General features: G+C 43.9%; 1 long non-coding RNA gene across 3 annotated transcripts; it reads right to left on the bottom strand.

The window, feature by feature from the left end:
* Positions 1 to 26,184: 26,184 nt before the first annotated feature.
* On the bottom strand, positions 26,185 to 103,795 carry LOC146823038 (uncharacterized). 3 transcript variants are annotated; one of them, XR_014962125.1, is made up of 5 exons: positions 103,677 to 103,768; positions 103,027 to 103,160; positions 102,613 to 102,707; positions 94,125 to 94,369; positions 26,185 to 26,535 (listed from the first exon to the last, which is right to left on the bottom strand). It is a non-coding gene; the product is annotated as an uncharacterized LOC146823038 (long non-coding RNA). The 3 variants fall into 3 exon arrangements; XR_014962124.1 differs by lacking the exon at positions 102,613 to 102,707; XR_014962126.1 differs by lacking the exons at positions 102,613 to 102,707; positions 103,027 to 103,160 and having other exon boundaries at positions 103,677 to 103,795.
* Between the last annotated feature and the right edge of the window lie 40,384 nt (positions 103,796 to 144,179).

Here is a 144,179-nt window from a genome sequence, read left to right on the forward strand (position 1 = left end):
TGAAAGTGGAATTGGAAGAAATGGCAGCTGGAAATGTGGGAATGGATAGGTTAAACACTTACAGTGAAGAAGAGTTGTTGTTTATATGTAGGAATATAACAAGGAATGCAAGATTATTTCATGAGAAATTGACAGAATTTGCCTCTGAAATGGGGATAGATATAGGGAGATCAAAATTGCTACAAAAACCATATTGGGTGGAATTTACTGACAAAGATTTAGAAAATATGAATGTGTCCGGAAAGAAATTACAAGTAAAAAAAATTATGAATATTTTGCTAAAATGGGGAGACATTGGCAAGTGAAGAATAAGGTGGACAAAGAAAAAAGAGGAAGCACAGGCAAAGAAAGCGTCTACTGCATATATGTTGAAAGAGTCGGGAAAAGTAGAAAGATTGTGTCCCATGAGAGAGGTACCTGGTGGTTGATATGTTCATGTTCCATGGAGTCGACAAGATATTTTGTCATTTACAAACAACTTCCCTAACCGGGGGAGAAACCAGTTGAATGTTAAAACAGGTTGAAAGGTTTGTGAAGGTTTCGAATGTTTTGTTGAAAGACTTGGATGGTCTGTTTGACATAGTGGTACCTGCTGATTTATGGACAGAATGTAAGATCACAGTTGATTGGCCTAGTGACGAGTATCCAAGAGACCCAAAAACAGGTGCGCCCTCAGATGATGTGATGAAGAAATATCATCAAGTAATTACTTTCTTGAAAGGGAAAATTCCTCCTAAAGAAACAGATTGGGTAAAAATAGATAGAACGACCCAAGAGCTGAATGAATCTGTTCATGCATATTATGAACGGCTGTTGCAGGTGTTTAAACAGTATAGTGGTTTTGAGAACATTGGAGATAAGGATATGGATTATTTTGTGTATCGGTTTGTGTACGGTCTGCAACCAGAAATTAGACAGATGATCCAACAGCACATGTTGTGCTGGCAGGGAAAGCCCATTGATGATATTTTCAAATACGTGAAGTATTGTGGGGACGATATTGAGGCAAAACATCAAAAGTTAAAAGAGAAAATTATGTGGGCACAAGTGAAATTGGCAGAACAACAGGAACTTAAATTAAATAGTCAGACTGATAGTCAAATGACGAACAGGGCCAGAGTGATAATGCAGTGAGTGGTGGTAAATCAAGAGGACGAATGAGTAGAGAGGATGCAAAGAAGAAGTTTCCTTGTCATGGGTGCGGAAAGCTTGGACATTGGAAAAACGAGTGTAAGAATAATCAGAATAATAAGGGGCCAAACCAAAATTTAAATCCACAGACACAGAATGAGGTGCTTATGAATCAACTGCAGCAGGTAGTTACTCAGCAGTGTCAGGTGCCACCTGCCCCTATGTACAGTGTGGACACCGGATTTCAAGGAAGTGGTAAGACAAATTCTGTGATTTCACAATACCTTTTGCAAAATAACAGTGACGGTAAGCATGAACAATGACGGTGCCTGAGGGGGGAGGAAGAGGAGTGCGTTCTTGGTGCATCTTTGCCCGTAGAACAGTCAGGTCCATTTATTGATGTGAAAGTGGAAGGTAATGATACTAGCGCTACCCGTTGTACTGTGAGAACAGCAGACATCCCAAACCTACCCCTCTCGAGAGAAGCTATCCGAGTAGTAGGTGTTTCAAATAAGCAGATTAGAACCCCAATTACAGAGCCTATGGAGGTGCGCATCGGAAATTTTAAAGACATGCACAAATTTGTGGTGTGCGACTCCAGTCAAGTGACTTTGCTAGGAAGATATCTACTGTGCAAAATGAACTGCTCAATTTATTGCACACCGGATGGTGTTGCTCTTCAAATCCCTGATGAAGATATGGTATATAAGATAATGTTAGCTACACAAGGCACAGAGGTAGCTGAAATGTATTCTTTAATGACTAAAGATGACTTACCAGAAGAGCTAAGAACAACTGTGAATCCAGAAGTATGAGATTTCACTGCAAAAGAAATAGGACTAATGGCAAATGTAGACCCAGTGAAAGTGACTGTGAAAGAAGGTGCAGTTTACCCCAACACTCCACAATAGAAAATGAGTCCCGAAGTCAAAGCAGGAGTAGCTTCTGAGATGGATCGAATGATTAAACCAGGCATCTTAAAAGAAATAATGAGCAGTCCTTGTAATTCACCTATAATAGGTCTTAAAAAGCCTAGCCGAAAGTACCAGTTAGTACAGGATCTAAGAAAAATTAACAAAATTGTAGTGCCTTGTTGTCCTGTAGGTCAAATCCAGCAGTGATTCTGTATCAGATACTCTGGAATGCAGGCTGGTTTACAGTAATAGATTTGTGCCAAACCTTCTTCTCAATTCCTTTGCATGCAGATAGCCAGTATCTTTTTTCTTTTAAATTTTGAGGATTGTATTTTGGGATGGAACCGGGTTCCTCAAGGGTATACAGAAAGTCCCTCAATTTTCAATCAAATACTGAAAAAGTGTCTAGAGTAGTTAGTTATGCCCAGTAATTCAGTTCTAGTGCAGTATATCGATGACTTACTTGTAGCATCGAAATCCCGAGATGACTGTGTTACCGATTCAATTGCATCACTGAATCATTTGGCTGATGGGGGACACAAGGTGTCACCAGAAAAATTGCAGTTTTGCCGAACTGGAGTCAAGTGCTTGGGTCACCAGATAGAAAGGGGAGTGAGGAAAGTGACCCCCAAAACAATTAAAATAATAAAGAAAATGCAGTTACCACTTACCCAAAGAGAGATCAGAATGTTTCTTCGAGTGGTGGGATACTGTAGACAGTGGATTGTAGGGTTTTCCTTATTAGCAAAATCATTGATTCAGATGACAAGAAAAAGAGTGAAAGATTCAATAGTTTGGAATGATGATGAAAGTGTGAAAGCATTTGTAAAATTGAGAAATTGTCTATGCGAGGCTCCAGCTCTAGGTATGCCTGATTATACGAAAGAATGTGCATTGTTCTGTTGTGAGAGAGAAGGTTGTGCACTTTCAGTCTTAACCCAGAGACTTGGATTAAGCCGACGTCCAGTAGCATATTTCTCTGTTACTTTATATCCTGAGGCTTCAGCATTGCCTGGCTGCTTAAAAGTAGTAGCTGCTACCTGTATGAGTCTGCAGCAAAGTGAGGCAATTGTGATGGCACATCCGGTGAAAGTTTATGTTCCACATTCAGTCAAGATTCTTTTAACAAGGACTCCAACACAGCATCTTACCCCTAGTCGGATGACTAAGTACGAAATAATAATTTTGGGAGCAGAGAATGTGACAGTGATTAGGTGTACCATGGTGAACCCTGCTACTCTATTGCCATATGCACGTTGTGAAGAAGTGAAAGATGAAGTAGATCATAATTTCATAGACATGACAGAATGGTGTATTAAGCGCTGCCCTGATATACAGGAAGAGCCTCTGAAAGAGCCCGACCATGAACTTTTTGTCGATGGCTCTTGTTTAAGGCTTGAAGGAGGAGGACTGAGTGCAGCTTAAGCTGTTTTCAAGATATCTGCGGTCATTGAAGCATCCTGTTTACCGGGAGTCAAGTCTGCACAAGTAGCTGAATTGATAGCTTTAATATAAGCATGCAAAATTGGGAAGAATTGGAAAGTGACCATATTTACCGATAGCCAATATGGTTACGGGGTTGTGCATGACTTTGGCCAGTTTTGGATGCAGAGGGGTTTTCTGACTTCTTCAGGATCTCCTATAAGAAATGGGAAATTTGTGAAAGAACTTTTGGAAGCAATACGATTTCTAAAGGAGCCAGCAGGGGTCAAGTGTACTGCTCACCAGTCAGGAAATGACTATGTGGCGGCTGGTAATAGATACGCTGACCAGATTGCTCAATACTGTGCAAGAAAAAATATGGCATAAAACAAAAAGGTTGAAACATGTGGAATCAGCTGCCAACGTATGCTATTCTCAGCTTTTGAAACATGGGATGAGGAGAGACAATTGCAGAATGAGGTGGAAGTAAGTGAAAAAGAGAACTGGATAAAGTCAGGTTGTGAAAGGGAGGACAGGAGATGATGTATGGGTTTATCCTGATGGCCGACCAGTCATGCCAGGCTGCTTGCTCTCACAAATGGCCAGAATGTATCATGGAGACAATCATATAGGCAGAGACGCCATGATCAGACTTTTCAGACAAGATTGGTATAATCCAAGGTTTAGGTTAGTCGCAGAAAGTCTTTGCCAGCGATGTTTAATTCATCAACAAATAAATCCAGGCAGGAAAACAGTGGTCAGTTGGGGAAGAATCGGAAAGGCAGAAGGGACATTCATAAGACTACAACTAGATTTTATATCTTTACCACCATATAACAGTTGCCTAATTATTGTTGAGAGAGTTAATTTTGGTTTCCCAAGAATTTTGGAATCAGATAGAGGACCTCATTTTAATAATGAAATAATTTGGTTAATCTGTGAAACATTTAAAATTGAACAGAAACTGCACTGTGCATACCACCCAGAGGAGCAATTGAATGGCACAATCAAGTCAAGATTGGCAAAGGTGTGTGAATCCACAACACTGAGTTGGCCAGACGCATTGCCTCTTGTACTGATGGGACTTAGAAGTATCTTTCACAGAAACATAGGACTGAGTCCCCATGGGATTCTCATGTGAAGAGCAATGAGACAAGCATTTATACCAGGACATAAATTGCTAAATATATCTGATGACATGGTATTAGACTATTGCAAAGGATTGGCTGACCTAGTGCGTTCTGTCTCTTACTAGGTTGGAGAAAACGCAGTTGCCAGGCAGCCGAATGAAGCGCATGATTTGAATCCTGGAGACTGGGTGGTGGTGAAGAATCAAATCAGAGAGTCGTGCCTAGCACCCAGGTGGGATGATCCATGGCAGGTTATACTGGTCACTACTACTGCAGTGAAGCGTGCAGGTTTGCCAAATTGGATTCATGCAAGCCACACAAAGAGGGTTCCAGCCCCTGATGAAGAGAGACCACAACTGACCCAAACAATTAAGGCTGCTGAAGGTTGTGCAGTCGCAGAATCTAGAGAAACAGATTCTGAAGAGGCTGACAAAGAACAACCGAGCACAAGTCAGGAGGACTGGATACCAGTGGTTGACATACCTGAGGTGATTATTCAAACAAGAAGCATAACTAGATTAGAAAGACAAGAAACTAGAGAGGACCAGATATTTGTAGAAGAACACACTGAGGAACAGGTGAACAAAGCTACTGGAGACCCTGAGCAGGACCAGACAAGGAAAGAAAAACATACTCAGGCAAGCAAACCAACAAAAGAGCCTGCGCAGGGACAAACAGGTATAGAAGAACACGTTCAGGCTGCAGAAGAACAAATTGTAGTAGGACCAGTCAGGAGAAGAAGAACAAGTTTGGGTGGAAGAAGAACAATTTGAAATAAGGCCAGAACAGGAACAGATAGAGGAAGAAGAACAAGTTCAGGCAGATGAAGCCCAGTGCTTAATTTGAGCCGGTGCTTTCCGGTGCTCAGCACCAGCTCTTATTTCACCGGGCCGGGGCTACAATTTCTGACCCTGCAGGTGGTGGTTTCAATATTAATTATTCAATTTTAAAATAAAAAAATAACATACCTTGCATGGTGACTAGCTGCTACGTGTTCATAGGCAGGCCATGTATGCCTGTCCAGGCAGGCATGATGGTGTATCACTACGTTAGTGATGATGTCATCACACCTGGCAGTCATGTATCCAAGAAGTCATCTTCAAACAATAGCTTGCTTTCTAGTCCCCGAGTCTGCTGCACCCGGCCACTGCATGAGCCTAAGCCTCCCATTGGCAAATTGCAGGTGGGGGCTGGCTCATGACGGAGTTGGTGCAAAGGAAGCTGCGAGATCGCATTTGGACCTTGAGAGCGAAGGCTCATCATGAGGAAGAATAAATGAAAGTAAGTTTGGACTTTCTTCTTGCTGCGCAGGCAGAGTAGCATAACCTGCAGCCCTGCATTGTTGCTAAATCTTCAGTGTGCTCGATGCGGCCTACCACAACTTTTTTACGCCATAGAGTCACCTGTAGAATCGGTGCTGCTGCCTCCCAGCATGCTAATTGCTGAGCGTGCGTGAGTCCTAGGCACCACAGACATACTCACCGGCATTGGCAGCATTACGGCCGGGGACAATGCTTGTGCTGTAGCACAGTAGCAGGCAGGCTCACAGCAGGCAGAGCAGTGGATGCCAATGTTGTCGTCATCCCTGGACCTACTAATTACAGGCAGCACTAGCAGTGACATGACCTGCTGTGCTTGGGCAGCTGCCTGTTCTGCAATAAACCCAGTTGTACCACACTGATTATTATACGCGAAAAAAGCATTTTCATTTTGTGGACATCTTTTCTGCGCTCGGTATAGGTAGGAAAGTAAAATCCATGTCATCTTCTTCTTCTTTAGGAAAGACAACAAGAAAACGTGGAGTTCACAATAGCAGGGACAGGTACAGGTTGGAGACAGGGGTGACAGCAGCAGTGTTCTAGATGAGAGAGAGCAAGAGTAAAGAGGAGAAAGAAACAACAAGAGAGGAGAGAGATAAAATGGAGCAAAGTAGAAGAAAAGGAGAAGAGCAAATCAGAGACAAAGAGAAAGCAGACATAATGTGAAGAAGAGAGCAATAAGAGGAGAAAAGATTGAATGAAAGAATGTAGAAGACAGGACAGCGAAAAAAGCAGAGAAATGATAAAACGGAGACAAAGATAATCACTGCTAGAAGAGTGATAGTAAAGAGCCAAGATTGAGGGGAGAGAGAGCAGAACATGGATAAAAGTGAAGAGAAAAAAGGGCAGGGGTAGAGTGAATAGAGGGCAAATCAGAAATACAGAGAATAAGGTAAAGCACCAGGTTTGACAAAGACGATAGAAACCAATTAGAGAGGTGAGAGGATTTACTCTTAGAGCAAAGACTTAGGGGACAGACAACAAAGCAAGGTTAGAAGATAGAGACTGAGGCAGTGCGAGTGTTGAAAGTGGGGCTCACCGGAGGTAGAAGTGGGCAGTGGCCTCCTTGGCAAAATTTTCGGCACTGGCATCTCCTTTTTTTACAAATTAAGCACTGATGAAGCTGCATTAGAAAGACCTGAACAGGGACAGATAGAGAGTGACTCTGAAAGAAAGGAAAATCAGATTGTGCCACAACGTAACGAAAATAAAAGAGCCCTTGAAAAAGACAAAGAAGGCGAAAGTGCAGTGCAAGTTAAAAGGGTCAGGAAAGGTGATAACTGGCCAAGTGGAGTCAAAAGGTTGAAATATAATTTAAGAAAAACAAGTGAATGAAGTTACGAGTCAGACCGAGCAGTCAGCTGTGAAAGTCACTCGAAGCAGTCCGAGACTAAGAGTCTTGAACAATAAGTTCAAGGGTCCTGAATGGACCTACGTGATTCTTGAAGAATTCGAGAATCTAGATTTAAATGAAGAGACCGATGAAGAAATAAATGCAGAACAGATTGACGAAGGGGAACTGAGGCCTCCTTGAATTAACAAAGAGATAAAATTCATAAGTAAAATAAAGAAAGGAAGAGAAATCTTCTTAGACTAAAAATGGCGGAAGACAGGGTTGCGGGAATACCAAAACGAAATTGTATAAAGAAATGTCGTAGGGTTTGCATATGTAGTATTTTATTAGTGGTCATAGTATGGCTATTTTTAACAGTGGCAATTCCTTATCTTATGATAACAGACAAGAAGAATGACACAGACACTAATGAAAAGACAGCTAACCTGAAAGGAGATAGAGTAGAATTAGAAGCATCAGATGAGATAGATTTACATCACACAGAGACAGATAATGACACTTCTTTAAATGTATTTACAAAATTATTGTTTCAGTATGTAGACACAATGGAGATTAGTGATTGTTACGTTTGTATGAAATTACCAGCTTCAGTAGCAGAAGGAGTCACATATCATCATTTACCGTTAACATATGGTATTTCATGTAGCATACTGACACATCTATTCAATAGAACAGGGAAACTTCAATATTATTATTCAAATCTAGATGTAGTGTTTCCAGAAATTCCTATTCGAAAGAATATGAATCCAGTACATAGTAGTCTAGATGCACAGTTTATGGGTGACGTTTTCTTAACAATGAGGTCAATAGATATAGCAATGGCACATAAGAATAACCTAACATGCTCATTAAGTGAAGAAGAGAAAATGTTTTTGAATTTAGTTGAAGAAAGGAGACAGGATTTCCAAAGAAAGACTACTGAACAGAAAACCCATATTCCACCATGGGCTGAGAAAGAGGAAATTTATACAGCTGGCAAGACTCATGCTGCGATGTCCATAGACTTTGTAAAACAGGGAAGATCTGCATCCATAGATTAAAGACAAACTATAACAATGTATTTATTGGTTCCAGTGAATGTGAACATAGCTTCCTAATTCTGGGAGGTTGGGGCCTAAAAGGGGGAACAGATCCAGTATTTCCTGGAGTTTACTCCGTGTGTGGGAATAATGCTTATTTTAAGCTGCCTGCACAGTGGTATGGGAGTTGCTACTTTGGGTTAGTATTTCCTAAAATTTATCACGTAAAATGAATCACTGGAAGCAATGAAAACACTAATGAACGAACACGAAGAAAGAGAGCTCATTTTTCAGAACAAATAGTTGACATATTTGGTGCATTGATACCTTCAGTGGGAGTCATTCTGAATTTGCATAGAATCTGTCAATTGTCAACAGTAGTTGATCGCCTATCGACTGATACTGCTGGAGGCTTCTTGATGAATAATACAGAAATGGTTGCGATTAGAGCTATGATTTTACAAAATCGACTTGCGCTTGATATATTATTAGCAAAAGAAGGAGGAGTCTGTAAAATTTTGAAAGTGCAACATTGTTGCACATATATACCGGATAAAAGCATAGAAATTAAAGGATATATTATGAATATTACAAAACTTGAAGAAGAATTGAAACCACTGGAGGTTGACAGTGTATGGGAAAGACTAACAAAAGGTGTTTCTTCAATAGGGACTTGGTTTACTAATCTTGGGAAAGGTATTATAGGTCAAATATTATTTCCATTAGTTGGTATAATAATAATAGTCTTAACAATAATGATATGGTGCAAATGTTGCAAAAAGGGAAGGAAATATTAAATAAATGGAAAGGGAAGAAAAGAAAATATGAAGAGATACAGCTAGAAGAGATGAAAGGAGAATTATATCAAAAGATGAAAGATTTGAAAATTAAAGATGAAGACAAGAACGAAAAGAATTGAAAGGGAATTGAGATGTGCTAAAGTTGGCATCTGGTTGAGATGGGTGATTTTTTGATGGCTAGAAAATGCCAGAGAGGGGATTGAAGGAGCAAGGTCTCGTAGAAAAGAGTCTTGCTTGGAAAGCAATCCTCTCATTTAACTCATAACCTTGTATTAACTGTGTATTGTGTAAATTAATATGCATCACATTTGACATATAAGACAGAGAAGCTGGCCTACGTGTCTTACTAACAAGTAACTCGAGTGAAATTCTAAAATGGCCGCCTACGGGGGAACTGTATTGCGCAAACTACGCAGTATGACAAACTGTCGCTTGGAGGGAATTTCTTGCGCCTGTGCAGACGCTTTTAAAATGGCTGCCTGAAAGCTCACATACTAAGCATCTGCTCTGATGAAACTAAACCAAGCTGTTTTACTAATGCTAATGCGGGGAATGCAGTTATAAGTAAATGGGGTTAGAGTAGAGATAGGTCGTATACAATGAAACCATTTTTATTTTTAAATTAGTATTTGTCTCTTTGACTTTTCTATTAGTTTACATTTGGGCCTCTCGTGCGAGTCTGGAGTCCATAACCCACATGATCTCCGCTAATGCGTGGTGAGAATGAGCCGGAAGAAGTGATGTGACTCTTGAAGACCGTCCAAGGTCGCAAAGGATTCATACCCTGGGAACCAGTCCGAAGACATCTGAAATGAATGGGAACATATGAAATTTATACTTTTGTGTCTACTAAGATGTAAATATGGGTGAGAAATAAAGATTTATGAATACAAATTAAGGGGTGGGATCTTTGAACAATAGGCTGAAAGACTACATTGAAAATAAGCATGGTGTGATGATCATCCCCCTTGCCAGTCCAATCGGAGTTAGTAATTCTGTGATATTGAAAAATTAATGGGTGGTATCTGAAAACCAAAGAGTATAATTGAGGTAGTTTTTAGTTAGTTAGTGAGACGGAGATGGAGTTATGCTGCAGAGCTTGGGATGCTGTCAGAGTGACGAGCGAATGCTAATAAAGAATCGATTGCAGAACCATCTACCTAAACTTAAATAATTTAGAAGAAGATAGCGGAAGAATCTCGAGGAGGAAGAGAGTGTCAGAGAGGGGTGCTACGCAATCATTGGTGTGAGAGAGGTCATCTAGCCTGTCCTGATTCCTGTCCTGAAGCCTTTGTCGCCTGATCTTTCCCAGGGGACCCTTCCCAGCTCCTTGGCCAGGGGGTTGGTTTTCACATCATTTTCCCTAAATATATATTTCATAAATGTGCAGATGTGCTTTTCTCTCTATCTTCTCCTTTCTGAGCAACGTCATTGTTTGAGTAAGATTAATTGTTGATTGACAGATTATTTGGATCTTCCTTCCTATGAGTGACGGAGACTGTACTGTACTGTGAGAGTGGTTCACATGAAATTAATTTAGATAAAGCCTTACAATTTTTACCTGAGTCTGTGGTCATTTCATTGCTAGAGAAATAGTTTATGTCATTTCGCCATCAACTAGTTCAACTAATGGTCCATTGACCAGAGGAAATCACTTTTCGATGAGGGAAAGATTAGTTAGGAACAATGGGTAACTAATCTTGAAGTGAGAAACAACACAAACTTTGACTCCAGAGGTTTTACTAGCCTAGGTGTGTGTATGTGTGTTTATGGTGAGTATATGGTATTGGAGTATCTGTTGCAGGTTCACCGCTGGATCACTAGCATCTAATTTACAGGCCCTGGGAACGGTTAGTACCCCTGTACTAGGGACTTGTAGGTATATTAAATATGCCAATTGGGTATAAGCCATTATTACCATGGCTAGAGGAGAGAGCACATGCAAGTTAGCACTGGTTAACAGTGGTAAAGTGCTCAAAATCCTAAGGCAGGCAAAAACAAGGTCAGAAAAAATGGAGGAGGAAGGCAAAATGTTGGGGGGGGGGAGACCACCCTTAGTCTGACAGGTCTAACAATATGATTATTTGTTGAGAGGCTCTTGAGGCTGTCCCTTTGACATATTGAGATTATATTTGACATATTGAGATTATATGTGTTGCCTTTGCCTAGTTGCTTCTAAACTTTTCACTGTACCCAGTGTTGCCCCAGAATCAATGGAAGGGGCAATACATTGTTAATCAATCAATCAATCAATCAATCAAATCAACTTTATTTGGTTTCATATGTTAAAACCATAAAAGCTCACATAAAGTGTAAATTGTTGACAAACCAAGTCGGTAGAATTCTAAAAGACTGGCAAACTCATCATTAAGGTCTAAAGTCTTGACCCTTGCACTTCGCTGTTTTCTTTCAAAATCTAAATTTAGCTTTTGCTTGAACTTCCTAATGTCACACGTTTTACGCAGATTTTAACACATTTGTCTATTCAAATTTGAACATTGTGCATGTCTTTGCAACTGTGTATTATCATTATGGAAATTTGTATCTATTTTTCAGTTCAAAATTATTTATGTTTCGTAAAAAAAAGCTTTTGTTAGTCTGTATGTAAATACATTTAACACTAAATTACCTTTTTCAAATGTTATCAAATATGCTACATGATTCTTCCTAATATCTTTGTTTTTAGATCTTTGTAACAAGGACCATTGCAAATTATTCTTAGGCACCCATGATGCAATTATCTTTACATCAATATGTACTTATGAATTTAATTTAGGATTGTTTCATTTCCCTTCCCAACTGAAGCAGATCTAATCCAGCCCTTTGCAAGAGAAAATTACCAACTGTTTTCAGGCTAGGAAATGGTCAGAGACTAGTTTTTTCACCTTCACAAACTCACAAGGCAACCGACTCCTTGCATTGGAGTTACTTCTGCATAACTGCACTCAGCTGTTATACAATTATGCAGGAATAAATCGGTTTGCACCTGCCAGGTATTGTTTTGCGAATAGATGACATGCGTAATTCAGCCTTTGTCTACTTTAAATGGAGTTTTCTGGCGGAAAATACCTTTGCAAATTGGGCCTAGGGTGTATCGCACAATATTCTTTGGTCTATATGTATATATATATGTGTTAAAAAAATATATAACTTATTGAAAAACACAAAGGTTGTGATCTCGGTGAAAATCGGAAGAATATTGTATTGAGGATCTGTGTGAATGTGTCTCTAGGGTGGAACCGAGTAGGAGAACAAAGGGCTAATTGTTTAATTAGTAAATGTCTGCTTGCTTAATGACATATTAATGAGTTTTTCAGGAAGTCATATCATTTACCATAGAAGACCCATGTGTGCATCCCTCGATGTACAGTATAATTATGTAATGTGGCCCAAAGGAGTACATCATTTAAAAACCTGTCAGCCATCTGAAGTTGCTCTGTACACAAGAGACTTGCAGACAGTACCTTGCAGGTGGAATCGTTTATGAACTGAAATGACAGTTCTGAACGCTTAGTGTGCCTAGGTATGAGCTATTGCAGACATAGAAACTCCAAGGCTCAGCAATAGCAGGTGCTAGAAATGGCTGGAGTATGAATATAGCCTTTTAATTAGCAATTCTGGCCTGTAAATTGCAGGACGCCAGCCTATCAGATAGACTATAGTTCTTATGACCAAGGCATTGTTTTAGTCTCTTGTTCAGTTATATTTGGCTTTTTTTGTACCACAGGTACAAGCCTGAATAACAACAGCTTACTTCATTTTGGCACTGGTGAAGTGTTGTTTTACACCAGAAGTAGAACAGTTGCACTAACCTATTGATGCATAAAACAAACTTGCATGTACTGGAAAAATATGTTTTTTCCTGGTGTACAATTCGAGCAATTGCTGGGAAAGGTCAATGTGAGATTGCACTCGTAGGTGAAAATGTAATCTGGCACGTATCTATTGACAGAATTTCCTGGAAAGGAATGCATCCAAACTGAATTGGAGAAATATGTTGCTTTGTCTTGGTCACTTTTGTGCACCATTTGAATAACCTTACTATTTTTTTATATTCTACAGACCCTTCGGACCTACACAAATTATTGCATATGCGGTGTTTTAAGGGTGTTATTTTTTTTTTTTTAAATGTCATCATGCAATAAACAGTTTCATATGCAAGTAAATTTAAAAAGTGACCATATGTATTTAAATTATATAGTGAAACCGCAAGTTTTAGGGGGCACAGAAAAAATGGGAAATTCAAAACGATATAAAATGTTTTCAATCTTATGGTCTGGTTGTCTCTACATACATGATGAAACGCATAGACATGCTGGACCCAATCTCAAATGGCATTTTGGAGTATGTAAAGTAGTGCTCCAATAATACTTCTTCATGTGTTACAAAAGCAATTTACAAACCTATGGCCAGAGAGTACCACCTTTCACAACTTTTCTGCACGGGGATGTCCACCTTCTCTGCCCCACAAGTAGAGATCTCTGCACACATATGTATCAGACTTAGTGGCAAATGTAGGAGTGACAAGGGAGACTTGTGGGAAACGGCAAAATTACTACAAATTGATGGGTGAAGGACATTTAAGGGCGGGTTTAGATTGGGGCATGTAAATAAAATCCACCCATCCACAGAAGAGTAAGATCAATCCAAGGACGCAGCCCCTCCGTGGATTCACCTGCAGTGAATTCAAGAATCCACATGCCAAAGCAAGGTTCTGATTGGCTGGTCGCAACTTCAAAGAAAAGTTGCAGCTGCCATTTATTATCTCGGGAAATGGTCCCGGGGCTGAATAGTTGCTTGTACACTGATTGAAGGGGTCAGGTGAGAACTTCCCTGACCCTTTGTGTATATAAATGAGGTGAAAGCATGTTTAATGGGCAGTAAAATGCCAGAACACTTTTTTTGGGTCACTCACAAGATCTGCAGAGATGTCGTGGTGCTCAGTGTGGCCCCCTCATGTAAATCCACAAATCTCATTGCTAAGTTACATGGGTGCCTCTCTGAGCCTCATGGTGGATCCGCAGATTCATGAGAAAACCCAAATAAATTGGGCTTCTATTCAGGAAACTTGAAATGGGTTAAAGAAATACCGGCCAGTTAGTAGTGGTAGACCAAACAAGAAAGATGAAAGGAAGCCTGTGATTTGTTAACTAAAGCAGCATAAGTAAGAGCTCATGATGAGAGGTAGCCATTTTAGCTGCTTTGCAACTGTGAGAGGAGGTAGCTTGCAGGAGTTCTGGCTGGAAATTTCTAATGAAAACACGTGTTACCAGACATAGAAATAAAACTGAGAGCACAATAAAGCGCTTTTACAAGTATGTTAATTAGGTTGTACGATATTTACAAACATATTTAGAAAAAAATAGTAAGTGCATGTAGAATGAAATTTAATGTGTAGCTCCTAGACACTATGCTAGAAGGGAAAATAGAAGGGTGCTTAGATGAAAATATTAACTAAAAATACCGTGAGCAGGAACGGAAAAAGATGAATTGCTATACTGAATGTATATTAATTTTTTTGTGCAAGTATGAATAAATGTGTTTGAAATTAGAGGTGGGTGTTTGCTTATAGTATGTAATGTAACAGTATGTAACTTGCACATGCTCACACAGTCTGGGAGGCACCTAAAGACCCAGTTACACCCTCACAAACGTAGTTATGCACCCATCACTCATGTAGTGAAACAGTGACTGCCACATGCACTCACACACACATAAAACCCTTCACACATCCATTTACTCATGTGTACGTCCAAGTTTGAGTACTAGTTCACCACCTAGAGCCTGGGGGGACATCCGCAGATTGTAACCTGCACCACAAGAAGAGTGAGAAGAGGACTACTTCAGCACTCTTGAGAAGGGAGAACCCTGATTGTAGTTGACCTCAGATTCACGGCCCCCAAATGGTCGGCGGTTACAGGAAAAGGGAGAAGAGTGGAGAAATGAGTGGGTTAAGTCTCCAGAGGAAAGAGGGGATCCCCCAGAGAGAGACTTATTGGATACAGTGCAGGAAGTACATTCTCCTCCCAAACCCAGTACCCTGAGGACCTCAAGGACAAACAGGCTGTATGGGACTGGAGGCTGCAGCTGTCCCACCTTGGTGTAGAGAATAGAAAAGCTGGGGTTAAGAGAGCCTTGGAGGAGAAAAGGATCTTGCTGACTGGGGTGTCAAGGGGGTGCACATGAAGGCCAAATAGCTGTTAGAGTCTAGCAAAAATGGTTGGAGCATCACCACTGTATCCAGTGCAGAAGAAAGAGTCTATATATTTAGAGAATTAGTGCTTCTGAGGAAGATTTTAGAGGTGCCTCTGGAGTCATATTCATGGTGATGGGAGGGACAACGTACTGGCTCCAGAGAATGGGAAGAGGTTGAGGTATCTCAATATAAAGGAGTTCTTTACCAGTAAGTATGAATTATCCCCGGAGGACTGCAGGTTGACATTTAGGGTTAGTCAGAAACTGTGTCACTACTGCTGGGAGGATCTTGTGTGGTACTTTTGAAATCACTACCGGGTCAAAGAGGGCAGAGTCAGCACTGGACAAGTCCCACGCCGAAGAGAGCGTGAGCGACCGCCCTATACACACCCGCTGTTGCCCATAAAACGGGAAAACAGGTTCAAATTGAACAGATATACATGGGACTATAAACATTATTTCCCCCCCTTTTTTTACTGAAGACCCCCTGAATACTAGGGTCTCCTTCACTCTGTTTAGGTCCTGAAGAAAGCCCACTTGACCCTTCGGGGCATTTAAAAGGGCTGAAACATGTCGACCTTTTTTATGGACACCTTTTTATAGTGCACTCGACCATAACCAGTCTCTGAGTGCACACCGAAGATCTATTATAACTTTCCTGTATCCAGTGTAATTGAAGACATTTTACTGGCTTTACGGGATTTTTAACCATTTTTAGTATTATTTTCTCACCACATGTCACTTCACTAAAACTCACTATTTTCTTTCTACGATCACTACTGAAACAACCAGTGGGACGACCTCCAGGTGGAGGAAGCATTGCATTAACCCAATGATGATGCTGTCACGTTGTTAACAACAGAGCGGAGAACGAAAATATACCGCTTAAATCGATCTCTGTAAAACGTGATTGAGTGTTTCTTAACAGTACTGTGTACTGTCTTTGCACACCCTGGTTCTTTTGGGACTAGTGATCCACTCCCCCATTGATTTTTGTGATACTTGAGAAAAGGAAGCTGAGTGGATCAGAGACTCTTCTTTCTCCCTCCAATTTGATTATTGTAGCACCACCACTGTATCCAGTGCAGAAGAAAGAGTCTATATATTCAGAGAATTAGTGCTTTTGAGGAAGATTTTAGAGGTGCCTTTGGAGTCATATTCATGGTGATGGGAGGGACAACGTACTGGCTCCAGAGAATGGAAAGAGGTTGAGGTATCTCAATATAAAGGAGTTCTTTACCAGTAAGTATGAATTATCCCCGGAGGACTGCAGGTTGACATTTAGGGTTAGTCAGAAACTGTGTCACTACTGCTGGGAGGATCTTGTGTGGTACATTTGAAATGTTTGTTAAAAGTGCAGATGTTTTTTAAGAAGGTGTTTCTAACAGTTTTATACTTTTTCTTCAAAGAGAACTGAGAAGAAGCAACTTGTTTCAAATATCAAATAGAATACTTATGAAATATGAAATCTAGGGTCTTCAGAATATAATCTTGTTCACCTGTAGTCTGCTGCAGGTATTTGCACAGAGCGGTCATCATACCATCCGCCGACTCCAGTTTGAAATAGTTGAGGAAAATATTGAGCCTCTATACTTTTCTCCAGACACTCATTGGAGTTTTTTTTAGCTTGTCGTGGATGGATACAGTCATGCTCATATATTTCTTCAGATCAACTTCTATCCACTTTTCCAAACAGTCGACTTGAAGGCAACATTTCTACCTCCATGCAACTTCCATGTTATGCAACATGTATATCTTTAGCGTCCATGTTGTTGCCTTTAAAGATAAAATGTAGCTTTCTTCAACTTATTTACATTTACTAGTTCCTGGAAGATTTGTTTAGTTTTTTGTGGGCACATCATAAACTAGAATAACAAATGGTTCTTCCAAATCTCTCTCTACACCCAGTTTCAATATTGTGTTTAACATCTAACGGTAAATACACAACTCTATCTTTAAGCCCTTTCTGAGGCTCAGCGGATGATACATTTAATGTTAGAGTTTGCTTCTCTCAGGAAGTAATGTAAGTGATCCCATGGATATTCTGCACAACTCAGGGTTACAAAGCAAGTTGCTTTTCCTAAATTTCACTACATGCACTTAAGCTCTACATGACGACGATACCAGTACTCATTTGTCCTAATCTTTGCAGAGGTAAAGTAAATAGACAGCAGCACTGCAAGTACATGAGGAGTCTCCTACCGTATGAATGTATTCCTGGCAAATACTACAAATACTACTGCACTCTCATTTATACACAGGAGCATGTATACGCCTTCCTTGTACCTCTTCATCTATCTCTTCCTTTACATTTCTAGCAATGATCTCTTCTTTTGCAATGGAGTTGCTGTCTTTTGCTTCATAACATTGGCCAATTGCTTCAACTACATACATTACTTCATTCTCTTGTAAGTAGCTGTCATCATTAAAGAAAGGCTCAGTAGATGACGCATGCTTCAATTTAGCAAAAATGTACTTTTATTAATAAGCCTTTTTTGGCTTTTTTTCTTCATACACAACGCTGTTTTATTTGGTGTTTTCATTCTGTTTAGTAAATAAATAGTTTGCATTTCAGAGCAAACATTTTATCAAACCTTCTCTCAATATACTAATTCTGTTTGAGTGCTTCTCTTTTCATCTTAGTAGCCTTCAGTTTTCATACCAAATTCTATACTACTCTACTTTCAAACATTCTTATTTGCGTTTCCTAAAATTGTTTCTGCCTCCTTGTCAAATTAGGTGTTTTTATAGCATGTTTTACTTTAAATCTGGCTTACTCCTTCTCTGTTACAAATGTGGAGAAGTAAAGTAAATAGACAGCAATACTGTAAGTACATGAGTTGGTCCTACAGTAGTTAATCAAAAGTTCAAGTTTGAGTGTGTTTCTGGTTTTGTAAATAGTTAACTAAGTTATGGTTTGTTTGTTTGTTAATTCTTTCATTTCAGTTGTATCCAAATATGCTAATAAAATGTACTGGTAAAGTAATACATATATTTGTCATCAGTTTAACTTAAGGGTCACAAACACACCCATACATGTAGTCATACATGTACTCACACACCTATACAGTCATTCACACTGGCACTAACACACCCACACACTGTCACACACCCACTCAGAAACCCATACACTCAGTTACAGACCTATTTACACATGCAAACATCTACTTACATACACATAGTGTGTTGTTTTGTTTTTTGGCTACAATCTTTATGGTTGTGTTTTCACATCTGTTCAATTATCATTTTAACAGTACATCATTTGTGGTGTATTAATCTACAATCTAGGAACAGTAGAAGGGAAAATTGACCCATAGAGCACATTTTTAAAGCAACAAACAGTTGTTTTTTTTGCAAAGTGACCAACTTTTTGTCTTGCTCCGCCTTTCAGATAATACAGAATCTCCCACACGGTGGCTCAAACACGGCAAAGCAGGAGGCATAAAACACAACAACACCTAGAAAAGGGTTTTATTTTACAAAATGCAAAGACTCTCTCATAATAAGGCTTGGGGTTTTTATTTATGCAATGCTCTCTCACAGAAAGGCTTTCCCAGATGCTAAAATGAATCACATTCAAATACACATAGATATATATATTTATATGCATGCAATAATAACACACTTGTTAAATGCAAGAGTTAAATGCATGAATAATACTAATGAATAAACAAGCAACAAATAATATGAGATAAAACTCAAGCAAACAAAATAATAGACATCCTGCAAGAGATATATACACTAGATACATCAAATTATTACTTCGGATTTGCACTCTGACTCATTTACACATCACAAAGAAAACACCTCAAATGATCAAAGCCACTGGCCACACATCACAATAATCAAAACTCAACACTTCAGATGACCACAGCCACTGGAACCCAGCATCACAATGGCACTAGTCAGAAACAAGTCACCTCACCTGATCGTTCACTCAACATCCTTTCCAATTCACACTGGGGGGGCCCGTTCACAGCCGGCTTAGACTCTCAACCGGGACTCAGGTTCCGTTTATCTTACAGCAGTACGTCTACCCTGTAAGTGAGCTCCCAACTCAGCTATCAACAAACCTCAACTTTAGAAGGTTTGAGAGTCTTCCCCTCTACGCCAAAGAAATCTTACTGGAACTGGCCAGCTTCCAAGCAAGCATTCCATGGCAGAAAGGAGTTCCCACGTCCCATCTACATTCTTGCATGTTCCAGCCTTTATCTTGCTGAAGCTCACGAAAGCCTTCCAGGGTACATTAAACAATCTCTCGCAAAACCATCCTTGAACGTGACTAACCCAAACAACTTGCAAGGGTGTCTGTGCAAGCAGTAAAAACTCAAGCCAGGCAAAGTCAGAATTCAGGATGATATGAGGCCATGTCAAAGCCAATAGTAAGAAATTAATAATTCTTCCCAGGGTACAACACAGTGCACATTTGTGCACCACTGCTTATAGCATCACATACTCCATCTCTCAATGTACATCACAGTGCACTTTTGTGTACCACTGCTTATAACACTGCACTTCGAAACCAAACAGTACATTACACACCTCTCTCTCTCATGCTTTCAAATGCACATCCTACACACTCTGTTCTTGCCGAGGCTGTCCTACTCCATGACAGCTCCCACTGAAAGACTGCAAGATTACAAGAAAGAAACCTTTAAGAGAAACAAGGTATAAGCAGGACGTCGTACATTCAGGCTAGGATAAAGTAAAACACTGTAGTCAATTAAAATGATGATAGTCAAAGGTGATCACGTGGTGTCAGACCACAAGAGTGCCTCTAGCACTGCATTCCACCCCATGACATTTGACTATCATACCATACATATATCACAAAACTGAACTTCTTAACTGATAGCACAACTATGATAGAAGCACACATCAGAATAGTGACATTATAAACTCATGTGCTTAACTGAATGCACAAATATAAATGAAACACATGTTGAAACAGTGACATCATAAAAGCATGTGCTTAACTGAAAGCACATATATATTTGAAGCGCACACTAAAACAGTGAAATCATAAAAGCATGTAACAATCATTTTAAAAAGGATCATGCATATCTGGATACTCAACAAGAATAAATGTATGATGAATACACAAAATGAATGCACAAATAGAATCAAGCATATGGGCTCAATAATGCTCCTAATGTCGCAAATGGCTAATTCTGGAACTTCTATAATTGAAGCAGCCACACATATATTTTGTGCTTAAAAAATAAAGGCAACATAATCATCATCTTATCTTTAAACTAAACAGCATCTCCAGAACAAATAATGTCCTTATGTGTGAAAGACACACAGCCTTCTTGCATTCAAAATGATAACTGTGAACATTTTACTTCATTTTCACGATATGAGTCTATTACTGGCTTGGTAAGTTTGTCTGGTTAGTTCAGCCAAAGGATGTCAGCTTGCACGTCCGGTGATCACTCCAGGGTTGGGGGAGGGGTCCCACACACTCACAGGCCCACTCAACGTTACCTACACGCCGGACAGGGACATCAGGTACACCAAAACGTCGCAGTATGATCTGGAAAAGAAACAAGCATCACTCTTCTTGCAAAAAATAATTTTCAATAAGTGCACGTTTTGCTTTTCTGTTTTGGGTCTGAAGGCAAATATTGTCATTCCTGTCTGCACGGTTCTCTTCTGGCTCTGGGGAATTATCTAAAAATTCTACCCACACTATGGCCTCTGAATTCTTGGTATTGGCATGAAACTCTCCTAAGAAGGGCTGGGGCAATCTCCTTCCTGACTATTTCTCCACACACTACTCAATATATGCACCTTTTATCATTTGGCATGAGCCCAAGGCAATCCATCTGGTCTACCTGCTCCGGTAACTTTCCTTTCTTCAACTGGCCCCTAACCTTCTGTGGGACTGGTCTGCGCTGTGCATACTGACACATAGGAATCACAGTTCTAAGTAAGTCTAGGGCAATATGCATCCCTTCATTCTCTGCCCACCTGTTTGTATGGTCTTTTTCTACTAGGTGCTCGCACTTAGCCATGCACACCAAATTAGAATCGTGTGTCACCACCTCTCTCTCCAAGATTTTAGCCTTTTCATCTGTAAGGGAATTACAGGTTCTGTCTAGTGAATGTATAGGACCATGAGCATACGCAGTATCTTCTCTTTGCAGTGCAATTTGCCACTTCACTGGGGAATCCTGTGTCTCAGGCACCTCAAACACCACCCCTAGACTTTCTATTGGGACCTGCACCAACTGTTCATGCAAAACTGCAATTTCTGTCTGTATGTACCACTTGATCACATTTGCTTCTTGCCATTGCATTTGAGAAAATTCAAAAGACAAAATCACATTATCTCTTATTGTCATCTGCCCAGTGTCTGTCAGCGTGCAAAAGCACAAAAGCATCTGTATCTGCCCTTATCTGTCACAGCACAAAACACACAGATAATTGTGTCTGCATAGTGTCTGTAAGAACACAACTCAAAATTAACAGTGTCTGTCCTGTATCTATCAGAGCACAAGTCAAAATCAGCTGTGTTTGCTCGGTATCTGTCACAGTGCAAGCGAAATATACTTTGATTTGAAAATGTTTCAGTCCACAAGTCTAAAAGCATACTCTTCTTTACTAGTTTTTGCCACATACTCAAAGTTGCACACTGCCCCTGAACTGTCACAAGTAACTCACTGTCTCCTTTCTGTATTTGCCACACGTTTAAAACACATTGCACAATCTCTTTTGCAGATTTAAAAGCACCTTGCTGTATTTCTTTTTTCAAAATAGTGTCTCTCCATGTAAAGCAAGGTTTGTAAATTTTTTATTCTTACTTCAATTCAATTCAATATGTTTATTTGGATCTCTAATGAGGTCCACTTGAGGCATACATGAATAGACATATTAAACATACCAACAATAATTACAATAAAATCACCTCATTAAAAGCCATTGTATCTGCGTCACTAGCACAGTTTTTGTACAGATTCGTTCATCTTAAAGATATAAAAATTCTTCAAAATCAGCTCTGGAGGCTCCTTTAGACAGCAAAGGGAGTCCCCCAATTAGGAAATACAAATAGTGGCACGGTAGAAACAGAATACAAAATAGAAAAATATAATTGTTGTAACAGAGAGCAAAAGTGCATTAATTTGATTAGTATTGTTACCCCAGCAGATGACGCAAATCAGAGCTTATAAAATCTATTAGGTACCCTACTATAACAGCCTCCCATTAAATCCTAAAATGAATAAGATCAGTCAAGTGGCAGCAGTGAGGTTATGAGGCAGGTAAAAATTCTGAGAAACTAATCACATACTGAACCGACTGCTCATTTTCCCTGATGATTAAGATTTAAAGGAAATAAATGTTCCAATTTTCTTTAACTAGGGCAATTAAGTAACCGTCAACGAATAAATAAGACCGTTACCAGAACAGATCAGTCAAAGTAAAAACATGTGCAATGTGAGAGAATAATATAAAATAGCAGCTTCATATAAAAACAATTTATTAATAAAGTACATCATATAGCTGCAACAAAATAGCAGCAATCGTATAGTTAGAACTTATACTGCGGCAAAACAAATCATGTTAAATACAAGTGCAATATAGAAAAGTAACATACCATAGCAGCATCATAATAAAACATGTTTTATATAAAGTGCATCATAAAGCAGCAAAGTCTTTTCCCTTAACAACGTATTTAAAAACAGATAAAAGACCCAATGATGTGCAAACAGCAATGAGATAGCAGCAGTCATAAGTTCAAACTTTCCGCAGGTGAGAAATAGACTCAAATAACCAACGAGTACATAGAAGCTCGGGACTTTAGGGGCTATATAATGAAAAAGCTAATTAAATGCACAGCCAATCATACCCTAAGAGAAATTATGAGATTTTAAAATTTGTTCATAAACTCTCTAAAATAGTTAAAAAGGTTTTTCATTCCCTGACATGTCTGATTTATAACTGCAACCAACGATCGCTAATTCTAAGAGGCTGGTTTGTTTATCTTCTTGCACGTTTACATTTTCTCGGTTCAACCTTACTTCGGAAGCTTCAAATTCAACCAAGATAACATTCATTTCTGGCTGAGCAACGTCCTCAAAAGAATTAATTAAAACCTTCTGTGAAACCTGCAGATTAACTGGCAGCATCTCTACGTCCACATTTTTCACGAATGAATCACTCTGGCTGTCTGAACAGCCTGTCAAAATAAACGACTTCGGAGCGTGATACATGTTCAACTCTTTTTTCAGAGTTGTTTTCAACCTGGGCATCAGCTAACTCTCTTTTCAGCTCATTATTTCCGATTGTTCACATTTTTGATACATGCTAAGCAATGCATTCAAAATGACACCACTATTTCTGTCTGAAATACAGAGTTGTTTTCCCTTTTTGAAAGAAAAATCTTGTATACATTTAAATATCTGTATTTGCCTCTCATCTGTTAAACATGCATTAGTTTTTCGCCACTGGTGCGTCACTATTTGTGACGCACCAGCAGCGTGAAAAAATGTGCCATGTTGCGTCATATTTACAAAGTGACGCATCTAGTTAGATGCGTCATTTTGTAAACCCCTGCACCACATTATACCTGCATCAGGTATGATATATGCAGGGTGGGCGTTCTGACGCAAGTAAGCCTCGTAGAAGTGACGCAGTGAAATCTATAAGATTTCACTGCGTCACTTCTAGGATGCAAATGTGCCAATATCTTACGCCTGCCTCACAGCAGGCGTAAGACTGATGCAGGCACATTTGAAATGGGACTTGCCCATGTGAAATGACTCATTGATGGAGTTGCGTCACTTTTGTGACACACTCCAGCAATGCGTCATTTTTGCGCCTACAGATACATCAGAAATACTAACATACCTGTAACTCCTTGCGACAAATTGCGTCATACTGTAAATATGACACATCAAGCATGTTGCAATGAGGGCGCAATGAAAACAGACGCATCCCTGTTTTCACGCAGCGATGCGTCACTTTTCATAAATGAGGCCCTAAGTTAGCATCTGGGAATCTGCAACTGAACATATAGGCATTTTAGAGAGCATCTTCACTTTTTAAAATTGCACTTTTTTGAATCCTCGAGTGACGCCAAAGGTCTTTCTTCGCCTTTCAGATAACACAGAATCTCCCACACAATGGCTCAAACACGGCAAAGCAGGAGACATAAAACACAACAACACCTAGAAAAGGGTTTTATTTTACAAAGTGCAAAGACTCTCTTTTTATGATAAGGCTTCGTTTTTTTTTTATGCAGTGGTCTCTAACAGAAAGGCTTTCCCAGATGCCAAAATGAATCACATTCAAATACACATAGAGATATATATTTATATGCATGCAATAATAACACACTTGATAAATGCAAGAGTTAAATGCATGAATGATACTAATGAATAAACAAGCAACAAATAATATGAGATACAACTCAAGCAAACAAAATAATGGATGTCCTGCAAGAGATATATACACTAGATACATCAAATTATTACTTCGGATGTGCACTCTGACTCATTTACACATCACAAAGAAAACACCTCAAATGATCAAAGCCACTGGCCACACATCACAATAATCAAAACTCAACACTTCAGATGCCCACAGCCACTGGAACCCAGCATCACAATGACACTAGTCAGAAACAAGTCACCTCACCCGATCGTTCACTCAACATCCTTTCCAATTCACGCTGCGGGGGCCCATTCACAGCTGGCTTAGACTCTCAACCGGGACTCAGGTTCCGTTTATCTTACAGCAGTACGTCTACCCTGTAAGTGAGCTCCCAACTCAGCTATCAACAAACCTCAGCTTTAGAAGGTTTGACAGTCTTCCCCTCTACGCCAAAGGAATCTTACTGGCACTGGCCAGCTTCCAAGCAAGCATTCCATGGCAGAAAGGAGTTCCCACGTCCCATCTACATTCTTTCATGTTCCAGCCTTTATCTTGCCGAAGCTCACGAAAGCCTTCCAGGGTACATTAAACAATCTCTCGCAAAACCATCCTTGAACGTGACTAGCCCAAACAACTTGCAAGCTTGTCTGTGCAAGCAGTAAAAACTCAAGCCAGGCAAAGTCAGAATTCAGGATGATATGAGGCCATGTCAAAGCCAATAGTAAGAAATTAGTAATTCTTCCCAGGGTACAACACAGTGCACATTTGTGCACCACTGCTTATAGCATCACATACTCCATCTCTCAATGTACAACACAGTGCACTTTTGTGTACCACTGCTTATAACACTGCACTTCGAAACCAAACAGTACATTACACACCTCTCTCTCTCATGCTTTCAAATGCACATCCTACACACTCTGTTCTTGCAGAGGCTGTCCTACTCCATGACAGCTCCCACTGAAAGACTGCAAGATTACAAGAAAGAAACCTTTAAGAGAAACAAGGTATAAGCAGGACGTCGTATATTCAGGCTAGGATAAAGTAAAACACTGTAGTCAATTAAAATGATGATAGTCAAAGGTCATCATGTGGTGTCAGACCACAAGAGTGCCTCTAGCACTGCATTCCACCCCATGACCTTTGACTATCATAGCATACATATATCACAAAACTGAACTTCTTAACTGAAAGCACAACTATGATAGAAGCACACATCAGAATAGTGACATTATAAACTCATGTGCTTAACTGAATGCACAAATATAAATGAAACGCATGTTGAAACAGTGACATCATAAAAGCATGTGCTTAACTGAAAGCACATATATATTTGAAGCGCACACTAAAACAGTGAAATCATAAAAGCATGTAACAATCATTTTAAAAAAGATCATGCATATCTGGATACTCAACAAGAATAAATGTATGATGAATACACAAAATGAATGCACAAATAGAATCAAGCATATGGGCTCAATAATGCTCCTAATGTCACAAATGGCTAATTCTGGAACTTCTACAATTGAAGCAGCCACACATATATTTTGTGCTTAAAAAATAAAGGCAACATAATCATCATCTTATCTTTAAACTAAACAGCATCTCCACAACAAATAATGTCCTTCTGTGTGAAAGACACACAGCCTTCTTGCATTCAAAATGATAACTGTGAACATTTTACTTCATTTTCACGATATGAGTCTATTACTGGCTTGGTGAGTTTGTCTGGTTTGTTCAGCCAAAGGATGTCAGCTTGCATCGTCCGGTGATCACTCCAGGGTTGGGGGAGGGTTCCCACACACTCACAGGCCCACTCAATGTTAACCACACGCAGGACAGGGACATCAGGTACACCAACACGTCGCAGTATGATCTGGAAAAGAAACAAGCATCACTCTTCTTGCAAAAAATAAATGAAGTGCACGTTTTGCTTTTCTGTTTTGGGTCTGAAGGCAAATATTATCATTCCTGTCTGCACGGTTCTCTTCTGGCTCTGGGGAATTATCTAAAAATTCTACCCACACTATGGCCTCTGAATTCTTGGTATTGGAATGAAACTCTCCTAAGAAGCGCTGGGGCAATCTCCTTCCTGATTATTTCTCCACACACTACTCAATATATGCACCTTTTATCATTTGGCATGAGCCCAAGGCAATCCATCTGGTCTACCTGCTCCGGTAACTTTGCTTTCTTCAACTGGCCCCTAACCTTCTGTGGGACTGGTCTGCGCTGTGCATACTGACACATAAGAATCACAGTTCTAAGTAAGTCTAGGGCAATATGCATCCCTTCATTCACTGCCCACCTGTTTGTATGGTCTTTTTCTACTAGGTGCTCGCACTTAGCCATGCACACCAAATTAGAATCGTGTGTCACCACCTCTGTCTCCTAGATTTTAGCCTTTTCATCTGTAAGGGAATTACAGGTTCTGTCTAGTGAATGTATAGGACCATGAGCATACACAGTATCTGCGCTTTGCAGTACAATTTGCCACTTCACTGGGGAATCCTGTGTCTCAGGCACCTCAAACACCACCCCTGGACTTTCTATTGGGACCTGCACCAACTGTTCATGCAAAACTGCAATTTCTGTCTGTATGTACCACTTGATCACATTTGCTTCTTGCCATTGCATTTGAGAAAATTCAAAAGTCAAAATCACATTATCTCTTATTGTCATCTGCCCAGTGTCTGTCAGCGTGCAAAAGCACAAAAGCATCTGTATCTGCCCTTATCTGTCACAGCACAAAACACACAGATAATTGTGTCTGCATAGTGTCTGTAAGAACACAACTCAAAATTAACAGTGTCTGTCCTGTATCTATCAGAGCACAAGTCAAAATCAGCTGTGTTTGCTCTGTATCTGTCACAGTGCAAGCAAAATATACTTTGATTTGAAACTGTTTCAGTCCACAAGTCTAAAAGCATACTCTTCTTTACTAGTTTTTGCCACATACTCAAAGTAGCACACTGCCCCTGAACTGTCACAAGTAACTCACTGTCTCCTTTCTGTATTTGCCACATGTTTAAAACACATTGCACAATCTCTTTTGCAGATTCAAAGCACCTTGCTGCATTTCTTTTTTCAAAATAGTGTCTCTCCATGTAAAGCAAGGTTTGTCAATTTTTTATTCTTAATTCAATTCAATATGTTTATTTGGATCTCTAATGAGGTCCACTTGAGGCATACATGAATAGACATATTAAACATACCAACAATAATTACAATAAAATCACTTCATTAAAAGCCATTGAATCTGCGTCACTAGCGCAGTTTTTGTAGAGATTAGTTCATCTTAAAGATATAAAAATTCTTCAAAATCAGCTCTGGAGGCTCCTTTAGACAGCAAAGGGAGTCCCCCAATTAGGAAATACAAATAGTGGCACGGTAGAAACAGAATACAAAATAGAAAAATATAATTGTTGTAACAGAGAGCAAAAGTGCATTAATTTGATTAGTATTGTTACCCCAGCAGATGACGCAAATCAGAGCTTATAAAATCTATTAGGTACCCTACTATAACAGCCTCCCATTAAATCCTAAAATGAATAAGATCAGTCAAGTGGCAGCAGTGAGGTTATGAGGCAGGTAAAAATTCTGAGAAACTAATCACATACTGAACCGACTGCTCATTTTCCCTGATGATTAAGATTTAAAGGAAATAAATGTTCCAATTTTCTTTAACTAGGGCAATTAAGTAACCGTCAACGAATAAATAAGACCGTTACCAGAACAGATCAGTCAAACTAAAAACATGTGCAATGTGAGAGAATAGTATAAAATAGCAGCTTCATATAAAAACAATTTATTAATAAAGTACATCATATAGCTGCAACAAAATAGCAGCAGTCGTATAGTTAGAACTTATACTGCGGCAAAACAAATCATGTTAAATACAAGTGCAATATAGAAAAGTAACATACCATAGCAGCATCATAATAAAACATGTTTTATATAAAGTGCATCATAAAGCAGCAAAGTCTTTTCCCTTAACAACGTATTTAAAAACAGATAAAAGACCCAATGATGTGCAAACAGCAATGAGATAGCAGCAGTCATAAGTTCAAACTTTCCGCAGGTGAGAAATAGACTCAAATAACCAACGAGTACATAGAAGCTCGGGACTTTAGGGGCTATATAATGAAAAAGCTAATTAAATGCACAGCCAATCATACCCTAAGAGAAATTATGAGATTTTAAAATTTGTTCATAAACTCTCTAAAATAGTTAAAAAGGTTTTTCATTCCCTGACATGTCTGATTTATAACTGCAACCAACGATCGCTAATTCTAAGAGGCTAGTTTGTTTATCTTCTTGCACGTTTACATTTTCTCGGTTCAACCTTACTTCGGAAGCTTCAAATTCAACCAAGATAACATTCATTTCTGGCTGAGCAACGTCCTCAAAAGAATTAATTAAAACCTTCTGTGAAACCTGCAGATTAACTGGCAGCATCTCTACGTCCACATTTTTCACGAATGAATCACTCTGGCTGTCTGAACAGCCTGTCAAAATAAACGACTTCGGAGCGTGATACATGTTCAACTCTTTTTTCAGAGTTGTTTTCAACCTGGGCGTCAGCTAACTCTCTTTTCAGCTCATTATTTCCGATTGTTCACATTTTTGATACATGCTAAGCAATGCATTCAAAATGACACCACTATTTCTGTCTGAAATACAGAGTTGTTTTCCCTTTTTGAAAGAAAAATCTTGTATCCATTTAAATATCTGTATTTGCCTCTCATCTGTTAAACATGCATTAGTTTTTCGCCACTGGTGCGTCACTATTTGTGACGCACCAGCAGCGTGAAAAAATGTGCCATGTTGCGTCATATTTACAAAGTGACGCATCTAGTTAGATGCGTCATTTTGTAAACCCCTGCACCACATTATACCTGCATCAGGTATAATATATGCAGAGTGGGCGTTCTGACGCAAGTAAGCCTCGTAGAAGTGACGCAGTGAAATCTATGAGATTTCACTGCGTCACTTCTAGGATGCAAATGTGCCAATATCTTACGCCTGCCTCACAGCAGGCGTAAGACTGATGCAGGCACATTTGAAATGGGACTTGCCCATCTGAAATGACTCATTGATGGAGTTGCGTCACTTTTGTGACACACTCCAGCAATGCGTCATTTTTGCGCCTACAGATACATCAGAAATACTGACATACCTGTAACTCCTTGCGACAAATTGCGTCATACTGTAAATATGACACATCAAGCATGTTGCAAGGAGGGCGCAATGAAAACAGACGCATCCCTGTTTTCACGCAGCGATGCGTCACTTTTCATAAATGAGGCCCTAAGTTAGCATCTGGGAATCTGCAACTGAATATATAGGCATTTTAGAGAGCATCTTCCCTTTTTAAAATTGCACTTTTTTGAATCCTCGAGTGACGCCAAATGTCTTTCTTCGCCTTTCAGATAACACAGAATCTCCCACACAATGGCTCAAACACGGCAAAGCAGGAGACATAAAACACAACAACACCTAGAAAAGGGTTTTATTTTACAAAATGCAAAGACTCTCTTTTTATAATAAGGCTTCGGTTTTTGTTTATGCAGTGGTCTCTAACAGAAAGGCTTTTCCATATGCCAAAATGAATCACATTCAAATACACATAGAGATATATATTTATATGCATGCAATAATAACACACTGGATAAATGCAAGAGTTAAATGCATGAATAACACTAATGAATAAACAAGCAGCAAATAATATGAGATAAAACTCAAGCAAAAAAAATAATGGATGTCCTGCAAGAGATATATACACTAGATACATCAAATTATTACTTTGCATGTGCACTCTGACTCATTTACACATCACAAAGAAAACACCTCAACTGATCAAAGCCACAGGCCACACATCACAATGGCAATAATCAAAACTCAACACTTCAAATGACCACAGCTACTGGAATCACCCATCAGATTGCCACTAGTCAGAAACAAGTCACCTCACCCGATCGTTCACTCGACATCGTTGCCAATTCACGCTGGGGGGGCCCGTTCACAGCTGGCTTGGACTCTCGACCGGGACTCAGGTTCTGTTTGTCTTATAGCAGTACGTCTACTCTGTAAGTGAGCTCCCAACTCAGCTGTCAATAAACCTCAGCTTTGTAGTCTCAAAAGACACACTAGAAGGTTCGAGAGTCTTCCCCTCTACACCAAAGGAATCTTACTGGAACTGGCCAGCTTCCAAGCAAGCATTCCATGGCAGAAAGAAGTTCCCACGTCCCCTCTACATTCTTCCATGTTCCAGCCTTTATCTTGACGAAGCTCACGAAAGGCTTCAAGGGTACATTAAACAATCTCTCACAAAACAATCCTTGAACGTGATTAACCCAAACAACTTGCAAGCGTGTATGTGCCCGCAGAAAAAACTCAAGCCAGGCAGAGTCAGAATTCAGGATGACACGAGGCCATGTCAAAGCCAATAGTAAGAAATTAATAATTCTTCGCATGGGAACAACACACTGCACATTTGTGCACCACTGCTTATAGCATCACATACTTTATCTCTCAATGTACAACACAGTGCACATTTGTGTACCACTGCTTTTAACACTGCACTTCGAAACCAAAAAGTACATTTCACACATCTCTCTCTCTCTCATGCTTTCAAATGCACATCCCACACGTTTTGTTCTTGGCGAGGCTGCCTTAGTCCGTGACAACTCCCATTGAAAGACTGCCAGATTACAAGAAAGAAACCTTTAAGAGAAACAAGGCATATGTAGGATGTTGTACATTCAGGCAAGGATAAAGTAAAACACCAAAGTCAATTAAAATGATGATAGTCAAAGGTCATCACGTGGTGTCAGACCACAAGAGTGCATCTAGAATTACACATTCTCACTCAAATCTTCACAGTCTGCTGGAGTTGTGATGACTGCAGCCGATAAATGTTCTCCCCAAGGGTGCCGTAGAGGTGGCATTTTCTGCTGCACCTATTTTCTCGTGCATCACTCAGTTGTACACCCTTTCATGTATTGTTTTTAAGTGCTTGCAATCGTAGCTTGTCCCATATGAATACTTATTGGCATGGCTGCTGGGTAACTGTTTCCCACAAATATAATGCTGCACATATTTAGCTGAATCTTTTCCCCTGAAGGTATTCTAAAATTGTTGCAGACATCACGTTCTTTTGTGCTTGCTGGTGGAAAGATATACCTGCATGTGTTTAAAGTGGTTGTGCATAAAATTGTATTTGTAAAGAGTTAAATAAGTTGTGTTATGTTTGTTTGCAGTGAGTGCAATGCATTTATCCTTAACTGCAATGAGATAGTGGTCAGTTTGGTTTTTTTCTACAATCTTTATGATTGTTTTGTTTGCCATTGTTCAGTGATGACTGCTTAAAAAGAACACTGTTTACTGTGTATGAGTAAAAGAAGCTGAGAACATTAAAATAGGGAACATTAAATGCGTATTTATAGTAATAGATACCTTTGCACTATGAGGAATGTCTATTTATTTCTTTGAATTATGCCTTTATTCTTTTTTGAAATTGTAAGTTATTTCTGGAATTCTATTAATTGTATAACAAAGAAATATTTCAGTTTTTTTCTTTTTATACAGATCAATGACACAATTTTTTGGAGTAATGTACTTTACTAATTAGTTCTTTTAGTGTTGTTCCATAACTTTAGATTTCAAGGATGCCAAGCCAAGCATAGACTGCTACAGTTACTAACACACCTAGGCGCACATCAGTACAGCAGCTCACATACACAACTACACACATATAGAGGTACACACGCAGGCTCACACTGATACAGCCACTTACACACCTAGACAGACATTGATACAGTCACTGACACAGACAACTACACACCAGTAAAGGCACTGACACATCAAGCCAAACACTCATGCATCTAATAACACACCCAGGTTCACACTGACACACCCAGCTTCTTACCAATGCAGACACTCACACACCCAGGCATACATTACTGCAGACACTGACACAGCCAGCCAAACACTTATGAATCCAATTATACCTACAGGCACACACGATGCATGCACTGAGACACCCAGAGATTTGCCAATGCAGACACCGACACACTCGGGCAAACAGCAATGCAGACACTGGCACACCCAGCCAAACACTAATGCATCCAATAACACACCCAGGAACACAGTGCCACACACATTGAGAAACCCATAGATTTACCTATGCAGACACTGACACACCCAGGCATACAGTTATGCAGACACTGACACACTCAACCAAGCACTAATGCACCCAATAACAAACCAAGGCATACGCTGCTGCACACACTTACACACCCAGGGATGCACCAATGCAGACACTGACACACACAGGTATACAGCAATGAAGACACCAAATCATCCATCCAAACACAAATGCATCCAATAGGATGCTCAGGCATACAGTGATGCATACACTGACACACCCAGGCAAACATCAAAGCAGACGTTGATACACCCAGGCATACACCATAACAGACGCTGATACACCTAACCAAACTGTAATGCATCCAAATAACACACCCAGACACACACTGACATATACACTGACACATCCAGGAGAATACTGAGGCATACAATGACACGCCTGGGCATACAATAATGCAGACACTGACACGTCCAAGCATATACCAAAGCAGACACTGACAAACCCAGCCAAACGCTATTGCATAAAATAACACACCCAGGGATACACTGATACACACACTGACAAACCCACTCTCGCACCAATACAGTTGCTGACACATTAAAAACACAGTTATCTCTTTGTTTAACTAGATGGTGATTCTAACAAGAACCGTTTTTTCTTTCCCAGAAGTGTTTTCTAACAGTTTTAAAATTTTTCTTCTTTTTTATTTTTTAACAAAAAGTGAATAGGGTAGTAAAAAAGATAAGGATGGGGAAATGCAAAGAAGCAACTGGCTTCAGTTAAAAAAAACATTAACAAGTCACTGGAAGCAAAAGAAAAAATAACATAGATGCTTCTTCACTGTATCCAAGAATTCACTCACAGAAGAGATTTTAACAGTAACAAGCATGTGGCATTTCACGAAGTGAATAACCATGTCACTGAATTCTTCGCAGGCAGCTGGTACTGTAATAACTGCAGCTGATTATGGTTCTCCCAAGGCTTCTGTAAAGGTCGACTGTCCTGCTGCACCTGCTTTCTCTTGCATAATCTGGTTGTAGACCCTTTCATGAATTATTGTTAGGTGCTTTCACATGGAACTTGTCCCATGTGAATACTTCTTCCCAGTGTCTCTGAATGACAGCTTGCTGCAAATATTGCACTGCATATATTTTGCTGTTAACTTTTTTTCTCCAGAAGGTACAGTAAAGTGCCTCCACGCCACTGTGAGGTGGTGTGTCTCCCTCCTCATCCTCAACAGGGTGTGGATGCTCATCTTGGAACCGTGGAACCGTGCAGACATCCCGGTGAGAGGAGCCGGAGTCTGGAAGCGCGACGAGAGACTTGCACAAAATGGCGGCCACCACTAGCTGCTCGGGGAGAGCTCGCTAAGCGTTGGGAGCCCTCTCGTTGCGGCCGGACGGGTGCAGGGGAGCCCAACCCCTCTCCTTGACTCCTGCTGAAGTGGTGTGCGGACGGCAGACTGCCGCGCCTAAGATCGCCGGGACCCAGAGCTGCGATCGCGGAGTTCAACAAAATGGCAGCCACCACCCGCGAGGTGCACAGACAACGCTGAGCAGCGGGGGTCTCCTCCCCTTACAGCCTGGGAGGTACAGGGGGGCCATCCCCTCTTCAACACCCCTGCAATTGAGGCAGGTGGAGTGCAGCTAGAAGCGTTGACGAGTGAGCTGCCTGGAGATTGGAGCCGCGATGCTGTTGAGAAATGGAATGCAGCAAGAAAAGCAGACCCCTCATTGAGCGGTGAGCAGGGGAGGCCTCCTAACGGGACATAGTGACCCAATCGGTGTTGGGGGCAACCTGAATCCTGTTGATCTGGGCCACGCTAGAGTGTTGAGGGCAACCAGAGGATTTGCTGGACCTGCCTGACCTTGACATGGCTGCCAATACCATAACGTTTTACTGAATACTTGTGAGAGTCCTTGAGACACCCCCCAGCAGATTTCCCTGACCAGAGGCAGTAACAACAATGAGAGGAGAACAAGACAGTGTTCCCCGTGCACAGCGGGCTAAGTTACGAGTTATCGAGAGGTGCAACGGTGGGAATGGGTGCCGGCTTTGGATTTTGCAGGTGCTGAACCTGGTCCCCAGTGTTGTGGAGGGGCACAGGATTGTTTCTTTTGAAGAAGTAGGAACACCCCCCGGGAAGTGGTGGAGCGGCATCAGTATGGAGGTGCCTGGGGTCCCCTACACACTTTATTCTCAGCCAAAATATTCCTTACAGAGCCCTCTCAGGACAGTGCCAGACCTCAAGATGGCGTCTGGATTTTGTTCGGACTGCGGTATCTCATCTCTCCAACTCCCCCGATTTATTATGACATTCTCTGATTGCACCTGATCATTATCGTGACAGCGGAGTCCGAGCATTTTGTCTGATGCCCGGTGGAGCCGCTCGATTCAGCTATAGAGGAGATCGGCTCTGGTTCATCCCCTCGGCCATCACCTGCCCAGCCGGACATTGGGCACAGTTTCTCCCCATCTCCCTGTTTTCCCCCTTCCCTCCTCCTCCCCTTACGAATTTCTGTAATGTTGTTTTCTTTTTTGCTATGTTTGATTTTGCTCTTGGAACAAATGTAACTTGTAACCTGTAACTCTGATCCTCATATAAAGCGCTCTGATACCTCCGGGTCTAGCCAGTGCTATATAAAACTCAAATAAATAAAATAAAAAATAAATAAATAAATCTTGGATGGACGATTTAGTTTCAGACATTGTGTAAGAGCAGACCACCACTGGCCCTCAATACTCCTTCTAGAGACTTCACTTAAGAAGTATCTGCTTTAGGGTGTAGTTTTCCATTGGAGAGGGTGGAATATTAATAATCAGAAGACAAGGACTGGGTGTGCTTTCGAATGAATTTGTGAATCTAGTCTGTAAATTTGCAGATTTATTTAAGTTGTAATGTGGGTAATTTAGTTGGAAAACATATATAAGATGCATTATATAGACTTGTAAATATGTTCACACTGATGTTATTAATGGAAATGGAGGTGTGTACATATTCGCAGTAATCTATAAAATTTTCAGCAAATCCACAGATTCAGATTTGAAGATTTGTTCCGACCACGTGATTGTGACCAAAAACCAAAGAGTAGTAGTCTGTCTATTTTTACTGGCCAGTTAAGGTACCGTGGTACCCCAAAAATATTTTTTTTTAAATAATATTTATTTAATTACACAAAAAAGTCATATACTTGACATTAACTACATATGCGATTTGTATGTCTTTAAACGTATAATATTTATAAAAAAAAGAATGTCTACAGTACAAAAATAATAAATCAAAATGAAATGTAATATACTTAGGGGCTGATTTTGATGTCGGGTGGACCAGAGTCCATCTGAGATCGGTTAGGAACTGGAACGGACAGCCTCCTGTTGTCAGTTCCAGCCCAGCAAGTAGGATGCGACTGAACCCTGTTCGATCGCAATCCTATACTTTACACTGGGAGCATACATTCTGAATGGAATGCATGCTCTCATTGTAAAGAGCAGGAGTGAAGTTCATCCCTGCACCCGGTGGCAGGCCTCTGAAGGTCCCTGAATTTAGGTGCAGGGATCAACAGGGGGGCACCATAGGCCGCCATTCGGTGGCCTTGTTGGGGGCCCCCAAAGATAGATTCCCAAAGCTTTTCTGTGTCCGAAAGGCCAGCACAGAATGGCTTTGGGAATCTGCCATCGTAATCCCTCAGCCGGAAAGAGCCGGCCGAGGGATTACTGAAGGCTTTCCGAATGGCGGACGGCCTGAAGAAACAAACGGTTACAGTGTTGTTTTAGTTAGGAAATAGTAATTAAAAAAAGCTTTAGAAATTCAGAAATTCACTGAAAAAAACAAAGGTTACTGTGACATTATAGTTAGGCTCAGATTTCACTTGTGAGAAACCATAGAAATTTAGCCGGTATAGTTACCAGAGCTAATTATACCTTATGCCCCCTATGCACTGCTTATGACCTCACATATTACATCATTCATGACATGGTCAGTGACATCACTCATGGCATCACTGATGACATCTCAAATGACATCACTGATTACATTATCCACAGAAGCACTCACACACCCACTCACACCCCCATACAAACTCTCATCTAATGACTCAAACACCCACACAACCACTCATATACCAATTCACAGGCCCAAAAAACTACTCACAAAGCTATTCACTCATCCATAGCGCTACTCATATACTCACTAACTCTCCAATACTGCTTCTCACACAACCACTCACTCACCTTTACAACCACTCACGCTCCCAATCTCTCATTCATAGAGCCACTCACACACCCACTCACTTACAGAGCCACTCACATACTGATACAGTCACACAGCCACTCACTCACCCATGTAACCATTCATAAACCCACACACTCACTCATACAGCCACTCATTCTCCCATACAGCCACTCACGCAACCACTCACTCATCCATACAGCCAGTAACACACTCACTCACTCACACAGTCACTTAAACACCCACTCACTCATTCATAGAGCCACTCATTCTCCCATGCAGCTACTCACACAGTCTCTCCCCCATCTATACAGCCAGTCACACAGCCACTCACTTACTCATAGAGCCACCCACATACCCACTCACTCACTAATGCAACCACTTACACAGCCACTCACTCACCCATACAGCTTCTCACACACCCACTTACTCACCCATACAGTCACACGCACACGCATTCAGCCACTCAGATGCAAAGTCATGCACAGATACACACAGTTAACCAGATACTCACATAATATATGTTAGAAATAGTATCACTCATTAGTAGAACACAAAGTATACTAATTTAACTTTTGGAGTAACTTAGTATATAGGTTTAATACTTATAAACTATTCATAAGACTCACAATAACTGCATGATATCATCAGTGATGTAATTTGAGATAAAAGCAAAAGAAACAAATGATGAACGGAATGCTGAAAAATAAGGTGGACCGCTGGAATCCCTCACTCTTGCCCAGCGAGATCGGTCCTTCTCCCTTGCCCAAAAAGGCGGTAAAAAACCTTGGTGTTTTTATTGATGAGGACTTATCATTTAAGCAGCAGGTAGGCGCAGTGACATCAGCAAGCTTCTGCCGACTTCTACAAATAAAAAAGATAATGAAATTCCTCACAAGGGAGCCCCTGACCCAGGTAATAATAGCCCTAGTCATGTCCAGAATTGACTATGCCAATTCTCTTTACTTGGGTCTTCCCAAAGTCCTTTTGCGCAGGCTCCAGTTAATCCAAAACCAGGCCGCCCGGCTGATATATTACCTACCCAAATATGGTCACATATCCCAGGTGACTAAGGACCTCCTCTGGTTGCCAGTGACACAGAGAACAATTTTCAAGGTGTGCTGTACCGTCTTTAAGGCCTTATATCTGACCTGTCCCACTTTCGTAAAATCTTGGATTATTAAATATTGCCCCACCAGAGAACTGAGATCCAGCCACCTACACTATTTGGTGATCCCCTCATTGAAAAAACAAAGGACTGCAGGGTGTAGGTTCTCCGTCACTGCCCCTCGAGCATGGAATACATTGCCCTCTAATTACACTCAATTTAGACAACTACTGAAGACATGGCTCTTCAAACAGGCTTACCAATAATTGTGGATCAAGGCCGTATCAGCAACCTAGCGCCAAGAGACCGCCTGATGAATGTGCACTGTAGAAATTGACATTAGCATAACAAAACATAATTATGCAAACATTCACCCCGTTACAAAGATCTGGGTTTAAGCTATTGTTCTTTTGCTCACCACGCCACCCCAGTTTGGACCCAGCCATATGCAAATCAGTCTTGACCCTGTTCCTCATGGGAATAGCCAAGCCTGAACTGCCAAGCCAGATCCTCTCTGGACCGCAAACAAGCATCCTGGGACCGGTTTTGGGGCATCACCCCTGATCAGCCAGGCTAGCTTGAATTCAGTGGCGCAGTGAGCACGAGACCCACGTCTGGGCATACCCTTCCCACTTAGGGTGACAAAAGCAAAAGGAATAAATGATGGACGGAATGCTGAACAATGAAAACATTCAACCCCTGTCAAAAGATCTGAGTTTAATCCATCGTTCTTTTGCTCACCATGCAACCCCGGTTTGGACCCAGCCATATGCAAATCAGTCTTGTCCTAGTTCCTCATGGGAATAGCCCAGCCCGAACTGCCTTGCCAGATCCTCCGTGGACAGGGAACAAGCATCTTGGGACCGGTTTTGGGACATCACCGCTCATCAGCCAGGCTCGCTTGAATCCAGTGACGCAGTGAGCACGGGACCCATGTCTGGGCATACCCAACGCACTTAGGGTGAGAAAGCAAAAGACACACAGATGATTGATGGAATGCAGAGCAAATCAAACATTCACCCCCAGTCAAGAGCTCTGGGTTAAATTCATCATTCTTTTGCTGACGATACCACCCCAGTTTAGACCCAGCCATATACAAATCCGTCTTGACCCTATGCCTCATGGGATCAGTCCAGCCCACACTGCGGAGCCAGGACTGGAAATAAGCATCCTGGGACCGGTTTTCCGGGCATCACCCCTCATCAGCTAGACTAGCTTGAATCCAGTGGCACAGTGAGCCCGGGATCCACAAAGTGATAGAGTTGACATGTCCTTCAAAGGTAAGTTGATTGTCAAAAACTGCTCCCAGGTTTTTTACTTTGTTAACTGGCGTAGAGAGCTGACCTCGTTCTCATGGCCACCAATCTTGGGACCAGAAAGAGCTATTTCTTCCAAAAAGGAGAACTTCAGTTTTACCTGAGCTAAGCTTCAGTTTTTGGCCATTCAGTTCCCTATCTCCTGCATGCATCTGTGAAACCTCCTTGCTGTGTCTATGAATTTGTTGACACTGAGACCACTATTTGTGTGTCAGCTAGATATGTTACCCCTGAGAATCTGAATGATCTGATAAGTTTGGCCAGAGGAGCCACATATATATTAAAAAAGGTTGAGATGAGAGAGGATTCATGTGGTAAATAAAATTCTTTACCGGGACTTAATTTGATACAGAAACATAATAAAATAGCTCAGTAAAATGAGAGGCAGAATCCGTGGTATTAGAGGTTCGGAATGGGCTTTATTCCAATGATCGATTATAATCGGTTGCTCCAAGTTCCATCACCACGGAGGTTCAGGAAGTGAAGTACATACTTTATTGACAAGAAATGACTTTTATAGTACATACATTACAAGGAAGCGAATGCAGTAGGCGTAACAATTGATAAGGAAAATGACGATTCATATGCGTAACCGAAAATGGGTGTAATAAGGAGTAAAAAGGAACATAATTGGTTATGATGTCATATATAGGTGGATCTATAAGATAATACTTGGCATAGATGCGCGCGCAGCAGCATGACGTGTGATTGACGTGCAACTAGGGGGTGAAGGGGACTTGACATTTAGCTCTACATGTGGAGACGAAAAGTCTGGGGGGTCAAGTCAACCTAATCCCAAATCATATCTAACATCCTATGTTTAAAGAACTATGTTATCCACAAAAGAAGGACTCTCGGACAGAATCTATTCTATACTGACTGTGTGTGCGTGTACAAGCGTCTAAGTGTCTATACTAGATGCGAGGGGGTAGGAATATTCCATGGTAACAGGACTATGAATTACTTGCATAAAGACAGAGAAGCCGGGCCCTTTGCTCGGTAGCTGGAAGAATGTTTACTTAAACTACTAGGCAGGAATGCATTGGCTGAGGGGGAAGCAGATAACTCGAAGGTGAAATACAGTTCTTGGCAGAGAATAGGCTGATGTCAGGCTTCGTGAGCCGCGCAGAGAATGAGACAAAGTTCATGGTCACAGATGCAGGCTCAGACTGGAGCTTTCAGAGGCAGAAGGCAAGAAGAGTTTGATGACAGCATCAGGGCCTACTTGCCTGGACTGTAAAATGGCATAAGTGAACCATATAAAGCCGGTGGCCTTTCGTACTTAGGAATGGAATATCCGGCCTATACATGGCGGATCTGACAGAGGACATGTTGACGGTGGACGCACATGTGTTTGCGTCTTCATAACTGGAACTGGAGGGAACATACATGTACTTGTAACATGCACATAGAACCGTTGGGGTCCAAGATAGGGGACATAACTGACCAGAAAAATCCATATTTCCACATTCCCTCCTTGTCCCCTACTTGCCCGTCAAGAGATATCAATCTTCATTAATCCATTGATCTGTTCATATAGCATCATTTGTTCTTCTTTCTTCTTCCGGGATCTTGAATGAAAATCTTGATGTGGAATGCACGATGTGGCACACAGACCACAGATCGCTGGTCCACATTGTAGACATAGACAGCAACTGAATAGTATGAGAAGGCCAATACCTAGGAAGGATAGAACTCTCCATCCCCAGGCTGATATCACACTCCAAAACCAACCGGACCAAGTCCAAGTGCCTGGGTTCTGGTGTATCTGGCTTACAATCTTATGAAGGCGAGTTATAGCTTTATATACAGATGGCGAATTTTCTGGTATGAAAATGCAACAGCTTGATCCGATGACCCTACAAGCTCCGCCCCTATCAGCCAGGATGACGTCAAGGACAAGACGATTTTGAAGCACAACAATCCGCATAGCAGACTGCTCTTCTGTTAAATTGCCTAAGGCGGAAATAGTTTCATTCACTACTGCTTCAAGGGTTCTAGTTAATCTACGTATCAGCTTACTATTAGTAACAGTACCTATATAGGGAAAGATGCCTTTATTGAAATCTGTGTATTTTTCCCATGCTGTTTCAGTGTAATCGACAATTGGGAGATCTCTCCGCTCTCTGTTGTGTACTAAATGAATATTTCTATAATAATCAGGAGGAGCTAGGAAAACAGGTGGCAAAAGGAATGCAATGTAGCAGGTACCATCCCAATCTAGAGGTAGACGCATATATGCAGTCTGACCACATATAAAGTAGGAGTGGCGATAAGCTCTAAATGAAGATTTGCCTTGATCACTGAATTCTACTGTAGTAGTGCATTTACTATGGCCCATATGTATGGAACCAACTTTTCTTACACACAATTCACCTTTCGCTGGGAATACTGACATTGTTGGTAAAACTAGTTCAATTTCGGATTCGACATTTAGAACCATGAGATTAGGAGTAAAGTTACCTAATCCATATACTTCATTTTCTAGATCAGTTCCTGTTCCTTTGGGGCGACCCTCCTTGTCAGGGTAACAGACTTTGAATAAAACTAGGTTCAGATTTCCCCATACCCAATGGTCTTGGTAAACGGCTGTATCTGAGTCTATGGAATTGATTAAACTAAACCATGCTCCACAGGAGCCATTATGTGTAAACGGATGTGGAAAGAAAGGCAGGACTCCTTCATAATTCTGATAGGGAGGGAGCCGGCCACACACCCAACAATTAGTTGCATTACTAGTCTGATGGGAATGATGTAACATACTAATGAAAGTGTTATTACGCAGCGCAAGTCTATAAGACAATTCATGCGGGGGTAGGTCACTAAAAGAATGTTCAGCAGTAACATTGTAAACATTTCTGGCAATAGGGTAATATATGTGCAACAATATACTTGCAGTAATTATTAAAAGACTTAAGAAAAACAAGATTAATAATGTCACTATGCAATGGCTACGCAGTGATTTACAATACGCCTGTCGTTTCATCATTCTTCGCGACTGTCCATGATTCAGGTCTAGGCGATACATGTCGGAGACAGATTCAACCGCTTCACCTAGGAGAGGACTTAAACAATCAAATCGTCCGACGGCCTAGGCCTTAATTTTAGTCTATAAAGTTCTTTACTGTCGGCCTCAGCCAGAGGTAGTTTTGAGTCAATTGGTGAGGACACACGAGGTGGGCTGTTTACATCTGAAGGAAGTCCATGAAATTTCTTGATATGACTTGAATGAATCCATCCTTTCTTGCCCTCGATCTTCACGGCTGTCCTTGTGGTCAGCAAGACCAACTTGGGTGTCTTCCACCTGGGCTCCAGCTGAGTCTTTCGGTCGAAATTCCTCACAAGGACGAGGTCCCCCGGAATTACGTCATGGGGTTTCACCTCAGTATTGTCGGGAAAGGCTGCAGCTACCTGTGAACGACAAGATTGTAGTGCAGACATCAAGGAAGCCAAGTAATCTGTCAGCATATTACAGTCAATATCAGTTATTTTGCGTGGCATAGGCGTCCCCCACATATTTGGTGGTCTGCCGAAGATCACCTCATACGGGGATAGCCCTGTTCGAGAGTGTGCTACCATTCTCATGTAGAAGAGTGCAACTGGTAACGCTACTACCCAGTCGACACCTTTCTCTCTGCATATTTTGGACAATCTGATTTTCAGTATCTGATTATGTCTTTCTACGAGACCTGCTGCTTCGGGGTGTCGGACACAGTGGAATTTCCACTGATAACCTAACAGAAGTGAAACATGTTTCATTAATTCGGATGAGAACGGCTGGCCGTTATCTGAGTGAACAACACGTGGTAAACCGTATCGTGGGAAGAATTCTCGAACTAACTGTTTGGCAGTAGTCGGGGCAGTGTAATCTGAAACCGGGTATGCCTCCGTCCAGCGGGACAGAGCGCAGACAACTACGAGAACATATTTGAATCCTCGACATCGTTCCATCTGGATATAATCCATCTGGAGTACTTCAAAAGGGTGATTAGGAGGATGAAATCCACCTTGCTCTACGGGAACACTTTTTCCTGGGTTGAACTGGCAACAGATCATACAGGTACGGACCTTTTGTTTGGCTGCTGCTCGTAAATGTTTATTGAACCAAATGTGTTGAATGCTGTCTAGCATAGCTTTTTCTCCTAGATGTGCTGGACTATGTATAGTGTTAATTATAACTTGGACCATTGAATCAGGAAGGAACCACACAGACTTTTCTTTCATCATCCATCCTTGGTCCGTTTGGATCCCTCCTAATTCAGTCCATTTCTTTATTTCGTCTGGTGTAGCATGTGTCTGTATGTCAATTACGTCAAGGGTAGGATCTTTAACTGTCATACAATGTGTCGGCATCGGGACTATTGTCTTTGTCATGTCGGATGTTTGGGTTTGAGCAGTCTGTTTAGCTGTTCTGTCGGCTAGATCATTGCCTTGAGAAATGATATCAGTAACCTTCGTATGAGCCTTACATTTCATAATTGATATTGCAGTAGGTAGATGTATTGCATCTAATAAGGCATGAATGAGGGGTCCGTGCTGAATGTGGGCACCGTGGGAAGTTAAATAACCTCTCTCTCGCCATAGCACGCCGAAGTCATGTACAACTCCGAATGCATAACGTGAATCAGTGTATATGTTGACTTTTTTATTTGTGGCTTGAATACAGGCTTGTGTCAGAGCAATAAGCTCTGCGGCTTGAGCTGACAAAGTATTTATACGATTAGTTTCAATGACTTCAGTATCTGTTGTGACTGCGTAAGCAGCCACCAACTCTCCTGTATTTGTTCTCATACATGAACCATCTACATACAATGTCAGATCTGGGTCTGACAATGGGACATCGGTTAAGTCTTGTCTAGGTTTCGTCGTTATTGTAATAACTTCAATACAGTCATGGGCTAGTGGGTCTGTTCCGGTTACTGGCAAAAGTGTGGCAGGATTCAATGTGTTACAGCGTCTGATTTCTATGTGTGGCTGAAACAATGTAAGTTCGTACCCTGTAAGTCGCGCTATAGTCAAGTGTTGTGTTTGCGTTCTATTTACAAGAACCTCTACTGCATGTGGTACTTGAACTGTCAATGGATGTCCTAACACTATGGCATCGCTTTGTCTGATTGCTAAAGCTGTCGCTGCCACTGATTTTAGGCATGCAGGCAAAGCCTGAGCTACGGGATCTAATGTACTAGAAAAATAAGCACATGGTTTGTGTGCTCCTGCTTGTTCCTGTGTGAGTACTGACAAGGCAGTACCTTCGCGTTCTGTAACAAAGAGTGTAAACTGTTTTCTGTAACATGGCGTTGCTAAAACAGGTGCTTGACATAAAGCTTTCTTTAGGCTTTCAAAAGCTTGTGTATGTTCCTGAGTCCAAGGGAGAACAGTCGATGTGGCTGCCTCCTGTGTTGTCAACTGAATGAGTGGTTTTGCTAGAAATGCGTACTGAGGGATCCACTGCCTGCAATATGACGTGAGGCCTATGAAAGCCCGCACCTCCTTTTGTGTCTTGGGTATTGGCATGTTAGCTATTAACTGAATGCGGTCGGGTGTAAGCTGCCTTCCCTCCTTGGACAGCGAGTGTCCAAGATAAATAACTCGCTGGACACAGAATTGCAGCTTAGAAGGGGACACCTTGTGCCCCTTTTCGGCTAGAAATTGTAAAACTGTCAGTGATGCTTTTTCACATTTCGGTTCACTTCTCGCGGTGATCAACAGATCATCGACGTATTGAAGCAGAGCAGTGTTAACTGGCATGTGGATACTGTCGAGTTCTCGTTTCAGTGCTTGGCTATAGATGCTGGGGCTTTCTGTAAATCCTTGAGGTGCGCGTGAGAATTTAAAGCTACGTCCATTTAAACTAAATCCGAACAAATATTGGCTTTCCGGATCTATTGGGACGCTAAAAAAGGCATTCTTGAGATCGATTACAGTAAAGAATGTCGCTTCGGAATCAATAGCTGTCAGTAATGACGAGATATCTGGGACCACAGGAAATTGTGGCACAATGCATTTGTTTAATTCGCGCAGATCAATAACCAATCGATATACTGGCGGGGCCTTTGGATCTGTTCGTTTAAGAATCGGAATTATCGGTGAATTACATATGTTGGAGTCGGTTTCTACAACTACTCCTTGGGCAATGAGCTCGTCAATGATTTGTAGTAAAGCCACTACAGCATCTGGTGGTAACTTGTATTGTCGCATTCGTGGTAGCACCACTCCTGCCTTTAATGTGACTCGATATGGTGTAATATTCATGCATCCAACATCAGTAGGGCCTTGTGCCCATAGATGTGTAGGTAAAGTCTGCAGTCGGGGATCCATGTCTCTAGACACATAATGACCTTTAAAATCACGTAAAAACAACCTTACTCCTTCCGGAGAACAACATATTATAGCTCCTAGAGCTTTCAGTGTTTTTATTCCTAACAGATTTTCTGGACATGATTTAGTAAGTAATAAATCTGTAGTTCGGGTCAAAGGTCCTATCGTAAGTGGGAGAGGCTGTGACACTTCATTAACAATAGGTTTTCCTGAAAAACCAAGGGAAATATTCTGTGAGCCTGAGAGGGGTGCCCCTGGAACTTCACTACGTTTTATGGTTGTCCGACTTGCCCCTGTATCGAGTAAAAATTTTCTGTCTTGGCCTAATAATTCACTATGTACATAAGGTCCCTCTTGATCCACAGGGATCTCGATAAGGGGTAAGTCAACTTCCCTCTCTAGGCTGGTTCATGCGTATCGTTGATAATCAGGATAGTCGTACTGTGCGGTCTGGTACAGTTGTCGTGTCGTGGTTTGTGTGGCAGCAACAGGCAGCGCTGGTGCAGCTGGCACAAACTGTATAGACTGTTGTGAAGCTGGCATGGCCTGTGCATGCTGCGGAGCTCCTTGTTCATTCTGGTCCTGTCTAGGTGGCCGTGGTCTTTCTTGTGTTTTACCTATGGTGATATTATGTTTCAAAACTGGACAATCGTGTACGTAATGACCTGGCTTTTTACAATAATTGCATGTCCCTTTTACAGGTCCTGCTGAATCACCGGAATGTGTCATACCCTTTTTATGTCCTTCAGCTGGAACTGTCTGAGAAACTAACATTTTCATTTTCGTGTCTTTCATACGTCTGTGTTCATGTTCTTGTTCCTCTCTAATTCTATTGTGATGGTACTGTAACATTTGTAACATTTGTGATGGAGTGTTACCTTGCCAGGTACTCTCGAATTTTAATACTCTATTCTTTACTTGGGGCAGGGCATTTTCCACTAATTTTGTTACGAACAGATGTGGGTATGATTCGCTACTTGCTTTTAGGCCACTATTTATACCAAAACATTTTTCAAATCGGGCATAGTAATCACTAGTGTCTTCATCTTGCTTCTGCTTACAGGCTGAAATTGTACCCCAATCTTCCTTTTTCGTAGTTAATAAACGTGGCAGTACCTGTACTAGTAAACCTGGTAGTGCTTTAGTTTTATCCCCGAGTCCTGCTCCTGCAGTTCGGGCTTTTTCTTCTGCTTCTAATACTGACCATTCTATCTTTTGGTCTCCTACCTCCCACTCTTTTTCCCTGAGTTTCTCATAAATGCCAGCAGGCATCAATACCTTTAATATTGTCATAATGTCGGGATAGGTATACTCTCCCATGAGTAACATGTCTTTAATTTCTCGGTGAAAACCCGCTGGATCTTTGTCATGACTGGGTACCACTTTCTTCATTTCTAACAATTCTATTTTTGATATGGGCGTATATACAAATACGCGCTTAAACTCGTTGTCCTCGCCCTTTATTGGGTGCACTTCTCGTAAGGGATTCTGTCTATCCATGTAATACGTCGTTCTTTCCTTGATGGGCAATGAGACACGGTCTGAACATACAAAAAGAATATACTGCCTTCTTGATTCTAGAATTTCTTTAATTAATTTAGTACCTGAACCTCTCCATCTATTCATAAGCAATTCAGTCAATATGTCAGGTAAGGGACCAGGGTCCGAATGCTGACTCTGATATAGTATAATGAGTTGTTGAATCATATAAATCCCAGCTAACCGCTGTTCATCTGGGGTGAGATTCAAAAATGCGCGTGCTACTGTATCATCACTATATTTTCCGGGACTGTCCACCCAATGGACAGCTGACCTGGCTAATTCTTGTTCATCCATAGAATCGAGAAAATGATAACCCCTTCGTTCTCGGAGTAGTTTGTCGGCGGTTTGGAACGAATGCTCGTTAGACCTGATGTTAATTATAGGTATTCGGAAATTCCTGTTATTGTCTGGACATATCGGACGTATCGGGTCAATAGGACATCTATTACTATTACAAGATCCTCCTTTACCTACATAGGCTATGGTGTCTGACTGTCCTGCGGGCAGTCCTGACCCTTCCTCCTCGTTTTGTTCGAACTCGTCTACCGCTAATCTTTCTTCGTGTAGGCGTTCTATTTCTTTACGGATCTTTCGGCACATGGCTATTATACAATTTTGTTTATCATGTCTACCTTCTGATATATTCTGGCTCCATCGGGTAAGAATTTGCATTGCTTCCGGGTCTACCCCCGGTCGGTCTTCATTTCTGATCACACAATTTATGAGGAAACGTAACAGTTCCCCCTGTATCTCCACTTTCTGGTATTCCATAGCTCTGTTAATACATTCTGGATCTCGCCCTGTTTGGACAAAATGATATATTTTATCTAGATGCGCCGTCATTCCTGGTAACTTCCCTAAATACACTGCGGCTCGTCTAATACGCAATGATGCCAGGGTCATTTCGTCCTCTTTGCCGGGCACAGGGTCATATCTACAATCTATAAGAAGTTCCTTAAGCGTACGGGCATTTATGAGTTTGGGGGTACGTGAATGTGCTGACTCTTGAAACGTAAGTTTATTTATTCTGGGTGGCGTAGAAAAAATGTTGCTAGCACCTCCCGCAGCCCCATCTGGGGTGTCGGGTGTGAAAGGATTCGTTGAACGTGACACAGCAACTATAGGTGTGGACACAGCTATAGAAGCAGCTGTAGGAACAGATGTAGAAACAGATGTGCTTGCCGGAACTTGTGACACGATCTGTTGCTGTAGGGATACTGGTACTGGGTCTTGGCGTTGAACCTCCCTGACAGGCGGTCTATGTGGGGCGGAATTAGCATACTCGGGAGCTGCGTCATCTAAATATGAGGAAAGAAAAACATCTTCTGCGGTTCTAGGATGCCCCTTAGGATGTACCTTTATTGGAAATAATGGGGGCGGCAAGTCTTTCGGTGTTTCTGGAGTAGCTTTGGGTAATCCTTCGGCCAGAAGGGGATACATACCATTCATAAGGGCATTTCTTTGTCTGTCTACTTGTTCTGATTTCACTCGGATACCTTCCTCAATTAATAGATTTTCTCGAACTTTATTGGAATTCTCTTTACTCTTCTCTTCCTGTCTACGTGCTTTTTCTGTACGTCTATGAGATTCTTTACGCCATAACTCAACGGCATCTTTCTGTGACTGTCTGACTTTCCTTTTCCATAACTCTTCCTCTACTTTCATGATGCACTCTGCATCCCAGGTTCCCGCTGTGGGCCACCTCTGACTTTCTGGTAATTCCTTGGTGTAGTCTACCCATAAATCAAGAAATAATATAGCGTCTAAGCCATGTTTATGATACATGAAGTACCCTGGAGTGTCCCTAGGAGGAATAGGAACGGCTTCTTCGAGTACCCCTTTTCTTGTAGTGATCTGTCTTAGTTTCGAAAAGAGCGGCATATTGAGAACTGATCTGATACTTAATCTTGAACACACTTAGTACAAAAGCACAATAATGAACAACCATTCATACCACAATATGCAGGACGTTTAACACATTTAAACATTAAACATTAAACATTTTTAACCTTTAAAATAACCAACAATGATGATCGTCTGCATAGCTAATCACCAAGCATAATTCTTTGACAATAACTAGATACTTCTGAATACTTGATATACTGCTAAACAGTACATATACACTGCTAAAACAGTGCAGACCGGATTTGTGTACCCAAACCCGTCTTGACCGGCACAACCTATGTGCACGTCAGAAATGCCTCCCCAGCAATGGTACTCACCGGGTAGCTTCGGAAACGGAAGGCCTCGGAAACTGAACTTGGACCGGACTGGACTGGACTCGACTCGTCGGAAACTGGACTCGACTTCGAACTGGTGGGCCTCTGTATACCTCGGATCTTGCTCTCTCAGCTAGGCTCTGGTCGGGATACTTCGCACTTCTCACCGCCTCGTCTGGGTGTTGATCGCAGCCTCAGTCGCCCCCGCTTGACCGGAGGGAGATACAGGAAATCCTGCTGGTACGCGTTATTGTCCGTCCAGCTGTGGCAGGAGACCGGGCCTGCAACTCACCGCCGGCGCGTGAGATGAGAAAGTGTCCCTGTTCGGGCGCCATTCATGTGGTAAATAAAATTCTTTACCGGGACTTAATTTGATACAGAAACATAATAAAATAGCTCAGTAAAATGAGAGGCAGAATCCGTGGTATTAGAGGTTCGGAATGGGCTTTATTCCAATGATCGATTATAATCGGTTGCTCCAAGTTCCATCACCACGGAGGTTCAGGAAGTGAAGTACATACTTTATTGACAAGAAATGACTTTTATAGTACATACATTACAAGGAAGCGAATGCAGTAGGCGTAACAATTGATAAGGAAAATGACGATTCATATGCGTAACCGAAAATGGGTGTAATAAGGAGTAAAAAGGAACATAATTGGTTATGATGTCATATATAGGTGGATCTATAAGATAATACTTGGCATAGATGCGCGCGCAGCAGCATGACGTGTGATTGACGTGCAACTAGGGGGTGAAGGGGACTTGACATTTAGCTCTACATGTGGAGACGAAAAGTCTGGGGGGTCAAGTCAACCTAATCCCAAATCATATCTAACATCCTATGTTTAAAGAACTATGTTATCCACAAAAGAAGGACTCTCGGACAGAATCTATTCTATACTGACTGTGTGTGCGTGTACAAGCGTCTAAGTGTCTATACTAGATGCGAGGGGGTAGGAATATTCCATGGTAACAGGACTATGAATTACTTGCATAAAGACAGAGAAGCCGGGCCCTTTGCTCGGTAGCTGGAAGAATGTTTACTTAAACTACTAGGCAGGAATGCATTGGCTGAGGGGGAAGCAGATAACTCGAAGGTGAAATACAGTTCTTGGCAGAGAATAGGCTGATGTCAGGCTTCGTGAGCCGCGCAGAGAATGAGACAAAGTTCATGGTCACAGATGCAGGCTCAGACTGGAGCTTTCAGAGGCAGAAGGCAAGAAGAGTTTGATGACAGCATCAGGGCCTACTTGCCTGGACTGTAAAATGGCATAAGTGAACCATATAAAGCCGGTGGCCTTTCGTACTTAGGAATGGAATATCCGGCCTATACATGGCGGATCTGACAGAGGACATGTTGACGGTGGACGCACATGTGTTTGCGTCTTCATAACTGGAACTGGAGGGAACATACATGTACTTGTAACATGCACATAGAACCGTTGGGGTCCAAGATAGGGGACATAACTGACCAGAAAAATCCATATTTCCACACTCCTGGGGGACACCACATGGAAGAGAAAAAGAAGGAATGTTTAAATGATCTACTGCGACAAACTGCTTCTTGCCCGATAGAAAGGATTTGAGAAGAGAATAAGCTTTGTTCTTTATTCCAATGGCAGGGAGCTTATCCAGTAGGATGTTGTGATTGGCATTGTTGAATGCTGCCGAAAAGTCTAATATAATTAACACGGCATTGCCACCACCATCTAAAGTTTGTCTGATTTGTTCTGACACACTTACCAAGGCTAGTTTGGTAATGTGATGGTTCCTAAAGCCAAACTAACATGGACCTAGATGACAATGGTCCTCAATAAAGGAGGTCAACTGGGAGTTTATTGTTTTTTCAATTATCTTACTTAGGAGGGGAAGTCTTGAGATCGGGCAGTAATTATTGGGGTCTGCAGGATCTAGGTTAGTTTTTTTAACCAAAGGGAGAATGGAAGCTGCCTTCCAGTCATTTGGTTGAAGATGTCAGCTAAATGACCAGATATGATTTCCGGTGCAAAATGTGTTATTTTAGTTGGTCATGGAATAAGAGGAGATTCTGACTTAGTTTGCAAAAGTATGGTACTAATTTGCTCCGGGGAGACTTGGGAGAAGGTAGGCAGGGTTGTCACATAATCATTTCCCTTAATGTGGGGGCTGTTAAGGTGTTCCACATAGCTTAAAGTGTTTGTGGAAAAAAAGGATGAACACCAAGTTTACCTTCTCTTGAAAGACAATTGCCAGAGAGTCAAAAAAGGATGACTCATGGTTTACCCTTTCATGTGGCGTTGAAAGCTTCTTAAAAGTGGCAAAGAGTTATTTTTGTGAGTTTTTCACTTCTTCAATTTTTTGAGTAAAATATGTTTTTTTCTTTGCAAATCATAAGTTCGTACGTGGCTAACAGTCTCTTATATTGCTCTTTTTCTGACTCCACATAATAGAGTCTCCATTTTCTTTCTTGCCTCCGACGTGCTTGTTTTTGAAGCCTTAGGCTCTCCGGGAACCAGGGTTCTCAGGGCAGAACCTTGCTACTCTTATTGAGTTAGAAAGGTGCTATCTTGTCAAGGGCCTTTTTCAGTCAGAGCTGATATGATCTGGCTGCTATGTCAGGGTCATATGTGACCTGCTGCCGAGTTGCCAATAAGGCTGTGCCCCAATGGTATGCCATTTGCAGGAAGGCCTAGCGGGTGATAGTTTTACTGCCTCTGGGGCGATCTCATAACTGAAAATAGCCACCTCTTGAATAGGGGAAAGTAATTTCTCTAGCGTTACATAAGTTGTTCCTATTTAAAATCAACCAATTCATGTCCTACCTAGAAACATATTCTGAATACTTTTTTGAATAAATCAAAATATAATCAATGCAAACAGTGACACAAACATCTATGAAATCTTGCAGGACTGCATTAATAAAAAAAAATGAAAAACTGTAGGGACATTGCAGAGTCTTCAGGGCATGTCCTAATATTTGTAAAGACCAAATTTGGTTCATAATTCAGTTTTACATTTGTCACCTTTTTGGACTATATAATATCCTCCCCACCCCGGATATCTGAAAGGGTAAGGATTCTTGTATTTTTTAATTGGCCTAGCAGAACTGGAATTAATGGCTATGGATACCGATGTTGACTGTGATTTTATTTAATGCCTGATAATCAATACACAAGTGCAATTCTTCCTCCTTTTTAGTTACAAAAAAGAGTGAATATGATGGTGATGACTTTGAATGCCAAGTGAACCCAGCATCCAGATTTCCTTACAGACATTTTTCAAGGTATTGATTCTCACGCTTATTTACCACATCGATGTAGCAACAAGGGAACTGTGAACCCGAGATTAGGTTAATCTGGCAATCAAAGGACCTGTGAAGTGGTAATGTACTTTGTTTGATTTAGTTAAGAATTTCAGGAAAGTCATGATACTCTTTAGTGAGGGATGTATGTAATAGTCTTGTCTATAAATTTACATAATTTGTTACAGAATCAAAATTTAGGGCCAGATTAAGATCTCAGCGGATGGGTTACTCCCATCTGCTGAAATATAAATCCCATTATATCCCATGGAATTCATATTTTGGCAGATGGGCTTTCCGTCACTGTTGTGACAAAGTAACCCGTCTGTCGAGATCTAAATCAGGCAATTAGTGTTTCTTCTGCTTAAATCCAATCTATCGTTGGGTTATGATTTCTTTTAGCCCAAGCATCCCTGGAATTGTTGTACTATGGCGCGTCAGTTAAATCAAACTTTATATTAGTATTATGTTCCTTCCCAACTGATATCTTCAATGGGGAGGTTGTATACAGCGGTGTCCCTCCATTAGGGTGGAGGTGCGCCACCCCTCCTGCCACCACCCACACATAAAACGATAATTAAATGAGTTTCTAACACATTTTATTATTGTTTTATTCCCCCTGGACTGCCTTAAGGACTCTGACAAGTCGTTGGGGCTGGTCTAGGGGAATGACACTGTGGTGGGGAGTGGTAGTGCACTCCCTTGTCCCTTCACTGTGCATGAGATTTTTGGCCGGCCATTTCAGGCAACGCAGTTGGGGCTGAAGAAAGCAGGCACAGGCTCCCAGTCTGCCTGGGTGCACAAAGTCATAGTACTCAGGCCAATCCTCACGCTGCTTTCCTGCAGCATCATGATTGGCCGCAGTGCAGTCTGGAAGCCTGTCCCAGAAGCAGAAGCCATGGTGATCAGGTACGTTTATTTTTTTATTTTATTTTGTGCCTCAACGCCCGCTCAGCTCCCTCCTCCGCCTGCCCCGCTACTTTGGCAGAGGTCGGGCAGCGACTGGTTGTATATGTTATAGTTCCAGAGGTTATTTCCTTGCCATCAATGGCCAGAACTAATCAAGCGTCTTTTTTCAATAGATGGCAACTTTTGGCTTATGCAAGGTCCATAAAATTTCTGGTGGCTTCTGAATCATCCAAATTGAATACGTTTATTGATTTAGTTGGAGCGATTTATAGGGTAACTAAGCTTTTTCATATAGGTTAGGAGTATGAGCCAAGAATGTGAGATCTCTTGATTAGATTGACTCAAGGTAGCAACCCCTTCCAATCACAACTCTACTATTTTTCCAACTTGGATATTTCCACTAGGGGTACTGTGGGCTTTACAAGAACAAATGTTTGTTTTTGGTTTTGTGAAGCAATCCTTACGGAGATGCCCCGATTTTCCACAAAAGAGATCTAGGTTTTGTTTTTTCCCTTTCTTCCTTTTATTTGCATAGGGTCGCTTCCTTGGCTCTGGGAGTCCCAGCCTTTTTGTTGTGATCCTCAAAATGTGTGTCATCTTTTGTTTTTTCACTTTATGATCATTTAGTCTATGATCTAACTTAATAATAAATTAAATCAACTCTGTACAACTGTCAGGGGAATCCACAACATGAGTTACATATTCTGTACCTCATTGTTCAGTATTCAAAAGAACAAGGATGCCTGTTTGTGCTCAGGTCTATTGGCTTCTATTATAAATCTATTGAATGCTGTCAAGTAAGATAACAAATCCTGTCTGCCTTGATTTAAGGTCAGAAGTTTGTTTTCTACTGACCGTATGCAGGTATGTTTTGAAAACCTTTTATATATCTCCCCCTTAAAATCTGCAAAACTGTAAAGCAAAGGGTCATTTTGTTCTACTAATGGAGTTGACTATGAGTTATCATGGGCTCTCAAATATGAAATCATGTAAGCCACGTTGAACTGTTCTTTGGGAAACACTGATGATCTGCAAAGTATATGTAACTGGCAGTAGTTCATAAATGTATATTATTTATTTACAGCTCCGTAAAAAAGTTCTGAAGCTGTTAGGGGAACTGAGGTTGTTGAAATTACCTTAATAGTGTGACCTGAATTCTTACCTTGCCCATTAGAACCAGGAGACTGGACATGCCCCTCCAATCGCTGATTGAGAAGCAAGACGAAATGTAAATCCACATGTGGGTGGTTGTAAAATGGGTCTGGAATGGAACTGTGTGGAAGGAGGCATTTGGCATGGGTTAGAATATTGGCTTGCATCCAACACATGACTTTGTAATCAAGTTAAATCATGTAGGTCTTGATTAAGAGAGTGAATATACTTTGTGCTAGGTTGTCTAACATGTTGGGATTCCATGCTGCTAAGGTCTAAGGAATATGTGGGCCAGTTCTCTCTGTCAGTTCTTCTGTCAGAACTTCATTCCACTAACCTGTCATACTTGATGCTAGCATGTTCGTCTATCAGAACTTAAGTCCGCTAACCTGTTATTCTTGATGCTGGCAGAAGCAATGAGGAATCCCACTAAACATCCACTCGACAATATCTTCCCCCCCAATAGTTCCCCCAATCTGGAAGCCAATGTTGTCAAATAGGTGGTAGGGGGTTGGGATAAGAGACTATTAAGGTTTTGGTTTCTTCCATGGTGTCGGCACAGGAAGATCCTTCTCTTGTCTGGAGTTGTCAATTTCTATGGTGGGTCACTCAAGGCCCTCAAAGTCACTTATCCAGAGTAAGGCACAATATTAATTGCAGCACCTTTATGGCTTAATCACAGTTTACACCTTTCCTTAAAATCAGAACACAGGTTACATTCATACCTTTATTGTCTCTGCTGTTGCCCAGAGATATCTTGTATTCAAAACACATCTATACTATAGTAGTCTAAATAGAATGTTTACCTGTGAAAATATTGTATTTGCTTTTAGATTTCCCAATCCTCTCTTTCACATATTAAAGACATGTTTTCTTTGATTGCCCAAACCTCTTTTCCTCTAAATGTCTGTATTATCCTTTTTTTCCTAAGGGTTTTTAAATTAGTATTTTTCTTTTTAAGAGTCTTTCTTTTTATCTTCTAGGTTTGGTATCCCACCGGCGGATAACCAAGACTTAAAGAACATCAAAACTAAACAAGGTTCAGATCTGCACATAATCAGATAAGCACTTTGCTTGCTTTTTTAAACTAGATTAAGCTTTGTTCCTACTTAAACACTAAATCTTTTTAGAAACCTTCTCCATATTTTGTTTTGCCTCCGGTTGTTTTTTACTCCCACAAAGTGTCGCATAGGATCTCTGTGGATTAGATACCAACTGGACTGCAGCAGCTCTCATGTAGGTGTGTTTGCAGGATTTTCCTTCTCACAGGTGCTCGGGCTCAGGATGACCTAAATTGCTGATCTGGATTCATCTAAGGCAGTTTGCTGTTGCTTGGGTGTCACTTTCATACAAAGTCTATACCCTAGATGGCCACAAACACTTGCAAGATCTTGCAAGAGGTTGTGCGAGATCTTTTAGTGGATGTGCATTGAGAGTATTCACTTGCTGATTCGCTGGCCGGCAGCATGCAGCAGCGGGTCAGTGTTCACACAAGTGGGGATTAAAACATGAACAGTCGGGGCCCAGGAAGGGCCTGACACATAACTTAAAGGTCCTTTATATGACCTGTGGTATAGGTATTTATATGTCTCACAGATATGGTAGTTTGCGGGTCATCATCTAAGGGGACTTCATCAATAAACTGCTGGCTGTCTGGCTAGATTAACTGCAAATTTCCAGATAGGTTTTCTTTCTGGTATAGTCTGATGATGAACCAGGTCACACCTGTCTTTTTTCTTCACTCTGCAGGATGTTTAAGGCATACCTTTGTTCCCAAGCATGAAAGTAAATCAACCGGATGTGACCAATGATTGCACACTCATCACCCTTTTGTGAAGGATTATGTTTGATACTTTGATGGAGCAAACTAATATACTTTGGAGACCCCAAGAGGGTTAGTGAAGCTTAGAGGGAGAGGAACAATGTTTGTGGGACAACAGTAAAGTGAAAACAAAAAACATATTGGAAGGATAACAAAAGAGGGGGAGTGTAATTGTAACAGTATGTTCCCTGAAACATTAGCTTTTTAGGTCTCGCCTAGCTATTGCGTTTACGCAATAGCTATGCGAGACTCTAGTAAGAGGGGCATTTCAAAGTGCTCCCAAAAGTGGCTTGCATGGCGAGCACGCGCACAATCACATGCATCGTGCCGCCATGCAATCCGTTTGGGGAAGCGCTTCAGCCCACTGGCGCCCTCGGCATCATACTTCAAAGGGTCCGCTCCCCTGCCTGGAATTCGCTCCCCCGCCAAGCGCGCGCGCCACGCTCCGCCGCATCTCACCGTGACAAATTTGCTTTCACTTTCGCGCGGCGGATGCTTGCTCGCGTCCGGAGCACTTTAGAAGCCGGGCTTGTCTTGTTTTCATCGTAATACGCATTTGTTCTCTACCTGGCTCCCCTCCTTTTCCTAGGCGTCTGTCTCTCTTACGACCCCATTCCCTTTCGCTTATGTCTGTATTTACTGCTCTCTCTCTCTTCGCTTATGTCTGAATTTACTGCTCTTTGTCTCTCCCGCTCTCCCCATTCTATCCTGCTCTCTCTCACGAGCTTTCCATCATTTCCTATTTCTAACCTGTGGTCCCTGTCTACCTCGTGCCCTCTCCCCTCTTTGTGCCCGCTCCCTTTCTCGCGTTGCCACCTCTTCCATCATTGTACCTCGCTGTCCCTGTCTAACCTGCAGTCCCCGTCTACCTCGCGCCCTCTCCCCTCTTTGTGCCCGCTCCGTCGCCACCTCTTCCATCATTGTACCTCGCTGTCCCTGTCTTTCTCGCGCCCCCTCCCTTCCAGATCTCTGTGTCGCTGTGTCTCCTTCCCTGTCAGGCCTCTTCTTTCCTCCCAGTGTCTGACATTTGAGGGTCACTAATGAGCGCCTCCGCAGTCCGGCTCTCACTGATCCCTCGGAGGCTGCTGGGGGTAAGGGATCCTTTCCCTGCAAATAATTAATTTAGCTACATGTTGCGTAAGAGCCTAAAAGGCTTTCTGCTGCTACCGTGCTGCTCTGCGGCCATTAATATTATATCAGGGCCGGTGCTGTTGCTGTAGTGCAGTTTCATTAAAAATGTGATCTGTAGCTTTAAACATGCAGCTTTCCATGCAGAATTATGCCAAGTAATTCTTGGTCTGCAAACTCGTAATTGCGTACAGAGATTCCCGTCGGTACCGGAAATTCAGAACGCCTGGAACGGCTGCATATAGTTCCTCAATACTTTGTCCATTTCTACTAGTTGTGTTTCATCAGCTTTTAAGAGTAGCGTTCGGGCCACTCCTTCCCCCCCCCTCTTATCTAGTCTCCTTCTAGGCCACTTTTTCCATTTTGCTTGGACATTTGATCCTCGTCTATTGGCTGCCTCTTTCTCTTCTTAATAATTATACTATAATATAATACTTGGATTTGTATAGCGCCGCTAATAACCCGTGAGGGTCTGTAGGCGCTGTCCGTAGGCAGGGGGAAGTGATTTGCCCAGAATCACAGGATGTTGAGCACACGACGAGACTTAAACCTGGATCTCTCAGCGCCCAAGTCGGCTGCACTGGCCGTTAAGTCACACCCTCCCCCTTCTGAACGTAGCATTTGGACCACTTCTTTGTCATTGACTCGACTCTGGAACACGTCCAGGGCCGGACTGGTAATTTAAAACAGCCCTGTCAAAAAGTATAAACTTAGACCCCATGTGCACCAAGTGAGTAACCCCCAGCACATTGCTCAGTAGGATTTTATGTAGGATAATTTTGGAAAAGTGAAACCAAAAGGTGCATGTTAACTGCTCAATTTTTCAATTATATTTGCCACTTTTACTGACTGCTCCGAAAGGGATTCAAATAAAGATTCCAGTACATTAGTGTTTACCGCAGTACCGCGAAGCGCTATTTCTACACAGCTTCTAATCATGCAGGCCATATGCCTGGTGAGAAAAAGGACCTATTTGTTGGTACAGTTATGAGAGGTTTTCTTTTAATGCTTCCATTCAAAAGTCTTTGAAGCTCATCTAACAAGCATTGAAAATGCAACAGGTCTCGCATTTACGCGAGGAAGCTATTGGCATTGTAAATGACAATGCCTTTTATTTTATATTTTAAAAACCAAAACATAAGTAAAAGGCATTGTCATTTACAATGCCAATAGCTCAAACTCCCGTAAATGCGAGACCTATTGCATTGCAAATGCTTGTTAAATATGCTAACATGTGTTGGCTACTGCTCATCATTGTTTCCCCCATCTTATGACTACTACAGCTTGTTGTGAAGAGGTTAAGAACGTGCTGTTAATAGGTAGGAAGTCATGTTTATTCTTATTGTATTTCTTAATCAGTATAATTAATTTTTAACATTGCTCTTATTAAAGGACAGGCAGATGTGGGATCATGATGTGCATTTAATAATTCATTGGTAGAGTAAACACAGAATCTGACCAAAGAGATTCAACCTCGCATTGGCGTTTACAGTCAAAGTCCTTTTTTCTTTTCTTTTCTTTTATTTGATATTCCCCTTCATCTCTAGTGTTGCTCACACTTATGGGATTCACAGTTTCTCCTTATTTGTCCACCAATTGTGTACTTAGAGTGTGTCTTTTAAAAAGCAGGTATGACTTTTTAGAAAGGGTTAAGTGTAACTTTATTTCATCTGTTCTGGGGTTATATGATTAACATTATCTTCTTTATCTTGAGTTTGTGTTTTAACTTTATTTAGAACACTCAAAGTTTATTTTTCTTCATTTTAAGCCTGTGGTGGGTGGTTATCTTTATTTCAATTATTTTTAGGTTTACGTATTTGTATCTTTCTTTTTGTTTGACCCACTGGTAGGTTTAATGCTACAGTGCTTATATTTAATTTTTACATTCTTCCACATCTTCCATTATTGTGGCTCAGGCGTTTGTTCACATTTTTCTTTTGGGATTTTTACACCAGTTGTATCTAAAGTTCTTCTGATTGGTTCCGACCATTTGAAAACCACGTTCTGATCAAGATTATACATTTTGACTCTAGTTGACACAACTTACTCTTTCTACCTTATCCTCTTTCTTGTTTTGGTACCATATCTGTTCCATAACATCTTATTGCCTTCCAATTACTCTTATATTCTGCTTTATCTTCTTTTATTCTTTACTGGTGATTGTATTGATGTGTTACAAAACCATGTTTTTATTTCACTATTCGGTACTGCCAACATATTATAAAGTCTTTAGACATGCTTAGCTGAATACTTGTCTCTGCACGTTATTTTGTCTTATCTCTCTTTTTTGCCCCTGTGATATCTCATACTGTCATGAATTTATACAAATGTTTCACGTTTTCAGTTGCTACACTTCCAGAATCTTTTTTGGGCTTTCCACCATGTCATTTCTGAGGTCTTATTTTCAAAGTGACCAGTTTATCCTAGATAGGTTTCGCACTTGTGTATGTCATACTTGGGCTATTTACCACTAAACTTGCAATCTGTGGGTTACTTTTTAGGATGTTCCAATGCTTTGACAGTATTCTTTTAATTTGCTCAGTCTCTTTCGTGTATATCACGATCATTCGGATTTGTTTCAATTTTTTCTTCTTTTTTGTTAAAAGTAATCCTTGTTTATTTGTTAATCCACCTTTCTCTGGAGCTTTTTGGATTAATTGCTAGGGTATTTCATTTTCATAAACTTTACATTTGCTCCATCCCTGTGTTTCTGCAATTCCTTCATTTTCAAGAAACTTCCCATGATTCTCAGGAATTCTCCACGTGAAATATTTCACATTTTGTTGGTGAAAACTTTCAGCTTGTAATATGTTGTTTGCCTCCTGATTCACAAAGGGCATCCACACTCTTGGCGGAGACCCATCAGTCAAGGGGTAGTCTCCGCACTCGGGGCAGAATCTCTGCAATTAGAGTTCCCATTGAGGAGATTCTGCCTTGAGTGCAGAAACTCCCCAATGACTGTGGGGCCTCCACCACAAATTTGAAGGCCCTTTGTGAATCAAGCCCATAGTATCTCATAAAAAACCCTTTTTGTGATCACACAGCATACAATTTGCAAAATCGCGGGGTTTGTAACCACAAATGGGCTTTTCATTTGTACAAAAGCCCTTCTGCAAGTCAGAAAATTATTTCTGGTTTATAAAACAGTTTTTGTGACTTTGAACGCATTGCAAATAGGAGGGGGAGTGAACAGGGTGTTAAACACAATCACAGAGATCGTGGTTGATCATCTGACCATTGGAGGCCACCATTTCTGTTATTGTGGCCAATTGCAAGGGGTCAAAAAGCGTGACCTGCATGATGAATATTAATTACATAGGTAATTCAGAGACTCACTGTGATTCAATATGTTATGAACCAACCTATTTGTGCAAAGATTGGGTCCCAAAATTAGCACTGATATGCAAAAATTCAATGCGCAATCAGTGACCACTTTTGTGAATCAATTCTTGGTGAATGAGGTACTAGAGGGCAATAGCTACGTACAATGCATTTGGAAATGTGCACCAATTTTTGCCTGATGTATTTGAATTTTGTAATGTATCCTAAGGACTAATAGGTTGGTTAAAAAAATATTGAATATTAGAACATTGGAATGTTGAGAGCGTCACTGTAGACAATGAAGTAGCTCCGGGATTATAATTAGGGCTCCCAGTTTTACGTTTAAACGGATTTTTACATATAAATACAGACGGAAAATAATTTTTCCGTTGTCTGTATTTATATGTAAAAACGGCAAAATACTAGAACATTTTGCCACGCTGCCGTGCTCGAATCCAGAGTTAATTTCGCCATGCCCCCTTCCTTCTGCTGGAAATTCTTTCCTGGGCACACACACAGCCACACCCAAGTACTTCACAGGTCTTTTGAAAGACCATTTACTTGTTAACAAGGCTTTATTGTTCTTTCACCCCTTGCCGTAGCCTCCCCCAACGCCCCTGACTCCTCCTGTCCCAGGCCCCATACAGTTGCCCAGCTCTGCCCACTGATGCTTTTAGCCCACCCCCTCCCCAGACAGATGCCTGCACGTTTTATCTCCGATCGATTACTAACTAGCACGGTTTAGAAATTCTCATCATCTGGCCACTATATTGAGTGTTTTATTTTTAAACACACAACCCTTGCCGCATCCCCCAGTTGTGTGCGTGCTTACTTGTGAATAGTTCATTAACCCGTTCTTTGCCCATGACGAGCTGGACTCGTCATGGAGCACAGTCGCGCTGTGCCCATGACGAGTCCAGCTCCTCATGGCACCCACCCACGGGGGAAGCGCTGGCGCTCCCCCCGTGAGTGGTCGATCTTTTTTTTTTTTACTGGGAAGGCAGGGGAAGACCTTCCACTGCCTCCCCCCGCCCCCCTCCCCTGCGTCATCAATGACGTCAGTTCGAGAGCCGCGCTGACGTCATTAGAGGTTTCCCCTTTGTTCTCCGAGGCGCAGGAAGCCATTTGCTTCCTGCGCGTCGGAGATTAAAGGTAAGTTTTGGGGCTGGGGAGGGGGGATTTTTGCGATCGGTGGGTTAGGTAGGGTGGGGGCACAATGTTGGGGGGAGTAGAAATGTTTTATTTTAGGCTCCGCTTTGTTCGTGCGCTTGGTTCGTCCTAATTGCAGTTACTTGCATGTGAAATGGATCCAAAAAAGAAACACACACTTTCGAGAGATGCCCTTTTTCTCTCGTTTTCTCTCTGAGGGGTGCTGCTAGCGTGGTAAAGGGAGGTGGTGGGTGGGGGGTGAAATAAAGTAAGACAGAAGGGTTGCAAAGTGGCCAGATTGATTTTATTTGCATCCAAATACACCAGCATCACAGAGTTTGCCAGTGAAGTGCTACTTTCGTTTTCTCGTCTTCCTTTGAACAGCATTGTTGTTCCCAGGGGGGGGCGAAATAAAGTAAGACAGAGGGGTTGCAAAGTGGCCAGATTGATTTTATTTACATCCAAATACACCAGCATCACAGAGTTTGCCAGTGAAGCGCTACTTTCGTTTTCTCTTCTTTCTTTGAACAGCATTGTTGTTCCCAGGGGGGGCGAAATAAAGTAAGGCAGAGGGGTTGCAAAGTGGCCAGATTGATTTTATTTGCATCCAAATACACCAGCGTCACAGAGTTTGCCAGTGAAGTGCTACTTTCGTTTTCTCATCTTCCTTTGAACAGCATTGTTGTTCCCGGGGGGGCGAAATAAAGTAAGACAGAGGGGTTGCAAAGTGGCCAGATTGATTTTATTTACATCCAAATACACCAGCATCACAGAGTTTGCCAGTGAAGCGCTACTTTCGTTTTCTCTTCTTTCTTTGAACAGCATTGTTGTTCCCAGGGGGGGGGCGAAATAAAGTAAGGCAGAGGGGTTGCAAAGTGGCCAGATTGATTTTATTTGCATCCAAATACACCAGCATCACAGAGTTTGCCAGTGAAGTGCTACTTTCGTTTTCTCATCTTCCTTTGAACAGCATTGTTGTTCCCGGGGGGGCGAAATAAAGTAAGACAGAGGGGTTGCAAAGTGGCCAGATTGATTTTATTTACATCCAAATACACCAGCATCACAGAGTTTGCCAGTGAAGCACTACTTTCGTTTTCTCTTCTTTCTTTGAACAGCATTGTTGTTTCCAGGGTGGGAGAGTGTACCATTCCTGGAGGTACTGCAATACCTGGTTGATGGGTGAATTGGAAAACACAATGTGCACCATGGCTCTGTGTTTATGGATGTGGTCTACCATACTGCTTATGTTTTGTAAGGATGTAAGCAATGGACGTTGAAACGGTTCCCTTCAGGGCCCTCTAGTCATGTCCATAACTTTTCAGGTGAAACCACTCGCTGATTTCTGAATAGTTAGTGAGAGATCGTTTAGGTAACCATGTTGTTTCTGCTTACATTTCACATGCTTTGCATTCCCTATGAGTGGTTGCTTTTTATTTTTTTTTATAGGCAGCGTATTACTCTTATCAAGTGCATAATTTGAATTGACCCACATCCAAGTGTTTATAGCGGGCACAATTAGGTTATAGCTGAAGGCAGTGCGAGTTTCTCTCAGTGGGCAAGTATGGCGTTCAGTGGGGATGTGGCACTATGGCCAGAGCTGTCGAATTTGGAACTGGGGAACCGGGTTCAGCATTCATGACCAGTCCACCACACCACTGTACTGAGGGAGCACATTCCCATGCTAGACCGTAGAAGGCCCCACTAGACCTTAGAAGGCTTGATGTCTTAGCACAAGCAGGTGTACTGTAGTGGTGTCAATTGTGGGTTATCCTTGAAGGCCTGTCCACCACAATCCATACTGAAGTTCATCTCCAGTGTTGCGGGCAGGCCTACGAAGCAGCACACCCTAGAGCAACAGTGATCCAGTCGCTGTGACTGTCACTGAGGTCACATGAATCTTGAGCGAGTTAGGGCATTGCAAACGGTGTGACCTCACTGGGAACCTATTTCGGGTGGGTGTTTGCATTGTGATGAGGGGATTACCAGGTAATTATTCACGCAGCTCTCTGATGGATGTCACATGAGGTAAAATACTGCAATAAATGGCAGACACTCTGAAAACAAGAGCAAACGTTATGTTACATGAGGCAATGGTGGTAATTGTGCATGTATCAAAAGCAAAGGAAATACAAGAGGTAGCAAACAATACGTTACAAGAGGAAAAATTAACATGTGTGCAAGTTACAAAAGAGTACAAAGTACAAGTAGAGGTATAAAAGTGCAATAAATGACAGACACGCAAAACACAGGAACACACTGGGAAGGCACTTCTACGGGCATGGAGAACAGAATTTCCTATAATGTAAAGACTTCCTTCAGACAATAGAGAGGGTGTGAATTATGTTTGGAAGTGTCTTTGCAGGAGGAGAACTTTAAGGTCAGTTTTGAAGGACTGGGAAGAGGGAGGGGGTGGTCCGGAGCTGAGGCTCAGTTCCAGATTCTCGCTGCGTTGCTTGTAAAGGATTGGGCCATCGATCTTTCCTTCTTGAAAGTGGGAGGTTCTAGTAATACATTTTGCGCAGTACGTGATGGTCTAGAGCATTATATGCATATTTGACAATAACGTTTTTTTCTCCTTTTTATTCTAGTCTAAAGCTTTTCGACAGTGGTTGTTCTGCAGTTTTGTGTAGTTGCATTGTTTTGGTAAGAATTTTTTTTTTGTTGTATTTATTCCAAAGGAGTAATATTATAATGTCTGAATGAATTTTTATGTAAGTGATGTCATAATGGCGGCATATTTAGTTAGTGGTTTGAGCATGAAATTCTTTGCGATGTGTTTTGCATAGTCTTATGTGTAATTGCTTTTCTCCTTCTTTTTTAGTGGGATATTGTTGATCCATACTGTGTCTGTACAGAGTAGGTGGTGGTGAGTAGTTTAGCTGCCTCTGGCAAGTGAGTGGTATTGTTTTGGAGTATATATGGGTTTTTGATAAAGGTGCTTTTTTTATTACTTATTTTACAAAATGTTTTTTGTTGTTGACTTGTTTGACAAGTTACCTTTATTAGTAAGCAATATGGCTAGCCGTAGAATGACTGCTCAACAGGTGGTCGGTATGCTTCTTGAATCTTCCTCTGAGCATGATTATGAGACTGACAGTGCGTCTGAGGGAGAGGAGGGAGGGGAAGATTCTGGCAGTGAGTTTTCACTCAACATGGAATCATCGGATGATGAAGGTACTCTCAGTGCAGATGAAGGTACTCTTGGTGTGGATGAAGCAACTCTCAGTGCGGATGAAGTGACTGTCTTAGAGGAGGAAACTGCTGTGCCGATGGTGCAAGAGGCATCTGGATTGCAGTCTGAGGCTGCTAGGCTTCGTACTGGAAGTGCTGGACTTTGGGTTGATCCAAACATGGTGCAGCCGGTGTTGCCTGCCTTTAGCGGTGATGCAGGGTGTACAGTGGATTGTGAAAACTTTTTGCCTATACAGTTTTTTCAGTTGTTTATGGATGATGTATTTTTGGGTGAGATTGTTGAGCAGACGAATTTGCATGCTGAACAGTTTTTGAGGGACAACAGCGACAAACTTAGGCCCCAGTCTAGAGCTACCCAGTGGACTCCCACATATCTGGAAGAGATTAAGAAGTTTTTGGGTTTGACTTTATTGATGGGTGTGGTAAGGAAGCCAACCTCGGCTTCATATTGGTCTACTAGCCCCTTGTTGGCAACTGCCATATTTCCTGCAGTTATGACTCGTAATCGGTATTTACTTTTGCTACGTATGCTGCATTTTGTTGATAATTCTATGGCGTTGCCACGAGATCACCCTGACTGTGACCGTCTTTTTAAGATTCGGCCCGTTCTTGATCACTTTGTAGATCGATTTTCTGAGATCTATACTCCAGGGAAAGAAATATCTATTGATGAGTCTTTGGTCTTGTTCAAGGGCCGTTTGGTTTTTAGGCAGTACATCCCTAGCAAGAGGGCATGCTATGGAATTAAGCTGTATATGTTGTCTGAGAGTAGGACAGGATATGTTTTTAATTTTCGTGTGTACACTGGTAGAGATTCTACTATTGACCCCCTAGGTTGTCCGTCCACTTTTGGAGTTTCAGAGAAAATTGTGTGGGATCTTGCTAGAAGACTGTTTAACAGAGGCCACCATTTGTACCTTGATAACTTCTATACTGCTGTGCAATTATTTAAGGAATTGTATAAAGTGGACACTTTTGCATGTGGCACAATCCGCTCTAACCGTAAAGGTTATCCGAAAGAGCTTGTTTGCAAAAAACTTCAGAGGGGGCAGTGCAGTTCCTTGCGTAGTGATGAACTACTAGCTGTAAAATTTGTGGACAGGAGGGATGTGTACATGCTGACTACCATCCATGATGAGAGTACTTCACCTGTGGCTGTTTGGGGTCAGGTTGCTGAAGTGCCCAAACCTGTGTGCATTCTAGACTACAATAAGCACATGGGTGGTGTTGACAGAGTAGATCAGAGGTTGGAACCTTACTCTGCTATTCGGAAGGCTTATGTTTGGTATAAGAAGTTGGCCATCCATTTCTTCGAATTAGCAATTTTCAATGCTTATATTGTGTTCAAGGAGTGTTCTCCTGCGTCAAACTTGACATTTCTTCAGTTTCAGCACTCTGTGATAGCTAGCCTTGTTGTTGTGGAACAGGCAAGTGTTCCTAGATTTGGAGTGGTGAAGGATGTGGTTCGATTGAAAGATAGCCACTTTCCTGATTTCATCCCTCCCACACCGGCAAAAGATTTTCCCACTAGGAGATGCAGAGTCTGTTGGCGAAGAGGTACGCGGAAGGAGATTCGTATGTACTGCCCCGACTGTCCATCTAAACCTGGGCTGTGTGTCCCTGCTTGTTTTAGAGCGTACCACACGCAAAATAATTTTTGGGAGCATTCATGAGTGGTACAGAGAACTGCCTGGTCTGTATTCTTTGAAAAATTTGATTCTGTTTCAAGGTTGGCGTTAGTGCAATGTGTTTAGTTTCTGATTTTGTGTTTGTAGATTTGTATCTATTTGCGATTTGTTTGTGTTTTGTCTAAAAAAAATCCTAAATGTGTTGCCGGTGTGTGTGGACTGGCACTTGGTTGGCGGTGTGCGTGGACTGGTACTTGGCTGCCGGTGTGCCTGGACTGGCGATTGGCTGGCGGTGTGCCTGGACTGGCGCTTGGCTAGCGGTGTGCGTGGACTGGTGTTTAGCTAGCGGTGTGCGTGGACTGGTGCTCGGCTAGCGGTGTGCGTGGACTGGCGCTCGGCTGGCTGTGTGTGAGTAGTGACTTGCTGCTGGTCACAACACACACTGCTAGCTGAGTGCCACTCCACACAATCCATCAGCTTGTGTAGTTGCTGTGTCAGGAATGTGGGCGTGTGAAAGTGATGGGCCCTTGAATGGTGCTGTGTGCTGGTGTGAGTTTTGTTATGTGATGGGCCCGTGGCTGGCGGTGTGAATGGTTTTGTATGTCTCACACGTATGAAAGGTGTATTAATGGCCTGTAAAGAGGTTGGTGCCTTGTCGTGGCTTTACAGCTCACGAGCTGTGAGTCAGTGGTTCAGTTTCTCGCCCTTTCAATTATTAACAGTGCATTTCATTTTTGTGAAATCACTTGCTAATACAATTGTATATACTGAACCATCACTCACCCTTGTGCCAAATCCAACCAGTATGTGTGTGTGCTTGAGAAATAGATGGCTGTGCAGTAATATTTGCCTTTCTGCAGCAGGGTGTACCTTGTCCCTTTTGTGAATTTTGTAATGTGTTGTTTTTGTGCCTGGTGGTGCGAATGGTCTTGTGTGTATCACGTATGAAAGGTGTGTGAATGGCCTGTAAAGCGCTTGGTGCCTTGCCGTGGCTTTACAGCTCACGAGCTGCGAGTCATTGGTTCAGTTTTTTCTCCATTTAATTATTGACAGTGCATTTCATTTTTGTGAAATCTCTTGTTAATAAAATTTAATATACTGAACCATCACTCGCCCTCGTGCCAAATCCAACCAGTATGTGCGTGCGTTTGAGGAATAGATGGCTGTGCAGGAATCTTTGTCTTTTTAGTTTCTCTGCCAAGGTGTATTTTCCATGTAAGAATAACCCACCAACTGTAGATATTGTCGTAAACCCACGGGAGTTCATGGTGATGTCTCTCTTGTGAATTCCAAAAAGTTATTTTATCCACAATGTCCTGCAAACCTCAAAATGTCTGTCACATTTTCCATGCAATATTGTGCCGAAATTCTCACGCTGTAGAAACAAACAATGTCAAAACTATCTGGTTTTGCAAGGGGGTCAACTGTCTTTTTGGCCCGTGCTCGGCGGCCATCTATGGAAACCTACCAAACACATTTCTGAAAACTAGACACCCAGGGGCTTCCAGGGAGGTATGGTTTGCGTGGATCCCCCAATGTTTCCTTACCCAGAATCCCCTGCAAACCTCAATTTTAGCTGAAAAAAAACATTTTTTTCACACATTTTTGTGTGGGAAAGTTGTGGCATCACCGGGCTCACTCAAATTTTCCACCTCCCAGTGTTCCCCTGGGTCTCCCAGTAAAAATGGTGCCTCACTTGTGTGGGAGGCCCAAGTACCCGCGACAGGCAAGGGCCCAAAACGTAGTGTGGTGACATCAAAATTGCCTATCTCAAAACCACCTGGTTTTGCAAGGGGGGTCACCTGGGTTTTTGGCCCGGTGCTCGCCGGCCATCAAGGGAAACCTACCAAACCCATACATTTCTGAAAACTAGACACCCGGGGGCTTCCAGGGAGGTATGGCTTGCGTGGATCCCCCAACGTTTCCTTACCCAGAATCCCCTGCAAACCTCTATTTTAGCTGAAAAAATCACTTTTTTCACACATTTTTGTGTGGGAAAGTTGTGGCATCACCGGGTTCACTCAAATTTCCCAGCTCCCACTACGTTTTGGGCCCTTGCCTGTCGTGGGTACTTGGGCCTCCCACACAAGTGAGGCCCCATTTTTACCGGGAGACCTAGGGGAACGCTCGGAGGTGGGAAATTTGAGTGAGCCCGGTGATGCCACAACTTTCCCACATAAAAATATGTGAAAAAAATGATTTTTTTCAGCTAAAATTGAGGTTTGCAGGGGATTCTGGGTAAGGAAACATTGGGGGATCCACGCAAACCATACCTCCCTGGAAGCCCCCGGGTGTCTAGTTTTCAGAAATGTATGGGTTTGGTAGGTTTCCCTAGATGGCCGCCGAGCAACGGGCCAAAAACCCAGGTGACCACCCTTGCAAAACCAGGTGGTTTTGAGATAGGCAATTTTGATGTCACCACACTACGTTTTGGGCCCTTGCCTGTCGCGGGTACTTGGGCCTCCCACACAAGTGAGGCACCATTTTTACCGGGAGACCCAGGGGAACGCTGGGAGGTGGGAAATTTGAGTGAGCACGGTGATGCCACAACTTTCCCACACAAAAATGTGTGAAAAAAGTGATTTTTTCAGCTAAAATTGATGTTTGCAGGGGATTCTGGGTAAGGAAACGTTGGGGGATCCACGCAAGCCATACCTCCCTGGAAGCCCCTGGTTGTCTAGTTTTCAGAAATGTATGATTTGGTAGGTTTCCCTAGATGGCCGCCGAGCACCGGACCAAAAACCCAGGTGACCCCCCTTGCAAAACCAGGTGGTTTTGAGATAGGCAATTTTGATGTCACCACACTACGTTTTGGGCCCTTGCCTGTCGCGGGTACTTCGGCCTCCCACACAAGTGAGGCACCATTTTTGCCGGGAGACCCAGGGGAAAGCTGGGAGGTGGCAAATTTGAGTGAGCCCGGTGATGCCACAACTTTCCCACACAAAAATGTGTGAAAAAAGTGATTTTTTCAGCTAAAATTGAGGTTTGCAGGCGATTCTGGGTAAGAAAACGTTGGGGGATCCACACAAGCCATACCTCCCTGGAAGCCCCCGGGTGTCTAGTTTTCAGAAATGTATGGGTTTGGTAGGTTTCCCTAGATGGCCGCCGAGCACCGGGCCAGAAACCCAGGTGACCCCCCTTGCAAAACCAGGTGGTTTTGAGATAGGCAATTTTGATGTCACCACACTACGTTTTGGGCCCTTGCCTGTCACGGGTACTTGGGCCTCCCACACAAGTGAGGCACCATTTTTACTGGGAGTCCCAGGGGAACACTGGGAGGTGGGAAATTTGAGTGAGCCCGGTGATGCCACAACTTTCCAACACAAAAATGTGTGAAACAAGTCATTTTTTCAGCTAAAATTGAGGTTTGCAGGGGATTCTGGGTAAGGAAATGTTGGGGGATCCACGCAAGCCATACCTCCCTGGAAGCCCCCAGGTGTCTAGTTTTCAGAAATGTATGGGTTTGGTAGGTTTCCCTAGATGGCCGCCGTGCACTGGGCCAAAAACCCAAGTGACCCCCTTGCAAAACCAGGTGGTTTTGAGATAGGCAATTTTGATGTTACCTCACTACGTTTTGCGCCGTTTCCTGTCGCGGGCACTAGGCCAACACACACAAGTGAGGTACCATTTTTCTCGTAAGACTTTGGGGAACGCGGGATGGGTGGAAATTTGTGGATCCACGCAGATTCCGGAACTTTCCACGACAGAAATGTGGGGAAAATTTGTTTTTTTTGACATTTTTTAGGTTTGCAATGGATTCTGGGTAACAGACCCTGGTGGGAGGCAGTCAAGTCACCCCCTCCTGGATTCCCCTGGGTGTCTAGTTTTCACAAATGTATAGGTTTGCTAGGTTTCCCAAGGTGCCCGCAGAGCTAGGGTTAAAAAACTACAGCTAGTCATTTTGCCAAAAAAGGGTCATTTTTCACTGCGAAATTGAGGTGTGACCACGTTGCGATTTGCGCCTTTTCCTGTCACGGGCACTAGGCCGACCCACACAAGTGAGGTACCATTTTTCTCGTAAGACTTTGGGGAACGCGGGATGGGTGGAAATTTGTAGATCCACGCAGATTCCAGAAATTTCCACAACAGAAATGTGGGGAAAATGTGTTTTTTTGACAATTTTTTAGGTTTGCAAGGGATTCTGGGTAACAGACGGTGGTTGGAGGCAGTCAAGTCACCCCATCCTGGATTCCCCTGGGTGTCTAGTTTTCAAAAATGTATAGGTTCGCTAGGTTTCCCAAGGTGCCCGCAGAGCTAGGGTTAAAAAACTACAGCTAGTCATTTTGCCAAAAAAGGGTCATTTTTCGCTACGAAATTGAGGTGTGACCACGTTGCGTTTTGTGCCATTTCCTGTCGTGGGCACTATGCCGACCCACACAAGTGAGGTACCGTTTTCTCGTAAGACTTTGGGGAACGCGGGGTGGGTGGAAATTTGTGGATCCACGCAGATTCCGGAACTTTCCACGACAGAAATGTGGGGAAAATGTGTTTTTCTGGACAATTTTTTAGGTTTGCAAGGGATTCTGGGTAACAGACCCTTGTGCGAGGCAGTCAAGTCACCCCATCCTGGATTCCCCTGGGTGTCTAGTTTTCAAAAATGTATAGGTTTGCTAGATTTCCCAAGGTGCCCACAGAGCTAGGGTTAAAAAACTACAGCTAGTCATTTTGCCAAAAAAAGGGTCATTTTTCACTGCGAAATTGAGGTGTGACCACGTTGCGTTTTGCGCCGTTTCCTGTCGCGGGCACTAGGCCGACCCACACAAGTGAGGTACCGTTTTTCTCGTAAGACTTTGGGAAACGCGGGGTGGGTGGAAATTTGTGGATCCACGCAGATTCCGGAACTTTCCACGACAGAAATGTGGGGAAAATGTGGTTTTTTTGATAATTATTTAGGTTTGCAAGGGATTCTGGGTAACAGACCCTGGTGGGAGGCAGTCAAGTCACCCCATCCTGGATTCCCCTGGGTATCTAGTTTTTAAAAATGTATAGGTTTGCTAGGTTTCCAAAGGTGCCCGCAGAGCTAGGATTCAAAAACTACAGCTAGTCATTTTGCCAAAAAAGGGTCATTTTTCGTCGCAAAATTGTGGTGTGACCATGTTGCGTTTTGCGCCGTTTCCTGTCGCGGGCACTAGGCCGACCCACACAAGTGAGGTACCATTTTTCTTGTAATAATTTGGGGAACGTGCGGTGGGTGGAAATTTGTGGATCCACGCAGATTCCGGAACTTTCCACGAAAGAAATGTGGGGAAAATGTGTTTTTTGGACAATTTTTTAGGTTTGCAAGGGATTCTGGGTAACAGACCCTGGTGCGAGGCGGTCAAGTCACCGCATCCTGGATTCCTCTGGGTGTCTAGTTTTAAAAAACGTATAGGTTTGCTAGGTTTCCCAAGGTGCCCGCAGAGCTAGGGTTCAAAAACTACAGCTAGTCATTTTGCCAAAAAAGGGTCATTTTTCACTGCGAAATTGAGGTGTGACCACGTTGCGTTTTGCGCCATTTCCTGTCGCGGGCACTAGGCCGACCCACACAAGTGAGGTACCATTTTTCTCGTAAGACTTTGGGGAACGCGGGGTGGGTGGAAATTTGTAGATCCACGCAGATTCCAGAAATTTCCACAACAGAAATATGGGGAAAATGTGTTTTTTTGACAATTTTTTAGGTTTGCAAGGGATTCTGGGTAACAGACGCTGGTTGGAGGCAGTCAAGTCACCCCATCCTGGATTCCCCTGCGTGTCTAGTTTTCAAAAATGTATAGGTTCGCTAGGTTTCCCAAGGTGTCCGCAGAGCTAGGGTTAAAAAACTACAGCTAGTCATTTTGCCAAAAAAGGGTCATTTTTCGCTACGAAATTGAGGTGTGACCACGTTGCGTTTTGTGCCGTTTCCTGTCGCGGGCACTATGCCGACCCACACAAGTGAGGTACCGTTTTCTCGTAAGACTTTGGGGAACGCGGGGTGGGTGGAAATTTGTGGATCCACGCAGATTCCGGAACTTTCCACGACAGAAATGTGGGGAAAATGTGGTTTTTTTGATAATTATTTAGGTTTGCAAGGGATTCTGGGTAACAGACCCTGGTGGGAGGCAGTCAAGTCACCCCATCCTGGATTCCCCTGGGTGTCTAGTTTTCAAAAATGTATAGGTTTGCTAGGTTTCCCAAGGTGCCCGCAGAGCTAGGGTTCAAAAACTACAGCTAGTCATTTTGCCAAAAAAGGGTCATTTTTCGCTGCAAAATTGTGGTGTGACCATGTTGCGTTTTGCGCCGTTTCCTGTCGCGGGCACTAGGCCGACCCACACAAGTGAGGTACCGTTTTTCTTGTAATACTTTGGGGAGCGCGGGGTGGGTGGAAATTTGTGGATCCACGCAGATTCCGGAACTTTCGACGACAGAAATGTGGGGAAAATGTGTTTTTTTTGACAATTTTTTAGGTTTGCAAGGGATTCTGGGTAACAGACCCTGGTGCGAGGCAGTCAAGTCACCGCATCCTGGATTCCCCTGCGTGTCTAGTTTTAAAAAACGTATAGGTTTGCTAGGTTTCCCAAGGTGCCCGCAGAGCTAGGGTTCAAAAACTACAGCTAGTCATTTTGCCAAAAAAGGGTCATTTTTCACTGCGAAATTGAGGTGTGACCACGTTGCGTTTTGCGCCGTTTCCAGACGCGGGCACTAGGCCGACCCTCACAAGTGAGGTACCGTTTTTCTCGTAAGACTTTGGGGAACGCAGGGTGTGTGGAAATTTGTGGATCCACGAAGATTCCGGAACTTTCCACGACAGAAATGTGGGGAAAATGTGTTTTTTTTTACAAGTTTTTTAGGTTTGCAAGGGATTCTGGGTAACAGACCCTGGTGGGAGGCAGTCAAGTCACCCCATCCTGGATTCCCCTGGGTGTCTAGTTTTCAAAAATGTATAGGTTTGCTAGGTTTCCCAAGGTGCCCGCAGAGCTAGGGTTCAAAAACTACAGCTAGACATTTTGCCAAAAAAGGGTCATTTTTCACTGCGAAATTGAGGTGTGACCACGTTGCGTTTTGCGCCATTTCCTGTCGCAGGCAGTAGGCCGACCCACACAAGTGAGGTACCATTTTTCTCGTAAGACTTTGGGGAACGCGGGGTGGGTGGAAATTTGTAGATCCACGCAGATTCCAGAAATTTCCACAACAGAAATGTGGGGAAAATGTGTTTTTTTGACAATTTTTTAGGTTTGCAAGGGATTCTGGGTAACAGACGCTGGTTGGAGGCAGTCAATTCACCCCATCCTGGATTCCCCTGCGTGTCTAGTTTTCAAAAATGTATAGGTTCGCTAGGTTTCTCAAGGTGCCCGCAGAGCTAGGGTTAAAAAACTACAGCTAGTCATTTTGCCAAAAAAGGGTCATTTTTCGCTGCAAAATTGTGGTGTGACCATGTTGCGTTTTGCGCCGTTTCCTGTCGCGGGCACTATGCCGACCCACACAAGTGAGGTACCGTTTTTCTTGTAATACTTTGGGGAACGCGGGGTGGGTGGAAATTTGTGGATCCACGCAGATTCCGGAACTTTCCACGACAGAAATGTGGGGAAAATGTGGTTTTTTTGACAATTTTTTAGGTTTGCAAGGGATTCTGGGTAACAGACCCTGGTGCGAGGCAGTCAAGTCACCGCATCCTGGATTCCCCTGGGTGTCTAGTTTTAAAAAACGTATAGGTTTGCTAGGTTTCCCAAGGTACCCACAGAGCTAGGGTTCAAAAACTACAGCTAGTCATTTTGCCAAAAAAGGGTCATTTTTCACTGCGAAATTGAGGTGTGACCACGTTGCGTTTTGCGCCGTTTCCAGTCGCAGGCACTAGGCCGACCCTCACAAGTGAGGTACCGTTTTTCTCGTAAGACTTTGGGGAACGCGGGGTGTGTGGAAATTTTTGGATCCACGAAGATTCCGGAACTTTCCACGACAGAAATGTGGGGAAAATTTGTTTTTTTTTACACGTTTTTTAGGTTTGCAAGGGATTCTGGGTAGCAGACCCTGGTGGGAAGCAGTCAAGTCACCCCATCCTGGATTCCCCTGGGTGTCTAGTTTTCAAAAATGTATAGGTTTGCTAGGTTTCCCAAGGTGCCCGCAGAGCTAGGGTTCAAAAACTACAGCTAGTCATTTTGCCTTAAAAGGGTCATTTTTCACTGCGAAATTGAGGTGTGACCACGTTGTGTTTTGCGCCGTTTCCAGTCGCAGGCACTAGGCCGACCCACACAAGTGAGGTACAGTTTTTCTCGTAAGACTTTGGGGAACGCGGGGTGCGTGGAAATTTGTGGATCCACGCAGATTCCGGAACTTTCCACGACAGAAATGTGTGTAAAATGTGTTTTTTTTGACAATTTTTTAGGTTTGCAAGGGATTCTGGGTAACAGACCCTGGTGGGAGGCAGTCAAGTCACCCCATCCTGGATTCCCCTGGGTGTCTAGTTTTCAAAAATGTATAGGTTTGCTAGGTTTCCCAAGGTGCCCGCAGAGCTAGGGTTCAAAAACTACAGCTAGTCATTTTGCCAAAAAAGGGTCATTTTTCACTGCGAAATTGAGGTGTGACCACGTTGCGTTTTGTGCCGTTTCCTGTCGCGGGCACTAGGCCAACCCACACAAGTGAGGTACCGTTTTTCTCGTAAGACTTTGGGGAAGGCGGGGTGGGTGGAAATTTGTGGATCCACACAGATTCCGGAACTTTCCACGACAGAAATGTGGGGAAAATTTGTTTTTTTTGACAGTTTTTTAGGTTTGCAAGGGATTCTGGGTAGCAGACCCTGGTGGGAGGCAGTCAAGTCACCCCATCCTGGATTCCCCTGGGTGTCTAGTTTTAAAAAATGTATAGGTTTGCTAGGTTTCCCAAGGTGCCCGCAGAGCTAGGGTTCAAAAACTACAGCTAGACATTTTGCCAAAAAAGGGTCATTTTTCACTGCGAAATTGAGGTGTGACCATTTTGCGTTTTGCGCCATTTCCTGTCACGGGCACTAGGCCGACCCACACAAGTGAGGTACCGTTTTTCTCGTAAGACTTTGAGGAACGCGGGGTAGGTGGAAATGTGTTGATCCACGCAGATTCCGGAACTTTCCATGACAGAAATGTGGGGGAAATGTGTTTTTTTTGGACAATTTTTTAGGTTTGCAAGGGATTCTGGGTAACAGACCCTGGTGCGAGGCGGTCAAGTCACCGCATCCTGGATTCCTCTGGGTGTCTAGTTTTAAAAAACGTATAGGTTTGCTAGGTTTCCCAAGGTGCCCGCAGAGCTAGGGTTCAAAAACTACAGCTAGTCATTTTTCCAAAAAAGGGTCATTTTTCACTGCGAAATTGAGGTGTGACCACGTTGCGTTTTGCGCCATTTCCTGTCGCGGGCACTAGCCCGACCCACACAAGTGAGGTACCATTTTTCTCGTAAGACTTTGGGGAACGCGGGGTGGGTGGAAATTTGTAGATCCACGCAGATTCCAGAAATTTCCACAACAGAAATGTGGGGAAAATGTTTTTTTTTGACAATTTTTTAGGTTTGCAAGGGATTCTGGGTAACAGACGCTGGTTGGAGGCAGTCAAGTCACCCCATCCTGGATTCCCCTGCGTGTCTAGTTTTCAAAAATGTATAGGTTCGCTAGGTTTCCCAAGGTGTCCGCAGAGCTAGGGTTAAAAAACTACAGCTAGTCATTTTGCCAAAAAAGGGTCATTTTTCGCTACGAAATTGAGGTGTGACCACGTTGAGTTTTGTGCCGTTTCCTGTCGCGGGCACTATGCCGACCCACACAAGTGAGGTACCGTTTTCTCGTAAGACTTTGGGGAACGCGGGGTGGGTGGAAATTTGTGGATCCACGCAGATTCCGGAACGTTCCACGACAGAAATGTGGGGAAAATGTGGTTTTTTTGATAATTATTTAGGTTTGCAAGGGATTCTGGGTAACAGACCCTGGTGGGAGGCAGTCAAGTCACCCCATCCTGGATTCCCCTGGGTATCTAGTTTTTAAAAATGTATAGGTTTGCTAGGTTTCCCAAGGTGCCCGCAGAGCTAGGGTTCAAAAACTACAGCTAGTCATTTTGCCAAAAAAGGGTCATTTTTCGCTGCAAAATTGTGGTGTGACCATGTTGCGTTTTGCGCCGTTTCCTGTCGCGGGCACTAGGCCGACCCACACAAGTGAGGTACCGTTTTTCTTGTAATACTTTGGGGAACGCGGGGTGGGTGGAAATTTGTGGATCCACGCAGATTCCGGAACTTTCGACGACAGAAATGTGGGGAAAATGTGTTTTTTTTGACAATTTTTTAGGTTTGCAAGGGATTCTGGGTAACAGACCCTGGTGCGAGGCAGTCAAGTCACCACATCCTGGATTCCCCTGCGTGTCTAGTTTTAAAAAACGTATAGGTTTGCTAGGTTTCCCAAGGTGCCCGCAGAGCTAGGGTTCAAAAACTACAGCTAGTCATTTTGCCAAAAAAGGGTCATTTTTCACTGCGAAATTGAGGTGTGACCACGTTGCGTTTTGCGCCGTTTCCAGACGCGGGCACTAGGCCGACCCTCACAAGTGAGGTACCGTTTTTCTCGTAAGACTTTGGGGAACGCAGGGTGTGTGGAAATTTGTGGATCTACGAAGATTCCGGAACTTTCCACGACAGAAATGTGGGGAAAATGTGGTTTTTTTTACAAGTTTTTTAGGTTTGCAAGGGATTCTGGGTAACAGACCCTGGTGGGAGGCAGTCAAGTCACCCCATCCTGGATTCCCCTGGGTGTCTAGTTTTCAAAAATGTATAGGTTTGCTAGGTTTCCCAAGGTGCCCGCAGAGCTAGGGTTCAAAAACTACAGCTAGACATTTTGCCAAAAAAGGGTCATTTTTCACTGCGAAATTGAGGTGTGACCACGTTGCGTTTTGCGCCATTTCCTGTCGCAGGCAGTAGGCCGACCCACACAAGTGAGGTACCATTTTTCTCGTAAGACTTTGGGGAACGCGGGGTGGGTGGAAATTTGTAGATCCACGCAGATTCCAGAAATTTCCACAACAGAAATGTGGGGAAAATGTGTTTTTTTGACAATTTTTTAGGTTTGCAAGGGATTCTGGGTAACAGACGCTGGTTGGAGGCAGTCAAGTCACCCCATCCTGGATTCCCCTGCGTGTCTAGTTTTCAAAAATGTATAGGTTCGCTAGGTTTCCCAAAGTGCCCGCAGAGCTAGGGTTAAAAAACTACAGCTAGTCATTTTGCCAAAAAAGGGTCATTTTTCGCTGCAAAATTGTGGTGTGACCATGTTGCGTTTTGCGCCGTTTCCTGTCGCGGGCACTATGCCGACCCACACAAGTGAGGTACCGTTTTTCTTGTAATACTTTGGGGAACGGGGGGTGGGTGGAAATTTGTGGATCCACGCAGATTCCGGAACTTTCCACGACAGAAATGTGGGGAAAATGTGTTTTTTTTGACAATTTTTTAGGTTTGCAAGGGATTCTGGGTAACAGACCCTGGTGCGAGGCAGTCAAGTCACCGCATCCTGGATTCCCCTGGGTGTCTAGTTTTAAAAAACGTATAGGTTTGCTAGGTTTCCCAAGGTGCCCGCAGAGCTAGGGTTCAAAAACTACAGCTAGTCATTTTGCCAAAAAAGGGTCATTTTTCACTGCGAAATTGAGGTGTGACCACGTTGCGTTTTGCGCCGTTTCCAGTCGCAGGCACTAGGCCGACCCTCACAAGTGAGGTACCATTTTTCTCGTAAGACTTTGGGGAACGCGGGGTGTGTGGAAATTTGTGGATCCACGAAGATTCCGGAACTTTCCACGACAGAAATGTGGGGAAAATTTGTTTTTTTTTTACAAGTTTTTTAGGTTTGCAAGGGATTCTGGGTAGCAGACCCTGGTGGGAAGAAGTCAAGTCACCCCATCCTGGATTCCCCTGGGTGTCTAGTTTTCAAAAATGTATAGGTTTGCTAGGTTTCCCAAGGTGCCCGCAGAGCTAGGGTTCAAAAACTACAGCTAGTCATTTTGCCTTAAAAGGGTCATTTTTCACTGCGAAATTGAGGTGTGACCACGTTGTGTTTTGCGCCGTTTCCAGTCGCGGGCACTAGGCCGACCCACACAAGTGAGGTACAGTTTTTCTCGTAAGACTTTGGGGAACGCGGGGTGGGTGGAAATTTGTGGATCCACGCAGATTCCGGAACTTTCCACGACAGAAATGTGTGTAAAATGTGTTTTTTTTGACAATTTTTTAGGTTTGCAAGGGATTCTGGGTAACAGACCCTGGTGGGAGGCAGTCAAGTCACCCCATCCTGGATTCCCCTGGGTGTCTAGTTTTCAAAAATGTATAGGTTTGCTAGGTTTCCCAAGGTGCCCGCAGAGCTAGGGTTCAAAAACTACAGCTAGTCATTTTGCCAAAAAAGGGTCATTTTTCACTGCGAAATTGAGGTGTGACCACGTTGCGTTTTGCGCCGTTTCCTGTCGCGGGCACTAGGCCAACCCACACAAGTGAGGTACCGTTTTTCTCGTAAGACTTTGGGGAAGGCGGGGTGGGTGGAAATTTGTGGATCCACACAGATTCCGGAACTTTCCACGACAGAAATGTGGGGAAAATTTGTTTTTTTTGACAGTTTTTTAGGTTTGCAAGGGATTCTGGGTAGCAGACCCTGGTGGGAGGCAGTCAAGTCACCCCATCCTGGATTCCCCTGGGTGTCTAGTTTTAAAAAATGTATAGGTTTGCTAGGTTTCCCAAGGTGCCCGCAGAGCTAGGGTTCAAAAACTACAGCTAGACATTTTGCCAAAAAAGGGTCATTTTTCACTGCGAAATTGAGGTGTGACCATTTTGCGTTTTGCGCCATTTCCTGTCACGGGCACTAGGCCGACCCACACAAGTGAGGTACCGTTTTTCTCGTAAGACTTTGAGGAACGCGGGGTAGGTGGAAATGTGTTGATCCACGCAGATTCCGGAACTTTCCATGACAGAAATGTGGGGGAAATGTTTTTTTTTTGGACAATTTTTTAGGTTTGCAAGGGATTCTGGGTAACAGACCCTGGTGGGAGGCAGTCAAGTCACCCCATCCTGGATTCCCCTGGGTGTCTAGTTTTCAAAAATGTATAGGTTTGCTAGGTTTCCCAAGGTGCCCGCAGAGCTAGGGTTCAAACACTAGCGCTAGGCACTTTGCAAAAAAAGGGTAAATTTTCACTGCGATATTGAGTTGTGAGCACGTTGCGTTTTGCGCCGTTTCCTGTCGTGGGCACTATGCCTACCCACACCATTTTTATCGGGAGACTTAGGGTAATTCAGATTTGTAAAGGAACTGTTATTATCTATTGACTTTCGATGCATTTCTGCCTTCCAAATGAAAGATATTGTGTAAAAAAGAAGTCATTCTAAAAAATGACTGATAACTCTCATGCTAGTATGAGTATTCCCAATTTCAGAAATGTGCAAATATCTACTGTTTCTAAACTCTATATTTTGTTCCCATTTCAGAAATACATAGGTGTCTTTCATACCGATTTTTCCATGTACACATTTTTACAGAATAATTACTATATACCCGGTACATAATAAAAAACCATTGCAAGTTGCTGCTCAGTGTTTGGCTCTGGGTTCGTCGGGTTCTTGGTGAACCTACAAGTCCTATATATCCCCACAACCAGTAATGTCCAGCGGATGCAACGGTATATTGCTTTCAAAGAGCTGTCATAATTAGAAGAAGTTACAGGTGAAAACGTTGACACAAAAGGTTGTTTTTTTCAACTAATTTTCAATTTATCCTATATTTAACTGTTTGTTTCTATAAAAAAACCTTGATGGATGTACACAAATGACACCTTGCTGAATTCAGAATGTTGTCTTCTTCTCGAAAATGTATAGCTTTCCAGGATCCATTATTTCTTTTGTACTCATTTCTGCCATTAACTGAAAGGAGGTCAAAAGCACAAAAAATAGCAAAAATCGGCTATGTCCCAGAAAAATGCCAAAACTGTGTAAAAAATGTTGGGTTTCTGACAAAAGTCTGGTATCCCCGAAAAGCTGGGAAAATGGTGATTTCAACCCCACAAACCCTTTTTTGATAACATTTACAGGGAAAACCCAGATGCTTTCATTTGCAGCCCATTTTTCCTATTTTTCCGAAAAAAACAAAATTTTGCTGTATTTTGGCTCATTTCTGTGACCCCTCTAGGAGAATCCACAAACCCTGAGTACCTTTAGAATCCCCATGATGTTGGAAGAAAAGGACGCAAATTTGGCGTGGATACCTTATGTGGTCAAAAAGTTACAGGGGCCTAAGCGCGCACTACCCCAAATAGCCAAAAAAAGGCTTGGCACAGGAGGGGGAAAAGGCCTGGCAGTGAAGGGGTTAACATTATTTTTTTCTTTACTACTTCTTCTTCATTGTTTACGTCATCAGCCAACTAACACTATGATATAAACTGCTTCATTATCATTCTGTATAAATACAGTATATTGTTAAAGGCAAATGCAATGTACTCCTAAGTGTAGAAGCAAAGACACAGCTTCTTTGTCCACCAAGTGAAAGCTTTAGATGGTTTGTTTAACCTCCCTTCAGCTCCGTGAAAGTGAGAAAACTCCCTCCCTCGGTTTTGCTGCTGTTTCACTTCAAGAGAAATACCGAATGCACTTTTTATTGAAACTGAACGGTGCGCTTTATGCATTTAGAGGTGGACTGAGTAGAAACGTATATTTTTTTTCTTAAAAATAGCTTCTGCAGCGGCATTCTGGTTAAAATATGTTCGCTTACACTCTCGATTAACGAAAGCCCTGCTTTTCAAACCACTTTCTTTGAGAATGACGAGTCTCTGAATGGAGCGGCAGGGCCCGAGGTGCCAAAAACCAAGACTTGTGGGATAGCAATGAATGGCGTGGTACTCTATCCTAAAGTGTTTTTATAGCAGAACTGAGAAGCACAGGTACTCTCCTTTTCAAATTACTCAGTACCGGACCATTTAAAGCACTGCTAAAGCCACAACAAATCACTAGTTTAAGTGAGCGCATGTGTGCATGGTCAATTTAAATAAATTTGGAAAAATACCAGCTGTAGCGTCGTCTTTTGCTTGTGGCAAAAATAAATGTGGATAAATACAGAAAAAATGCCCAAAAAATAAATATGGATAAATACAGATGGAAATGGCAAAAAATAAATACCATAAAACTGGGAGCCCTAATTATAATGGCTGGTGTAAGCTTGGAGCTCTAGCATTCCAATGTTCGTCTTCATGTTTCACCCTTTTTAACTTAGAACATTCTACTCTTAGTGAGTGGAATATTCTGATAGCTTATAGCTCTTCTGTCTCAGGCTAAACCGGTTGTTAAAGGCCCTCTCCCTCATTATAGCACTCGCCAGTTGCTCGGGCCTATATCTCGGGTTCATGGCTTTTAACATCCAGTGTAGCCCTTGGCAGCGGACTATAAGGCTATAGTAGTGGGTCGCAATTTGACCTACCTCATTAATATTAATGAGTTACGTTGCAATTGTGACCCGCTACGCTTTGATTCGATCACAGCTGGTGTCAGCAAATAACAATGTCTGTGATGGCTTTTAAATAAAGCAATCATTTTATTTTATAAATACATGTTGTTTTCTTTAATGGGAAGCAGGATGCATTTAGAAATGAAAGTGCACATTTTCAACTTTTTTATGAGTAAGTAGTTGTCTTATTGATTACTGCCTACTCCTCAAAATGTTTTTTATAACATTAACAAGGGGGAGGGGGGTACCTTGCCGGTGCCTTCCCTTTTGTGAATGGGTTACAACCTCCTTGGAGGGGCTAGTAAAATGTTAATGTTTTGTAATTACATTTTGGTTGCAGAACATTGGGCTTCATGTTCAAAGTGTTTTAGCATTTATTTTAGTAAATCAGAGTGTTTGCAAAAGTTATAACCCTTTTTAAAATATACTGAACCCAATTTAATAATTCGGAAAAAGGTTTTCCAAATTGTGAAATGGGTTTAAGAAACAATAAAGTTTCAGTGTTTCGATGGACCATGTTTAGGGTGTTTTTTTCCAAGGTACACTTTTCTTTTGGTAATCATCAATAATTTGCACTGAAATACGGTTGCAACACATTAAGATGTTAGCAACAACTCAAATTAGGTGATAATCTATTTGCAAATGTGAAGGAGTCCCCAAGGGAGACCTTCCCATTTGTGAAGGTTTACAAAACCATTTATAGGTGTACGCCTATTTCTAATAAAGGTTTGTATAACTTTTCCATTTTTTAAAACAAATCACGCTTTTCTTTTAAGAAAATGGGCTGCATTTAAAAAAGGCATTACTTTATTTAAAAGCAAAGTCTGACATGGCAGTCTGCTGATCCCAGCAGGACACCATCTCTGTGATTATGACCAATTATAGTTTTTTGTATGCTTTAATGTGTCACCATAAGTGGGACAAGTATGCCCAGACCTCAGTCCCATGCAAACTGTGTCACTAGAACCAAGCTATATCTGGCTGATGAGCCCTAACTATAGCAAAACCGGTCTTAGGTTGCTTGTGTTCCTGTTCAGGGAGGACCTGGCTTGGTAGTTCGGGCTGGAATGTTCCCATTGGAACAGGGTCAAAACTGATTTGCATATGGCTGGTACCAAACTGAGGGGAGTTGCAAAGCAACAATGGACTGGGATGTGGCTGAGATTACTTCCAGCATTCCATTCTTCATTTTTTTGTATACTTTTTGGTATATTGTTCTGTATACTTCTGTTGTGATGGGTGGCAATTTGTGACCTACCTTATGAATATTGCTGAGGTAGGTCGAGTTGCGACCCATTACGATTCTGTATTTTGCAAATCAACCTATTAATACACAGAATAGTTATCAAAATATCAATGCATTTGGTAGAAGTCAGTGTGCAATTGCAACCACTTTAACTGAATCCATGTTAGTACATTCCAATAAGAAATCACATATTGCATATAGTTATTAGTCGCTATTTACAGTTTATTATTTGGAATGTTTGTGCTTGAGGGCCATTAGTACATACCATAAGGGATCAGTATTTGGAAGGGGCGCCCTAGACACACCTTTTCCAAATACTAATTCAGTATGGTTTCCTAAACCCATTTAATGATTTGGAAATGCTTTTCCAAATCGTTAAATGTGCTTAGCACATTGGAAAAAGTGTTTTAGCATTCACAAACCTCTGATTTTACTGAATAAGAGGTATTTGTGAATGCTAAAACACTTTTTACATGTGGCCCTTGGTCACATATTGAGTAGACTTGACTCTTAAGGCCAGATGTACTAAATGCCAGTAGCAAAATACTGGTTGCAATTTGCGACGAGTATTTTTGCAATCCGTGTGGTATTTTTCAAACCAACCTAGGTGCTAGTAGGTCGGTTTGCAAAATACCCAATCAAAATGGCTCACAGTTCGACCTACTTCACAAATACAGTGAGATAGATTGTGAATTGTGACCCACTATAGTTTGCTACCATCAAAGGAATGGTGGCTTGATGGGGACTGCAGACCAACATGTCTGTGACTGCCTTTAAATAAAGTAATTATTTATGTTGTTTAAATGTTGAAAAACAATTGAAAATTTCACAGATACTTTTTAAGAGACCACAGCTTAGTCTAAAAAAACTTTTTAGTCAACATTCACAAAGACGAAGAGGTCCCTTAGGTACCCCTTTCCCATTTGTAAATGAGTTACCACTACCTTTGTGTAGTCAGAAAACTATTAAAGTTTTGCAATCAGATTTCGATTGCAAAATATTAATAAATCTCATTGCAGATCACTATTTAAAAGGGTTGCCCTAAAAACTTCCCATCCAAATATTGATTTGGTATGTAGTCGCAAACCCACATTGTGATTGGTAACGTGTTACCAAATTGCAATTTGAGTTTGGTGCATACCAAAAGGCCATTTTGCAGTCACAAAGGGTTCCATTTTGCGATTTGTACCCTTTGCTACCACACAAAGCCTTAGTGCATCTGGCCGTTACCGTGCTTAAATTGTAAAAGAAAGAGTGCCGCACACGAAGTTCTGCTCAGAAGCCTGCGGCTGGTGCTATTAAACTTCAGTGAGCCGAATGCCAAGGCCTAAACCACCTCATACATTTTAATCTACTGCCAGAGACTCCCTGCCCCTTAATCTAACTCTTGCAGGTTGCTGCTTTCTCCCTTTGTGATGACTTCTCCATCTTCCTCTGTCTTTCCAGTTTGTGTGTTTTTCCATCTTGCTTTCGGTAAATATCTGATGCAGAAAACTAAGTGCTGGTCCTCAAAAATAAATGCTGGTGGCCGCCACTGGCAAATTAAACACTCAGTTCACTAATGGTATAGTTGTCACGTGGGGGAAGAAGGAATGTTTCTAAATTCACATTTAGAAACTATTACTTTTAATAAATACCTGTCAATGGAGTGACATATCTGATGTACAAACATGAAACAATTCAGCATGTTGAAGAAATGCACTTCTTTGAATTTTAAAGAGAGTCTGCAATATTTTTACATGTTGTTTGTTACATGATTTACATGCTAAAACATTTTCACTGCTCGGCTCATGCATGGGCTCTTAAATCCATGCCAAACTCTTTGCTCGGCTCCAACTCGGCTCTCCCTGTTAAGTTGTTGGCTCACTCACCTCTACCACTTCTTGTACTGAAACAGAAGAGAGCAAAAGCTTAAAAAGCAGACTCTATGGTGAATATTTACGAGAACTTATGCAATGCTGCGTTTCGGCAGTGCTGCTTCACAAATATTTGCGCTGAGTTGCATTACTTACGCATCGGAAAGTGAAACGACTCAAAGTATCCTAACCCAACTGCGACCTATGTGACGCAAATCTGAATTTCGTGTCATAAAGTGCCGCAAATCAACTCTGTGTTATGTAGGAGTTTGCTGATTGGCGGGAAGTTTAAAAAAAGCGAAATGTGCAGGAAAAAATTATGTATTGGCATCCTCTGCACTTCAGGACCACTAAGACTCATAAATTGAGGGCAACAACACCAGCCCCGGCCAAGATGACCAGAAAGTAGACCAGGGCAAGAGGAAGGCAAATTTCAGTGAGGAGGAGAACCAGATATAATAGCTGAGGTGATGAAGAATAAATACCTTCTCTTTGTCACCTCCAAATTGCCATTATGGAAGAACGAAGCCATTTGGCAGTCCACAGTGGATAAGATCAACAGTGTAGCCAAGCAAAATGAACAGTGCTAGAGTGCAAGAAGCACTGGCATGATTCTAAGCTAAGGACCAAAGAGAAACTGCACAAGAACCTGAGGGTAGAATGAGGACCAGAGGAGGACCCGATCAGTAGGAGGAGTTGAACCCATTGGAGGAGAAGGTGACGTCAATCATCCCAACAGAGTTGGTGGCAGGAGTGGAAGGATAGGACAGTGCTGCAGCTGAGGACAAAGAAGAACTAAAAGGTAAGTCAAAACAAGGAATACATGATTAATTAAAATTGTCATGCAGCATTTGCTATGCTGCATTGTGCTATGAGCAAGGGAAAAGATATGAATGTCTCACATGTTAACTCATACATCACATAAATGTAATTTACTTGGGCAGTGATAAATCATTCAGCCCAGTCCAGCCCTGGCAAGATTCTCATAGCCATGCGTGATGTGCTTTGCGAGTCCAGATTGTCCTTTGAGTCCTGGGACTTGTAGTATAATGTACAACATGATTAAATGGGACTACAAGTCTCATAATAACAAGCTACACCCCTGGGCTGGAGCAGCACATCATGCATGAACCTTGGAAACTTTGCAGATATATGACACAAAAAATCCTCGGGTCTGTGCTAGCACAAGAAAGCCTGCGAAGTGACAAGCTGGTGTCTTACAAAATCTCCATATAGGAGAAATCCCTTCTAGGACAAATACCCTCACCCACCATAGGTGGCATGCTTCAACATATGGGTATCTCCTCTTGGTGGGAAAACCTAGTCCCACTAAGGCCTACAACTCCCTCACTGTGAGGAAGGAGCTCAGGGATGTTTTAAAGACATGAAAGACAGAAACGCAAGCCAGATTGGTATGCTATACTGTGTGAAAGGCACAGTGCAAGGTAATATGTTATACATAACAAATTTACATTAAGTTTTCAGTACTGGGGTGCTAACTGATGGCTAGAAGAAATGCCGCCACCCTGGTGGCATGGCGTAAAGGTCTCAGCAGTGGTATCAAGAAGATATTGTTACAGCAGTGTAAGCTACATAGCTATGTTGCGTTGTGTGTCATTACACAAATAGCCCCCCTTGTTCATACATAGGTTGTGTGAACAAGGTATACCAATGTGTCACATGGTTTTATTCACTTGTAGTAACATGTTCCACGTATCCCTGTGTATTGAAAAGTGAATAATTTGTCAGCCTGATTGTCATCAAAAGCACTTATTTCTACATCTATCATGTTTCATTATTGACATATTACTATATCTTTCCAGAGGGACAAATATCACCCTCTGTAGAGCAGCCTGTCCTTGATGACCAACCTGTTGATGATGCCATCCTGCCCCCCATGGATGATGAGACCTTCCAACACCTTCTGGACTCTTTAAAACCTTCTCCTCCAGTTGTGGCAAGGGTAGATAATGTTGCAGGGTCCCCAGAGGAACTGCCCCCCACAGGACAAACCTCTTCTAACTGTTCACTCCCAGCTGAGGATTCCGAGGACCCCAGAATGAATTTCAGTGGCATTTGGTAGGAGTCCAGCAGCAAATGACAGATGAGGTGTGGGCCGGGATGGGGCCCATAGTGGGCAACCTGGAAGGAGTCCGTAGGTGTCTGAGCCCTAATAAGGGTATGACAGAGGCAATTGCAGGCACCTACACTTGGCGCTGTGGAATGGAAGAGTCCCTAGCGGACATCATTGGTGTCATGATGCAGAGGGTACAACAACAGTCCTCTACATCTGACACCAGTGAAGTTGTCAGCCAGCTTGGGGCAATCTAGAACATCATGAAGTCTATGGAGCGCAAGTTGGATTCCTACATTGCAACAATGCGTGCCCTCAATGGCAACATAGTTGCCTTGTGGCATGCCACTAGACCCTTGTCACCAACTTGCTGCCTGCCTTACTGGCACAGTCAAATGCTGTTGGAGAAAGGGAAGCCATATCTTCTTCCCCTGATGTGTGTATGCCACACACAGCTCCCATACAAATGTCACCAGCAACAGTGGAGTCACAACACATATCAGAGGAGGAAGAAGTGGGCATCAGTAGTTTTCGTCAGAGATCTGGCCACTGACATTTGTCTGTGCCTCCTGACCAGTTTCATATCGGTCCTCTATTTATTATTGTGCCACTTCCTTTGTAACTCAGTACTGGACTTTTTGTTTGTGCCCATATTGATGTTATCCACGTGTGGACTTTGAAACAACCATACCTTCCCCAAAAGCAATTTGGACCTCCTCACTGAAATTCACCTCACCTCCACCTGTCGTATGCCATGTCTCTCAAATGGACTCTGTCTGGTTATCTACACTTTCTATAACTGTTGGTGTGTGCAAAATTGTACAATGGGACTCCTGTAAAATATTGTGAGGGACCAACAATATTCCATAAAAACTTACAATAAAATACCAATTTCTACTAAACTATAACGAGCATGGTACTTTTTTTTGTTGAAAGGACTTCAAATCCTATGGTGGAAGAGTACGTTCATAACCCACTTGTTTGCATCACAAGAAAAGTGAGCAAAACTCAGTTTGACAGGCTGTCTTTGGATATGCACCTACAACAAGTTAAACCACTGCAATGGTATAATGAGCAATGTGTTATCTCCCAATGCAATGTCAGTGTGTAACAACAAGATGCAGTCACTTGACTGAAACACAGTGGGAATCTGATCCTAATTACACTAATACATACCAGCTCTAAATGAGGAATATATGGCATACCACTGTTTCACTCTCCATATAAATTTGGCTAATTGAACATAGCAATGTGACCATCCTAATATGATAATCTCAATGTTCAGACTGAAGAGATTCTACAGTATATATATTAGCATGGATGAACTAATAATAGCCAGATACTCATACCCAGTATGCAAGAAATGCAAGAGCTTAATGTTGGGGTCCTGTGTCAACGATTAAATGGTGAATAATGCTACACTCGAATAAGTAGGGTTAATTAGTTCCTGTGCCCCTGAGAGGCCGCTTATGTTTTGAGTGTGAGTGTAATCACACATTACATCTATTGTACATTGTACATAAATATTTTGCATACGAGCCAAAGCACAGAACCAGGAACAAAGCTACACCTCCCAAGGGGAAGAGGACATGGCTGACTTATAAGCATTACACTTTGACAGTACTTAACCAAAGTGACATGCATTAAGAGCCACACCTAGCAAATAGTCAATCTCAATTATGACGGAGGTTCTCGAGGCAGGTGTGGATACATTCATGAGTTGTAACCAGCCAACAACTATAACCAATGTGTACAATGGTGCAAGAGTGTTTGAATTAGGAACAGGCACCAGTGTGTGTCTGAGCGCAGCCAGGAATCTGTAGTGACAAAACTATCACAACTATACCTGCCCTATTACTCTCACACAGAGTGCTATAGTAGTATGCTACCTCTGTTGTACGGTGAATTAAAATTGCAAAAGAAGCCCACTTACAGTGCCTAAAAGATTGGAAAAGGCGGGGTTCATCCTTAACCGTGCCACGTCGCATAATCTCAGAACCCTTGCCGCAGTTCTACAAGATATCGACCCGAACTGCTCGGCGGTGGCGGTATTCCTCGACGCCACCAAGGCATTTGATTCCCTGGAGTTGGACTAATTGCTAGGTATATTGGGATGCATGGGGATGCCCTTTACCTTCCTCCACTGGATACAACTGCTTTACAGCCAGCCGGGGGCATCAGTGCTCTTAAACGGTGCCAAATCCTCCCCCTTTGCTATATCCAGGGGGACGCGCCAGGGTCGCCCCTCATCTCCTATTTTGTTTGCTCTTGCCATTGAACCCTTAGCAGCGAAGCTCCGACAACACCATAATGATAAAGCACTGATTTACCCTACTAGACAGCTGCTTATTTCTTTATATGCAGATGACATGACATTGTATGTTAAGAAACCTCAAGACAATCTTAACCCCATATTACGGGAGATAACTAAATTCGGTGCTATATCCAGAGTACAAATAAATTGGTCAAAATCTGCGGTTTTCCCCTTAACAGATAGCACCCCGTCATACCAGCTGGATTACCCCCTAATATGGGAATCTGACAAATTGAAATACCTGGGTATCCATGTTACTAGAGACAGAGACGCGCTAATGAGAATCAATTATGGCACGCCCATAGATAAGATAACTGATAATGTCACCAAGTGGCTGCGACTTCCCCTCTCCATGGCGGGAAGGATCTCATTAATCAAGATGGTGTTACTACCGAAGCTTTTATATCTGTTCATAAATATACCATATCACCCATTGAGTTTTTTCTTTAGTACACTCAGATCTCAACTTACGAGGCTCATATGGGGCGGGAAGCAGGCACAACTTAACCTAAACACGCTTATGCTGCCATATCACCAGGGGGGGTTTGATGTCCCAAATTTTTAATTTTATTGTTATTGTGCACAGGCCCATTTTGCAATATATTGGTTCCACCCGCCACCTTTTATGCCTCATCTGGCGGTCGAAGGTGGCTATATGGCCCCGAACCCCCCCGTTAGGCAACCTTTTCACTGCAGTGAGGGAGGGCGCTCGTGATCCATCCACCGTGGACTGTACTATACTGGCCTGGCATCGGATAGCCCGCAAGCTGGGGAACCCTGTGTTATACTCTCCCAAAATGTCCCTGTCACGCAATCCCTTGTTACGAGTTACGTGTGATGGAATATGTCGAAAGATGCTAGATGGCCTCAAGTATTACACCTGGGGGGACCTTTATATAGCGGGGCAGTTCCGCTCCAAGGAACAGTTTCTTGGAACACGTACGCCAACGATAATGGACACATTTATGTACACTCGACTCCGACAAATTATTAAGGCTGATACCCCTGATTTTCCTGAAGAGCCAACTACACTAGCTCCTCTACATGCCTTCCTACAGGCAGAGCCCCCAGACATGCTATATCCCTCCTATATAAGCACACACAGAAAGCACTGCCAACCTACCATGTTCGGCCCAGACGCGAATGGGATAGGGATTTGGACGCCCCATTGACAGATGAGCAATGGGAACTTAGCTGTACACAGACAGAGGCCATTACTAGTAACAGCAGGCTACGCCTTATTCATTTTAAGTTTTTGCACCGGTTATAACATACTCCGGCTAAACTTTACAGATTCCGACTCAGGGATAATGATGCATGCACACGATGTGGGCGGGAGGGGGCGGACTTCCTTCACCTGGCGTGGAGTTGCCCCCCGGTGGCAGAATTCTGGACACAGATGTTCGATGGGATCTCGGACATGATAGGTGTCCGGATGACGCCATGTCCACTCTTAGCCCTCCTGGGACTGATTCAAAACATCAATACAAGATATAAAAACATTCTACCAATTGGGCTGCTATTAGAGAAACTGCAAGTGGCATGTCGATGGGGAAGAGGCCGTGCTCCCAAGTATAAAGACTGGATTCACATGATGTCCACTTGGCAAGAACACATGCACAGCTATGCAGATCTATTACCCACTACGTCACGCCCGAAAGACACTAGCACTCCTATCTGATTGCATTATCAGTTATCTGCAGCACCAGGAGACTCCGTAAGGAGTGACAGTTGCGCTATATAAACCTTACTTTTCATTTCATTTCATTGCGCAAGCGGCAAGGAGCGAGGAAGTGGAGGGCGGGGCTGCTTTGGAGACAGACTGTGAGGCTGAGTCTGAATCACGATCCCCGACCTCACAGGATGGACCGCTTGGGATGTAGCTCTGTTAAGAGCCAGTGCTGAGACACTGGGGCCATGGTTTGGGTGCGCTACAGCCTCCTTGTTATGTTCGCTGGGGGTTGAATTGGGGCACTAAGCTTGGGGCTCCATTATACCTGTGATATCTGAGTAGTTTGTATTGCCTTTACCTCGTATATACTGTTGTAAATGGTGGACTGCATCATATGCTGATATACTGTACTGACAAATGTTGGACTGTACGATGAGATTTCTGGACTGCATCTAAATTATTGGGGGGGGGAGTTAGTGTTCCATTAATTCTGGTACGGGAAGGTGTCATTTACATGTGCAATAATGTGCAATAGGATACGTGGTTTTTTATCACACTGATGTACCGTACAATTTCTTAATAAAGGTTTTCCAAAAAAAAAAACTAAAAAAGATTGGAAAAGGCTCTATACTTGACTCAAATGTAAGGTAGACTAACAATTGTCCCTGGGCCTCTGACAAGGCAACATTTACCTACAAAGATTGCAGGGCAGTAGCTACATCATGTACTCAATTCAACGTATTCTGTGCTGTCAACTATTTAATATTAAATTATGACAAAGTAGTGAAAGTAGAAAAACAATTATTCTATCAAAACTGCCTCAACTATCTACACCTACCTAGCCTAAACTAACTAAGCTTAACACTACCTTACACTATCTTATCTTAAACTCCCTACACCTACCTAGTCTATACTAACTAACCTTAACTCTAGCCTATATTATCTTAACTAAGCCCCTTTAATACACATAGATTTTGTTTTAAAGTTCTGTTTATTGAAATTCCCATAGAAGAACAAAGAGAGCAAGTGCAGTTGCATAAATTTCCATTAGCACAATACAGCGGGCCAAAGCAATATCATCACCAGTTGCAGTACCTGAGTCTCTGAAAACAAGAGAGAAGGGAAAGAAGGGAAGAAAAGGAAGGGGAGCCACTCAGAGGGGAAACGTAAATATTCAGTCAGTAGAATACCCCCATTTGGCGCACCATGGCTCTAGCTAGCAGGGTCAAGCAGCACAGTGGCATCTAATACCTTAAGCGGCCTAAGTCAAAGGGGAATGGGCCACCGACCGGAGTGCTGCCGCAAACGGTTTGCGGCAGTGTCACGCTACACTTCGGCAGCCCAACACACAGGTAGCGCTCCAATATGGACCAAATGTCATGAGGGCGGAATCGTACAGGCATTAATTCCCAATATGCTGTGAGATACTCTTGGCAATAGGTTGCATCTCGAATCCATCCAGTCCTGTGCAGTGCTAAACACCTTCCCCAGTGAATTGCCACCTGCTGCTTTGCAAGGAGAAGGAGCATGGCCGTCAGTTTGCACAAGTCTGAGGGGGACATCCCTTACATGCACCAGCTACACAAACCTCAGCAAGCGCAGTCAGATGACCAGTAATGTCATCCACTGGTTCAAATACCTCAAGCCAAAAGCACTGTAGTGCCAGGCAATGCCACGCCAGATGTATAAAGTTAGCGCTAGGGTATGCGCAGGCATCCTCAATTAGCCCTATTCAAAATAACATGTTTGGAGTGCAATATAATCTATTTAAATACTTGAAATGCAGCAGATGGAGTCTGTAATTGGGCAATAGTGCACGAGACTGGGTACAGCAGTATTTCCACTGGTCATCAGTAAAGAGTGTCCCCAAATCCATCTCCAAAGCACTGCAAGCGCTGGGTATGCAAATTGGAGCACTTCATACACATAGATCGGCACAGTACAAAAACACAAACATCCTAGACATACACTACCTATACATATATCCTAAACAAATATATCATTTTTTCTGGCTTTTTCACCAAAAAAAATCATTTCATTTTTAAACGCACACTAAACATTAACCCCCACACACTTAAAAACCTAACAGTATAAGAACAAACTTATATTGTACTACCTATTAAAATATCTAAAAAACTTACACTAAACTACACTATACCTACATTAAACCCTAAGACTATTCCTAATTTCCTAAAACTATAAAATCAACATGTAAAAAACAGGAAATGATCTATGGTAGAGTCAATATTTTAGCACTGATGCGCTGCATGGCCTCTTGCAAAGTCAACATAATGGCATGGAGGCTAGCCTGTTCTTCTTCTATATGCACAGCCTCTTGTTCATGCCCTGCAACTCCTTGAGGACCTGGGCCTCAAGCAAAGGTCCACTGGCAGGTGTGGGGCTCCTGGGCCATGTGTTTGGTACCTGTGAGCCAGTTGATGGTCCTGCAACGGCCTGTGTTGTGTCCGGCTTGTGTTGGCCACCCTCCAAATGTTTGAGCCCACTGGATTGTATTGTGTGGGCCTCCCTTTCAGTATTCCAGGCCCCTGCAGTCGTGGACCTCTCGTACAGCACCCCCGTCTTCCTGTGTGCCTTTGCTACATGGAAGATGTGGTGGTAGGGTTGCATTCTCAATGAGTGCTGTTTGGCTTTGTGATTCGTCATGTTATCTGGGGAGGTAAAGGTAGAACTTATCAGCTCAAGCTGAAAATGTACATGATGTTTGCAAGTATAAGCTTGCATTGACATACAATCATATATGGCAGGCCAGACGAACACCAAACATTGCGAAAGAGATGTGGACAAGATACCTTCAGTACAAATACATCTGTGTTGGAAAAGGTACCTTGTTCAAGTAGGGACCCTTCCTTCTAGTCAGGATAAGGGAGTTACACTCCTAAAATAACCCCTGCTCACCCCCTCGGTAGCGTGGCACGAGCAGTCAGGCTTATCTTAGAGGCAGTGTGTAAAGCATTTGCACATAACCAACAGTAATACAATGTAAGCACTACAAAAGGACACCACACCAGTTTAGAAAAATATCCAATATTTTTATATACTTAAGACAAGACAAAAAACAATAAACAATCCATAATACAGTACAAGTCGCAGTGCAAGCAGTGGTTCGGTGGCGGCGTCAGCAGGCGGCTTCGGTGAGACCAGGGTTGCAGTGTGGCATTGTGGTGGTGCCCTCTGCGGTGCCTTCATGACAGGGAGTTGGCAGCGGTGTCGGCAGCGGCATCGTAGATGGCGTCGGGTTTCTTTTTCTTCTGTTGCACCACAAAACACACAGTCCCCAGTGCTGAGTGCAGAAGACTTGAAGTCTTTTCTGTTCCAGAGACTTTTTGAACAGAGGGAAGGCTCTACCTCAAGCCCTTGGAGAAACTCTCAAAAAGAGATTGCAGAAAGTCCGAGTCCTGTCCTGTCACTGCCCACGACAGAAGCAGCCACTGCAGTCCAACACAGCAAAGCACACAGCAAAGTGGTAGTTCCTCCTCACAGATTCTCCATCTCTTCTTCTTGGCAGTCTTCTTGGTCCAGAAGAGTTCTAAAGTTTAGGGGTTTGGGCTCCACTTTTAATAGCCCGAAATCCTTTGTCCTCTCAGGCAGAGAGTGTCTGTGCTCTCTGGTGCAGTTTCCTGGCAGGAGGTGGAAACAGCATTGTCAGAGGCATACCAGGCCTATTCAGGTGAAAGGAAATCTCCTCCCCCTACTCCAAATGCAGCCCAGGTCTATTCAGTCCATCTCTGACCCATCTAGACTCTCTGGAGCCACTGCACCTCCCCTGCCCCTGTCATCCCAAAGTTAGACTGTCAATCCACAAACCCAGCAGAGGCACACTGAATGGCTAACCAAGAAAATACCTACTTTCTAAAAGTGGTATTTTCAAACACAGAATGTAAAAATCACCTTCACTAAAAGATGCGTCTTTAGATTCTGAGTTCAGGCATACTAAACTGTATCTCTTTACCTTGTTCCCAGGGCCAGTTATGTTTATAAGATGTTATAAACAAACTCCCCATTCTGTCCTATGGGAACAGGCAGCCTTGCAATGGTAAAAACGAAATGCACTTTAATTCACCACCAGGACATGCCACACACATCAGTACATGTCCTACCTTTCACATACATAACACCCTGCCCACAGGGGTACCTTGGGCCTACCTTAAGGGTGCCAGAGATGTAGAAAAAGGGAAGGTTGGGGCCTGGCAAGTGGGTGCACTTGCCAGGTCGACATGGCAGTTATAAACTGCACACAGACTCTGTGTGCCTTTTCAGGGCAACATCTGTGGGTGTCACAACCAGTGCTGCAAGCCCACTAGTAGCATTTGATTTACCCGCCCTTGCACTCTCAGTGCACTTTACTAGGGACTTCACCAGTAAATCAAATATGCCACTCAGGGAAACACCAATCCATAACATAATTTCCAACAGGAGCACTTGCACTTTAACACTGAACAGCACTGAGAAAGTGCGCAGAGACACTAAACCAGCAAAAAAGAGTCAAAATCGGGAGGTCAGAAAGCAAAAAGACAGGGGAAAAATGCCAAGTCTAACAATGTGCTAATCATACAAGACAAACTGACTCAAGTGGTGTCAGTGTAGGTGTACGATATGGCAATGTAGTCACAAAATGATTAAAATGATATCCTTGATGACAGTGAGTCACAATCATAGTGATTTGTTGATAGGAATTAGGACACATGGTCCAGATATAGACAATGTTGATGTTGGTATTGCATCATGCAAGTGAGGTGAAATTGCCTCATTACCATATGTGAAAGGTAATAAGGTAAGCAAGTCCAGGTAGTGTGCTTCTGAATTGCATTACTCACCTGGAGTTACACAAGGCAACACACATTGCTATCTTGACTTAGTGACAGGTAGCCAATACATAGATGGAGGGTGGTTGGCTACCTCTTCCAAGACATAACTGTAGTACACTGCACCGATTTTCCCTCTGGCAAATACCAGGAAATCTGACATATAGCTTCTGGTAAGCAGTTGCATCAATACAGTGATTACCTTAACATAATCTGTCCACACATTCTTTCAGGGCTGCTTTCATAACTGCACAGTTTAAATAAGGCAGTACATCTCAGGAGTGTGTGTATGTATGTGGAGTACTCATCTGTACAATTACTTTTTGAGGTATGATGGATGGAACCTTGCACCATGAGGCAAGTGTGACTGCTTTGATGCTAGCAAGTACATTAGCCCACCAGTAGGTGAGCAGTGTAATGGGTTGTATGTTGCTGACACAGTGCATCCCTGCATGTGAACTTCTACACCGTGCTGCAACTTGGATTCATACCTAGGCCATGAGTTTGGCATTTCAATGCAAATCCATGTGCAGACTAGTGCGTCTGTGCAGCTGGCCACACATTGCCAACGACACTGTATCCAGGCATTGAGGCCTACTTGTGCTCCATATGTTTTACAGCACTAACATTTGCACAATGTGCTCCAGGATATTCACCATGCACTGTGATAGGAATCATGACATCCAGTTGCAACCTTCCAAGCCATAGCACCACATATCTGCCATATGGACATCTACACTCACCATGAGCATCAGCCAGGCAGTCTGATAATGATTTGTACAACACCATGGTTAAGTCTTGTACCAGGCCAATATCCTTACAGCCTCCAGTGCATCTATGTAAATGTTGCTCTTTCACTCAATTTCACATAAGTGTGGCATGGACTACTCTGAGGGAGGGTCAAGTAACCCTGAGGCTGTATTACAACAGCTATACCTCAGGCTAAGTTATGTAAATGATAAAACTAAAATAATCATGATAATGTACTAACACCCTTACAGAAAAACATTTCGAGATGTCATTTGTCCTCTGTCATGACTCAAATATATGATTAAGAAAGAAATGTGCCCTATATCAACAACATTTGCATAATCTATCATGGGAGTAATGGTTTGTTTCTGATGGTTAGCCTGCTAACACCATCTCACATGATTTAACACTGACTTTTGATTTGACACACAGCTAGAGAGACAGGTATGGGTCACTAAACAGTGTAAGTGTTGATCAGCTTGAATCTCTAGCCAAACCTATAGTCATTCCCAATCAATCAATCAATGTACTTGTAGAGTGCACTACATACCCGTGAGGGTCTCAAGGCGCTGAGGGGAGGGGGTGCCGCTACTGCTCGAAGAGCCAGGTCTTGAGGAGTCTTCTGAAGGAGAGCAGGTCTTGGGTTTGTCGTAGGTGGGTGGAAGGAGAAGGCTTTGCCGCCGGAGGTCGTTCGTTGGATGCGGGGGACAGCAGCGAGGGCGAGGCTGGTGGATCGAAGCTGGCGGGTGGGGGTGTAGAAGCTGAGTCTGCTATTGAGGTAGGCTGGTCCGGTGTTGTGGAGTGCTTTGTGTGCGTGGGTGAGGAGCTTGAAGGTGATCCTCTTGTCGACGGGGAGCCAGTGTAGGTCTCTCAGGTGGGAGGTGATGTGACTGCAGCGGGGGACGTTGAGGATCAGTCGGGCGGAGGCGTTTTGGATGTGTTGTAGTCGTCGCAGGTGTTTCGCCGGGATTCCTGCATAGAGAGCGTTGCCGTAGTCCAGCCTGCTGCTGACGAGGGCCTGAGTCACCGTTCTTCTTGTTTCTGTAGGGATCCACTTGTAGATCCTGCGGAGCATGCGGAGGGTGTTGTAGCAGGAGGAGGAGACGGCGTTGACCTGCTTTGACATGGAGAGGGAGGAGTCGAGGATGAATCCTAGGTTGCGTGTGTGGTCAGTGGGTGTTGGTGCTGTTCCCAGTGTGTTTGGCCACCAGGAGTCATCACAGGCAGAGGGGGTGGGTCTGAGGATGAGGACCTCCGTCTTGTCTGAGGTCAGCTTCAGATGGCTGCTCCTCATCTAATCAGCGACGGCCTTCATTCCCTCGTGGAGTTTGGTTTTGGCGGTGTGCGGGTCCTTGGTGAGGGAGAGGATGAGCTGGGTGTCGTCGGTGTAGGAGATGATGTTGAGGTCGTGTTGGCGGGCCACTTGTGCGAGGGGGGCCATGTAGATGTTGAACAGCATCGGGCTGAGGGATGAGCCCTGGGGTATGCCGCAGATGATGTGGGTGGCTGCGGAACGGAAGGGGGGGAGGCGAACACTCTGTGTCCTGCCGGCGAGGAAGGACGTGGTCCAGTTCAGGGCCTTCTCTTGGATTCCGGCTTCTTGGAGGCGTGTCTTTAGTGTGTGGTGGCAGACCGTGTCAAAGGCGGCTGACAAGTCCAGGAGGATACAGGCTGATGTTTCGCCGTTGTCTAGTTGGCGCCTGATGTCATCTTTTGCCGCGATGAGGCCTGTCTCGGTGCTGTGGTTTCGTCTGAATCTGGACTGGGACGGGTCTAAGATGTTGTTGTCTTCGAGGTGGCGGGCCAGTTGCATGTTGACGATTTTCTCGATGACCTTTGCCGGGAACGGGAGCAGGGAGATGGGTCGGAAATTCTTGAGGCCCTTGGGGTCCACCTTGGGCTTCTTGAGGAGGGTGCTGATTTCGGTGTGCTTCCAGCTTTCCGGGAATGTCGCTGTCTCGAAGGAGATGTTGATGACCTTCCGTAGTTGGGGTGCGATGGCTGCTTCTGCTTTGTTGAATACGTGGTGTGGGCAGGGGTCTGAAGGTGATCCTGAGTGGATTGAGTTCATGACCTTGCGTGTCTTGTCGTCGTTGACGTTGGCCCAGGAGGTCAGGTGGTTGGTGCGTGTGATGTTCACAGGGGGGTGGCATCTGGCATGGCAGTCGTGGTGTTGAAGGTGTCATGGATGTCAGCGATCTTGCGGTGGAAGAAGGTGGCCAGTGCATCGCACAGTTCTTGTGAGGGCGGGATGTCGTTGGCACTGGGGTTGGAGAGTTCCTTCACAATGCTGAAGAGCTCTTTGCTGTTATGAGCGTTGTTATCCAGGCGGGCTTTGAAGGAAGATCTCTTGGCTAGTCTGATGAGGTGGTGATGTCTGCGGGTGGCGTCCTTGTGGGCTGTGTGGCTGTCCGGTGTACGCTCGTGGAGCCATTTCTTCTCCAGATTCCGGCATGCACGTTTGGAGGTCTGGAGCTCTTCGGTGAACCAGGTGGCTTTTTTGCTGGTGCGGTTGTTGGAGGGTTTCTTGAGCGGGGCGAGGGTGTTGGCGCAGTCATCGATCCACTGTCTAAGGTTGTGGGCTGCGGCGTCTGGGTCGATGGTGTCGGTGGGTGGGCTCTGGGCGAGGGTGGTGGTCAGCTGGTCTTCGGTGACTTTGCTCCAGCAGCGGCGGGGCAGCTGTTGGGTGCAGTGGTGCGTGGTGGGTTTCTTGAAGGTGAAATGGATACAGCGGTGGTCGGTCCAGTGGAGTTCGGTGGTGTGGTCGAAGGCGAGGTGTGTGCTCGTGGAGAAGACGGGGTCAAGCGTGTGGCCAGCGGCATTGGTGGGTGTAGTGACGAGTTGTCTGAGGCCGAGGTTGGCGAGGTTGGCGATCAGTGCGGCGGAGTTGGTGTCGTTGTTGTTCTCGAGGTGGAAGTTCATGTCCCCGAGGAGGATGTAGTCCGTGGAGTCGAGTGCGTGGGGGCTGGCGAGGTCAGCGATGGAGTCGCAGAACTGTGCCCGGGATCCGGGGGGTCTGTAGACGAGCGTTCCTCTGAGAGTGGTGTTGGGGTTGGTGTGAATCCGGAAGTGCAGGTGTTCGGCGGTGTTGAGGGTGTTGTCTGCGTGTGAGGAGACCTTGAGGGTGGACTTGTGGACGATGGCTATTCCTCCTCCGATTCCGTTGGCGCGGTCCCTACGGGTGATCTTGTAGCTGTCCGGGATGGCTATGGCGATGTCGGGCGCCGAGGAGTCGTTCCACCAGGTCTTGGTCAGGAAGGCAATGTCTGGGGCGGAGGTGTCGAGCAGGTCCCAGAGCTCGATGGCGTGTTTGCCTGCGGAGCGGGTGTTGAGGAGTATGCAGCGGAGGTTGTTGTGTCCGGTCTTTGGATGTTTGGTGGCTCTGTCACAGGTGAAGCTGCAGGTGCGGCAGGAGAAAGGTCCCTGGGTGCGTTTAGGGCCCGCCTGAAAGCAGCTTTGGTCTTGGATGGTGTTGAGTGCATGGAGGGTTCTGGCGTCGTAGCAGAGTCTGGCGTTGTGGCGGTCGCGGGGTCCAGGGGTTCTAGCGCTCGGCACAGTCCAGGCACAGATGGGCGCAGACGGGCTTGCCTCTGGCACACCTCTGGCGCGGCTGCCATTAAACGCAGGGAGGGAGGAGCAGCTGGGAGGCGGGAGCGGGGCGGCGAATGGGAAAGTGAGGGGGCATGGCTGCAGGGGAGCAGCGGCGGGAAACGGGACTCGGGTACAGAAGAAAAAAGGGGGAGGGTGCTGGAGCGATAACGAGGGGGCACAAAAAAATTGAAAACCACAATCAGCAGCAGGAAATAAACTTTTTTCCCACTAAACTGTTGTAGCAGGAGGGGATAAACATATGGAGCTTGTATGAACATAGTATGACACAAGATGAAGCAATATATGTGGCACTGTGTCACACACTTTCTCAAAATCAGATTATATTATAATGTCATGTTTGCACTTGGTAACACTGTCTGGGTAATGTGTTGAACTTCATGAGCACCAGTCCCATACTCAAATATGGAAATGGTAACCAAACCATTTTCAGACAAGCTAAACTTAGCTCTTTCCACTTTGCTGCTATATCTGTTGAAACATTGTTTATAATGTTTATGCCATTTGTTGTATGTCACATTTTGATAATGTTGAACTTCTGCATAATTAGTGCCAGATGAGGGTACATGTGCCAAATGCATCAAAACAGCAGATGAGTAAACATCACCACAGCTGCGAAAGAAGCATGATTCCATTGGGCCTGCATGTCTTACCGCTACATGCAAATTGACATACGTCCTTGCCAATTTACCATTAGTCGTCTGTGTGACAGAGGGCAGTGTCAATGTGGTGAATCTGGGTGGTTGGAAGTTTTCATATGCCTATAACATTATGACAGGTGGGCCGGCAGATTGCCTGTGGAGTCAGTCTGGGTTCAAGGAATGCATGTGCATTCCTTATCACCTAAAATCAACTAAGGAAGACACCTGCCTGGTTTATATAGTTATGGGCCTAGAGCAAAGGTCCCTGGATCAAAAAATCACTACCTGGAGCTGAGCCAGCAATATGTGTACATCATAAAATCACAAAATTGTTAAATAAGAAAATATATATCTTTTTATTAACAGAGTTTTCAAAAGATGTTTTTATACACATAAGAACATTAAATAATTGAAAAAGAAGAAAATACAGCGTATTTATTATACAAAATATTTTTCAATGTCCCACACATGACTATATTCATGCACACATATATTTATTCCTACAACAATCGCACTATCATGTAACGGTCCGGGTGGTATGGCTTTCAGATGGAGTTATATAGGTGGTTTGCTCATATATCGTCCTGTTGGAAAAAAGGGATAATATAGAGGAAAATGTTCTGAAAATTCAAACGTCAACGCGCGTTTCGGTGTCAGACCCAAAACAGGGTCCCACCTTCATCAGGGCAAAGACCGGTAGATAGTGGGGGACATAAACCAAACCTAGGATTAATCAGAAAACACATATAAAGAATGGATACAAATATAATTATGCAATATCATTAATGTTTTTAAACTATCAACAAGATCAGCTCCAGAAGTGAATTAATGAAAATATCATTAAGAAAAGTTTTTAAAAGGCACCATAGGTACCAAGAACGTGCATATATTGGAGAAACCTCCAAGATTATAGTAATCAAGACAATATATCACACCCGTGTGTGAGTGAGAGAGAAGAAGAAATCGTGAAGATAGACGTGCAAAGATAGATAGAACCCCACATATATAGCACCCGTGTTAAGAGTACCAAAAAAAATGTTTTTTTCCTTTATAACAACATGCTAGGTAAACCTAATTCATCATACATACTTTAAAACTAGATCCAGGTTGAAGTGGATTTATGTATGCATCTTCACTAGATGGATATATATATACTCAAAAGGTTATCTGGCCGCTTGTCTGATCTAAAAGAGATTAATCAAGAAAGAATCTATTCAAGTATCCACACTTGATTGTGGTAGCCCAAAACCTGGAGAAGAGGCCATATTCAACAAACAGGGACATACCCAAGCCGCTGGTTATAGCATGCAAAATTCTGTAAAGTGTTAAACCCAAAGATTGAGTAAGGTTGGATGCAGAAGACGGTCCTTGTAAAAAAGACTCAGGGCGGTGCAGATAGCTCTGTGGAGTAAGAAAGGCTAATTGAGGGAAGAGTTATAGCTTCACATGTGTGAGTTCCTAATATGGGGTTTTCATCAAGGAAAAAATGTATTACGGACATACCTAGGGTCTTCAGCTGGGTGGGAAGTATGTATAATCCGGTTTCCACACACATACAGGTTATTCAAGAGAGGTACCCCGCAGCGCAAGGCATTCGTCAAGATGATAATTCTCGTGTTCAAGGCAATAGATAAATCCTAAATAGAGGGAAGAAAAGATATAGATGGAAAAAATGTCGCTACATAACTGCGGCATTCAAGGAGACAATCATGACCTCGTGAGTTGAAAATAATGGGCCACGGGGAGTGAACAAAGCCATAAGTGGCAAAAAAAATTAATTAGACCAAAAACAGCAATCGCTAGGAAACCGAGTCAAAAGAATAGTTTATTCACATTACGGCGCGGTCTCCAGGGAAGAGGAGGAGGAAAAAAGGGGGGGGGGGAGAGTGGGGAAGGGTTTTGGAAAAGGGGGAAGCGGGGGTAAATTCAGGGGAAACAAGGGGAAGGGTTTATAGGTGGGGGTTTTTTTGGGAAAGGGGGACGAGTAGAGAGGGGGAGAGCGGAAAAGGAAAAGAAGCAAGAGATAGAGACACTACGCCCTCAATATACAAGGAAGGTTTAAAAATCGGTAGACACGTTTCCCACCGTTAGAGGAGACTGGAGAATGAACTGATTAGGGCACATATGGTCGCGTAGTAAGCTACAAATCTTACCTGGGAATAAAGGTTCCTCCATACAAAGATAGCCGATAGCGTTTCAGCGAGACACCAACGTGGTCCTGGATAGATTTCCCAGTGGTTCCCCGCCCTCTTTGAGTATCACTGACTTCCACACTGCCCAATCAGAGGACGCGCTACACTTCGTCTAGGGAAATAGAGGGCAGACTAAAGATTGAATGGGCGAAAATATTAATCTGAATATAGCGGCCATGTTGGAACTGTAAATATGGCCTTTAGATGGTAAACAAGGAAACATATCGGGGGAAGAATGCAGGATCACACATACAGAAGCTCACATATATTCCGACCGATACTGCAGACAGAAAAAATCAGGTTAGAGAAGTCACACGTGAGATATTGAACACTAGACTCATGTAGTGATCCTGCATTCTTCCCCCGATATGTTTCCTTGTTTACCAACTAAAGGCCATATTTACCGTTCCAACATGGCCGCTATATTCAGATGAATATTCTCGCCCATTCAATCTTTAGTCTGCCCTCTATTTCCCTAGGCGACGTGTAGCACGTCCTCCGATTGGGCAGTGTGGAAGTCAGTGATACTCAAAGAGAGCGGGGAACCACCGGGGATGTAATCGCATGCGTTGTAACAGTTGCGCTAAAAAGGCTGTTTCCCAGCTCTAGTGGTGTGCAGGGTCCCGGAGGTGAATTGGGGAACTGGCACAGGAGATCATATTCCTAGTAGTGGGAGAGACACTCTACTGACTCTAGATGAGAGGTGTGGGGGGAGGGGTTCCCCCATGATAAAAGCCCTGGTACAGGTGTATGGAGACTGCCTGCAAGAGTGTGGGTTGAGTGACAGAAACAATCAGACACTGTCCCACCATTCTCAGGAGGGTGATGAGGGGTACTTTTGCAAGGTACTGGATGATGAGGTGAAGGGTAGTTTGGTAAACACATGTGAGGGGCTGTGTGACTCAATTGTTGGAGAGCATACGTTTATTCCCTGTTTTCCAGAGCTATGTCAACACCCTGCGGCGTGTGATTTCTCTGATCCCAGGGAGTTGCACTGGAGGCAGAATGTTTGGTAGATTTCAGAGGGTCTGAAGAGGCTTTTGGGAGTGGTCCTGAAGGAGGAGGCTCAGGTTTTCCCCAACCAAGTGAGGTAGGGGAGGTTTGTAGTGACCCATATAGGTCCCAGTGTAGCGGGATGGGTGAGGGGTCCCATGTCCTGTCTCTGAGTAGGGGGAGCGGGGTGGGTTTAGTCCCAAGGTGCCTGAAACCCAGTACCAGAGCCGGATTGATTCCATGAGAGAACATCAGGAGGGAGGCCTAGTCTGTACCAGGAGGCCATCCCTGAGGGGGATCCCAGTGTGTCAGGTGAGCTGAGGGGCTGCTTTCACAAGCGCCCCACCAGTTCTGCTGTCTGGCAGCACCACTCCAGGTGGGAGGGTACATGAGTCCAAAGAAAGGGGTTAGGGGGAGACAGTCCCCAGTGGAATAGCCAGCAGGTCAGGGGTTGCTAGCTCTGAGGTCAGAGCACTCCAGGACTAAATATATACCATAACATTGCATGTGTTTACAATGCATGCGATTACAACGTGGTCATTACAATGACCGCATTGTTACATGGCAGTACATTACAGCGCAAGTCGTTACAACGACTTGCTCTAGATGGCGCGTGGGACTTAGGAATAGTATAATTCTCCAGTGTGTGCAACAGTAGGGAAGGTGTTGGAATAGTAAATTACACTATTCCTTAGTTTAGAGTGCCATCTAGAGCAAGTCGTTGTAACGACTTGCGTTGTAATGTACTGTGATGTAACAACGCGGTAGTTGCAAAAACAGCGTTGTAAAGGTAACGCGATGTAATGAACGAGTTGTTAAGGTTGTTTCCCCAGGACTGACCATGGTGGGGCCACTTCTGGCCTGGGGGTCTTCATGCACTGTCAGGTGGACATGAGGCTAGAGACCTGTGCCAGGCAGACTCTCGCACAAATCATGAGGAGTATGTTTCCCTTGGGGGGGTGGGTGTACTCCTCCAGAAGTCCTGGCTTGCCAGGCACAGGTCCAGCCTAAGGGTACAGACCCTTGGCTGGAGGGAGGTTCAGGGTGTCCCCCCTGACCTGGAGTAAGGGGCAACTGCTATCAGTGCCCCTACTGGTTTGTCTTCTGGGGGTACCACTCCAGTGGGAGGGTGTAGAGCCCCAGGAGGGTGGCCAGGGAGAGGGACGCCTAACCCCTGACCTCTGTCCAGCCTAAGGGTACAGACCTTATGCTAGTGTACCAGTTGCAGGATGGCACTCCTGAACTGGTGAGAGAATTGTGAAGGACACCTGCCACAGGTGCCCGACAATTCTGGAGTCTGGGGGTACTTCTCCAGGTGGGAGAGTGCAGAGCCCTAGGTAGGAGGATAGGGGGTGGGAGAGCCCACCCCAGTCTCCTGTTCAGCCTCAGGATACAGACCCTGGGCTGGTGGGCCAGTGTCAGGATGCCATCCCTGACCTGCCAGGAGGGAGAGTGGACAAAGGGAGCCAGGCACATGGGGATCTGCCCCCCACTCTCTGACGCCAAAGAGGTTAGAGAGGTATGATTCCTGGCTCTCGTCACTGACTACTGTCGGTGGCCACTCTGGCTTGCTGTCCTGGTGGTCAGAATTGCCGCATAAGAGTCACACCCATGTGGGTACTGTCTGCCTGCTGGAACATATCTATGGGCAAAGTAAGTTTAGGCGCTGAACAGATGTGGTCCGCAGTTGAGGAGAAGGGTCCCCTATGGGTTAGCTTAGTGGGCCCTGAGAGTATGGATGGAGGGATCCAACTGGATTCATGAAGGAGTGGAACTGTAGTGTGCCCCTGCTGTTTCCAGCCAGGGTCAATGTTCTGTCAAGGAAGTCCATCAAGGTATTGATTGGTCTCCCCTGGCTTTAGGCTTGTTGGGACCTGGCCTTTTTTTCAGATTTATCCCCAAACTCGATTCCTATTTTCCTGACCCTGTTTTCGTTGTCTATAGGACTTTGGGCACTTTACCACTACTGATCAGTGCTAAAGTGCTCATGCTTTGTAAATTGTGATTATGATTGGTTATCCATGATAAGCATATTTGATTTCCTGGTAAGTCCCTAGTAAAGTGCACAGTGTCTGCTAGGCAATATAAATTAAATGGAACTAGGGGGGTTGTTGCATTGGTTGTGCCACCCACATGAGCAGCCCTGTAAATGTGTCTCAGACCTGCCACTGCAGTGTCTGAGCGAGCAGTTGTAAACTGCCATTTTGACCCGGCAAGGTCACCCACTTACCAGGCCTTACCAGGCCTTAACCTTCCCTTTTCATACATGTAAGGCACCCTTAAGGTAGGCCCAAGCTACCCCCATGGGCAGGGGGCAGTGTAAGGGAAAGGTAGGGTATGTGCTGGTGTGTTTTACATGTCCTGATAGTGAAATACAGTCAATTTTGTTTTTCACTGTTGAAAGGCTGTCCGTCCCATAGGTTAACTTTGGAGATGCACTGTAACATTTTGCATGTATAACTTTCAATTGGGACAAGATAGAGAAATGGAGTTTAGGCTCTCGGAACTCAGAATTTAATAACACACCTTTTAGTAAAGGTGGTTTTTAAATTGTGTGTTTGAAAATGTCACTTTTAAAAAGGGTATTTACTTGCTTTACCATTTTGTGTGCCTCTGCCTGTGTGTGTAATCACCGTCTGGCTTTGGAGTGACAGAATCTGGGGATGTGCATTCAGTCTAGACAGTCACTCGGGGGGTTGAGATGTGTCCTACCTTGCCTGGGTGACTCATCGCTAGGCTGAATAGACCTGGTGTGCATTTAGAGTGATGGAAGGGGTTTCGCTAGCACCTGAATAGACTGTGTCTCCTTTACACAATACTGTCTCCACCCCCTGTGGTCATGCTGGACTAGGGAGGACAGAACTGGTTTGGACTGAGCTCAGGGACTCTGAAGCAAAGAGAACAATGAGAAAATAAGGCATATGTATGGGACCTTAAATCCCAGGACTTTAGATTACTTCTGGAAACAAAAGGACCCTGTCAAGAAGAAGAGCTGTGTGAGGAGCGCTGTCTTTTCTGTGTGAGGAGTGGGTTGGCCTGCAGTTGTTGCTTTTGTCTGTGGTGGAGGAAAAGGACTCACTCTTTTTTCCCTGCTGTGGTATCCTGCTTGTGAAGAATCTCCATGGACTGGTGTGTGCTTGCCTTCTGTTGGAAGTTTCATGGAAATAAAAGACTTCAGGAAAGATCATGGCTGGATCTAAAAGCAACCTGTCTCGAAGGAGGACTGGGAACACTGTGTGAGGAGCGCTGCCCCTAATGTGCATGGTGGTGGGACGGCCTGCAGTTGCTGCTCCTGTCTGGAGCAGGAGAAAGGACTGGACTGTTCTTTCACAGTCTTGAAAAGGAAGCCTGTAAACATGCTTTTTGCCTGAAGGAAGCACGTGGTGAGCACTTTATTTGGCCATTTTCCCCCTTTCTTTCTAAGAGTAGCGCATGCGGAGCGCTTTGCAAAGTTACTAGAAAGAGAGTCAAGGGCTCAATCCAGCAAGCGTTGCCTCTCCGTCAACAGCTCTAGCAAGGGGAGGCACTGCACCAGTGAATGCAACTTCAGAGAACAGAGCACAGCAGCTCTCTAGCTGAGCAAGCGCCGAAGAGGCCCCCAGCATTGTCTAGCAACCCAGGCTGGTGTAACGTCTCCCAGAGTGCCTGGCAAACACCCACAGAAGCTGGCAAAGTTTCCACAGCATAGACAAGGGGAAGCCTCACAGGCTGCAGCAACACCAGCACGTGACCCAGCAACATGGAGAAGAAGCCCTGCTCGCGCTCCGCCCCAACCACACCCGTCCATGAACCAACAAAGGAGTGGGGCCACATGAGATTGTCTGCCCCCTCCCCCTCTATGGAACTCCGTTGGGGCAATTTAGTAGTGGCCTCACTCTCTGTGCACTGCAATGGGGATCTTGGGGGTCATTGGCACCAGTGCGGCTGGTGAGAGCGAGGTAATCCTGGTCCTTTTTCTCACTGTACGCATTTCTCGAGGGTGGTGATGAATGTTATCTTCCCTATTTCTGAAAACACAATAACAAGGGCTATTGTTGCAAGACTTAGTTATTATGTGCACTAGGGGTAGTATTTTTATGACATCTGCAACCTGTCAGTATTTAATGTGATGTTTTATCTGTGATGATAAGACAATTGCCTAGTGGCAAACTGAAAGTGATTTATGTGAGTATGGTCTAATGTACTGATATATAATGCAAGTGATATTTGTTATATAACCTGATGTGGAGCTTCTTTTGGGGATTGTGGAGTGTGTTTCTGGTGTGTGTGGGTTGCGTAAGTGCTTTACACATTGCCTGTGGGATAAGCCTGACTGCTCTTCCAAGCTACCAATGGGGTGAGCAGGTGTGAGAAGTTGGCCTGGTATATGCTGTCCACTAGTTATAGTGGGCATCTTGCACCAGTCCAAATGACCCTTATTGATAAATAGGTTTAAGACAACCTTTATTGAAAGCTATCCTAGTGGGAGCCGTTCGTGAAGGAGTTTGTTGTCCATTGAGCTCAGCTGCTCACACTCGTAACTGGAGCACGCTTTTGAACAGTGACTGCCCTGCTGTTTCCTGGTAGCGGGAGGACTGTGCAGACGGGACTGCGAGGGCCAGCAGCCCCGTCATTCTCATCAGCTGTGTCCTCTTCCCGCCCCTTGCTGTTGGAGGCTACATTACTCCTCACGGCTCCTGCTCCGCGGGAACCGTTCGTGAAGGAGTTTGTTGTCCATTGAGCTCAGCTGCTCACACTCGTAACTGGAGCACGCTTTTGAACAGTGACTGCCCTGCTGTTTCCTGGTAGGGGGAGGACTGTGCAGACGGGACTGCGAGGACCAGCAGCCCTGTCATTCTCATCAGCTGTGTCCTCTTCCCGCCCCTTGCCGTTGGAGGCTACATTACTCCTCACGGCTCCCGCTCCGCGGGAGCCGTTCGTGAAGGAGTTTGTTGTCCATTGAGCTCAGCTGCTCACACTCGTAACTGGAGCACGCTTTTGAACAGTGACTGCCCTGCTGTTTCCTGGTAGCGGGAGGACTGTGCAGACGGGACTGCGAGGACCAGCAGCCCGGTCATTCTCATCAGCTGTGTCCTCTTCCCGCCCCTTGCTGTTGGAGGCTACATTACTCCTCATGGCTCCCGCTCCGCGGGAGCCGTGCGTGAAGGAGTTTGTTGTCCATTGAGCTCAGCTGCTCACACTCGTAACTGGAGCACGCTTTTGAACAGTGACTGCCCTGCTGTTTCCTGGTAGCGGGAGGACTGTGCAGACGGGACTGCGAGGACCAGCAGCCCCGTCATTCTCATCAGCTGTGTCCTCTTCCCGCCCCTTGCCGTTGGAGGCTGGTATATAATCAATTGCTTTCTCCGCTGCGCGGTCGCATGCCGGGAGAAGCCCAGGACAAGGGCGGGTCCGTCTGTGGCCGTCAGGGGCCGGAGGAGGCTGGGCTGGGCCACCACTCTTGGTTCTCCCTTAAATCAGTAGTGCTAAACGAAGCATAAATTTGTTGTTACGATTGTATTGTACGCTTGTAGGAATTGATAGAAAATATGGGTAAAAACACTCCCATGCATACTCGTTCATCCTCGAGACAGAAAAAAGATGTTACCACTCCACTCCCCAGCCTGACTGCAATTGATAGGATGTTGCAGAAGACTATAGGGGTAGTTGCTACTGCAATTGAGAATACTGAGAGACGTCTCTCACTCCCTCCAACTATGTGTTTCCCAACTCAACAGATAAATACATCTACAACAACGGCATATTCTTGTGATTCCATCCTTATGGATTCCTATGCAGACTTTCCAGGAAAAGATGATAACTGTGTTGCCCAGTTAGAACAAAATTCATCTAAGGATTTTTCATGTCGTGCTAGCAGACCTTCTATTACACCGATGATGCGGTCACTACAGCTAAGCCAGGAATCATCTCTCCTCATTAACGAATCAGAAATTGTAGAGGAGAAGGATGCCTGTTCTACTGTTGATTCCAATCTAATAGACACGGCAAACAATGAGAGCCACCCACAAATATCTAGAGGGTGAAAACATAAAGGTAAAGGAAAAAAATTAACTAGCAGGAAAGAACAGCCTGTAAATAAATCTAGGGGGAAAGCTAAAGGTGATTGCAAGAAAATAGTACACAATCCATCGGCAAAAAAAGGGGATAAAAGTGAAGCCCAGCCAGTCATTGTTGAAGGACAGATTAATGAAGAGAGATGTAGTGTCCAACCATATACTTTACCACCAAACCCAGTGGGTTTTATGATCTATCTAGAGCAGCTAATGAAATCTTTAACTTTACCGCTGCTGGGAAGAATAAAGGACCTAGCAGAGAAAATAGGGAACCTAGAAAAGCTGGTTATATTAACTGCAGATCTATTGAAACAACTTGAAACCTATGATAGACCCGCTGTTAAACCCAGTTCCGGTTTAGCTGTAAGCACAGCCAGGGATGCTCAAAAACAACCTCTCAAACTAGGTATACTAGAGGTAAAGAGTGATAATTGCCAGGCTCAACATATTTTATCTGCAGGGACTAATGCACAGGTTTATAAAAGTCCTGGGCGTAAGGGGGTTGAAAGGGAGACGGTAAAAGAGACGATAGGGAAGGAACGGACCGGGGATCTTAGTAAAAGAAACCCAGAAAAGAATAGTTGTGATTTTGAGCGGGCCAACTATCCCTGTATTGATCTTCCTCCACAGTCTACCCCTTATACTGTGGTGTTGACATGGGTGCCAGAGCTAACAAAAGATAGAGGGGAATCTTACTCGGAACTAAAGAACAAGGGGCAGATTTATGACGACTGGCGCATCCCTGCATATCAGCAGGGATGCGCCAGTTATTATGCGCCACAGCTGCGCCACCATGGATGCGCCGCATTTATAATGCGGCGCACCATGGGGCAAAAACGGCACAGATGCGTGACGCATCTGTGCCGAAAAGTGGCGCATTGCTGGAGTAGCGTCGCAAGCGCGACGCAGCTCCAGCAATGATCTGGGGGGCCCTATCTTTAAAATGCTGCGTCAATCCTTACGCCTGCTTCAAGCAGGCGCAGGGTTTTGACGCAGCATGGGCCTAAAAGTGACTGAGTGAAATCTTGTAGATTTCACTCAGCCACTTTTAGGAGGCGTTCCTGCGCCGGAACGCCCCCACCTGCCCTGGAACGCCTACATGTGGCGCAGGGCTTTACAACGTGACGCATCTCCCAGATGCGTCACGTTGTAAATACCCCGCACCATGGCGCAGGATTTGCGCCGCTGCTGCGTCACAAAAGTGACGCAACGGCGGCGCAAAAGTGCCGCAAGTGCAACATAAATCTGCCCCCAAGATTTTATTTTTGTTAAATACCAACAGACCCTTACCAGGGCATGTGCAAGTTGAAATTGTACATGTCCGTAGGGTTAGTTGGATAGGATCTACAAAAAAAGATCTCCCTGGGGACTGTATAATTGTCAACTTTAGAGACAGTCATGCAGTAAGATTCATATCTGGCTGGAATAATCATTGCAGGAATAGTGGGATTCAAACTTTGAACTTATCTAAATTTTATCCTCCCACGAATCTTATGATGACTAAATTTAACTCATCAAAAACCAAAGGAAATGATGGACGGAGTGTTGAACATTGCAAGCACTCACCCCCAGTCAACTGATCTGGGTTTAATCCATCACCGTTCTTTAGCCCACTCTGCCACCCCAGTTCAGACATGGCCATATGCAAATCAGTCTGACCCTGTGCCTCATGGGAACAGTCCAGCCCGAACTGCCAAGCCATGTCTTCCCTGGACCGGAAACAAGCTTCCTAGGACCGGTTTCTGGCATTTCAGCCGTCTTCAGCCAGGCTTGCTTGAATCCAGTGGCAAAGTGAGCAAGGGACTCACGTCTGAGCATACCTTGCCAACTTATGGCGAACAAAGCAAAAACCAAAGGAAATGATGGACGGAGTGTTGAACATTGCAAGCACTCACCCCCAGTCAACTGATCTGGGTTTAATCCATCACTGTTCTTCAGCCCACTCTGCCACCCCAGTTCAGACATGGCCATATGCAAATCAGTCTGACCCTGTGCCTGATGGGAACAGTCCAGCCCGAACTGCCAAGCCATGTCTTCCCTGGACCGGAAACAAGCTTCCTAGGACCGGTTTCTGGCATTTCAGCCATCTTCAGCCAGGCTTGCTTGAATCCAGTGGCAAAGTGAGCAAGGGACTCACGTCTGAGCATACCCTGCCAACTTATGGCAAACAAAGCAAAAACCAAAGGAAATGATGGACGGAGTGTTGAACATTGCAAGCACTCACCCCCAGTCAACTGATCTGGGTTTCATCCATCACCGTTCTGTAGCCCACTCTGCCACCCCAGTTCAGACATGGCCATAAGCAAATCAGTCTGACCCTGTGCCTCATGGGAACAGTCCAGCCCGAACTGCCAAGCCATGTCTTCCCTGGACCGGAAACAAGCTTCCTAGGACCGGTTTCTGGCATTTCAGCCGTCTTCAGCCAGGCTTGCTTGAATCCAGTGGCAAAGTGAGCAAGGGACTCACGTCTGAGCATACCCTGCCAACTTATGGCGAACAAAGGAAAAAATGTAACTCATGGCATCAAGGGGAGTTGAGGGTTAGAAATAGAGATAATTATGATTTACCAATATCAAATCGATATCACATTTTGCAGGGTTTAGAGGACATTGACTGACTCAATACAGATACCCGGTCCACTAATTTTATAAAGCCTATGATATTTTGTGGACATCGGACAGCCACTGATGAACGAGGTGTGGACATGATTAATATAACGGATGACACAGGTACGGCGGGTAAGATGAGTAAAGAGCAGATGTTTATGAATGATAATACTCCACTTGATAAGTCATACTTAGGGGTTATTCCGGAGCTTACTGGTAATACGGACGCTCTGGTTAGACAAACAAGTAAGGGAACATGGTCTTTTATGAGCTGGAATATTGCAGGGTTAAGGTCAAAACTGGATAATGAAAACTGGGTAAACTTGTTGAATAATTACGATGTTGTCAGTCTTCAAGAAACCTGGACATTGGATCCAGATCATGTGAATGGTTATAGAACTTATTTTTCCCCTGCAATCAGTTCGGCCCATGGTAGGGCCAAAGGAGGTTTATGCACCTATGTTTCTAACATGCTGTTATGTACTATAGTGGAAATGGTATTTAGCAACATGTTTTATCATGTTATCAGGATCACAAATAACAATACGTTTTTTCTAGTTTTGGTGAATTTCTACAATAATGTCCCGGGAGGGGACGTGGATAAAGTTTTTAAATTATTAGGGGGTAATATTAAATCCATGTTGGAAGGAAGATCAAGAGAGGTCTGTATTATATGGTTAGGAGATTTCAACTGCCTTATATGTATGAAAGGAGAGAGAGGAACATGCGGGGTAATGCTGGATAAAGATAACAGTTTTAGTCACTTTGAACACACTAAATCTGGGGATTACCTAAATGAAATTATATTTGGCTGTGATATGAATTTTGTTAACCGAATGACTAGCCCTGAGATTCCATTTCTCCCCACTTTTAATGGAAGGGATGCGAATACAACAATTGATTTTGTAATTATGACTTCTAGACACGGGGGAATGATTCAGGAATTTTCCATTCTTGATAACTCATTGAGCGACCATTTTCCCCTCAGTTTAGTTTTACAACGTAGACTAAAGGTGATAAGAGGAAAGGATATGCCCAATATAATAGTAGATAACATCTTTATGGCCAGGAAAAATGGTTATTCTTTAAAGTGGACAAAACTTGTCCCGGAAGATTTTTTGCAAAAATTTCGTAAAAAGTACTGTGCCTCAATTCTATGCTTGCACAGATGTGAATACTGATGATCCTGACATTATTAAGAACTTCCTAATGATTATTGCAGAAGTCAAAAAATTACTATGGGTCAAAACAAAAGGTGGTAATAAGGCCCAAAAGGGGTTTGATACGGCCTGTACTAAGGCCTATTCAAAATTAAAACATGCTCTAAACGCCCCAGTGAGAGATACTATCTTAATTAGAGAGTGTAGAAACAACTATAAGCAGACCATAAACAGGAGGAAGGTGATTTTAAAGAAAGAAGCCTGGGATTCCCTGTGTGCAGCGTCATTAAGTAAAGATACTCCATCATTTTGGAAAGTTGTTAATTCCCCTTTCCTGAATTATAACAACACTGCTACAATAGAAGTTGCAATACCTGAGAAAGAGTGGGTGAAACACTTTTCAGAATTGTATTCTGCTAAGACCCAAAAAGGGGACTGTTCAATAGAGAAAGATACAGTGCGCAATTGTTCCTATTTAAAGAATAATTTAGTCCCTGACATTACTGTAGCAGAAGTAAATGCATGTATCGATGCAAGTCGGGGGGGCAAGGCACCGGGCCCTGACGGGGTTCCGGTGGACCTATATAAAAATAATAGAGAACTTTGGGCCCCGATTCTCACACGACTTTTTAATGTCACATTTTAAAACGGCCTTCTTCCTTCTTGGTGTGAATCATTGATAGTTCCTATATTTAAAAAGGGTGATAGAGCGAGTTGTCAATGCTATCGCCCAATACCCCTTTTGGATTCAACCATTAAGGTTTTTGGTTGGGTAATTTTAAATAGACTCCAAACCTGGGCAGAGGAGAATATGAAACTTAGTGACTTGCAGTATGGTTTTAGAAAAGGGCTTGGCACGACTGACCAATGTTTGAATTTGCACCTTCTAATAGAGAAATACACAAAAGCAAAGGAGGGTCGAATTTTTTTAACTTTTATAGACTTAACTTCTGCATTCGACTGTGTTTCGCATAGTAAACTTTGGCTGGTTATGAACAAAATGGGAGTAGATCCTACAATTATTAACTTCCTTCGGGAACTCTATTTGGGTGCATCAGCCTGAGTCAGATATGGGAGAAATGGCGAATGTACAGAATCCTTTGAAATTGCAAGGGGAGTACGTCAAGGCTGTGTCCTTGCCCCGTTTCTTTTCACACTATACATTAATGATGTAGAGAACATCTTATTGAATGAGTGCAGGGATATGCCAATGGTGGGGGAAAGACCAGTCCCAATCTTGCTGTACGCCGATGACGCTGTCCTGATGGCCAGAACCCCCCAGGCTATGCAAAGGTTAGTCACCTTTGAGTATTAACTGTTCAAAAACTTTTACCATGAATTGTGGTTTGGGTGCACATAAAAAGGGAAAGATAGTTTTGATTGGTTCATCCCCAGTTGATTTTACTTTAACCTTTTCCTATTTAGGGGTTTTATTTGATCATACAGGTCTATGGACACAATTAACACTAGGAAATTACTGTATTGTAAATCAATTATGGCATTAAAAAATTTTAGTCATAAAGTAGGCAGAAAACCAATCGGGGAAACGTTAACTGTGTATAAAGCTACTTGTGTAGCAATTGCAACATATGGTGCGGGTTTGTGGGGCCACGCGAATGTGTCACCTTTACAGGTGGAGGAAAACCTCTTTATGAAATATCTTCTAGCCGTCCCAAAAAGTGTATCCACATATGTCTGCCATGTAGAGCTTGGGGAACCATATCTAGAAGATATTATAAAGACTGCTCCAGTACTACTATGGCACAGAGTCTGGACGACTGATGAATGTGGGTTAAATCGCCTGATTATGAATAATGTGATTGGGCTAGAAAAGAGTGGCAAAATAAGATGGTTGTGTTACGTGAGGAAATTCCTCACGGACTTGGGTATGGGGAATTATTTCTCTGAACCATCTTCTCTTTGTAACATTTCAAGAAAGTTTTTGAAGGAAAAGTGTATGACCTTCCTACATGTCGTAGAACATCAATCGAAATGAAGAAAACGACGGTGGCGGCCCATGAACAAATAGTGATTTCTAGTAAAATGCAGCCATATCTTAAATTACAAATGAGTGATCATGAGAAGTTCTTATTAACCAGATTTAGATTTAATTTATTGTATAGGTTATTCAGTTTTCCTGTTATGAATGATTGGTCTAAAAGTTTGATTAAGTGCCCCTGTGATGATATGTCAGATCAATCAGATATACATATACTATTTTTCTGTAAATTTTATACAATGCCGAGACGATGGTGGGTTGTTCCCTTACTGAAGACCATGGAAATCAATCGTTGTCGCCCTGCCTTTTTAGCTGTACAAAAGTTGGATAATATTTTAACTATTGTATAGATTTCTTCATTCTTAAAAAATGTTTTTAAATCACGTAAATCAATTGTATCCTGAACTATGATGACTTGATTTTGGTGTACTTGATGAAATTAATTGTGATATTTACATGTACTTTTATGGCTATTCTGTTTTAATAACCGAATAAAGAAAGAATTGAATTGAATTGAATAGTGGTAGCTACGGAGAGCAGCCTTCAGGCTTAGTCTCGAAGGAATGTAAAGCAGCTTGGTTTACCAGATTATAACCTCTTGAATGACCAAATGAAAGGAGAACCACACAAGGTATATATATAAAATATATGTATTTATTACTAAACACTCTCTACTAACCTCTTTATGAGAATTAGAGAGCGAGGCACACAAATTACAGTTCTAAAACGACAGTAAATAGCACAATATACAATGGGCCCCAGGGGGAGACCAAACCATATATTAAGAAAGTGGTATAAGAACCACGACTTGACTAGACACAGTGCCTAGAGCACGTAAAATCACTGAGACCCCAAGAAACCACCCAAGGTAGTGACACAGAGCACCCACGGGGGATGCGTGCAGTGTGAGAACACAGCCGCGACCTCCGTACAATCTTATGGGAAAGTCGTGGTTGGAATTTTAAAGATTAAGGACACTTAGGAAAGGACTTGGAGCAAACCCTTTTAGACTTAGAAGGTTCTAAGACCAGCACCCACGTGAGCACCGGAGCGCTCATGTTACCTAACCCAGGGAAACTGGGTGCATAGGTGTCAAATGGTGTCCGGAATCTTCGCTGTCTTCAATGGAGAGTTGATGCAAAGTGCTGCTGCCGTGGAAAGGAAAAGTGGTCGGTGTGATCCAAGCCTGGATCAAAGATGTGAAGAACCTGAAAGCAGAGGGGACAGAGTCTGGGTCACTTGCCAGTGACCAGGGGCACGATAGACGAATGCCCACAGATGTCGGTTGTTTCAGGTGCGATGAGGTGAAACTTGACTCCGCTGTCATGGGGACCAGGAGGTGTTGACGATGACCACAGTCTGCAGGCGAGCTGTCCCACGAAGGATGTCGTGTGCTGGGGGGTCGGTGTCCGGATTGGAGACCAACAAGCCTTGGCAACGGCAACCCACGCTGTGAGAGTAAAACGGCTTCGGTGTGGCCCAGAAAGGTCCTGCATACTCCCCAAGCAAGGGAGAGTCAGGGCACGCCTGGAGCAACCAGGTAAGCCCATTGAAAGTCAAAGTACCCTTCTCAGGGATCCACAAGTTGACAGACAAGGGATCGCAAAGGGACCTCGAGAGGAATCTCTAAATACCAGCCCACGGGTCACTCGAGGAGTGTAGGCCAGTAATCTTCGGTGGAATCACTGCTTGGGTCTGGACTACAAGTAGCCCAAAGCACAGCCTCAGGGATCACCAAGAAGCATATGCTGCTGCAAATGTGCACGGTGTTCAGGGGTTCGGGTTGCACGGTCCCCACGAGGGCTTTGGATGCCAGGATTGCTGAGAGCACTGATCGGCCTCGGGGAGGCCTGGAGACCCACCTACTGTAATGCAAAGTATTCGGAGTCCTTCAGGAGCCGCGTAGTTGCAAACCGGACAGATGCGTCTTTGGTGCCTGCCTTGCAGGAGAGTAACTCCTTTACTCCAAGGGAGATACTTCGGTCATCCAACGTTGTGTAGATAGTAGAAGTTCTGGGATTCTGTAGCAGAGTTTCGTCCAGGTAAAATCTAAAGTCCTGTAGCCAGGGATTCCTACTTTATACCCAAGGAAGGGGTGGGACAAACTTTGGAGACCCACCTATGGGAGGGTCAGGACAGAGGGGTGGCTAAACCCATATCCATTGTCCAGTTTTACGCCAGAGCAAGTTTGAGCTGGACTATGCACAAGGACACCAAATGTGCCCCCAGTGCAGACTTCAAAGCACTCTTGGAGTGTACCCGCCCAGCCCCAATACACTAAAGCCTGTCTGGGAGTTGGTCACACCTCCCTGTGACAGGAAACCTATTGTCCAGGCCTCCCCTGCCGGAGTTTTGTCCAGCAGCAGGAGGGCAAACTCGTGTCTGTAGCTGGCAGCATCCATTTTGTGATGCCAGCGTCTGTGAAGCTGGTACCGAGTGTACCGGTGAAGTCATGTTTCTCCCTCTAGTAGGGTGGAATCATACCTCCCACACCAGTTACTGGTGTGGAGGTATGATTCCAAGGTGTCTGACACCAAACACGACATGTTTCCGTGCAGTCATTCCAAAGTTAGCATTTACAGCGAGGTTATAATGCACTTAAGAGTATATGGTTTGGCTGCATCACAAACAACCCCGGAATAAAGGTTCCAAAGGCTGCAGAGGGGCTCTGCTCATGCATGGGCACCCTCTCACATAAAAGCTAGCACCCTGCCTTCAGGATTGATAAGGCCTGCCATAGGGGTGACTGATAGGTTTATATGTGCAGTGATATGGATAGATATAGGGAACCTATATCTATGTAAAGGGTGCATACACCACCTTACACAGGCTGCTGTAGCAGACCTGTTGTGTCATTTTAAATGGTCTCCCAGGGGTGGCATAATACATGCTTCAGCCCCTGAGTGGCCTCTGGGGTACCTATGTCCTAGGCACATAGTATACCATATACTAGGGACTTATAAGGGTACCCCAGAATCCAATCTGTGGTGTACCTAAAGTACATGCAATCAATTTAGAGATGAAGCAGTTAGGCTGGGGCCCTGGATAGCAGGGTCCTAGCCAGACTAAAGTCGACAAACAGTGAAACATCAGCAAAAAGTGGGGGTAACCATAAGAAGCAGATCCTACTCTCCTACAGCATGGATTATCTTGGGGGTGTAAACTCCCTTACCCTTACTAGAGTGGTGGGTTCTGCCTGGCTTAGGTGTATACCCTAGCCAACCCGAAATCCCATTCCTAACAATGATCAACATGTTGTTGGGCAGGGGTATGTGTAACACACAGCAACCAGCCTTTTGGAGAGGTGAGTGAGCCAGTCAACCTCACGGCAGTGAACCAGTGTCATATTGTCATGTTCCCTACGACTGCCCATTATAATGCATGCTGCCACCCCCACTTTAGCTCTGTCTTACTTCTGGCAAAGGCAGTAGCAGTACATCTACCATAAGGGTAGGTGTTTATATGGCCCTCCTGGTCCAAGAAGACTGCAATCCATGACACACGCCTATGTAATGGCACACATATATATTCCATGGTCCCCTTTGGGATGATACAAGAATTAGTGAGCCACACAACTATGCAGTAGAATACTCAGGGCCGTAATACACTATTCATCCCATGCTGTGGTAATTTCATACCTAATATCTCCATTCCACCATGTTCAATGAGATTGTGTATGTACACATACATTTGTGCTTAACTTCTGACATTGACACTTCACACACTTTTACCATCTCTGTATTCTTGAGGTGATGTGAGGGTTGCAAAAACAGCTCCATTGTCTTACTTCTCGGGGTAATGCCACACATTGCAAGGTCATCTGTTCATAGTGTTGTGTTACAGGCCTTTGAGCCTTATTGCATAGGTGTGCAAAGCATGGAAAATGTGTATTTTGACAACTGTGGCCAGATGTGGTATGTCTTACAACCAGGCCAGTAAATTATTCACTTGTGTAGTGTTTTGAGGATCCCCACACATGCATATATGCCTTCATTACTATCACATTTTAACATCTACACCTGGCACAAGGCCTTTGTCCATTACAACTGTCACTCATGACCTGTGATGGTATCAGCAACAACATTACAACATTTGCTCCTGCAAAGTGCTCCCATTCTGCATGCCAGTACATTGGTGAGACACATTACAATGAGGGGTTTGCCTCCGGTACAGATATTTTGGATGATATGTGTTCCAACAATCACTAAACACCATATGAAAAACACTTTAATGCTGTAGAAGACAGCTTAACTTCTAGCAGTGTTGCACTGCACTGCTTAAGTGTATAAGGACTGAACCATTATTATGTGGAGATGTGGAAATCCTGCCCTGTTGTGTAATACACTGATTCACACTGGCTTGCTGTGTTGAAGGTTTTTTTTTTGTCATGGCTCCATGTTGATCAATAGCTCAGACTACTTAATTGCTAAATGTTGAGGCCTACATCTAGTTGAGAAAATGTGAGTGACTTGACTTTTATATTGAGAATAACATACAGACAGCACAATAAATGAGTTCTGAAATGTATTTATATGTTGATCATTTGACATTTCTGTCTATTTTATCCTCAGATGATACAGATTAGCTAAAGAAGTTAGCCACAGTCTGGTCGATCTTCGCCAACCAGTCAATGTGTGCTGGATGTCTCCTTTGTGGTCTTCATCCTCTTGCATTTCCTCCACATGTGTTGGCTCATAGCTCCAAGGGAGATTTGTTTTCACACAGATGTGCAGTATGGCACAGATGAGAATCATTTTGCAGACTTATAGGTGGTGAGTTCAACAGTCTTCCCACAGACATATCCAAACATCTGAACCTGGACCTCAGACCTTCAAAGTCCTCCCCACAACATTCCTCATCTCGCTCAGTGCCATATTGTAGTTTTTTTTGTTTTTTTTTCAATTGTCAACTCTGCTTTAAAATAAACAAAGATTATTAAGTAAACCAAACTGAGAGCCAGGCCATCTTAAGGGAAACATACAACAATAACCATGATCATGAAATAGTAAAACATAAATGTCTGTGTTTAATCATGACATACTCCTCATCCATGAAAAGAAATTGAACTAAAAACCTGTTGTGAATTTACATTCCCTGTAACAACTGTTTTAACTGTGCAATACACAGCAGTCATTTCATGTACTGCTTCTAGCCTTCAATCGCAAGCTGATGTTCAACATTCACAGGACAGGACTTGGGTGATCATAATTTATTAGCATTCTTTCACCAAAAGCTGACTTGTATCTTTGCCTGGCTGTTGGCCTAGAGCAAGTTAACCATGAACTTTACACGCTGGACTCTTCTGTACAGCTCACCTTAAAGTAATGAAATGATGAAAAAAATGACCTCTAACTACAGTTCTCCATCGTTGGTTTCATTGACTTCCATGTTTGAATTATTCCCAGTCACTAAGCTGGGAGTTCCACTGTAATTATCCATTAGCAGTAAAGTCAAAATCCAAAGAAACATCCAAAAAACAAACAGTTACCCTTTTGTAACTCCCTAACCACAGCAGAAAAACACATCCAACCAATGAGGTGAGAGTACACTGATCCCCAGTTCCTCAGAGGCCACCACACCTCCGATTTTCTAAAGAACAAGTATGAAAGAAGGAAAAAAAGAGCTTGTAACTGGTGAGTGGGGAAGGTGGCATGTGTAGCTATGAAAAATAGGTGCCCTTGATTGAAATCATAAAGGCGCATGGTGTGAAATTGGTGAACTATGCCGATGACACCCAACTCTTTTTTTCTCTAGAAGGAAATCAGTCGATTCCTTTAACAGCCTTCCATGATTGCATGCAGGATACTGCCCATTGGCTAAGAGCTAACTCACTTCAATTCATCTCAGATAAGACTGAAGTTTTATATTGTGCTGCAGGGAGGGTTCCTCCTCCTTTTCCTGGAAATCTTTGGTCCTTTTCATTCACATCTACTCTGGCTCTGGCCAAAGCTGTACGTGATCTGGGAGTTATGCTCGATGCTAACTTAACTCTGGAAACGCACGTAAATAAGGTGGTGGGGTATTGATTTTCCCTGATCAGAGCCCTGAGGAAGATTCTTCCGGTACTACCAAAGACGGCCAGAGCGCTGGTTGTTGGTAGTATCATCCTCAGTAGATTAGACTACTGTAATGCCTTACTGCTGGAGGCCCCTATATTTTTGATTGAACGCCTTCAAAGAGTTCAAACTGTGGCGGCTAAGCTGGCTCTGATGAAACCACGACGCTCGTCAGGCTCGTTGGCCCTTGCAGAGCTTCACTGGTTACCTATAATGCAGAGGGTCCAGTTCAAGTCCTTATGCCTGGTTTTTAAGGCCCTGCATGGCTTTGGTCCCATACCTCTTCAAGAGCCCTTTACATGGTATATTCCAACAAGGTGTCTTCGTTCTGCCACTTCCTGTTTGGTGAAAGTCCCGAAGATTCGAAGAGCTAAGTCAGGGGGCAGGGCTTTTAGCTTTGCTGCAGCCAAGCTCTGGAACAGCCTTCCTTTGGAATTCAGACAGTCTCATGTAAATGTAAATGTATGGTTTTTTATATAGCGCCGATCACCACTACGGGTATCTCAGCGCTGTATTCATACCGCTGAAGGAACCCTTCCTGGCTTTCCATGTGAGGTGTCCACTCCTGGGCACCCCCATGGTGAGGCCAGGCATTCCAGCGCTGTTGGGGCCGTTGTGGAGATTAAGCAAGCTATTGCCCAGAGTTGCAGCGTGGGACCCATGATTAGAATAGGCACTGAGGTGAGACTATCTGGTCCGTGGAATTTATAGCCCGAGACCCTGCCGCGACGGGAATCGAACCCTGGTCCCGGACCAGTGCTCTCCATCGAGGTCTGCCGCTCTAACCATTGAGCCACACTTCTCCACATGATCTTCTGCAGTTTAGAAAGAAGATCAAAACATGGCTGTTCCCTAGAGCTTGACAGCTGTTTTTCCCCCCTACCGTTTGATGATGATTCATGTACTATAGCGCCAAGGTACCCGTTGGGTGATAGTCGCGCTCTATAAATATTGCAAAAAATATATATATATAAACGCTATAAAAACTGTAGTTTTAGGCAGGGCCACTGGAATTATGCGATTTTGCAGGTGTGATTTTTTTCACATAATTATGGATTTGCCGCATTTGCCACATAATCCTTCATCTGCTCCATAATCTGCATATTTATTTATTTTTAAATAGTTTTTTTATTAATTACAAACTTCCAATCATCACAAACATTAGGAAATACACATTTCGACCTCATTACCTCAAGTGTGTATTATTTAACAGCGAAAATATAATCAGAAAATCATTTCCGGTGAGTAATTATTATTCCTGGACATTTCCATTTCCACCGTAGGGGATATATATAGGTCTCCTCGATCTACATTCCACCCACTCCATTTTTTATCCCATTTCTTGGGACATCCTCGAGATTTAAACACTTCTTTCTCTGCAATCATGCACTTCTCTAATTCGGCCGTCCAGGCCCCTATCAATGGCCTCCCCGCCACCCCCTACTTCATTGCTATTGTTCTTTTTACTAATGAGTACCCCAAAGTAGGTAGTTGTTGTTCCACCTCCGTGAGATCAGTCGCTTCCCCGATGTTAAGAAGACCCAATGGTGGAGTGTTGGAAAACGAGGCAGTATCTGTGAGGCCTGCACAAATGACATGTGACATTTGTCATTCACTGGGAACCAAACACCCTAGTGTAGCGCCTGACTCTCAGAGGGTAGCGTTGCAGAGCAGTCTAAGGCTTACTCAAGGGACGTGGTGTGGGCTAGCAATCGCCATTACAGGTGTGCAGAGATAACACTCAATAATTGATCGTCCAGTCTGTACATTGCTTTATAAAAGTAAGAGTACATTTATTAAACACACACACTACTTGATGCTATGCACCAATTTACAAATATACATAAGCTGTTGGAATTACTTTGTGACATTGCATAACATCTCCATCCCTCCCGCAGGGGGGGTGGGGTCTAGTACCACCACTCCCATGTATGCACATCATCTTGCCCCCTAATGCAGTGGGTTAACACAACCTGGAGCGAGGGCATTGCCAACTGGCACCATCCCAGTGGTGACCCACCCCATCATCTCAACAAGCATTAAAAATAGGTACACCTGCCCTGGTGACACATAACCCTGACTGAGCATTTCATACTGACCCTACAGTATGCACCTCTACATCTTGTGGCTAACAGTCTGGGTTGTTCCTCCCCTAACGGGGTAGCACGAATACATGTTTGGGCATCACTTTAAATGAGGTACTCACCATAGTTGATAGAAATTATAATGCATTGCAATTAAAGCCCCTACAAGACATCACAGTGGAATCACAGGACTAAGCATATACAGCCAGACACCCTAGCAGGAATGTCTGGCAACAAAACCCCACTTGGCTTATGACATCACCTTACACAGGTATTTCACATAACACATGTGACTTTAAGACCCTCTAAAAGATATAACATTGGTAAATGCACTTCTCGTGCAATTGCACCTCTTCACCTCCAGGGGATGCTCTTTTCCAGACATCCCCAACTCAGACCTTCATACCTTGGTGCAGTCCATAACGTACCCCCAGCTGCAGAACAACAGTTCCAGCCTCAGAATGCTTGGATTGCTGGCTGAGACCTTGAGGGGTTATTCTTTACAAGTCCCCTGAGACTTAGGGAGGGAGTTTTTTCCTTTGTGCTGGGGGAGACTGGGTTGCTCCTGCAGCTTCTCCTGCACCCTGTCACACATTTGGCGGTGACCCCGTCCTCCTGGAGCCTCCACGAACCAAGGAAAAGCTACTTTGCCTTGCAGGCCGGTCCAGGCCTGTAAGGCAATATGAGGTGCTTTCTCCATTCTCTGTGAATTTCCTAGCAGCAGCTCCCCCGCTGAGCGGGGAGAGTCGCGCTGTGGGCCTCCGGCTGCATCTTGGCATTGTTGGAGGGTCCGGTCCCACCCGAACCCCCTGGTGAGTTATGCAGCTTGGGGAAACCACCCCCAGCTGCTCCTGCTGTCTTCGGGGACCCCGTCCCACCCGGTCCCCTCACACCTTCACCTTTAGCTGTTTTGGGGCCCCTGTCCCAACCAGGCACCCCATCTTGCTTCCTGCTGGGGAGCCGCTCAGAGACCCCACCCCCAGCGGCTCCCGCCGGCTCCCCATCTGGCCAGCACCCTTCCATCCTGCCGCAGGAGTTAGCGCCTCTCTTCTGGTCTGCCCGCTCCGGCTTTTCTTCGCCCACGAGGGGGGGTTGTGCGACGGCGCGCCTCCCTCCTTATCAGTGCAATCACCGGGGCCCGGAGTTGGGGGTTCCAGGCCCCCAAATTTTTCTTTGAGGGGGGTGCGGCGGTGCTCCCTCTCCCCGGCAGTCACTGGGGGCCAGGGTGGGATCCTGGCGCCCCTTATGGGCACGTTCACAGGGAGTGCGATGGCGCTCCCCTGCTTTCCTTCTTCCGGGGGCAGCCCCCGGGACCTGACCCACCCCTGGGGCACAGCTAAGACCGGCGGCGGAGCCCCACGTGCTCTGTCGTCGGTCCCAGTAGAGGTCAAAGGTCGCCTACCTTCTGGGGGGCATATCTCAGCCCCCATGCACCTGATTTTCATCATTTTGGCCTCTTCTCGCTCCTGGTGGCGCTCCCCAACCACTGGGAGCACTTTCCTTCACCCTCCTGGTCTTAAAAAGGGTGAAATCAGCAGGGAGCTGTCTTCACTGGCTCCCTGCGCCAGCCTTTCGCCTGGCTCTCCTCCTGGGCCTCTCTTCTTCTTGGGCAGAGGCCCAGGCTTCTGGTCACTTGTCCTGGTCTCCCCTTTTGGCACAAGTCAGGGTCCTGGGCCAGTCTGGAGGTTCTTCCTTCCAGCTGCCCTTGGTGCCAGGCTCCAGCACCAGTCGTCCTCAGCAGGCCACACCCCAGAGAGAGCTCCTCTTCATGTGCAAACTCTTTTTAAAAGAATGGGGAGTGGGCTGGCAGGAAGTCTCTGTTTGCCCTATCAAACAGCCACACATCACTTCTCTGCCCCTGCTCCCTCCTTCCTGCCCAGGCCTCTGGGTTTGTTCAAAATGGTGTCGTCCAGGGGTCTCATGGCACATGGTCTCTGAGAGCACCTTTCCCCCCTCACTGCCTTCTCTCCAGAGCAGCATGGTGCCTGGCACCAGGTGTCAGCTGCTGATGGGTGAACCTGTAGCTCCACCCATCTTCTCTTCTTGGAGTGGAGGCCTTCACCCTTGGAATGCTTGTTGTGCAGAGCTGGCCCTTTGATGCTCCAGCTTGTGGAGGAAGGTCATTAATTCAGCCTGGCAGGGTGAGCCCCAGCCAGGCCCTGGTTATTAGCTAACTTAGAGAAATATGACATTTCTGGATGACCCAAAAGCAGTACAAATATGACTTTGGACTCAGCAGAATACTTTTTCGCACATAATTTACAGTGGACTTTAGTGCGTGTCTGGAATTTGTAGGCCCTAGGAAAGCGAAACAAGCCCATGTGCTCCCCATACTCAAAGGAGAGTAATGGAGTCCCAAAACAGTAAAGCACATTGACTTTCCCTCAAATGTTTCTTCCCAATGTAGAAAGTCTATCCCATGTCACCACCCAGTTCTGCATAAGTCCTGCCACACCATTCAATTTGTAGTTGCTCCTGGGCTGCACACTTTAGGAATCTCCCCTGCGCAGCCCTTACACTTGTGCACACGCATGTGCACACGTGTCTGCATGTAACCAGCCCGGTGTCCCTTGCCCTGGCTGTAGCGCAGTGGCCTACTCGCGCCAGGGGGACACCGGTAAAATACACATGCAGTCCCTTTCATCATGAGTTCACCATGGGTGAGTCCCAACTTAAGAGGCTCTCCCACAGTAAAAGCTCCACAAATAGGTGTTCAAAAAGCGAAAAACCTGGGCGGCTCAGATGGTCAGAACCACCTTCTAACATGGAGTGAGGTTGATCTTTTTACCAAGCGCATCTTGCATGTGTGTTGTTGCTCCCACCCATATTGGTCGTAGGAATGGACAGTCCCATATAGTATGGTAAAAAGTTGCTTCTTGATGACACCCCCTCAGACAAAATATGTCCTGTCTAGTCCCCATTCTCTTTAACGTAACCCCGGTGAGGTATGTTCTATGTAGGATTTTTAATTGTATCAGACAGAAGCGAAGTGTGATTGTTGCCTCCCTTGGTGACATCAGCGCAGTTTGCCAATCTTCGTCTTCTATATCACCTATGTCAGCTTGCCACTGACTTCGGGGAGCCTGGAAGGGGTCAGGTAGGTTATTGCACAACTTGCAGTATGTTAATGATATGGCTTTGTCGGGGATTGGTTCAGAGAGCATCCGGTCCTCCAATGGAGGGGATTCCAGAAGGTTACCTATCTCAGGGAGAGCGGTTATTAGGGCATGGCGGATCTGCAGATAGCGGAATATCTCTCCCTGAGCTAATTTATATTTCTCCTGTAGTTCCTGGAACATTAGAATTTTTCCTTTCTCCATGAGATGGCCTATATTAGAGATTCCGATCGTATCCCATTTGTCAAACCCTAGTTGATAACACAGAAGTCCTTACTTCTGGGTGTATCACAACGGCGTGGCCTGAGTCAATACATCAGTCCAGCCTAAACGTTTGGTCGCCTGGTGCCAAGTTTCCACTGTTCGAGATGTGGGGCCCATATATCTCCCTTCCCGGACCTTTGTGTATAGAGCTCCAAGGCACCCCTCTCTACCCAGATATTGTAGAGTTTTTAAGGCTCCGTCTGAGGATGGATGATTTGAGTCATGACCCATGGTTGCAAATCATATCTTTAGTCAGCTGAAAGTTAAACAATACAACTGCTAATGATTATGCACATTGTTAATGAAACATAACTGTGGGTGTGTGTTATTTATACTGGCAAACTCATCCACATTTCTTACAGTACAGAACAATATGTGTTAGATCCAGTTGACCATTGTTTTTTGCAGTTCTATGTGTCATTGCAAATGTTGACCATGTCCTGATACATTGGACACTTCTACATGCTGACTTTCATGTTCAGGCAGTAGTTTACTACGATAGGCATTTTTAAATGATCCTTCACCTCTCTATGTTATGTGCACTTACTATATGTGGAAAGTGACAAACGTATGATCTTATTTTCTGGCATATGTTCAGCTCTGGGTAGATTGAGACAGTGCCAATAAGATTGACACTCACACATACATATGTGCTTTTGAAACCTCTGATATTCTTGCTTGCCTACATGGCATTTGATGTGTTCACTTAATTTAGTATGGTTATTTGCTTTGTACAGGTAGAGTGTTTCCAACATGTGACATGGATAGTTATATATTTTGTGTCCAGCCTGCAGCTAATGCATTTTGTCGAGCAAGGTGTCATGCTGAACTTAGATGGACACATGGGTATGTACATGTGTGCCGTTTTGATGTAGGACAAACTGATACAGATACAAGTAACTTTCTACTGTGGACCTTGACACAAGACTTTAGGTTTTCACATAAATGTATGTGATTTTGACTTGTAGCTGATCTGTACTTATATATGCCTTGATTTTGTCACCATTGATGTGGCAAAAAAAAGTTTAGATTGGGATCCTGAGTACACTGTGACACCTTGCCCTGATTGCATTTTATTCTATGATAGTTACTGGTGTGTGACACGTTTGACAGCATATGGTTTGACTTTGTGAGTTTTACATTGATGGACTCAGGTGCAGGATCTGTAGGCAACTTGAACCGCAAAACTGGGGATTTATCACATTTGTTAAATATGTCAATGTGGCTTGATACCTATGTGTATGTTTGTACCTAGACTGTAAGTATGGCTGAGATATATGAATGCTTTGTCCTGTTGGTATCACATTGGTACCAGAAATTGACATTTACTCAGGAATTGGGCCTACACTAATATTACATTACACAAATGGTATTTACAACTACTTCTTCCAGTGTTGCTCCAGAAACTTTGGTCAACATACATGTTTACTGCCAGGTGTGACACATTTACTTATGAACACAAGACTTGTTCACACACCATTAATTTAGTGTAACTTTAACTGATACAGAGATTAGGTACGCCATTGAACAAACACTCATCTCTGACAACTAATATGGACCCTTTGTACTCATATTGACTTGACCTGTGCACCACATGATTTTTGTAAAGATTAGATAACCAGTGCAGATGATGTGGTTTTGTCCATTCACACAGTGTTAGATGACAGATTACTGCATACAGTTGTAATGTTGCTACTACCATTGCAGGATTAGTGAGGGATCATCATGGTCTACATGTTGCAGTAAGTTGTTGCCACTATGTGCACAGGACACTAGGGGCCATATTTATGGCAAAGTGGTGCAGTGCAGCGCAGCAAGGTCACTTGCTGCGCTGCACTGCATCACTGGGAAAGGGCAGGAATGCACCGTATTTAAGGCATTCAGCGCATTTCTGTCCTTTCACCCTGTGGTAGTGCACAATAGCCTTCCTAGCACCAACGTAGGCACCCTTGCAACATTGTACAAGGATGCCTGCGTTGCATGCAGGAATACTTTTGTGCAGGAAGGGGTACCTTCCTGCACAAAAACAATCTTTAAAGGCACATTCCCCTATATATGTGTGCTGTAGAATGCATGGAAAGATAAAGTAACAGGGGAAAAAAATGATATTTCTCCTCGTTACACCTCAGCTGGGGAGGCATATCTTTTTGGCTGCATACTCAGGTTTACCAGGTTTTGTAAATCTGTAAATGCATCATAAACAAAGAGGAGTTGCGTGGAAACACCCATGCAACACCCATGGAAGACCTCCCTTGCGCATAGTAATGCAACGCAGTGATGTGTGCTGCATTGCATTACTCCAGATTTTTTAAGCCATTCAAAGCCGCACAAAGTGGCTTTGAATTGCTTCAAAAATCTGACATAGAGGTTTGGGTCACGCATGTACCACGATGCATGGTGCAAGCATGAAGCAAACCTCTCGTAAATATGCCCGAGCTCCATAGACATACACAAAGATGGCTAGTTTTATGTCATACATTTCTAAATTATACTTAGTATGAAGTGTACTTCAGATTTCCTTACCAATCAGTAGGCCATCCCCACAGCCCCCATTCTGGAACCGCTCATTTATGATACTGTGCCGGTAGATGTAGGCATCATGTACACTCCCTGGATATTTGGCCAGCACATTGCTGAACATCCCCAGATAGTCCACTATGGCCTGGACATTGGTCGAATAGGTGTGCCTCCGGTTCCTGAAGAGGTGGGATGTTTCAGCAGGGGGCACAAATTGCACATGTGTGCAACCAATTGTACTTAGGATATGTGGGAATACCCCACTGGCATAGAAAACTTGCATGCTGTCCAGTTGTTGTTGTTGTTGGGTCTTGGGGAAGAGAAGACACTGGGATATAGTCTGATTATGGCATCCGTGACAGAGGGGAGGAATACAGAAAATGCTCCCTGTGAGATTCCTGCCACTCTGGCTGTTGTGCTCTGGAAGTAACCAGATGCCAGCATGTGGAGCACAGCCATTAGTTTCACATGTGGGGGGATGTTTTGGGCCTTGTAGTTGGTGGCTGGAGACTTTGCCCAGTCTTATGGAGCAATTGAATGATGAGCTCTTTCCTAAGTCGGTAGAATGTTAGGACCCCATCCTCCCGGAGGTCAATGAGGGATATGGGCTGCTGGAAGCCATGCGCCTTCCTCGTTCGCTGCCTACGCGGTGGTGGTGGTCTCCTTGCGACTCTTAGCTGCAGGAGGACGACCTCCATGGCGTTGTTGAGCTTGCCAAAATGTTTTGTGGGGTTACTCTTTTCGAACCACAGCCACTGTGTCATTTCCTATGCCTGGGTTGCTGATGTGCAGCAATTCTGGAGCATTTCAGGCTTTGCGATGTGCTCTACAAGGATGGCTGATGCATTGGCAGGCCCATAAATATGTCTTTCTTGCATTTACAGTGGATTTTGCGGGGGAACGCCCACATTGTATATATTATATTGCGCGTGCTGCAGCTGGTTTTGGTGCAAATTTTCCCCCACGCAAGCCTTATGAAATGACATATTTTGGCAAATGCATCATTTTATAGGTATGATTTACTGCTTGCGCCACTGCTGTGTCACAATTTGTGGCGCAGCACCGGCACGAGCCTTTCCTAAATATGCCCTTATGCCTTCACTGGCACTGAATTGCTCTGCCATCCCGGTGCAGTTTGACTTTAACTACACTAAACACCTGAACAGCAAGCATGCTTCGATTTAACACACGCCACACCATTAGGATTAGCCCAAAGCACATGCACGTTATTCGACCTCTAGGTGTTGCTTTCACCCAATCTGCCACTTGGTTATCAACCTTAAAAGGAAGGGAGGCTGAATCGGCCCTGCTGAGACCTGACGGTTACACACAGATCTCAACATACCTGACAAAGATGCAACACCACTTCCGAATCTTGGAGCAGAAACATCAGTCCAGAAAATATACATGCCCAAGAAATCTATCGCTTCCATCCTGTGGCCAGACATTATTACCTTTGGCCGTCAAGCACTCCGAGCTGCAATCCGCTTTGGTGCCCATTTCACGCCATGCCCGTATTTGTTATCCACAGCCGCAGGATAAATAGCGTGAAACTTTAACGAGCTGGAGGGCTTTGAGCGAGTGCCGCTCCCATGGATGTCAGTGGCAGCGACGCCTCGCATTTTACGCTTCACACGAGGGTGTCCTGTTTGGAGCCAGCGTTCCTCCTGGGTTGTTACTCTGTGAAAGATGCGCGCGGGCCCGTGTTATAGGCACGTTAGCACCCGATGACATCTGAACAACAATTACAATCTCATAAAAGCGTATTAGAATATTGCTGGATGCAACCTAGCGCGGTTTTAAACTCTCTTAAAGCGAGATGGAACCTTTCTTGTCCCTTGGAAATTAGACTGTTTAAACGGCTCCGCGTTACTTAATTACGAATGATTTTACACAGTCTCCGTGCATTTTAACAGGCGCAGCTTTGCATATTAGTGTTTATTATTTCTTTTGGAACGTGAGAGGAGAGATATTAAGTTAGCTCTGAATGCAAGCAATGAAAGCATTTATAGCAACAAAGGTATTTTGATTAATTTGATAGAGTTCCAGTCGGAAGTATTTAGCTTATCGTTAAGTACTAAATGAATATTAAAATATGCATGCCCTGCGGCTGGCGGGGAAAGCAGATTACAGCTGTTGGTCTAAAATGTGATTTCATTATGCATAGACTGAAATAAACGTGTAATTATGAAAAACAGCTACATCAGAGCCCATAACCGAAAATGCAAACATGTGGAAGAGGCATGCAACATTTTCTAACAGCCAAACTAGTCTAACCCTGCCTTGCTGCGTGAGCGTATTTAATGAACAGGAAGAAAGGTAAATACAGTTCTACTCCCCTTAAAGAGGGCATTTTCACACATGTGGACCGACAAAGAGATGCCAAATACCTTTTTTCTACTTAATTAATAAATTGGTCCAGCATGGAAATGACGTTTTAGGGCTTTTCCTATTAGTGAGCCGATTTGGCAGAAACGTATTTCGGGGCAGATTTACGTTCCCTGGCGCATCCCTGCAAATCAGCAGGGATGCGCCAGGGAAGATGCGTCACGCAAGTTTGCCCTTGCGCCACGACAGATGCGCCGCATTTACAATGGGGTGCATCGTGGCGCAAGGACAAGCAGATGCGTGACGCATCTGCCGGCGTTAGATTGGCGCAGTGCTGAAGTTGTGTCGCAAGCGTGATGCAACTCCAGCACTGTTCCAACCTGCCCTATCCCTAACATGGTGCGTAATGCCTTACGCCTGCTTGAAGCAGGCGTAAGGATTTGATGCACCAGCGTCGGAAAAGTGACTTCGTGAAATCTTGTAGATTTCACTGCGTCACTTTTCCGAGGCTTTTTCCGACATAACGCCCACCCTGCATACATTGGGGCAGATTTACAAGCCCTGTGCGCCACTTTTGCGCCGCCGTTGCGTCTCTTTTGTGACGCAGCGGCGGTGCAAAGCTAGCGCCATGCTGCGGCAGATTTAGAACGTGACACATCTAGGGAGATGCGTCACGTTATAAAGCCCTGCACCACATTAAACCTGCGTCAGGTTTAATGTATGCAGGGTGGGCGTTATGTCGGAAAAAGCCTCGGAAAAGTGACCCAGTGAAATCTACAAGATTTCACGCAGTCACTTTTCCGACGCTGGTGCATCAAATCCTTACGCCTGCTTCAAGCAGGCGTAAGGCATGACGCACCATGTTAGGGATAGGGCAGGTTGGAACAGTGCTGGAGTTGCATCGCGCTTGCGACACAACTTCAGCACTGCGCCAATCTTACGCTGGCAGATGCGTCACGCATCTGCTTGTCCTTGCGCCACGATGCACCGCATTGTAAATGCGGCGCATCTGCCGTGGCGCAAGGGCAAACTTGCGTGACGCATCTTCCCTGGCGCATCCCTGCTGATTTGCAGGGATGCGCCAGGGAACGTAAATCTGCCCCATTAAACCTGACGCAGGTTTAATGTGGTGCAGGGCTTTACAACGTGACGCATCTCCCTAGATGCGTCACGTTGCAAATCTGCCGCAGCATGGCGCTAGCTTTGCACCGCCGCTGCGTCACAAAAGTGACGCAATGGCGGCGCAAAAGTGGCGCACAGGGCTTGTAAATCTGCCCCTTCATTTTTAGTTTCTTTACTTGGCGTAGCCCTTCTACCAATACACTTCACGATCAAACTTCATATTATATAAAGTTCCCTATTGTTCTGCTGGTGGAGTAGGGCGTTTCCACTGCGCCATAGTAGCACCCTTAGTAAACAAGTGGGCAGAGAAAGGTAGATTTTCTCACTGATAATCAGGGCCACTGGAATTGTGTATGTGCCGGGAAAGACCCAATTATGCAGCAGAGGTGACTAAATTATAGAGCAACAAATGCCAAATTATGTGGCACAATGCGGCACATTTTATGATAGTATTACATTCCTATTTTTACACAGGTTAACACTGCCTGGGCAAAGGTTTCACGTTATTAATACCAGTTTAAGACCTAAATACAGCAATATGCAACAGAAAGGGGACTAGTCAAACTTTGCAAAGAGCATTTCACTGCGAGGCAACACCTTTGATCCTTTATCGTTAGAAGCATTTTTATGTTAAAATCTGCAGATTATGCAGCAGATGATGGCTTATGTGGTAAATGCTGCAAATCCGTACGTATGCAGAAAATGTCTCAGCCACAAAATTGCATAACTCCAGTGGTCCTGGTCATAGTGAATACTGCCAATATAATTTTCCCTGACAGAACTAGTCTTGGCTGGTGCTTCCATGAGGCAAAGTAAATTCTAAATGTGCTACCAAGTACTAGCACAAAATTACTGCTGATTTTCAGTTTTTCTACAGACAATTTGAGCTGACTGTCGCAGACAGCACTGCGCACAATACTATATAGAGTGTGCTTTGGGTCAGCCCTTTGCTCATGACTGAATGGCTTGCTTGTCCATTCCAATCCTAGCTCCTGATTCATTGGCTTTCCTACCTATTTTTGTGTCTGCCCTGAAATTCAAGCATATCTGCGCTACCATGGATTGTGATTGGATTAGTTGTACACTTCCACTGCTGACATAAGGGAAATACTTTTTCGACTCAATATTTGTGATTTGGCACTCCATAATGGTGCATGTTCTCTCTCTCTCTCTGGGGCTTATTTACAAGCTGCTTGCGCCACCCTTACGTCACTTTTCCCATGTTAAAAATGACGCAAAAGTGTGACAAGGGGCTTATAAATCTGCCCCCCTCTCTCTCTCACTCTATCTCTTTTCTTTCTTATGGCGCATGGGCACACTTTCCCTCTCTCACCCTCCCTTTCCCCTCTCTCTGTTGTAGAGATTGGCCCCCGCCTCGAAACTATGAGAATGGCTCACAGGTACCTCCGGAGCATACCAGGAGAAGAAGACAGGCTATCTACACTCATTCCTCTCTCCTGGCATGAGTAAGCAGGAGAGTGGAAACAACGGGATCCAACCTGCCACACAGAAAAATGGGCGAGTGGGCAAGGTGGGTGCTTGGCTTCCCCGAACTGGGGCATCCACTGCTAAGAGAAATACCCACTGAAGCCGGCACATGTGACATAAAAGTCAACATTTACGCCCTCTATGCAGTTGCATCTAAGAGAGATTAGAAACAGCCTTGGGCAAAAGAAGCCCATAAGGGTTTCGGGGCATTGCAAAAAATATGCATGGTCCTCTGCATTTCCACAGAAGGGCAGGGACACCATTAAAAATGAGTTATGGAGGCCACCAGCAGTGGAGGTGGGCTCTGCACAACTCCGCCCCCCATATGCAAGGAGGAAAACCCCACCCTATGTCTCCACGAAGTGAGAAACAGCGACCCTGGCAGATGCTAAGAGCTATGTGACGAGCTTTGAAGGCTTTGTCTGTGTGAAGGTTTGGGGAGGTCTGAACATTCTGTAATTTGGAGATTGCTTAGCAACCTGTTGTAAAATCAGACATATGCATTTATGAGTGAAATGTTTATTTTTTGTGAAATGTTCAAATTTGTGTTATTATGAAAAGAGTGTCAAAGCCAATAGGTTTGACTTTTTATAATGTCAAGTATTGTTCTGTAGTAGGCTTGTAGTTCGACAATCCACATGTATTTCAAAAGGCAGTATGCCTTAATTAATGATTAAGAGTCTGTAGGCCTAACGTTTCATTGGTTATCTGCAGAACCATCTTGAGGAGGAATTTTAAAGTACTGTCACAGCTATTATTGTGATTACTGTTTGGTAAATTGTTTTGCCAATGGCATATTATGTCTACGATAGTGCTTCTGACTGTAGTATTTAATCTTCTGTATATTAAATTACATTTCCTTTTAAATAGAAATGCACTGACTGTACAGTGATTTATTGAGTGTTATTTAGTTCTGAGTTTCCAACATGTATCACCTAACTGAGGTAGCTTCAATTGCTCTGCTGTTGTGACCTTGAAAGCTAAGTGCTGAAGGGGTGAACTTAGTTTTCATTTTGAAGTTACAACAGTACAGGGATCTGCGCATGCCAGCAGGGGCGGCGCCCCATTTGAGCACAGGAGCATTGCCCCACAGGCCCCAGAGCTGAAAAATAAAACGGTAATAACGTTTATTAATTACTTTTTTTATTTTTCAGCAACCCATCCTGAACTAAGGGTATCATGCAGGTACTGGGACCGCCTGCCTGCAATGTGGCGGTCCCGCCAATATGATTACGATGCGACCGCCACCGTGGTGGTCGCATCGTGCATTTTTAACATTGCTGTGGGTGCTGCTGGCGGCAGTACCCGCCGCAATACAAAAATGTTGTACGTTTCCCTGCACTATGTGGCATGCAGCACGCGGTGCCTGCCACCTGGGGCAGGGAAATGTAGGGGGGTACCATAGGTACACCCCAGTGCGCACCCACCTCCCCAACACAAGGGGGGTCCGCAACGGGCCCCCAAATGCAATCCTAGCCAGCCTGTGAATGGCGGTTTTACCGCCATACACCGGCTGGCGGGGATGCAGCATCGTAATATGGCAGGCGGTGCCTGCTAGGCACCTCCACCATATTGTAGATGCGGGGAGGGTCCGCCAAGCAATTGTAACAATTGCCTGTGGCAGACTCGTGGTGGACGGACTTTGCGTCCACCAGCACACCGCCTGCCATAGTAATTTGGCGGGTAGAGAAGTGCTTCTCGATGGCGGTGAATCTGCCACCGGCAGGCTGCTGGTTGCTGTTTCACTGCCATCGTAATGAGACCCTAAGTGTCAGGACAAGGAGGGGCCAGCACTGCCAAGTGGCAGCAGCAGGGAGACGTGTGCTTTGAAATGTGCATATCTGTTTGGCCGGCCGTCTTGGAATGGCCAGCCAGACATGTGCATTTTAAAGTTCTCTAACCTAGCTGTCTTACACAGCTGGTTTAGAGAAAGCGCAGGCCTCCAGTGCTCTTCGGACGGCAGAGAGAGTCCACTCTATTCAATCATGGCGCTGCTTTCATGCTGTGAAAGCAGCCCCATGATTGGGTAGTGCAGTTTCCTGCATCAGGAGGTTCCTGGAAGACACCAGAGGGAGTAGGCCGTCACGCTATGAAGGAAGGTATGTGATTTTATTTTTAGTTATTTTTTGTGTCCCCCCCCCCCCTTCCTACCACCCTTTGTACAAGCCACCCACCACTGCATGCCAGTGGTAAATGGCCTGAATGGATAAAATTAAGGCCAAGTAACACCTAGATGACCGCCATCTAAACCAGTCCTCACAGCCTACATTGACATGTTCACAACCAGCACAATAAAGATGTGCAAGAAATGTTGGGGCATATTATCAAGGACAGCGTTAAAATTATCGCCGGTTTAGCAGCAGAAAACTGCCGCTAAAGCGGCGATAATGGGCTTAATAATATGCCCTGGAGAATTCCAATAGAAGCCCATGTTCACATCAGAACATGGACTTCTATTGGAATTCTCAAGGGCATATTATCAAACCCATTATCGCCGCTTTAGCGGCAGTTTTCTTCCGCTAAACCGGCGATCATTTTTAACACCGTCCTTGATATTATGCCCCATAGTGATCAAACAGAGATTTTAAATAACACGCAATTCAGATATATTAATGAAAATTTTTCATCTCACAATCGGCATATAAAACAGACAGAACATCATAATAAAATCTAGGTGGCTCAAAACAATTGTATTTATTTAATGATCATAGATACAGACTACTGAAATGACAAAACTTTTGGTTTACAGAACGTAGTCATCTTTTAAAATTAGTTGCCGATATAAAATAAGAAATACCACATGTCCGACCAAAGTTAGCTGTTGCAAGATCAGTTTAAAGAAAAAAAAACGAATCTCTTGCATCAGCTAAAGCGCATCAGTGAGGGGCATATGTATGAAAGCAAAAATTAGTCGCAAACGCTGCGAATCGCAAAAAACAGCGTTTGCGACTGATTTTTCGCTATTTCATATGTATGACACACTTCCAAACTGAAAAATAAGAAATCGCTAAATTAGCGATTTCTTAGGCTGCGAAACAAGAAAACTGCGAATTTCCTAGCGAATACCTAATTTGCGATTCCTTAGCGTTGCGAATATCGCTAACAAGAAATCGCTAGCTAAGAAATCGCAAACACATGTATGAAAAAATCGCAAATTGCGATTTCACGAAATTCGCTAATTAAGAAATCGTTATTAACACCAATTGCTTGCAGGTGGTAAACTGGTGCAAGGTACAAAAACCAGCCCACAATGCAACAAACACACCCACAATGGCTGCAATGTACGTGATAGCCAGGAGGCTGCGTATTCGGGCCCTTGCACACAGGAGAATGAGACAGGAACGTATCTTCAGGCTGCGCATCACCCTGTTACAGAACACTGACGAGGAGATCTATGACAAGTACAGACTGCACCCACAGACCATAATGGACCTGATTGAGGAGCTGAAACCCCACTTGGAGCACCCTACTCGCAGGACACAAACAATTCCCACACATGTGCAGGTCCTGTGCTCCCTGCACCTCCTCGCGTCAGGGAGTTTTCAACGGGTCATAGCGGAGGTTGGTGGTGTGTCACAGAGTGCACTTTCGCGCTTCTTCCATGCCTTCCTAGATGCAATGCTACTGAGGCTCCCACATCACATTTACTTCCCCACCACCCAACAGGCATTACAACAAACGATACTGGACTTCTACCAGATTGCACGTTTCCCCCACGTCATCGGCTGCATTGACGGGACCCATGTGGCCATCACACCCCCAGCAGAAACTGAATATGTCTACAGGAATCGGAAATGCTACCATTCCCTCAACATACAGATTGTGTGCAACGCTAAGTATCACATCACCGACATCGTAGCCAAATACCCCGGCAGTACACATGACTCCTTCATCTTCCGACACAGCGGAATACACAGACGTCTGAGTGCTGGAGAGTTTGGGGAGGGGTACCTGCTCGGTAAATACATTGCACACATCAATACATCCACTACATCAGTTGAGGGGGGGGACATAGACTCACCTATTGTGTTTTTTACCATGCAGGTGACAGTGCCTATGCAGTGCGCGACTTCATCCTGACCCCATACCTGGATCCTGCAAATGCAAGTGAGAGGAGCTACAACAGGGCACACAGATCTACACGCTGTGTAATTGAGCGAACCTTCGGAATCCTGAAGAGCCGCTTCCGGTGCCTGCATAAGAGTGGAGGCGCACTGCAATACAGCCCTGAGACCTGCTGTAAAATCGTGTCAAGCTGTGCAATGCTACATAACATGGCAATGAGGAAAGGCACCACAATTGATGTGACCGATACAGACACTTCGGATGACGAGCGCCCTGCTCCCCCTGCCAGACCAGCACCAGGAGTTGGGGCAGCTGCTGGACGCCAGAGACGGACTGAGATCACACAAAACTACTTTTAGGTGAGTATGGAGGAAATGAGACGACAAAGCCTGATGATGTGTCAAGTGTTTAATCACACTTCACATGCAAGAAATAGTAATTGTCCCCAGCACATGTTGTACACACAGTGCAGAGAAGGCACAAGAAATAGGGCAAACAGCCTTTTGCGGGTTAATGCACCCGTGTTGCAGTCAGTGTCCCCGCAGATGATCACCTCCGTCGGTGACGTCCAGGGTGGTTGACCCCCATGGTGCGCCCTTGGCCTGCTACCTGTCTGCCACTGCGGCGTCTTTCACCTGGCAAGGTTGGAGTGATGCTGCTGCGACTCGATGTGTCCTCACTCTCAGCAGAGGCCATTAGTGCGCTGCCACCTGCATTGGCTGTCTGCAGCTGTTCCACAGCAGTGGTCACCTGCGCCAGCCCTCGCGCTATGTCCTGGCAGCAATGTGCCATGTCCACCTGCATGGTTACGCTTCTGCGTGTGAGTGCGCTGGTGGTAGTGCAGAGGCGGTTGACTGCCTTGGTATAATTGTGTAGCCGTGCATTGGCACGTCGTCCAGCCCTGTCATTGGCAGCTTGGGTGTCCCTCAAAGTGGCACAGAGCTCTCGTATTGCCGCTACCATGTTGCGATTGTCCTGATGTAGGCGGCCTAGCTGGCGATTAATTGACCGCATTGCCTTGCTTTGCAGGCGCTGTTCCTGCAACATGCACTGTTCCAAGCCGGAGAACACGGTGCCTTCTCCTTCTGTTGCAGTGCTGCTCCTGGGCCTTGACCTGGAAATGGCCTGTTCCCTTTGCCTTGGTGTTGGTGCGTCATGACGGGGCATGTCTGTCACACCCTGACTCCCCTCTCTCCTGTCGGTGTCATCGCCTGTTGCTGGGACTTCATCCTCAAATGGAGGCAGTGGGGGCACATGTGCGCGCTTCCTGCGCTGAATTGGCTGCTGCTCTGTCTCATCGCTGGAGTCCGCAGGGTCTGCAGGCTCCTCTCCCTCAGCGCTGTCTTCTTGTGGCATGGCGTGTGCTGTGGATGTAAAGGGGACTATATGAGTTTGTGTTACTGTCTGCATGTGGCACTCAATAAAGTTACAAATCTTTGACGGCTAATCTCTGACACATTTCTATTCAATGATCCCCAAAACACATATGTTGCATTTACTTGTGATGGTGTCATGGACACACAGTCAGACACAGTACTACGAGTACCATGATGCATTGCTGGGTGTGCTGTAAGACCTGGGCTGGATTGGCATGTTGGGAGTTAACTATGCGCATTTGGGGGAGTGTGCAAGGGATGGGGAGGAGTGCAGGGTGATTTGGCATGCATCTTACCTTGTCTGCTGGATGAGGGGTCGGAGCTGTCGATTGCAGCCACACCACCAACGCTCTCAGGCAGGAGGGTTGACTCCACAAGCTCCTCATGGGGGGTTGGCTGCTCTGCAGTGGATGGTCCTCCTCCAGTCTGACTGGCATCCTTGAGTCTGGCTGCCACCCTCTCCTTGGACCTCTGGCGCATATCATACCACCGCTTGCGCAGCTCCTCGATGGTGCGTGTGGTGACTCCAACAGCATTCACCTTGCTCTGTATTTCCAGCCAGATTTTCCTCTTCCTGGCCTCTGGGACTTTGAGTGCCTTCTTCCCAAACAGGAGCTCATGGCTGCAGACCATCTCCTCAATGAGGACCTCCTGCTCCTTTTCTGAAAACTTGTGTTTTCTCTTTCTTTTTTCTGCATCTTTGCCCTGCTGGTTTTGTTTGGGATCCATTGCTGGTTGCTGTCTCCAGGAAAGCCTCCTCACACTCCACAAGCAGCCTCTGGGTGTGGCTCAGGTGAGCAGGTGCAGGCAATCACTACAGTTTCCTGTTTGTGATGTCATCAGCCTGCACCAGGCTTGCAGATTCCCGTTTTTGCGATTTCTTATTTAGCGAATTTCGCTATTAAGAAATCGCAATACGGGATTCTGCGAATTATTTGCGATATTTAAGGAATCGCAAATGATTAGCGATTAATTTTATACATCCCGTTTAGCGAATCTGATTTTGCGAATCGCAAATTCTCGCAATTTGAGATTCGCTAAAGGGGAGTTTGATACATATGCCCCTGAGAGACCAGAGAAAACAATTGGATTTGCGCTTTTGTAAGGAAATTACTTTTGTTAGTGTGAAGTATTTTTTCTCATCGGTGTAATAGGTGTAGTCTAGGGAAAAAGGACTACTTTTTCCCCTTGGACCATTCACAAAATATTGAGGGTTTGTCCAAATTGAAATGAACAGCCCACCCAGTCATTGCTTGAAGGGAGCTCAACAAATCGAATCAATGGCTGAAAAGGGTTGTCAAAAAGTCACTTTGTGTATGTACCTGTGTGTGCATGTGTGTTGTGCGGTATGTATGTGTGTTGTGTGGTGTAAGTAGTGGCAACAATAAGTCTTGCCAGAGGGATACATCTGTCTGTAGCATGAGCTAAAAAGATGCGTCGTTAGAACTAACAGAATGTTTAAGATGCTGTGTACAAGATGCAGCTAACAATGGGCACTAAGTGAAATTAGGATGTTCAGGTTGTTTTTAGAGGTATGTGAAATTTGCTTAACTTGCTTTCGTATAATTATGTGAAATTTGGGCAAAGCTATGCGAAATTATGTGTAATTATGCAAAATACAAATCCATCATTTTGTGCTACACTTTAGAGTGAAATGCCTACTTGCATTTGTTTTTGATGCAAGTACAAGTTTTGCACTAAAAATTGTGTAAAAAAATCAAACGCACCGTCGTCAACAGTCGCTCGTGTTCTGTTGTTCCGATGCACTCAGTGGACCATTTCAATTTGTTTTTTACTGTTAATGGTGCGTAATTACACAAAGTGGCATACTGGCATAATTTGGGAGATTTTGCGTAACAAGTATTATGCAAAATTCCCAATACTATAAAAAGTATGCCGTCAAAACTTACATTTTGCCCAGGCCTTCAAGAATAGAATGTTGATTAAGAAATTAATAATTATAAAGCAGTGTAAAGTGGTTTTTGGCTGACATTATGATGCCAAAACCCATGTACGTTTCATAGGGACCTACAACACATTTTCCTTTTTTCACAAGAACCTGTGAATATTTTTTATGCTTCATGGGCCTGTGGGAAATATGGTTTTTCACACACCTGAATTTTCAACAATAAAAGAACCTAAACATGCAATATATTACAGAGTCAACGATAGCGTGTCTGTAGTGATGATTTGGTCTTGGTTTCAATTATAAAGATGATTTCTGCTTGGCTTACACTTTTGGGCACTTTGGTGAATATCCACAATACTTTTATTTTTTATTTATTTTTTATCTTTTTATTTATCAAAATAGTATGTAACAGAACAATACAGATCTGCATGTACCACTGCACAATCACAATGCAATTTCTTTACAGTCACTTTGGTAGACAATATTACATCAATACATATATAGTTTCACAACCTTACGTGTCTTCATCCGAGTCATTCTCATCTTCTGGGGGGGTACAGATCACAATACTTTTCAATTAATCCAATTAAATAGAGAAGTTGTCTGAGCTTTGCCAAGGCAAGTTTTGTGGCGATCCAATTAGGGCGGTGATGAATATGAACAGGTGGCAAAAAAATGAGCGATTTCAATTTTAATTCCCATAGTAAACATTTTCTCCACTACAGCAGAAAGGACTGGACAACATAACACCAAACTCGGCATGAAGCTAGAACTTTATTCAGAGAATTGCCCTTTGCATGGTTTGGTGTAAATCTGATCAGTAGGTTTTGAGAAATTAGAAATACGAAAAGGAATTGGGTGGGCTTTGTAGGGTTAAATTATACAAGTATTTTGACAGACAGTTTGCAAACAGTCTGCAGACTGAGGTTTATTGTGAGAAATTGGGTTTTTGGTTGAGGGGGACGAGTACCCTTCTCAAGCAACAATCACAATACCTGTAAGGGTGAACCACAAAAGTCACTAAATTGACCTGTGCTTAATCCTCTGGTAGCTTGACACAAAACGTAGAGGAAATCTGTAAAGTATCTAAGCAGCACACAAAAACTATAAAAATGAAAAAACACAACACAAGTAAAATTCTATATCATTTTAGAAAAATAGAGTACAATTTATTAAATAATTTGACACAAAACAACAAAAATCCAATCAGTAGAACTGGAGATATGTCATTTCAAAGATTTATCGTAATTATAGCATCTAAAAGCACTAAGCGCCACTCGCAGTTATCTAGTCGTGCAAAACCGGATTACATTTTTTAAAGATCCTGA

This window comes from Triturus cristatus, chromosome 5_2 (assembly GCF_964204655.1).
Source record: "Triturus cristatus chromosome 5_2, aTriCri1.1, whole genome shotgun sequence".
Taxonomy (NCBI): Eukaryota; Metazoa; Chordata; class Amphibia; order Caudata; family Salamandridae; genus Triturus; species Triturus cristatus.